The sequence below is a fragment of the Acanthochromis polyacanthus genome, chromosome 15, assembly GCF_021347895.1.
Source record: "Acanthochromis polyacanthus isolate Apoly-LR-REF ecotype Palm Island chromosome 15, KAUST_Apoly_ChrSc, whole genome shotgun sequence".
In the NCBI taxonomy this organism is placed as follows: Eukaryota; Metazoa; Chordata; class Actinopteri; family Pomacentridae; genus Acanthochromis; species Acanthochromis polyacanthus.
The window spans coordinates 16,790,905-16,894,416 of record NC_067127.1 but is presented as its reverse complement, the minus strand read 5'-3'; the positions used below and the strand labels follow the sequence as shown (position 1 = coordinate 16,894,416).

Below are 103,512 nucleotides of genomic sequence, written 5' to 3'. Positions count from 1 at the left end.
TTAAATAAAAGGATGTGAAAATGACCTCTATTCATCTCAGTGCTTAATTCCATCCTCGGGGAAACCTTTCAGCTCCTGTGTCTTTATTTACCCCAGTAAACTGACCCAAAGCACGCCAGCCTTCCACCACATTATTCCAGGAACAGCATGAAAAGAAAAGTATAGGCTACCTCTCTTTTTCTCTCCAGTGAGTTCTTGCGCTCCGCCCACATACGTAGTAGTTGATCCCATGTATCAGTCGCTCCTCTAACTCAGGACTGCTCAGCCGCCTCTGAAGGACGAAGAATGGGTTGGCAGAAGCAAGGATGGCTCGTATGTGCGAGTTTTCTCGGATTCTTGGCCTGGGTGCAGAGCATAACGCGGGACGAGCTTTTCCCCTTCGGTCCGAGCGCAAGAGACCAGTTACTGGAAGCAGGGAATGACCAGACGCACCAACTGAAACTAAGCCAGCCAGTTCTGTTTTATGATGGCACTTTTGACAGCATATTTGTAAGTTCACTTTTAAAGTTGCTCCACTTTCATAGGAATTAAAAACCAAAGCGTGGGATTTACTGGTCACATTCGACTGGACATCGCTTTTGCGCAATTGCGCATAACTAGAAACTGGAAAGGGGTCATTAGTTCCAACTTTAAACAATTCCTGGATGTTGCAAAATATAGTTCCGGTGGGGTCTGAGTTCTCTGTCCAACTGGGAGATGTATAAATATTGATTTACTTATCATGAAGCTGCTCTATCTTGTGGAATGCATATGTCTGCGCATTCTTACAGGCTCCCTGGAGGTTATCATTTTACTGTTGACTGAAGAACTCGAGGAAACTTGTTTTGCAATCCACCCAAAAAGTCTAGTGATGTAACATAACAATATGGCCTCTAAAAGATACATATGTGACCTACATATGTAGGTTTAGAATTCATCCTTGGAGACTTCATGTGGTTATGATTTGTCAGGCTTTTTAACTGTTGCCCTGTGGAGCTTTTTAAATGAAGCTGCACCATTGTGTCGGACAAACAAACAGCCCTTTATTCCCTGTAATTCTGCTTTCAAAGAAAAGTGCAACTTCTCTGTTTTAATTGTGCTGTGTGTGGATAATGTGCTATCAGGGAGCAATTAGAGAGTGGCAGAGGCTTAACCTTTGCCAAAGCTCTGCACATGTTTTCCTCATGTGGACTTTTAACAGATGATACAGGCTACTTGCTGGAGTTATCATTGTTTCTTTGTTTATAGATAATTCTAGTTTTACAGCAAGGTGTTGCAACACTTAATTGACAGCTTTATTTTATAATCAGTGACATTTATTTATCAGTAATGTTACAGCAGCATCCAAGCATCCAGTCTCCCCCACCAAGCAGACTTGTTATTTGAGACAGAAAGTCGTGGTTAACCCATGACTCTAAAGCTTATATTAAATTTTGAATTCCTCGTTAAAACAATCATTCTTTGGGTTTTTTTTTTATCTTTGCATCAGCAGCCACAAACATGTTTTTCACTCCTACACTCTGGATGGCCTAAAGATTTTCATTTCTGAGAGTCTGCCCTGAACTGTCTGTGCCCTGTAGCGTTTCACTCCACATGTGGTTACAGAAAAAAGAAAAATATTCTCTAATTACTTCTCAGTTCAGGGGTTTTCATCACATCCTCGTGAGTGTGATTCACATTTCATGGAGCACCTAACCACTACTTTTAGAGACCTCTCTCTGAGCTACGTCTGTTAGAGCAGATTCGCTGATCATTTTCCCAGATCTATCTTCAACTTCAGCAGGATGTTTCTGTAATGAAGATTAGTGTGCAAAATTTGGACTCTCTGGGGCTACTCTTCAGGGGAAGGACAGGAAACTGTACAGCCCGGGCCAGGAATAGTGCTCTTGTTTCCTTTGGTCAGGAAGTGAAGGAGCCCCATGTCCAGTGTGTGTGTGTGTGTGTGTGTGTGTGTGTGTGTGTGTGTGTGTGTGTGTGTGTGTGTGTGTGTGTGTGTGTGTGTGTTTGACGTAATCTCAGGTTTTCTTTCTTTACAAGCTTTGCAGGTGTTCTCATTAAACCATTAGAAGTGTGTAAAATGTGCGTTAAATGCCATTCTGTTTGTTCATTGGTGCTTTGGTGGTACATGACAGCTCACTCGGATCATTAGTCTAATGAGTTTGGAATAAAGATCAAAGTGGGTCACACCGAACTGGGTCTGCCTCTGCTGTGAAACACTTATAACTGTGCCGTAAAGGAAGTCATACATTGTCACAGGTGTCTCATTTCCTGTCGTCTAAACTAGCTTTTAATTTCAGATCAACACCAATGGTTTTGTTGCCACTGCAGAGCCGACCAGCGAAGCAACATATCTCGGCATAACGCCTCCAAAATTTGGCATGATTGCTGCACTGCAAGGAGACTTGGACACCAATGATGGCGTTGGGAAGGTTTACTTCCGTGAAGACTCCAGTGCTGATGTTCTGCGTCGAGCCGCTGAGCACATCAACAGAGCCTTCCCTGAGGATGATGAAGTGAATCCCACTCACGCTGTGGTGATCACCTGGGCTGATGTCGCCACTCATGAACCTTACACCAGAGGGGATGGCGTTCCAAAGAAGGTGAGCAAGACGTGATTATTCAAGTATTCTCGGGTAGAACTGCTGAACTTATATCCTCTCTAATGTTTTGTCACTCAGAGAAACACCTTCCAGTTGGTTCTCGCGTCCCTGGAGACCTCCTCGTATGCTATCGTCCTGTATGCTAGAGATGGGATACAGTTTACCTCCACTCCTGCAGGAGATACTAATGCGGTTATGCATGCTGGCTTCAGTAAAGGTTTGGTTCGGGGCTTCCTGCTTTCCCATCAGGGACCATATTACCGCACCACCACTGATGAAGAGGAAACTGTGAGAGCTTTAGCAGAGTAAGTCAACATCCTTTATAACCTATGTGCACCTTCCCAGCCTATCATTAGCAACTGTTCTTGAAGATGTGTTTCAAACCTAAAAACGTAACCCCTATGCCTCTCTCAGGGAGACAAACTCTGGTCAGCGGGGCGTTTGGGTGTATGAGATAGGAACTTCTCCCTATTTCACCAACGTGGCTCCAGGTGAAGTCACTGATCTGCCCACTGAGGCCCCAGCACAGGCCTCAGGGGGCCATGAGGACACTGATGCAAGGAGGCCTGTGTATACCGACGGACAAGTAGAATACCCTCCTTATCAGGTAGAGGCAGACCCAATTGCAGTCCATCCAGTTCAGTACCAACCGCATCAGCCTGAGAACCCAGAAGTGGTAGTGGTGGACGACACGGATATAAATGTGGACGGTAAGTCAAAGCTTCAGGCTTAATGTTATGATGAAGTAGTATGTTCCACTTCCATGGATACTGCAAGTACGGTGGCAGAGAGGCCTTGAATAATTTTGTGTAATTTTGTTGTATATATGGAAAATGAAAAATGACTGCCTTTATGAGGTGCTTTATTTTTGTCTGCTATTTAGAGTTTTGTTATTCTGTATTAATGTCTTTACTTCTCAGGAAACTAAGAAAAGGTTGTGGGCTGGAGAGGCCTGCAAAATAGGAGCTCTTATAAATAGGAGTCAGAGAATGTATCGTCATTACTTTAAGCAAAGCACACCCACAAACAAGAAGAATATGAATAGAATTTTAAAAGCTAAAAAATTAAATGATCTCAGCCAAATATAATCTGGAGCTAGTAAACAGTGTTTCAGTGGTTCTTCAGGCCTTTATCAAAGTCTGTTAACAAGCAGGCTGCCAGTTCCATGTTCAATCCAAGTGTTCCTCCAGCCACAAATCCCATTAAACAAACTGGTTTAGTCAAATCAAGTCAAGTGGCAAATATTTATAAATCACATTTAAGGCTACAGCCATTGAATCAAAGTGCTTTAAAGTAGAAAATATGATTCATGTTATGAAGTAGCCAAACAAGTGTTAATATTGAAGCTAAGCCCCCACAGTGTTATTGAGGATATGGATTTGCTTGAGTAATTTAAATGTTAGAGATTAATACTCTACAAAAATGATATAAAATACTACTTTAACTGACTATAATAAATATTAATGCAAATATAAGCTGACCAAGGTAGAATGAAAGTTATAGCCTACAATAATATATATGAAAACCCAACAAATTCAAAGATTTCCTGGATCTTTACGAGCAAGCTTTACTTTTATTTATTCATTCCTTTTTTTGAGGTTTACACTCCTACCAGTTTAGAATCTTTAGTCTTTAGCCTCATGAGCAACCCAATAACCAGAGCTGAGTGGTGGCCTCAGTATTAACGTCTGGTTTAAGACCCAAAGGACACAATACTGGACATATGGGAAAAGTTACATTAGGAATTTCTGACATTTAGAATATTACATCTCATCAGAGTGTTTTAACAGTTGGATGGTCCCAGAACTCTTTACAATGCGTCTGTCATTCAGCCACATTCACGGGTGGCGGTAAACTGTTATGTGAAGGCTTCAGTGTCAGGACAACTGGTATTTGGATTAAAGGAGCTGGGGATCAAACCACTAACAGTGTGATCAGTGGACGACTCGCTGTGCCACAGGTGCTTCATGTAAAAATAAAACTACTTTTCTTAGTGTATATTAGCTGGTTCAGTGATTTTCTAACTGTCCTTAATTTTGGTATCGAGAATTTTCTTGTTTATACATACTAATTATTATTATTATTGATAAATATATATGCTTTTTCAGCATTTATTAGCTGTTCCAGGGATATTCTCACTACTCTTATCTTTGCTGTTAGGAGTTGAAATTTATTTACTGCTCTTATTTTGCTATAAAGTGTTGAAATTTCTTTACTGCTTTTATTTTCCATGTTTTCAGTGTTCTCATACAACTTTGGGACGTGTGCGAACAACAGAAATAAGTGCTCCCAGTTTGCTGACTGCAGGGACTACTCCAGCGGATACTGCTGCCACTGCAGGCCGGGCTTCTACGGCAACGGGAAACAGTGTGTGGCCGAGGGTGAGTTTCTGCTTCCACTGTTTTACTAATATCATTACACTTAGAATATTTTTAAAATGATGAATTGTGGGTAAAACCTTTCCTGGACTACTACAATCAAACATTTTAATGTCTAACCCAACCTGTGTAAAACACACTACAGGAAGTCAGAATACACACTCACAGGGTGAAGCTAGCCTTTAGAAAAACAACTGTGGAACAATTTAAAGAACAATTTGTCCAGGACTTAATTTGTAGATTCTTCTTGGTAGCTGGCCAGTGTGTAAATGCTGCAGAAAACCTTTTAGCAGCTCTATTGCAGTTTCACTCTCCCATTTCTTATTGCTAAATTCTTCCACGAATGCCCCTTTCACAGCCCCTAACATTAATTTGAACAAATGGGCCGAATAAATGGATTCAGCCGCAATGTTTGTTTGCTCTTTTCCCTGCTAACATTGATGGATTTGGTTTGTTTTTGCAGGGAAGCCACAGAGGATGAATGGCAAAGTACACGGAAAAGTGTTTGTGGGCAACTCTCCTTCTCCAGTGGAGTTCAGCAGCAACGATCTGCACTCCTACGTTGTGGTAAACGACGGCCGATCCTACGTCGCCATCAGCGACATCCCGTATACTGTTGGACCCTCTCTGCAGCCCCTCACCGCCCTCGGTGGTGTGATCGGGTGGGCCTTTGCTCTGGAGCAGCCCGGCTTCAAGAACGGCTTCAGTATTATTGGTGAGAGAAAAAGCTGCTTTAACAGCATCTAATAATGACACAGCCTTGGTGTGTTTAGAAAACTGAAGATCGTAGGAAGCATAAATCTCGTAAACAAATGTCACAGCTGCTGCAAACGCACATACAGCTGCAGCCCTGCTCGCTGTCCAGCTGAATTCCCCTCACATTACCTCAGCTGTGACAGAAGCCAGTGAGCCAAAGTTCATCCAGGGCCAGGGTCTTAGAGTTCACCTCCTCCTCTCTGTCCTCTGAAGGGGGGAGTTCACACGGCAGGCTGAGGTGACCTTTGTGCCAGGGAATGAGAAGCTGACCATCAGGCAGGAGTTCAAAGGCATCGATGAGCACGACCACCTGGCAGTGAGCACGACTTTGGAGGGTCGGGTCCCCGAGGTGCCTCCCGGCTCCACGGTGCAGATCGACCCTTACTCTGAGATCTACCAGTACAGCAACAACTGTAAGACGCCGCTTGAACAAAGAATCAGTATTTATTTTCTCATCCTAAAGATTCTAGCTGTTTCCTAACTGTCTGTCTTACCTCTCAGTGATCACCTCGTCCTCCACTCGGGACTACGTAGTAAGCCTGCCTGATGGATCCACTGACACCAGGACCTATCAGTGGCGTCAGACCATCACCTTCCAGAGCTGCCAGCACGGTGAAGCTATGAGAGACATTAAACCTACCCAGATGCTCAGCGTGGACCAGGTCTTTGCCATGTACGATGCCAATAATGAACTCATCCGGTTCGCCATGAGCAACAAGGTCGGGGATGTCAACGGTGAGGACTTGGAGCTAATTTAGTCTGTCTGTTTTGGTCTGAGCTTCCTTCCTTCCTGCTGCACAAAACATGACATCCTGACCAAGAAAAAAGGAAATACTATAGTAATCAAACTGTGCTACTTCTTCCTTTCTCAGGAGGGGAGCCGGTGGAGAACCCATGTTTCACTGGAAGACACGGCTGTGACACCAACGCAGTCTGCAGACCCGGAGAGGGAACCCAGTTCACTTGCCAGTGTGCTGCTGGTTTCAACGGAGATGGGCGCGCATGTTATGGTAAGAATGTTTCCACTGTTTGAGGCAGTAAAGAGGATGTGGTATCCCATGGATTCTGTCTGACAGAGGAAATCAGACAGTTTCCATATCTCCTTGAGACCCGTCATTAAATTAACCCCCATTTTCTGAAGCCTTCCTTCGTGGGGAACTGCACAATCTTGCCAATTAGCAGCGGAAGTGTCCCAAACTTTGAGACCAGATTACTATAACCAGCCGGGTCCTCATTCCCAACCCACACTCGATACATCCCAAAGTCCTTTGCATTAGAGACCAAACAGGAAAAAGCACACACAGTAGAAAAAGGAAGGAAGCATTTCAGACAGATGCTATCTCCAGACAATTAGGAAGTCTAATCAAGCTCTGTTCTTTGATCCCCCAACATCTGATAGTGACGGACTCTGATTTGACAGATCCAGACGTCAGAACTCAAAGGTTAACCTAATGTGGGAGTTATTAGCATATGCTAACCGGATGCTCTCTTTATCAGACATCGATGAATGCAGAGAGAACCCTCAGATCTGTGGCCCTAATGCCATCTGCAACAACCAGCCTGGGACCTTCCGCTGTGAATGTGAAGACGGGTATCAGTTCAGCGGTGACGGGCAGACCTGCGTTCGTAAGTAGTGTTTGTGTGCTGTCTAGTACAATTACATACTGGGTAAATCTCACCTGGTGGTTTGGGATGTAGCAGTTCAGACATAAACTGTAATAAAATGTATTAAAATATTAAATAGCGCAGGGTGGGCAAGATAAACACATGCTTACCTGCTAATCATAAGTAAACACATACAGTGACTGTGGTGCAGGAAGATCATCACAGTAGAAAGTGTAATTAGGTTTTTGGCAGCATGTCTGATTGCAGCCAAAGGGGTACAGTATTAGTGTGACTTCTTATTTATTTTCTCATCTTATCTCTTTCCTGTCACCAGCTAATACTGTATATTTTAAAGGAATAGTTTGACACATTGTCAAACGTGTTTCTTTGCCATCGATACCACTCTCATGACTCCATCATAGGCTGAGAGCGTCTTGCCTGGCTCTGTCTGGATAAGCTGTACTATGAAATCAGTAGTAATCCCCAGCTCTCCTTCTTCTTCTCCTCAGAGGTTAATCGACCGGTTGACCCCTGTGAGGTAGGCACCCACACCTGTGACATCCCTGAGCGCGCTCAGTGCAGCTACACTGGAGGATCATCCTACATCTGCTCCTGTCTACCAGGCTTCATAGGAGATGGTCGAGTCTGTCAAGGTACTACAAAGAGACACTTCATAAACAGCATGCTTTCAGATCATAGGTTGCAGAATGTTTGCCTTATTTGAAGGCTTCAGACACTGCATTGCTAAGCATTTATAACGTTAAATTTAAATTCAAAACCAGTAAATTAGAGCGTTCATGGTACATTTTCCATAGATTAAGTGTTTGTTATCATAGTATTATAAGACATTTGGTAGTCCACCAATTTCTTATAAATGGTGGCAGAGATGACACAATTTAATAAAGGTGAAGTCTGTGATTCTGGGGAAAGATCATCAATATTTAGCCTGTTTGCATATTTCAATCATGAACTTTTGCCAGATTTGCTTTCTGTTTTTGCTCCAACTGCCACCTTTCTTCTATTTTCCCTCTCCTTTTCTTTGCCCTGAGAACAGGACAAATGAATAGTGTTGGGTGCATTGTTCCTAGCCACTTGATGTCTTTCCTATTTGCAGAGCAATGACAAAAAGTGCATTTAATTAGAATTGCAGGTTCCAATTTAATTGAGCAGGTGATTATAAGAAAATTAATTGGCAATTATATTTGTAATTTAATAAATATTTAAGTAATTTTTCATCGCAAAATTTCAACCAAAAAATAGTAGTTGCTTGTTCTCAAATGTGACATTTTGCTAGTATTCCCTGCCTAAATTAAATACTTGAGGACTTTGGACTCTTCCTCAGTAAAAAATTAGACCCTCCTCACAACTGCCTCATCATTTTGTGAGGATAAAGTTGCTGAAACTACTGACTTCCTGAAAGATACAGTCTGGTCCAAAATCGTATAACATTTCAAATCTGTTACATGGATTTTAAAGAGTAATTGTTGCACCATCTGCTCAGGACTGTGGGAGGTGAGTCTGGTTACATAAAACATCTGCAGTGATTGAATGGTGGAATATTAAAAGCAGATGAACATTTCACAGGTCCTGTTGCCATGTGTAGTTTTTTTAATTGCTGTTTCTCCATAGCGCTCATTGGTATTTTCCATTCTTCCTATAGTTTAAGGGACAAGCTGACCTAGCTTAACCTGCAGATCTGTGACGATAAAAAAAAAAAAAAAACGAACAAAAAGAAATGCAACTAATTTTACTTGGAGAAAGTATTTTAGATGATGCAACTGTGCTCGGTCCTCACTCACCCTCTTATTTCCTGCTTGAAGACATAGATGAGTGCCAGCCAGGCAGGTGTCATCAGGACGCTGTGTGTATTAACACCCAGGGATCATTTACCTGCCAATGCCGGCCAGGTTACTATGGCGACGGCTTCTCCTGCTCTTCAGGTAAGTCAGTTTCTGACAAGCAAACAAACGTCTTTTTTAATGATTGCCAGTTGGCTTGATTTTTATATTCACCCTGGTAACTGGATATCAAGTCTGAGCTACTACAAGTTTATTTTGGGTGTCAGTCATGGCAGTTCAGACGGTTTTTTAATAGTATTCTTTGATGTAGTCGCAGACACAATAAAAAATAAATAGAAAAACGGATCATTTTCATTCACAACTTTGTTTATTCCACACATTTGGCCAAGAGGAGTGCTTGGAAATGAATTCCTCGCCAGAGTGTATTGGTGCCAGCTGGAACCTGTTTCTCATTTTCTCCTGGATAGAAAAAGGAATTTGTCAAGCCTTATGAGGGATGTGGGAGTTTTTGCACAGCTGAATTTAAGAACAGGACACAAAAACAAATTAGCAATGAGCCTCTGAATACATTTGTGATATTATTGCAAAGTGTCTGTGTGCACTCTGGAGCTTATTTTCCATTCTTCTTTCCAGAGAGGACAAAAACACAATGTGAGACCCACAGAGACAGTCTGCTGGGAGTGACAGAGTTCGGTCCGCGGGGCCACCGGCCTTCTGTTGGCCAGTACATCCCGACATGTGATGAGAACGGTGCCTATAACCCCATGCAGTGCCACGAAAGCACGGGACACTGCTGGTGCGTGGACCGAAACGGGCAAGAGATTCCTGGGACTCGCTCCGGACCTGGCAGCAGACCAATGTGTGAGTAAATCACATGTGTTTACCGCTCAGCATAGAGAGACCCCAGTTCTACTCAGAGTGTGATAAAAGGCAAATATGCAGCACAAATGAGCAGCATGCAAATATTTGAAGAAGATCCAGGACAGCTTTCAACTGCTGATCTGATTTGAGGTTGGTTTTCTCACCGTAAGACCCGTGATGTTTCATGTTTCTCTGCTTGTCTCAATTAGGTATTGAAAACGGTGGTGTGCCTCCACCTGTGGGACCCCGGCCTCGACCCGACGTCGACGCCCTGCTCCCAGGGACACACCTATTGTTTGCCCAGAGCGGCAGGATAGAGCACGTCCCACTGGAGGGTTATGATATGAAAAAGGATGGTGCCAAGGCTGTCCTCCATCTCCCTGTAAGTTCCTCTCAATATGCTTTTCCTTAAGAGAGGAAGTTTAGGAGGATTTGTGTGATCCCTTTTTGTATTACTTCAACTTCTGCAGTTTTTTTTCTACTGTTTAAGAAAATCTTTTTGCTTTAAATGTGTGGTACAACATCATGAAAGGAAATATTTAACTGGAATTTCCTCTAACAAACACTCAGAAGTTTTAACAAGATAGCAGCTCTGATTTAACCCCTGGCACAGCTTCCAGTTTGTACCATTAAGATTATACAAGAGGAAACAATCAACAACAACCACAGTATTTAAAGGATTTCTCGCCTGTGTGTACAACATCAGCTCAGCCTCCTGCTCCGGTCTGTTCCTGTTCGCTTGTACTAATTCTTGCTCTAGCTCTGTGCCTTTCCCATCTGCTGCATGCGTTCAAGGCTCACACTTTATTGGAGGCACATGGTGACATTCACACTAATTACTAACATCAGTCCGGCATCTTTGGAATTGCAATCTGCATTTCTTGTTACGTTGATTTCCAAACCAGCTGGCCCGAAGTCTGGTCGACCCTCTCATGCTGAGTGTGCCGCTCAGTTTGTTTGGGTTATCGTCTAGACATCAATGCCAGAAAACACATCTGCTTCATGTTTTTGTTCCTTTCTAGTCTTTTTGGAGAAAGTGCACTTTAGAACTTGTTGGTTTCTGGCCCCTCCACAGGAGAAGGTAATCATTGGAGTGGCCTATGACTGCGTGGAGAAAATGGTTTACTGGACAGAAATCACGTCTCCCTCCATCAGCAGGGCCAACATCCAAGGTGGAGAGCCCACTGTTGTCATTAAATCAGGTACTGTTACTTTTATTCTTCACTGGACTGGTTCAGTCGCATTTCCAATTGTTAATGAATCAGAAGCTAGAAAATGTGTCTTCTATACAGAACTGGACAGCCCAGAGGGTATTGCTATTGACCACTTGGGGCGGACTATGTTCTGGACGGACTCTGTGAAGGATCGGATTGAGGTGGCGTCTCTGGACGGGTCTCAGCGACGTGTCATTGTTGACTCTGATCTCGTTAATCCCCGTGCTATCATCACTGACTCAGCCAATGGGTGTGTAAGATGTTACAGAAAGTTTTTAATAGCTTGTTTCTTGAACATATAGTGAGTTAGACATTGGTCTCTATGAAATTCCACAATGTAAACTTCATTTATATATTTGGAAATAAATTTTACATGTAAATCTATCCGTTTTGAAGGACCCCTCTATGATGAAAACAAACTTTTTACCTTGTTAGCATGTCCATATGGTGATTTTAGACAGTCAGCACATTGCTGAGCATTTCTGTCTCAGGAATTTAGTGCACAGATTCAAGCAGCTGTAATCAGTTGGAACATGTATGCCTGGAAGAAATACATCAGTATTACAACTTGTGATGAGCTGGTGTGCTGGAGCTGCAGGAGCGGTGGAGGGCTGAGTAGACAAAGAGGAAGGGGCTACGTAGAGCCTTTAATTCTAAAGAAGGCAATGCTGTACAGTTACATCTGACACATTTTTAGGTATGGAGCAATTATTTTCATGAAAAAAATGTTGTAAATATCTGACTCTGACACACAGAGATGAGTTTTTAGAGGTTAAATCAATGACCAGAGTGGGATTATAAGTCTGATTTTAGAGTACAACTTTCAATAACAAGTGCCACATTTTGAAAATATGCTTAATTGTGTTTGTACAGAAAGTTCAGGAAAGTTTAGGCTGTGCAGGTGGATTGCTTGTCAAGGAGCCAGGCCAGCTGTTTCTCTTCTTTTTCCAGTCTGTACGCTAAGCTAAGCTAACTAGCTGCTGGCTGTAGCTTTGACAGTAATTAAAAAACTACCAGCAATTGAAATGATTTGCAGCCTGTCACTGTTTAATGCTAAGTTTAATAGTGAACTCACACCACACCTGTCCCTACAACAGGAATCTCTACTGGGCTGACTGGAACCGCGACGCTCCCAAGATTGAGACCTCTTACATGGACGGATCCAACAGACGGGTGCTGGTTAAAGACGATCTTGGCCTGCCAAACGGCTTGACGTATGACTCTCAGAGTTCTCTGCTTTGTTGGGCAGACGCAGGTAGATTTCAGACAGATGAGTCATTTGTAGAATTATGTCTGCTTTGTGATCAACACTGATAAAAATCTCATCGCCTACAGGCACACATAAAATGGAGTGCATGAATCCTGGCCGGGGTGACCGCAGTAAGGTTTTGGAAGGGATTCAATACCCTTTTGGAATTACGTCTTTTGGGAAGAACATCTACTACACTGACTGGAGAAGGTTTGAAACTAACTTTTATATTATTCCTGTAAATGATATCCTAGGCTGAATGTATATTAGTGGTTATTCTACACATACTTTTCTGATAAGAGCCAAGCCACAGTTCTTATGTACTTTGATTTGATACTAATGGAATTTGTTAGAAACAGGAAGCAAAGGTTGTTGTAGCATCAAGGGCATAAGGCAGCCTTTATCTGTGGCCCACTGTGCAATGTCAGAACACAGATCTGTAAAGGTAGAGGAAGGAGAGGGTAGGTCAAAGGTGGAAAAGCTCCCCTCACTTCAAACGTGGGCCCTTCATGTTCTCCCTGGCTCAGATACTCCCACCCTGAAACCCTGGAGGTGGCGTCCCATGCTGCTTCTATGTTAGTTACTCCTTAGCCACTACCAAGCAGCGGGGGTTGGGGTGACTTTGTGCGTGTGTGTGTGTGTGTGTGTGTGTGTGTGTGTGTGTGTGTGTGTGTGTGTGTGTGTGTGTGTGTGTGTGTGTGTGTGTGTGTGTGTGTGTGTGTGTATGGTGGTGGGGGGTTCCTAAAAAGTGACAGCTGCTTGCAATTTCTCAGCCCGGACGTCTGTGAGCGACCTGCACAGGGCCTCTCTGTGATCTGGCCTTACAAGAGAAGGTTTGAGAGATGCCGCTAGTGGTGGTGGGGGAGGCGACGCACTTCAACCGTTTACAACAAACTATGTCGGCTATGGCTAACAAACCCCTCTGACCTTTACTCATACTTGACAAACTTTATACAGAACGCAAGAAAGCACGAGGATTTCTCAAGCTGAGAGAGTCCCAGATTGCCAAACTGTAGTGCTGTTTGTGTTTACAACAGGGATGCCGTGGTCGCGGTAGACCGCTATGCTGGCAGGGAGTCAGATGAGTTCCAGCCTCAGAAACGGACCAAGTTGTACGGGATCGCCACTGCTTACGCTCAGTGTCCTTCAGGTAATAAACCACTTGCGAGGGTTTGACGTATTCCCCATGAAAGCTGGCTGTAGATCTTCAAAATGTTGATTTAGCCCTCGTGTTGTCCTGCGGGTCAAAATTTTAAAGTTTGAAAACGTGGAGGGAAAAACAATTCAAAGTGAAACTTCTGATGTCCACATTTTGGGAAATCTTTGAACATTTTTTGGTGGAAAAAGAGAAATGTTAAAAATGTTTCTTTAAGAACAATTACAAAAAAATCAACCAAAATCCATTGAATTTCACTGGATTTTGGTTGATTTTTTTTGTGAGTATTCTTAAAGAAAGTATTAGAAGTTTTACTGATAAATATATAGTCACTTTAGATATTTTTAGGATTTTTTTGGAAGATTTTGCTCATTTTTTGAAAATATTTACAAGAATTTTCCTGTCAAGCTCGGGGGATTTTTTTAAAATAAAACTTTTAAGGGAAACTTTTAAGGAATTATTGAAATTTTCTCCCTGAAGGTTTTGCAAATTGTCAGAAATTTGGGGAATTTTTTGCTGAGTTTTTGCACTTTTTTCAGAAAAGGAAACAATATTTTTTGTTGCCCATAAATGAGGACAACAGGAGGGTTCAATTTGTGTTTTTGCATGAAAACACCCCACTAAGGAGGTACTCATACATCTGAGTCACCCTAAATAATTCTGAGTGCATTCAGCAAAACATGAAAAATTCCAGGTTCACTCCTTGACCTGAAAGCAACAGGAGGAATTCTGCAGCTAGCATTTATTATGAAGCAAAGGAATGACTAATGGTTAAGTGAAGCAGCAGGCTTCATCCTCCCTTCCAGATAAGGCTGCATGCAGAAAGCCAGGGAATGTGGAGTCAAGAGAGAGGGCCTCCAACATCTGGAGTTTGCTATGTGTTTCCCTCAGATATGTTTCTTGAATGTATAACAAACAGTGGAGAGACTGTTTCCTGCTGTCCCCTGCCATGGTGGCTGGTGATTCATACCAGTGGCCAAAGATTTTCCACATTAAAAGTGTTTCTCTTCCGCCTGCCAGGACAAAACTACTGTGCTGTGAACAACGGAGGCTGCACTCACCTCTGTCTAGCCACACCGACCGGCCGCTCCTGCAAGTGTCCGGACAACGCAGTGGGTTGCGTGGAGTGAGACGCCGGGTACTGAAAAAAGAGGCGGCCGAGCTCTGAGAGTCGACACTGTTTCGGATGTTTGATCCCCAAATTAGGAGCCACTCAGCATTACTAAATTCTAACTGCTGCAAATGCCACTGAACACCAGAGGCGAACTAAGTGTGCCTTTTTTTGATCAGTGTTATGCTTATTTACTTTTTTTTTTACATTTCCCAATTATAAAAATCACATCCGCCTTTGAGAATTGTAAATACAAACACTACCATGTTTCCTGAGTGCACATAAACTGAGAATAAAAGCTCCAGGGATGCATTATTTAATGTGAACTTCATCACAGCAATACGTGACCTTATCTCGTGTCGGTTGTGTTACACTGTGGCATGTTTGAATTATCTCATGGAAGCAATATTGTGGAATAAACCGTCTGTAGGAGCTGGTGGGATGAGTTTACATGCTGGGAAAAAGAATAAACATTTTTCTAACAGGTTGGGCTCCTGCGTTCTGTGGCTTCACTCTAGCTTTAGTGTAACAACAGTGACACCGTGTGTTAGATAGTGATTATTACGAATACAGATTCCGTATTTTGTTGCAGTATGTGTCACATTAAACCTTGGGGAAAAGGGATTTACAGTGATTTGATTTAAAAAAAGGGAAAAAAAACATGTCTGGTAGATGTCACGTGTACATTTTTTGAATTTATTTTTAGAAATGTACCCAAAATAACCTCCAGGACTGTTATGTTCCTTAATAAGCGCTTCTGTAACCTGTCTGGAAAGAAAAGAAGAGTTTACTGCAGTGACCAAAGTCCAAAATGCACTGTGTTAACGGGATGTTTCTGCTGTGTTGTAAAAAAAAAAAAAAAAAAAGAAAAGCTGCCACCCAATGTAGTTTGTATCCTGAGGGAAACACACTACGTCAGTGGTGCATTAAGGGACTCCAAATGAACTCGGAAATATACCAGTTTGCCTCATGTGAGCTAGTTGACCTGCTTAAAACGTACACATTAAATCTGTAGCATAAAATTATTTTCATTATTGATGAATCTGCTTGTCTTGAGGAATCATCACCATTTGGCCAATAAAATGTCAGGAAAAGGGGGAAATGCAAAGCAATAGGAATAAAATAGGGTTCAATTAAGTATCGGTTTTCAGATTATTAGGATTGGGTTTTTTTTTTTTTTTAAAAAAAACAGATTCCCACTAAAAATAAAATAATTTAAAAATGTGCTGCTTTGATTCTGATGCAGTCATCTCTATATCTGTTGTCACAACTCTGTGATCTCAGGCAATGTCCCGCCCACAGCACTATATGATTGGATACACATCAGGAGTAACAGCCAATCAGTGCAGAAGAATACATTTTTAAAAGTTCTCCTTTATTTAATCATGTGCAATACATAAATTAAAATAAAAAAGCATTTTGACAAAGTATTGTGCTGCTAAATTTAGACAACTGGATTTTCATTTTTACTGGAAACATATTACAAAAATATGTTACTCTCCCTGATTACTAATAATTAGCACAGGCTGTGAAAAATACATTAAAATGAACATTCCAAAATCAAAATGATGAAAATTCTTATTATTGATGAGCGAATTCATCCAATTTGCCCTTTTTTTCTTGAGAAATAACATGCAGGATTAATTACTTGTGAATATATTATATTTTTCTGTCAACCAACTAACATCCATCCATCCATCCATTCTCTATACACCGCTTTATCCTCACTAGGGTCGCGGGGGTGCTGGAGCCTATCCCAGCTGACTCGGGCGAAGGCAGGGGACACCCTGGACAGGTCACCAGTCTGTCACACTTGCATTCACACCTACGGGCAATTTAGAGTAACCAATTAACCTCAGCATATTTTTGGACTGTGGGAGGAAGCCGGAGTGCCCGGAGGAAACCCATGCATGCACAGGGAGAACATGCAAACTCCATGCAGAAAGACCCCAGGCCCACCCCGGGATTCAAACTGGGATGTTCTTGCTGCAAGGCGAAAGTGCTAAGCACTACACCACTGTGCAGCCCCCAACTAACATTATTATTATTATTATTATTATTATTATTATTATTATTATTATTATTATTATTATTATTTAACATATCTCTCTGGTCATTAAGTTATATAAGTTGAAACCAGAAGTCATTTCTGAAGAAAAGTAATGATACAGCCCCATCATGCCATTCAACAGGATTGGTTCCTTCGGTTTGTTGTGTAGGAAATCCCAGAAATATGAATCAGCGTTTTTTTAGAATGTCTACACTGTACAATTAAGGTGGAAATGCACAGCCAAGGTGGTGGCTGCTTGATGACTCATGATAACCATAAAATCATTGTTATCACTGGAATATGTTTTTGGGTAATTATATAAGCTCGAATTTGCATGCAACAAGAAATTATTTTTAAACACAAACACATGATATCTCCTTCCTGTATCAAAAATATTGTTAAAATGTTGAGATTTTTTTTTTGACAACTTTAGACATGAGTTATCTATTTGTAAATATGCAGGTCAATACCTATTTTGCTACTTTGTAATTTGATAAGTGTTTATCTTATGTGTAGTGGTTATTTTGGAAATATCAAAACATCTGACCTGACTTCCAGAAGGGGGAAAATACACTTACTGACTTCACTAATGAAATGTTAGAATTCAGAAATTACTTAAAGGGTCTTAACCTTTTTCTGTCCCTGGTACCGGTATTCAGGTGCATTGTAGTTTTTACAGAGATTCTTCAAACGCACCACCATTCCCTGAACGAAATGCGGTGATTGATTGGGAATCGTTTGTGTGCTGTCCAATAGGAAGCAGTGCAGCAGTCTGTGGTCAGGTCATCGGCTGGGAGCGCTTAATATTATACTGTGGCGTATTACCCTCAAATTTGTCTGCCAGGAATATTTTTGCCTGACCAACACGGATAAAACTAAAGAATTAAACAATCACATCTATTTAGCTTTGAACATAGTCATATTTAACTTTTGTGCGTTAAATCAGATCCGTGTTTTCATATTTTCCAGATGACTAAAAACTGATATCTAGAGGGCCTAAACACATGAAGTCTTTTACGCAAATACAACACGAAAGTTGGAAGGCTACTTGTGTATTATCACAAAATATTTTCAGTCTCTCAGTTATCCGTACACTTTAGTTGTTTCTACCCGGTTTTACTGAGTGAGCAGGCAGTAAAGAGGGCAGTACTGTTTTGGACTTCCTTACAGTCACTGCTGAGGTCTCATAAATAACAATCTGAGTCAGTGCTGGAGGGAGGCTAGCATTAGCTGGCTTTAATATATGGGAAACGAAGGTATGTATGAAAAATTCATTCTTCCTACTTAAAATGGGAAATTATGAACGTAAGAAAGCTGCAGCTACACTCGGACCGTCGGTTTGTTTCGGTAAACGCCGTTAAGGATGTGTCGTTTCTCTGTGAGGCTGTTGACATCTGCTGTACACAAGAAGCTGCGATGCAACAACCAGCATAGCGGCTAACATTACGACGGTTAGCTAAAGAGCTAACACACAGGGATGCGAATTTTATCAATTAAAATAGTCTGTAGAAGTCATTAGGTGTTGGGCCTTTGGTGTTAATATGGTTTTTATTTTGATATTTTGGTTAAAGTTATCGAGGCTGCTTGTGTGTCGGGGTTAAGGTAGCTACAATGGTGAACGCAGTTATCGAGCCGAGCTTTCAGAATAAATGTGCAACGTTTTCTGACAGGCCAGTTGATTCAGGCTGGAATGTCAATGTTATTGACATTCAGAGGATTTTTTAACGTAATTTTTTTTGTACACAATTTACATTAGCAAAACAAATTTTTCACACAAAAATTTTCAATGGGAAGGATATTATGTAACAGGCTGAACACTAATTTACAAAAACAAATATTTTTATGGTACAGTGAATGATAATAAGCGACTAACTTTTTCTTAATTTATTGTAAAAAAAAAAATCTGTAAACTTTTGTGGAACAACGTGGATATCAGTTTTGAGTCATATTAAAGCAAAACTATAGAAATCCATACAAATTAAACACATATTTTTATATCTATATGTGTTAAATTTAAGCAAAATAAATTATTATGCAAACATTATAGATTATAAACAAACTGCCCAGTTTAGAAGAGTGTTTTTGTTTTATTAATGACTTACCTTTTTAATTTTACACGTGCATAGTGTTTGCTTTAGCTATATAGCTAAACGTATTTACTGTGTAAAGTTTGCAAGTATGGACATGACCACGCATTTCAATCTTTTTTTTTTTATTTGAACTTTGCCTGACACTACCAACTCGCAAAATCTGTTAAATAAATACGTTTACAAGACTTTTTTTTTAAATAGATGAGAATTGAGTACATATCAGAATACAGCTGAAATGTTTGTTAGTCTAGTGAGGTTATATTTGTTACCAACACGTTAGGTGCTTTTATTTTGAAAACAAGACTTCTCAGCAGAAATGCGTCGCCTCGATCCTCCTGCAGACTTGACGCATGTTCAATGAGACACCGAGCTAAGCTAGCTGCTGCACTGCAAGAGTCCGTTTTGTTTTGGTAATGCTCCAGTGTGTCAGGCTGGTCTGGCCGAAGTTTCGGGTTCAAGTCGGGTTCAAGTGCGTCACATTTAATTGCTAGTATGTCTTGAGTGCGCTGATAAGGGCGAAAGCGGCTTTGCCTGCTAATTCTGTTTGGCTAACCGTTGACACTTTGTATTTTTCTGCAGAAGCCTAATTTAAAAGTGGCAAAGCAGCGCAGTGAAGCATGAACCTGCTATGAAAGACCCAGGAGGACATTTGGGGCTTCGTTCGGGCTGTCCAGGCCACTTCCAGCCTGCTGGAGGATTAGAGAGGAACCCCACAGGAGAATTTAGTAAATCCTGACTTCTTCAACGTCCAGACTGGAGGTGTGGACGCCATGGCCAGTCCACAGCAGACTGATTTGTCATATGCGTGGGAAAAGTACATGGACTGTAGACTGCAAGGAGCGGATCTGCAGGTATGAAGCTGTTGGCAGACTGAAGCAGGAATAGGTGCTGTGCCAGAAAGGGATCACCTGCCACAAACTAATTGCCATTCATATGAGCAGTTATCCTTTTATCTCTGCATTACTTTAACTGCTTTGTGCCCTACAGTAGATTATAACCATTACAGTTGTTTTTACCTGTTAAAACTGCTTTAAATAGCAAATAAAACTTATAAAATGCACTTTTCCACCTGCCTAAAAATGGTTTTAGCTACTAGATTGTGACTGAAAGGTCATTAATCCACCCAAATGACTTGGCTTCATTCAGGATGGTTGTAGCTTAGAGATTATAGCTCATTGGACAATTACAAAAGGGATTAAATCTCTTTTATATAGAAAATCCATCTAAAAATCGTGTTCATTACAGTCTAATCAAGGATATAGAAACACAGTGCAAAACACTGTAAACAAGACTGAACCAATACTTAAAGGCCTCCTAAATGTCACATTGCAAACATTTTTTTGGTCACAATGATTTGGATGGAAGAAGTGGTTAAGTTTCACACTTTAGCTGTTACCACAGACATGAAGCTATGTGTATTTGCACCATATGACTGTTTGATCCAGATTAAAGCAGCTGTGGGCGTATGTGAACGTGGCAGTACAGCTTTAACAAGAAGCAGCAAAACCGTTTTTGGCAGATGATCACTTTCTGGCAGGACACCTTTGTGATACAGGCTCCGTTCAGGGGTCTTTCCCTGGTGATGCTTACTTTTATGGAACAACGTATCAGTAGTCCTGGAAAAATAAAACTTTAAATTCATGAAATTTCATTTGGAGAGGATTGAATACAATTAAATGTATCTTGTTTTTTCTGATTGAGGCAAAGTCGTTATTATGGTCAAGTGTGAGTTGCAAAACTGGATTCATACAGCAAGTTGATACAAGCTGGGTATTCAGTATGTGACATACACTCCCTGAATTTACTATATAATTTGCTTTATCTAGTATGATATCTTTACTGCATCAACAGTCGTGGGATGCTAGTGCCCGTAATGGATCTCAATCTTGATAAAATGTTTAATGAGGTAACATTATCCAACAGTAGAAAACATTGCTCAGCGACATTCTTCTATCCAGGCCACATGACTTTCTTTCTTGGTCTCAACTGTTCTGAGATCAGTGACAATAGAGAGCCTTTTGTAAAAATGACTTTTGTGCAGAATTATATAGTCTATGATTGTTTAAGGATGTAACCACAGGGTGAAGAGTCACTCAATATGTGTCATTCCACCGCTGAGGTTGAATGGACAGTAAAAATAACTGTCCAAGAAAATGAATTGCCACATTGTTCGGGACATGTCCTAAATCTCTTTAAGATCTTTGAGTTTCCCCAGAACGGCAATGAGTCACCACACAGAGGCGGAGGCAGGTGTAAATCACAGGCTTTTTGTGTTGTTAGCATTGCGGAAATATGCCGTCAGTTTTGCACCAGCGTGTCACAGGAGTGAGCGACAGCGGTTTTCAAATCTCTGTCAGGCCTCTTCTGCAGCACTTTTCATCCCCCTCCTCCTGTCAGAGAGCGAACAGCAGCCAGATCACGAGACTTGGATTAGGATCAGACTGCAGGGATAAGTGTGATCCACCCTACACACACACACACACACACACACACACACACACACACACACACACACGCACAGATGAGCTGATTTAGCCATAATGTTAGTCCATTACGTCTGATGTATCACGTACGATTTGTCCTTTTAAAGACAGACCTACTATCATTTCTGAAGCTAATGAGTGCTGAGAAAGCCTGTAGGGATTTTCTTTCTTTCTATCTTGGAAATAATGACTTCCTCTATAATCATCATCTCGGTGGTGGTGTGCAGTGCTTCGTCGCTTTCTTAATCACGTTGGTCTGCATTAGGGATATCAGCTGTGGAATTGGTTCTGGCTTTTTCTCAGTTGCCATAGTAATAGCACTTTTGGCTGCACCAAGCAGACTCTGCCTTTCTATTAATGGTAACTTTTTATGTCACTTTTGTTGTGACGAGTCCCCTGGGACGCCCGTGTTTGCTCCTCCACCTGTCAACTTCGCAGTGATCAAAGTGTTGTGCGGATGTGTGTGTGTGTGTGTGTCCTTGTGTGTATAAGATGCAGAAAGATGGTTAAGTGAGCACAGCTGTACTCTCCAGTTTGCTCATACTGTAGCTTTCCCTCCTGATTGAACCTGATGGGGACACACACTGACAGCCTGTAGCACTCACACGGATGCTGTTGCGTACTTGGAAATTATATTTTTTTCTCGACTTTAGTCCCATCAGAGCACAAGTGTATGCTGTCTGTTCCTACCACCTCGCCCAAAGTGATGTCTTCTATTTGTAGCAGTCAATAAACAGGTAAACATGACAAAGTGATCATGAGAAATGTCCCAAAAGCGGCACGACTCTACCCTGCCTATTGGACCACCTTACTGGATACAGAGCATCCAGTTCTGTGATTGCACTTAACAGCGAGACTTGGAATGCAAACGGACACCTTCTCCTGCAGCAATCAATAAGATAGTACAACAACAACAAAAAATAAGGTGTGAAAATAGCAGTAGACTGCAGCGTCTACTCACTACTTCCTCGTCTTTTCTTATTGTCGGTCATCTTTCTGCTTTCTGTTTTAATTTCTGCCATGATTAATCTCACACTGATATTTCTGTCACTGGTTCACGGCGCTCTGACCAAGGCCAGCATCGGTAGATTGGTTAAACCTGACCTCAGTCTTCCCCTCTTTGTTTTCTCTTGTGACTTCATTGTCAGCAGATCCATTTCTGAGAGACCAGACAGGTCAGAAAAATGATCCTTTTACTTCCTCAAGTATTTTTTGGAGTCAAAAGAAAGTACAGTCTCAGCAGCTTGAAGGAAACTGTTTAGGTGGTTCTGCCAAGGTCTGCTTATAAGCAAAAGCAATGATTCACTTTCCTACTTGTCGCACCCACCCCTGGTACTTATTGTATACTCACTGTGCAATAATGCCCCTTAGATATCTGTAATTAACATATAGAATCCCCTGAAATCACAATGGCTTTTAGTTAAGTAAGTGCATTTGTATTAGACCTTCAGTATAACAGGATTACTGGCATTAAGCCTTTTTCCATTCTTTAGAATTTCTTCCTTTATGGAGCCAAAACTGCCGTATTGGTGTGTTCTGCTACAGTGGATATTCTCCTCAGGCACACTTGCGTCAAAGTATCTGTGGGGACACTTTCCATTCTGTCCAGCCTCTCTGCATCTTGATGAGCAGAGTCCATTTAGTAGAATGGTTGCCTGGCTGGGAGCCAAGCAGGAGACCAGGCTGTGCTGCTTGTAGATTGTTCAGTTTCATTATGAGGTAACAGGATGTTTTCAAAACTGCAACGTGAAGTGTGCATGCCACTTCACTTTTTCTGTCCTTTTGTATCAAGGAGCTGTAGGTAAATGATCCTTGGCGGGTCAGCATGACTTTGAATTCGGTCAGACAAATCAGTTACAGTCGTGGACTAGTGTTATCTGTGGTTGGGTTTAACTTTGCATACAATTGGTTGACAAATCTGGACTCATGTTGTAAGTATTGTTCTGTAGCTTTTCTAACATCAGTCATGTTTTTGGTGGTTCATAATCCTGATATGCTTTACTTTTATTGACCATTGTCCAGGCAGTGTCTCTCGGTGTCTGAAACTTGTGTACAAAGCTGATTAAATTTAGTGATTTTTCTAAAAGAGGACAACCCCCGGTCACATATTCCACCCACGTTACTTGTCATTACCTTTCCAAGCTCTGTTCTCCGCTTCACATTCCTTCTGTGGTAAAGCCCTGAATCCTTGTCTAAAGAAGATTAAACTTGTCGAGCAAAGCATAAGGCAAAATGCAGTGAATACTAAAGAGGGAGTAAAGATGGCAGGGCTGCTTCCACTCCATCCCTAATGTGAATTATTTGGCTTGTCAGGACAGAACAATGTGAGACCGATGTGCACTATACTTTTGATATTTTGGTTCAAGACGGTGCTGTACACATCGTTCCATAAATGTATTAACTAAGATGTTTTGCTGTGCAGTTTCTCGAACAAGGTCATCTGTAAATGTGTATAACTGCTTTATCTATCTAAAGCAATTGGCGATAATGTTTATGGATCAAATTCCACTAACGAGCAACTGAGAGCACGGTAAAGTGGGAAAAAGTAATTGCTTCATTAATCGGTTTCTCTTGTAATTTTCATACAGCAGTCTAGTTAAATGGAAACGTTATTCATGATATTATTTTCTTTTCTTTCCGAGGCTGGATGACACTAAATGGCCCATTACCACAACTTGTTTCCAGCCGCACATCCGTAAAGTAATGTTTGCATTTAACCCTTGTTTGTCCATGACTGCATATGCTTCTCAAAAGTGTGAAATGTAATATTATTCATCAACTAAACCAGCCCAATTTCTTAGCAGCACACACATGATAGTGCATTTTTGGTGTATTTCTGAAATAATCTAATCAACTTAAAAATGCTAACCAGATGAGATACAGGCTGCAGATTTCTCATCCAATTTGTTTTCAGAGTTACTAATTCCAAACCTGAAGTGAGAAATGAGGGTTACACTAAAACTTTCTCTTTCAAAACCAACCTGCTATGTCAAAATCACATATGATGTTTAGTCCTATTTATTCCTCAGTAGTTTTCTCTTACAATTTTTTAGCAAAGTCACCCTGGCTAAGATTTTCCTAAGTGAAATTCAAGTGTCTAAACGTCAACATCATGCAGTCATGTTCCGATCACTCTGTCTTGTGATTATCACACTGCATTTAGCATGGGTTGTTGTTGTGTTTTAATTTTATGCAGTGTCACTTTCATGATTTGGAGTCTGCTCTGACTTTACTTTCCATGGAGCCTTTAGTGAAGTTGCTTGCCCGGCTGACCATAGAACTTGTTTCACATCTGTATTTATTGTTCCGCCCTTAGTTTCAACCTAACTCCTACTCACCCTGGTCGCTGGGGCTGTTCCAAACGATTGCCTGAATGGATGAATAATTCATCTCTCTGGTTCTGGGTTGAGTCAGACCTCAGCCAATGCTCTGGCTCAGCTTTTTTCCACCCAGTGTCATGTTATTAAGTCAGATTGCTCCTCAAAAACACAGTCTCTCAGGCCACTGGGGAAGAGAGAGGCCAGAGCAGGATGTTTGGGTTGTAATTTTGACCAACTCCAGCTTACAAGCAGCCTCCCTGTAATGAAAACAATGAAGCAGATTATTCACATGGTAACACATTTTCATTTCCTGCACAGTAGCTATGCTCGGATAAAGGTCACTGCTTGTGACAGGATGGACCTGACACTGGCAAAAACACAAGCGTGCTTTTGTTTGTGGCCTACTGACATTTTGTGTATGTCTTAATGGAAGAAAACCTTCACGGTTATTTATGGTGTTTTGTGAAGCGACTCTGCTCTCTGACTCACACTTTGTGAGGAAATGTGCAGCGTTAGGGTCTCCTCATGATGCTCATCACCCAAATGTCAAATTAGATCAGTAGGGATCTGAAAGCGGAAAAAAACATTGCATAACCAACGCCCCACGTCCTCTCTCATGAGGACAGGATCACATCGCTTTCACTGCCGCTGCCAAGTTGTAGTCTACCCAATTATCCAAAGAGAGCTTGAGAGGAAAGTCTGTACCAGCATGAGTGACTCAGCCATCAGACTCCCATGACTCGGTCTCCCATGATCTCCACATTGGATAAAGACACAGGTCACTGCCACTGTATCTGAGCAATTACAACAATTCAGGGTTTCAGTTTTCAAACCGGCCTTTTCCTCTCATGCAAAATAGAGTAAGGAAGTATTGTTGTTTTACCCATTTCTGGAGGGAATGTACATTGTTTGTGTCTTATTATCCAGCTTAAATATATTTACATTTACTAATTTAATCTTAATCTACAAGGGAACAGCAAAAGAAAAGGTTGACTTCATCTTATTGATGTTTTTACACTGAATTCCTCTGTCACCAAACTATAAAATGAATAGAAAAAAGAGCCCATGACATACAAGGGGCATGAATCTCCAGCAGTATGTCTCAGCCCTCTTGGATAGGATAGATGGATTTGTCTGTATGACAAATGAGTGAATGAAGAAATTCATCACTGCAGAGGAAAGGTCAATGCTTTCCTTCAGTTTCCAGAAATGCGTTCACTGAGCTTTGTGAACTGTTGATTTCCCTCCTAAGCTGTATTAATCGGTATTGGCAGTCTCTCCATTATCAAATCATGCTGCCTGGTTGAGGCCGAGTGCATTGTAATATTGGATTTGAGCCTCGGAGGAAAAAACAAACCCGTTGCCGGGAAATTAGCGTTATCTTGAACCATTCAGTTTCCCTTTCCCATATGAGGAGTACGACCACAACGCAGGTACACAGATAGCACAAGGACACACCAAGTCATTTTAAATACTCATTCTGGGAGATTAATTTAACAGAGGGAGCGCACAGCTCCAGCATTGCTTCAGGGATTATTTATTAAACTAATAACAGTTTTGGCAACCTTGAAGCGTCGATCTCCTGCCAATCACGACCCCCTGTTTATCGTTGCTCTCATCTGTTGCTGCATTTATTTCTTCCACCTTTATGTTCTCGTCAGCTTTCATGTTCTTCCCTGTCCTTTCCTGTCTCTCTCATGATCCAAGCATTTCTGTTTCTTCCTTTCACCCCCGTCTCCTGTGTGCGATGTTGTCCAGCCCCCTGATGTGCAGTGACCCCCACCCATCACATCACTGCTTGGGTGGGTTGTTGCCTCAGCTGTTGAAGTGTCACCCTCCCTGCCCCTCCCTGCCCCCGGTGAGTGTGGTCAACTCTGCACCTTCATCCTCATCTGGTACTTAAGGTTACTTGGCATAAATATGTGCATCTTTTTTAGTCCTGTGAAAAATCAAACTTGACTTCTTAAACCACTTTTAATTAAATAAATGAACAGTTGAGACACAGGAAGGAAGTTGACTCACCACCTACATGTACATCATAGGTGGGTTTCCCTGAAATGTAGCCCCAGTCTTCGTCCTCATCTTAGCAGCAAAAGCTGAGGAGCGACAAAACAGCCGGTACCTGAATAACTGATCTCAGAGTTTCCCCTCTGGTGTTTGGCCTCATTTCCGCTTCAGGGTACGACTCGACATGACTTCGCTCACATTTGTTGCTATGTACTTCTTTCTGCTGCGTTTTCCACTGCAGACGGGACTCCCTCAACGTAGGTGGGATTCTTGATCATCATCGCATAGTGAAACTGCTGTGATCACTTAAAAGTGACACAGACATAATAGGGTAACCACTCTGATTTTAGCAAAATACATGTTGTGTGGCTGGTCGTGATGCTTAATAGTCAGAGAGTCTGAATATTCTACAGGCAAAGCAAAATGACAACAAAATAAGGTAATGGGTACTGCCTGCAGTAGAAAACCCTACAAGAGTGAGTTATGGTTGAGTCATACTATACCCTAGAAATGAGTCCGCAGTCACACTGAGCGATAAAATCAGTCAAGTCAATATGCTATTTCTGCAGTCAACACTATATTTATTCTGAAAAGGATTGTGTGACTTCACTTGCCTTTTTTTGTCACTTTGCACTCTTAGGAATGTGATAAGAATAGATTCTAAAATGGAGCTGGATTCGTGCAGCTAAATGATGTGCTGTAACTTTATTGTACAAAAACATCACTGTGTCCAAATTTATACAATCCCCTTTTTTGTAGGGAGTCCATGGTGCACATGAATTCTGGCGTACTTTTAAAAAAAAAAAAAAACCACACTGTAGTGTTTGTTGAGATTTGTAATGAGTAAAATTGTACAATCTTCTTCAAAGCCAGAAAAAATTTAATGTCTCTGTACTTCCTCGTAAACTTACAAAACTTATGTTTACGTTATGAATTTTTTCCCTGAAATTCAGCGTGATATCTCTGCTGATTTCTTTTCCTCACTCCAAAAACCAGTGTGTGTTCTGAACATTTTGAATCCTATGCTGCTTACATCCTTGTTTGCTTGCTAGCAGTCTTGTTCTTCAATGTCTTTGCTGCCGATTAGTAAAGTAGCGTGAAAGCATGTTGCTTCATGATAGTGTATTGTAAACACATTATTTTATATCCGTATTACTTATCAAGACTTATACACAAAATGATGTCAGTCACCTTGTATGCTTTGATGATCCAAATGTCTTTATTTTTTGTTTAATATTGAATTGGTGAGGCTATATTTTGGTAGGATTTCAGAGTTGGGAGGAGAAAAGCTGTGCCATCAAGTTGATTTGATTGAAGTTTGTTTGTAGTTTACTGAAATATGCTGACGGTAAAAGGAGTATCTTAGCTTTACATAAGTATTGCGTTACTATAGACGTTGCGGCATTTTGACAATTACGCTTCGTAATAAAAAAAATGGTATACAACCTCACATTTCAAAGAATTGTATCCTTTCAGGTTGTTTCCATCCTCTCAATATCCTGTTAGTGCCGTCATACGTCAGGCTGCTTGTAACATGATTGGCGCTGCGTGGTGTCTTTGGCTTCGTGACCCAGACGCTCAGGGCAGCCACGTCAGTCAGGGATCAGCATTGCCTGAATGAATCCAGTCAGTGGTGTCAGATTAACAGAGGTGTAAAGGTAGCTCCGTTGTGGTGTGAGGGATGGCAGTACGCTGGCTTAGTGACTCACACGTCTGCTGGGAAGGTATTAACACACTACCCCATAAGCAGTAATACAGTTAAAAGCAGTTAGGTGGCTTTTCTCACTGTTAAGAAAGCCCTGGTTGGTTTTCCAGCTCTGATCTCGTTCTGTGGTCAGGTTCACGCTGCACAGTCTGATTTTCCTCTTTATGCAGTCTTTGTTTCCCCAGATTGTGAGATTCTTCAGTACTATTCTTTGTATCACTGATTATAAATTGCTTCTCTGTACCTTGCATTTTGTTCAAAGCAATGATGATTTACTTTGATCATGAGATGGGGGAGTTTGGACAGAATCGCCCTAGGAAATATATGCGCGGTAATGTATCTACAATTCGCTTTCAGGTTCTGATAACTAATTTTTTTGTATTAAGTGAGTAAAGAAGGAAATGGGGCTCTTTGCTTCTGTATTGGCGGGTTAGAGAGAAGAAATATAATATACTTGCTGCACTTTGTCTGACCTGGAAAATCAATATTGAAGCAATAGTCTCACGTAATGACATTAGGGGCTCGTACACCACTATGTAATTGACTGTGCCATCATTTAGAATAACTTAAAACCTTAAAATGATCTACAGTAATGTCACAATGAGTTGTCAAGTAAAAAGGAAATGTTTTTGTGGAGTGCATTCATTTCAGTTCCTCTTTATTTTTCACGTAAGTAAAAATCTGACTTTGATTCGTGTTGCTACTCTTGTGCCTCATTTTTGTGTCACTGTCTCTTACCAGGTCAGCCTTCAGAGTCTGGAGAATTTCCTCTGTCTCTTCCACTACGTGCAGCACCACCCCAACCCCAGCACCAAAGATGCACTGAAATTCTGGTAAGATCTCATCTCATCAGTGCGCTCACTTCTTAAATGGTCTGTAATGAAGATTTTGTCTCCCTTAGGGTGAGTAAAAACTGTGTGTATAATGAGCTCCAGTCTCTTCAATATGTTGTTTTACTGCAACACCTTTAACACAACATTATCGCCAGTGAATCAAACAGAATTAGATGATTCAAAACATTAAAAAAAACTTCAGAATGACAGATTTTGTTTTCAGAATTTCCTGTCCTGCCACTGGGGTAGAGGTTGCAGGCATTATGTAATCATGGTGCATTAGCTTTTTGGAGTACCTTACTGCATAGATTTCCATATTGATGAGGAAAATTGTGGGGCATTAGGAGCCTCTAGTGTCTCCTGTTTGTGTTCTATTGAGTGTAAATAAGTCACACACACACTACCTAGAATTAAGTAGGTGCATTAGCATTCGTGAGCCATGTCTTCCTTCAGCTGAAAAGCGATTAGTTTAAATGGGGTTTTTGGTTAAAATGCTTAAAATAAAGTTCTTGTTTAAAAGAGGGTTTAATGGAGTTTAATGTTTTGCTCTGTGAGATCAGAATGTTCAGTTTTTTAACACGTGGAGCTTTTATGTGTAATATTAAAGCATTTGGATAACCGATGCTGCAGACATTGAACTGTTTGTTTGTAGATTGTGTTAAATTGTCAGAAAATGAGGAAGCTTTCAGTGTTCATAATGCTGCAGGGACATGACCAGAGATTAATCTAACAGCTCTTTCAAATATGAATATGAATACGGTGCTGCCTAAAAGCTTTTAAAATTGCAAATTTGTGGCGATTATAGGCCAGAACATGCATAAATATAAATTTCTGAAATTTGTGTTTATCAAAGAGCCTCATTTGGTATCAGTCTGAGACCACAGTTTAAAAAAAAATCATGAATGTTTTCATTTGCAAACAGCAAACGCAGCTTATCAGATTTTCTACAGACAGATTTAAGTTCGGCTAAATAAAAGAGTAAAAGTACGACGGTGAACAAAATCCATTTTTTGCGCACGCATCCTTAATATTGTATTGTTTGCAGTAGAGTCAAATGTACTGTACTAGCTCAGAATAGGTCTTTTGGGTGGTGACGGCAGTAAGCATGATCGTTCCATGTGCGGTAAAGGCAAATCGCTACCTTATGTGACAGAAATTTATTAATTTTCTTCTTTTTGTTGGTCATTTTTGACAAACAAAACAGCCCACCATGCTTGATCAAATGAAAATCTACATGAAAAAGTTGTTAAAATTGATATTTTTGTTTATATTTATTATTGCCGTAGTCGTTTTTTATTCTGGTGCTTGTCGTTTTTCTTTGGCACTGCTTGACATCAGTTTTATGGTGGATGGTGAGTATCTAAAACCTCCTAGGATAGCTCCAAAAAAAAATCCTCTATACAGGAAAAAGACATTTACCTTCATGACATTATTCTAGCTCCTCTCTGACACTTTATTAAAAGTTTAGTTTACACGGGGATCCTGACTATGAGTTTGTGGGTTTCTCTCTTAGATAAGTAGAACCATGCTCACCCAGACAATATTTGAATATTATCTAATGCTTTCCCCACACAGAAGAGGACAGAGCTGAACAAAGCCCCCGCTCAGTCAGATTGAAGAACATCACGATAATTGGCCTGAGGGGAAACACAAAATTTGAGTTCTGGAGCTGAGAGAAGTGTTTTGCAGTGGCAAGATATCATGAAAACCATTATCTCTGTTTACTAAGTTTCTAATCACCGTCTTGTGGTAGAGATGAAAGGACAGAGAGGACAAAGCTGGTGAAGCAATTCTGTAAAGTAATGGTAACTTAATAGCTGACAGGCGAAGACTGTCTATGGGGGGAAAAAACAGCTGATTTTATATTGCGTTATGCTCTGTTGAGTTTTTCTACATTTCTCAGCAATACTGGCCAAACTGTAAGTACGGCAGCTGTTTGTTTTGAACACATTGTGCCTAATTTGCTCATACATTTGTAAAATTTGTGTTTTCTATCCCGGAGTTGATTAAATGTGTTTTAGTCTTTATTGATGAAAATGCGGAAAGAACTGTTTGATCAAAACTTACTTTTTAATTTAGTCTTGTGCTATATGTGTGTATTAGATAACACGATTCAGTCTCAAGCATTACTATAAATTACCGTAGCTATGGCATGGTAGGATGTCAAACCTGACATAGGAGGGCTGTAGTGGTTGTAGTGGTTCACTGACGCACAGTAACTCAGACAGATGATTTTCACTTCTTTTTTATTCTGGTGATTTTATCTGCTCCTCCAGAGTCCCTATCACACTCATCACAAAACTACTCACCGCCATGTGTAGGGGATAAGATAGAAAACAGTTGTGATCGTGTGCTAGTTTGAGTAGGGAGGTGGTCATACTCGCTAATAGCATGTCAAAGCCTTTTATGTGGGTATGTGACCTGTTTGAGGGTGACCTGTGGCCTAAATATGCTCCATTTAGTGTCCCAACACGTTTCAGCCAAACTCAAGCTGAAGTATCATGGTGCACAGTTTTTCAGAAGACAATTCGGTCTAAGGTAGGGTAGTTATGGCTCATTTTCTAAATAATATTAATGAGAATATCTTTGCCAAATCAGCAAACATGTGCAAAATTATGTGTGTAACAGTTGCTCATTGGTATAGTGGTCTGCATAGCTTTTGTTGTTTATAACATCAGAATGAATTCTTTTCACATGTGAAACAAAATCATATAAACTCACTTTGTTTTAGTTTTCAATTTATACAGTATTTTTAAGAGCATAATCCGAGCTTATGCCACATTTATTAATATGTAACCTACTGACAAGTCTCACGGTAAACTGCCCTCAAATTGAAAGCTCTAAACCTTAGATTATATTGTGTATAGGAGTGCCTTTGCTGTACTGATACTGCAAAAGATAAGATTAAACTTTATTGTCATTGCACAGGTGACAACCAAGTGCAGTCTGGCTCAATGGTCCAACTGTGGCGGCTGGGTGGTGTTGGGGCTTGAATCCCTGATCTTCTGATTAGTAGCCCAAAGCTTAAACCGCTCAGCCACAACTACCCTTATTTAAAGTGGAGCTTCTCATTATGTTTAACTTCTGCCTCATGTTACCTGGAAATGGTTGTCCTTCCACCTTCATACGGATGCTTCCAATCCTTTAAATGCACCTTGCGGAGGGAGGAGGCTTCTGGAGGAGGAAACACATGTGTCATACGTGTTGCATCCTGGCTGGGAGGAGCAGAGAGATGAGAAGAACCGCAAGAGACATGTTAGCATAATGAAAAGCATCCTATGTATGCAGATCTATACATCATGGTATATGCAGGCTTAGCTGATACCACCAGGGCCTGTGATTGGCTTGTTTGGGCCGCATCCTTCTCTTTCCTCCAGCCTCTTCCCTCCATCGTCTTCTTTTATAATCCTCTTCTGATGCTCTTCTTTTCAGTCGCTCGCAAGCATGTTAATCTGTTGCGTTTCTTCTCCTCACTACTTTGTGTCATTGGTGTTGCAACAGTCCTGCTGATGTAAGACTGCAAATTATGACGTTACTGTGGTTTTGAAGTGGGCCTTGCCATATTAGAAATCTCCTCAAGCGACTGGAAACCTTTCTGCATAAAATTAGCACAGCAATAAATACAAGAATAGAGTTCATATGAAATGTAAATATCACATTATTCATTTGTAACTCTCACCTATATAGTTTTTTGGAATTAGTCTGGACAAATGAATTACTTTTTTGGAAGCCAGGCTACCTGGACAGAACCCAAGAGCTGATATAGAGATAGTAGACTTTAAATGAATCACTGTCTGGTTGCAGCTCTTGGTCATACAAGATTGATTTGTGAAGGTGACGGCACTTGAAAGAGCTTGAGGTTGCAGAGGTCAAAACACACAAATACAAAATGTCTCTCTTTGCTGCTTTTTCGAGTTATCCCCAGTAGGCCTTTTTGTCCATTTAAAATAACTGCCAGTTGTCGTAGAGGAGAATACAAAGGCTGTTACTGTGATCGATGGTTGATTCCAGAGGTCTTGTACAGGGCACTGGAAGCTCGTCAGTATTCCCAAGACCAGTCCCTTTGCCATGTGACATCACATGCTTTCATGTGATACGCTGATCTGCTGTGAATCTGGAAAGCTTCCATTTGAAATTCCAATTTAATGGAATTTGTGCTGCAGAACAGAAAATTCAGTCAGCAGTCATGTGAGGAGGTATGCAGACAGAGCCAGCAGAGCTGCAGTCAAACTTGGAGCGTACGCAAGATGACTGGAAGAAAACGGTTTGGCCCAGTAACATTTGGTAAGATGCAAAGGACTGTACATGTGTATGTTACACAGACTGGTGTCAGAGGGTTTGTGTTGTTTAAATTAAGGGCTTTTTGCAGGTTTTGCTTACTTAGTCCTGCTGGTGTTAGTTAATTGTTATATTGTTTGTGAGTTTGGATCAGAGCAGCAGTAAAACCTCAGCAATGTGAATGTAAACACTGAGATGGGATCTATCATGGCTCAGTGCTGAGGTCATGTCTCGAATTCATGTTGAAGTGAATCTACTGGGGATTGTTCTGGGGATGAAAAAAGTGTCAGGTGTGTGTTATGTTGCTCTAAATGAGATGTTACTTTATCTTATTTAGAGCAATATGTGGTTGTGGCAGACATAAGAATACTCGGTTAGAGCTGCTCTGAAAAACATTAGGAAAATTATTAGGAGAAGTCCTTTTGTATTTTGTTGTTTTTAAGGAATATCAGTCTGGATTGTAATATTTAACCATAATTTGTGGACCATTCTGTTGTTTTGCATATTGAGATGAGCATTGTTTGAGAACCTGGCAGTAAAGTCCTCACAGTGTTGTTAGCTTCAAGTGAGTTGACTTTGGCTGTTTTTCTTTCATGTTGCTGCATTTCAGACGTTTCCATTATAATAGAATAACTACTGTGATTGAACTTATGTTTTCTTCCTTTGTCACTTTATTTCATTTAAAGAATAAATCCCAAACAAAATCCAAGCACAGCTGTTATGAAACTGCAATTTTAATAATGGTTTTCTTTCTTTTCTTTGACAATTGCACTATCATCGCATACACTAAAAAGATGTTGTTGTTTTTTCAAAGTAAGTGAGCACTTAAATTGAATAGAGAAAATAAGTGATACAAGAAGTGGTATATTAGTATCTGCTGTCATCCAAATTCTTAATATGCACTCAAGCATCACTGCAGTGTGATTATTGTGTTGTGACTTTGTGGGATGAGTGCTAAACCTTTTGTTTTTCCTTTAAGTTACTTCCATAACCTCAGTTTTGAACCTTACATAAGTCTGTACTCCCAAAGAATCTGCTAGGTCTCTACCAAACGAGTTCAATCAGAAACACATTAGAAGCAAAGCATATTTTAAATTTTTTTTTTAATTTATAGTATTGAATTAAAAATCACACGGCTACCCAGAAATGACAGTCTCCTAATGCTACAAGTATTATCAAGTGTGTACACATGTGGATAATTTGCCATGGTCTTATGATGCTTTCTGTTTTCTGTTGTAGCTCAGACATGAGTGGGGCCAGTAACACACTGGCGAGGGAGTTCCTGACTGATGTACATCAACTATGCAGCGCGGTGGCCCAGAGAGCAGAGGCACGGGAGGAAGATGAGGAGGAGAGTCACATGGTGGCACTGGGCGAGTACCTGGTCAGAGGACGAGGCTTCCTGTTACTCAGCACTCTGGACTCAATCATTGACCAGGTAAGGAAACAGTGAGAGCAACCATCCCACTAACTGAAGCCAGATTAAACAACATGTGCATTTAAAACTGTGGTGCCAGAAGTGGAGGTTTTATTTTCTGCAATCCGACTAAAACAGCAACAGCTGTTTTAACAAATTACTATATCTTAAACTACAGAGAGGCCACCTGCACCTGTTGTGATCCTAAAAAAATATTTGGTTGCGAAAAGATTCCCACTGCATGATCGTTGCACAAAGACAAGATAACCTGATGTGCTGCTTTCATATAGAACCCGGATCCTGCAGACCCACACACATTTAAAGTTATAAATGCAAATACAGTTGAATTTAATATTCACATTAAGCTTTAGAGCTCTGCTTTTAGTTTCACGTCCAGCTTCATATTTTAGTTTGTGTTAAGCTTTTTTTCATGCAGCTGGTACACATCTGTATGACAAATTACAATTTCTGGACATATGTCCACATAAGATCTGATGAGCAGAAGGAAATGGCAGACACGACAACAAACATTGTAAGTAAGGAATGTTTAATGATTACAGTGCATTAAAACCTATGGGAGAAGCATAACAAATGCACTAACAAGATGCTATGAACAAATACGATTTGAATGATTGTTGGTAACACTTTTCAATGCTTTGATAAAAACTTGTTTCACATTAAAAGATGCCTGAACCTGAGCATGAGAATCAGCAGATTCCTCAACACTGTGTCTAAATATTATATTCCCACATGGCCAGTGTTGTGTCTATATTTGTGTGGAGGTCATGTTTTTACCCTCTCTACATCTGTCTCTGATGCTCCTGTAACTTGCAAAGTGATAATATCTTAAAAGGAAATTTGCTCTGCAGTGCCCACGTGTCGTTTGATTGCAGAAAGTTGTTCTCTTTGTTGTGCTGCAGCATGCAAGACGTTAATGTAAATTTGTTCGGAATAGATGAGTAGAACTTCATACAACTGGCAGAATAGTATGTCAGATATTGAGATGGGTGACAAATTAAAAGTGAAACCACAAATATTGATCCCTACAACGAGGAGATCTGGTGACTGTTAAGCTGTGGGAGTTCTGTTGTTATGGTTTGGAATGGGGAGCTAATCAATACAAAGTTGTTCTGAGTGATTAACATTATCGTGTTGTAGAATATTTATATTCTGATGACAGTGGTCTTTTCTAGTTTTACAGACCTGGAGAACTAATGGAGCATTGAAGCTTTTCTACCAGCACGTGGTGCCCCAGCACCTTACTAAGACACTTAATGTTGGTTTTTCCTTTTATTTGTCCCCCTCTATATATTCTTATGTATTTTGTAATACAGTACACACAGTTTATCAGTATCACTTTCAAAATGGAATCTCCAGATACTGCACACTTGATGCAGCACAATATTGGTAAAAATACAGTACCTTGAAGGGCAAAGGTTAACATTGTTTATCACAGTGAGTTGTGCGCACTCTATTTAGGTGCTTGTGTTAAGTGATAGGAATGGCCTCATAGAGGCAGGTATTGTTTGCTCTATTAACTGGCACCAGGCTCTGACAGAGCCCAGTGTTTCCTCTGCCTACACACTGATGCACTGGTCTGCAGGGCCCACGCTACCACACACTCAGTGTCTTTATGTATTGATTTGATCTGCGTTTGTTTCTGGGTCAAATAACAATTTAGGAAATCTTTTATCTGGGTTAAGTTATGCGGCTTTCAGATGACTGGTCGAGTGATGATATAACATAAGAACAGCGTTTTGACAAGAAATCCAACAGAAGTGTTTGCCTTTCGATGTAATGTGAACACAAGTCTGTTCTTAAAATAGAGAAACGGCTGTGATCCTGAGCTCGTTTTCAAACCAGTGCCTCAACAAAGACTTTTTAAATGAAGTATTGTGACATGTTGAATGCCATATCAGTGCCTCCATGGCCTTGTGTTATTCTTATCTTTCAGTTCATTTACACACATTTGTTATATTTTCCCTTATTTTAGGAACACTCAGTACAGAGTTTTAATGCTTTCATGTGCAGATGTGTTATCATAAGCTCCAGCTGTGTGCGTCAGCTGGATTGAATCAAGCCTTTAATGACAATCAGAGGCACTTTATAAACAACTTGTGCTTTGCTAGCTTCAAATCATAGATGTGCCGTTTGAATTTAGTAGAAAATTTATTATGAACAGTCTTTGTTCCATTGTGTTAGAACTTCTCACTCCGCATCACCTTAACTCTGTGTGCTAGTCTAGATGAGTCACATCTATTTGTTAAAAATGTCTATTTCCAGTGGGAGCAACACACTGATTTGTTACATTAAAACTGCAGCACTGTTCAACTCAACAGCTTTCCTATAGTCATGATAAAACAAAGCATCAGAATTTCTTTGGAAATGACGACGGTGTGTTTTGACGTTTTTGGTTTGGTGAATCAGTTGAATTTGAATGTTCATTTAAATGTGCTAAATATCAGCCTACTCTCAGGTCTTGGTACTTCATCAACTGAATAATTCAACTGGATAATGTTTGGCTCCAGCTAGATAATAATCTGTAGGATTTACTATCAGAGGTAAAAGGGCCAGTGTAAGAGTGATGAAGACACTACTTGATTGGTCACTTAGATGTCGTTCTTGAGTAACTCATTACTAGCAGCCTTTGTCATTGAATAAACAGTAAAACAAGACAGACTCATTATCTTAAAAAACAACTTGTGTCTGTATCCAAGATAATAGAGCTGCACATTCTTAGAAGTATAGCTTAAATAAGAATTATGATCAAAACCAAATCAATGATTTGGTGCACTCTAATGTAGTATTCAGTACACAGTGAAAATACTGTATGGTTTTGACCGTCTTGCTAAATCGACATGCTGATCATTTTTAATTAACACATGCAGGAGGAATGCCCTGGATATACTTGAGATCCCCAAGGTCTCAGAAATAAGTCTGTCATATAGCTGCTACATTGCTCTCTGTCACACTGGCACTGAACACCGGCTAACTAAATGATTAAGTCTGTGATAAAACATGTAAATAGTTTGTAGCTGAAACAAAAGAAAATGGTGAAATTTGAATACAAAGCAAATCTTGCATGCGTGAATCACTTCTCCCTGTTGTAATACGTATAGACAGGAGGGTGACTCGGTGGGTGTATCTTGGTGTGACATCAGAGAGTGAGGAGTGAAGGGGGCTTTCTAGGTAACCTCAGTGTGTTGTGTTGCATTCACAGGAGCTGACCTGTCGAGAGGAGCTGCTCACTTTGCTGCTGTCTTTACTCCCATTGGTCTGGAAGATTCCTGTGCAGGAGGAAAAAGCCCCAGGTTGGTACCCACAAATACTCCAGTATTTATTGTTCCTTTTAACGTTACTGTTAGCAGCATGTATCTCAGGCTGTCTTTGTGGCTACTTCCTCCTCTTGGTATGTAGCCAATAATTTCGATTTCCATGCTTGATTGTATGGGCATAGATTTTACTGAGCACTCCAGTTGTCTGTGATGAAAAGGAAGTCAGAGTGTTTGTATAGACAAACTAAAATGCAAAATTCATTTCATGAGCCACAAATGCTGGTTTGCTTTGTGCATTTACATATTTGTTTAATCTTTTACAAAATTTGTCACAAGTTATTACTGTCAAGCAACATTTTAGCATTCGGGTTGGTGAGTTCATGTGAAGGCAGTGGAATGTGTGCACATTGGTTTCGAATGCAAACAGCGTGTGTGATGTGCTTATCAAATTCTTCACTTGCTTAACACTGCAAACTCTGTGCTGGACTCGTTTTGCGATGGATGAATCAGTTCGTACCATGTATTATAGCTCTTCGTGTTTAAAACAGTAGCAGGCGCAGAACAGGACAAGACCAGTATTTGCAGAGGCCTGTGACCTCAAGATGACATCGGCATTTAGTACAGGGCTGTTGATCCTCTCTAACATGGACCATAGACATTTTTACTTTAATTAATTCCTGCTTACTGAGTGTTTTAACAAACAGGCTGTGACTGCTGACTTTCAGCTGAGCATTACTCATTGTAAACTTGAAAAAAAATATTTTTGAAGAACAATATCCAGTGTTTGTCACACTTAAAATTAAGTGTCAAGTACTGAAATATGACATTAGGAGGCATTTGTGTGATTTTACTACACATATGTATGTCTCCTTATGCAAAGTATATCTGACAAGTGTTTCTGTGTGTTGACAGATTTCACCCTGCCGTCCCTACTGGAGGTTTTCCTCAGTCGGGAGGTGAAGGCTGTCCCTCCCAGAACAGGACAGAAGGCTGCAGCAGATGAACAGAGCTCTGGGAAGAAGGCCCGTGTTGGCAGTGGCACCTGGAAATCACGCAGGTCGCGCAGAACAGCACAGCGATACTCTGTAAAAGATGCTCGCAAGTCCCAGGTTTCTACCTCAGATTCAGAAGCCAACTCTGAAGACAAAGCTGTCCTCGGCCCAGGTGGTGGCAGGAGCCGAAGATCACATGGCTCCACCATCCAGGTAAGCTGTCAGCATCATCGTTCCGAGGCCTCCCACTTAACATCCACCACTGCGACAGAAACCATGAGTGCACCATACCCCCATCCCAGAGCCCCTGGAGTCCAGATGGCTGACACTGAAACCCTGACAGATCCGGCTGCAATATCAATATTCAACCGCATGGAAAACTCGCCCTTCGATCTCTGCCATGTGTTGCTTTCCCTCCTGGAGAAGGTGTGCAAGTTTGACATGAGCATCAACCACAACCCTGGCCTGGCTGTCAGCGTTGTACCGACTCTCACAGAGATCCTGACGGAGTTTGGAGATTGCTGCGGTCCGGGGGGAGGAGGTGGAGGTGGAACAGGAGCGGAGGAGCTTGCTGGAGGCTGGACGGAGGAGCCTATCGCACTGGTCCAGAGGATGCTACTACGCACCATCTTGCACCTGATGTCAGTGGATGTGAGTCAGAATGAGAGCCTTCCTGACAGCCTGAGACGGAGTCTGACGGACCTGCTGCGAGCCACCCTCAAAATCCGGAGCTGCTTGGACAGGCAGAGCAACCCTTTTGCTCCAAGGCCCAAGAAGACTTTGCAAGAGGTTCAGGATGACTTCTCGTTCTCCCGTTATCGTCACAGAGCATTACTGCTACCAGAGCTTCTAGAGGGAGTACTACAAGTGCTGCTGGGTTGCCTTCAGGCTTCCACACCCAACCCCTTTTTCTTTAGCCAGGCTCTAGAGCTCATCCATGAGTTTGTGCAGCACCGTGGCCTGGAGCTCTTTGAGGCCACTGTGTTGAGACTGGAGGGACTTGGCAGGGTCAGGGATTCTGAGGTAGGAGGTGAGGCTTCAGAGAGGCTAAGAGGTCTTATTGCAGGGGTCTTCAAGATCATCAGTGCTGTTAAGAAGGCAAAGTCAGAGCAGCTGCATCAATCCGTTTGTGCCAGACGCCGTCACCGTCGCTGTGAATATTCCCACTTTCTGCATCACCACAGAGACCTGTCAGGTTTGCCAGTCTCTGCTTTTAAGCAGGCTGCCAGACGCAACCCCTTTGAAGAGGATGGAGAAGGCAAGGAAGGGATGGAGGGTGATGCTGTTCGCTACCCTGAGCGCTGCTGCTGCCTGGCTGCCTGTGCCCACCAATGTCTGCGGCTCTTGCAGCGCCTGTCTCCCAGTGGGCCTGCTGTGTTGCAGGTATTGGCTGGGGTGCAGGCAGTTGGAATCTGCTGTTGTATGGACCCCCGCTCAGTCGTAGGACCCTTGCTACATGCCTTCCAAGCTCCAGGTTTGCGTAGTTACCAGTCTCATGTACTCAGTGTCCTGGGCAGACTGATCTTAGACCAGCTCGGTGGGGGGCAGCCTTCAGAGAAAGCAAAGCTGGCCTCCTGTAACATCTGCACTCTGGACAGCAGCCAGCTGCCGGGCCTGGAAGAGACCCTGCAGCACGGAGAACATTCAGCCATTTCTACTAGTCTTTGTTACCGCTCCCAGGGTATTCTGCCCAGTGGAGGGGGGGCTGAGGACATGTTGTGGAAGTGGGATGCTCTGGAGGCCTACCAGGAGCTGGTTTTTGGAGAAGACTGGCATCTAAGCCAGCAGATAGCTGGCCATGTGTGCCACCTGACTCTGCGGGGCAATGCTATAGTGCAGTGGCAGCTCTACACGCATATCTTCAACCCTGTACTGCAGAGAGGAGTAGAGCTGGCCCACCATGCCCAGCAGCTGGGGGTTTCCACTGTCTGTACTCAGGTCTGCAGCTATCACACACAGTGCCTGCCTGTGGAGGTACTACTCGTTTACCTGCAAATATTACCTGCACTTCTCAAGTCAAGGTAAGCTGATTTAAAATGTGATTTTCTTCGATCCTGTATTTCTTTGGTCATCTGTCTTTTTTAAATGTTTTTTGTTTTGTTTTGAAATTTACATGAAGGAGTGGACTGCATTAATTGGTTGTAGCAGCTGTGTATTTATATTTGAAAACTTCTAGTAAAGACATTTGTAGCCACAAGCTGTTCAAAAAATTAAGTTCTTTGGTTACATAAATATTCAAAAGATTCAATAATCTGTTTTAATAATCCATCATAACAGCCAAGAGATGCAGATGGCTGCTTAGAAAAGTACAGCAAATTTCTCTCTCCAGAAATAGAATCTGCTTTTTTTGTGCAATCACATAAAGCAAATATAATCAGCCAGTAGCACACCTAATCTACTTGGACATTGTTTGTCATTAGATCTGTCTGTCCAGGTCATTGCTAATTGATGCTAATCAATAATTTATCACAGCTTTGTGTACTGAGTGAGAGATGGAGGATTATTTGCCTCTTATGTAACACTGTTATGAGTACAGTAGTCTGGCTAAGACAGATGTTCTTTGTACTTATACATTTATCAAAATGCTGAAAAAATCCAGTTGATATAATATGATACCATGATTTTTTTTTTATTTCTTTGGATGCTGTCATTTGAAAGAGGATTTCTCTGCTTTGAGAGAATCCAGACACATCCAGGTTAAGTGAACACTGAAAGGCTTATATATGTGAATCTGAGAGGGAATGTTCTTGTCTGTCTATTTGTTAACCTTGGTGATCCGTCTAGGTTGTATCTCGACTTTTGACTAGTGCATGCTGGGATTGGTTGCGTCCCCTTGCGACCCTAAACAGGATCAGTGGGTTTCGAAAATAGATAGCTGGATGCTTTGAGATGTTCTGCCAGCAGTAGGCTGATGGGTTTCCTTATTAAAATTCAGAGTGTTTTTCTGCTCTCTGCAGGTTTGACTGACATTCAAAGACTTTTCAGCTACAGTGTTTTTCATCTAGGCCTTTTCAAAAGATACTTTCAGAGACATTTTTAGGTATGTAAAAGGTAACATAAGGCTTGTAAGTCATAGATTCAGATAAATGTCACTTTGGAGGATCATGAGCAGGATTTTACCTAACGTCAACACTGGAATAGTTAATATTTTGCTTCATGTACGTTCAACGTATTTTACTTAGTGATTATTGGTGGATGTTTCCAATTTGCTTTCATCTGCAGTTCCTGTCATTATCGTTTAAGGGATGTACATTTTGAATAACTTTACCATTTAGGTAAAGGATTAAAATCAGCAAACTTAAAAATCAGCTGCATAACTGATCGACTTCACCCTACTCGTATTTGAGACCTACTACTTTACATTTTGCCATCCATTATTTAAGACTCCTCCAAAGCTACAAAAATCACATAGCAGCCTCAGAAAAACATGAAATGTCTATCAAAATGTTCAGCTCATGCAAAAATTTAGTTTTATAGAAATACTGTGAGTATAAATCTGTTTGGTCTCACAGCCCTCAGTGGTGCATTGAATGACTGAGGTTAATTAGACGGTTGCTACATTTTGATGTTTGGGTGATCATCCTTCATCTAAATGGGTGAAACCAATTATTGCAACAAAAGTCAGCTTTACGTCGCCTTTTTACACACACTGGTTTCTAAGCGGGCTGAATACAAAAGTTGCTGAAAGAGAACCGAAAAGCCATGTAATTTTCACAAAGTTGTACATCATCCGACATCGTTCCCGCCTCGACATCATCTTGCACTTCTTCTATAACTTTCTGCATAACAGAACTCATATTTTTCAGATGGGAGCATTAACTATGCAGACTAATGGACAGTCATCCTGATGGACTTTCACACCACTAATTAAAAGAGGAAATGTTCTGAAAAATCAGAATTAATCAACTCTGCATTAATTTAGAAGAAGTCTGGAGAAAGGGTTTGAATTAAGAGGAGGAAAAAAGCAACAAGTTAATAATCTCTTAAATTTTATCTCTTTCATGCTTAGAGCTCAAAGCTTCAACTGAACATCCATTTCAGTTCATACTGGAGAGACAAATCCATGCTGTGATGAAAGTGTTTTTTATTATATTTTAGTCTGTATAATGTTAGCACATCTCTCCAGAGTGTTGTTTTCTCTCACAAAATGTTGATTTAACCTTCAATTGAAGGTGACGCATTATTCTTTTACCATAATTTACCCTGTGTTGTAATGGTGTAATTTATTATTTATCACCGCTTCAGTAGTTTGTGTATACCAGTAGAAGACAAACTTAAAAAGGGTAAAATGTTTCGCTGACTAAATGCATGTTTGCCTGCTGATAACACTGACACCGTGTGACAGTCTTTGAATTTGTCTTTCATGTTGCTTTGTAAAATAACCACACGGCAGAAAACACACTGGAGAACAAAGTAAATGCAGCAAATAAAGCAGGGATTTCTCAATTCCGCCTCTCCGGTCCATGTGCAGTCTTGGCATGTAGAGTCCTTCACAGTTAATTTAATGTAGTATAAATGATGACTTATTAATATAAAGGAATTGCTGTGCCTCGGGGTGGAAATTATGTCTGCAACCTGATGGGGAGAAATAAAATTAGAGATGGAAGGAGTGTGAAGAGTCCTGTGTGATGACAGCAAATGCTGCTCTGACTGGCTAGTTGTAGAGGTTCTCAGATTAAACTGAGTGGTGCTGATCATTTTATCTGCTGGGAGATCTGTTTCACTGAGTAATGTCTGCGTCTGCCCTATTTGTCACCATATTAATCAGTTCCTTGGTCAATAAAAAGTGGATAGCCATTTTCTTCCTCGGGCTGATTTTTAAGAATATGAATGGCACAGTGCTTCAACTGTGTAAAATGAACTATAACTGATTCTAATTGGTCATGTTTGTGTTCAGTCTGCATGCTGTTTATTTGCATTTTCTACTTTGTGTTACAGGGTGATCAGAGACCTTTTCATTAGTTGCAATGGGCTCAACCAGGTGACAGAGCTTGTCTACCTGGATCAGACGCGCTCTTTGGCTTTGAAGGTGTTTGAGACTCTGATAATTGGCACTGGATACCAGCAGGCTGATGGGGTGCTTCAGGAGCTGGAGAGTGCTGATGCTGAAGAAAGGGAGGCTGTCTTAGGCCTGGCTGAGGAACTGGGGTCCCGAGGGGTTGGAGAGGGCAGTCAGAGCCTCAGCAAGTTCTATGAAGGCCTGAAAGAGGCATATCCACGGCATAAGAGCCGTAGTGGGCAGGGATGTGGACCAGGGCGCAGCCGAACAGAGACCCACCTTCATGTTATCAACCTCTTCCTATGTGTGGCCTTCCTCTGTGTCAGCAAAGAGGCTGATTCTGACCGGGACTCGGCCAACGACTCTGAAGACACTTCAGGTTATGACAGTACAGCGAGTGAACCTCTGGGCGGGCGGCTGCCTTACCTGTCTCCAGATAGTGTAGCTTTGCCCTCCAAAGAGCAGGTACGACGTGCTGCAGACGTTTGGTCAGTGTGTAGGTGGATCTACCTGGCCAGCCCTTTGTTCCAGAGGCAGTTTTTCAGACTAGGAGGACTGGATGTCTGCTTGCGCCTCATGGCCATGGTTATACAGAAACTCTCCTGTAAGACCAAGGATGGAAAAGCAAAGAAGAAAAGAGATGGTAAAGGTAAAGGCAGCCCCGACTCCACAGCTCCAGCAACTTCACTGGCACTGGAGGAGACGTCTCATGATTCAGCCGACACCCTCAGCACTGGTCCAGCTGAGGGAAGGACCAAAGATCCCGCAAAGAAGCTGGAGGAGGAGTGGCAACTACAAAGTATTCGTCTCCTTGAGGCCTTATTGGCTATTTGTCTACACAGCGCAAACTCAACACTGCAGAGGATAGAGCCTGAGCTTTCTTATCAGGTTTGTTAAACACCATGTGTATCATCCCATCCAGTTAGTCTGCGAACACATCAACCACAAAAAGAATTATGTTTACCTTGGCTTCAATTAAACTGTTATGCCTGCCCTCGTCTGCAGCTCCAGTCAGTGGAGGATACCCTGTTTGAGGTGAGAGACCAGCTGTCTCGCTCAGGAGTGGTGAACTCTGACCTTGCTGTACCGCTGTTTGACTCTCTCCTGCGAGTGGCCTTGGCCGAGGTGTCATCCTGTCCCGATCCCCCCGAGGAGAAGCCAGACAGGGTGAGTCCTGCCTTGGGAGAACCTGTGAGTGAAGTTACTGCACCTTTTTAATAGTTTTTTGAAAATAATTGTGTATGAAAAGACAAGTTCAGGTTATTGCCAGCCAAGCATCAGGTGTACGATACATGCAGCTATCCGCCTTCAGTGTTAATCATATTATAGAAGTCTTGGCAAAATGCTTCTCTGCTAATCTTTATTTGCTCTGCTGAATTTCATTTACGCATAAATGTATCTTTTAATAATTCTCTACGTAAAATTGAAAATGTTTTTGGTCACACTTCAACTGCAAAAATTGTCATCTTAAACAACTACTTTGCATTTACTGCCTGTTACTTCTGTAGCTAAGTGCTAGAACAGACTCTGCTCAGACATTACATGAATGCTTCTATGACTCGTGTTGGCTATTTTAAGACCAATTGTACCTTGAAATAGGGGTTTAATATTCCCACTATACACAGCCATGTCACCAGTTGTGGTCTGCCTGAGGACTTTAATACATCATTCTTGTTTCTCCCTTCTTTTCATGGTTCTTCTGTCAGATATAAGAGGCGACCATTTCCAAAAACTACCGAAAAATCAGCATCTACATAGAATAAAATAAAAAAGCACATAGGTTCACTCTCTTACTTCGCTGCTTTGTGTGCTCACTTTTTCCCATTCCCACTGATTTCAACAAGTTGCCACATGGGCAAGTGCCTCTAAAGGTGTCAGGCAGACGTGAGAACTGGAGAGTCGAGAGATGTCACACAATTTGTAAACCGTTATGTGTGACCAGAAACAAAATGCTTTTCGTTCTATGTGTGACCCAATTACATTAACTTGTCTTCCATTGTGTCCAGTGGAACAATTATAGTGAGGAGTCTCAGAACTACTTACTAATATAATCCAGTCAGATGAATAATGAGTCTTTGCTTGATGAAGTTCAGTCAATCCGATTGACAATTGTATATTTCATTTGTAGCTGTTTTTTCCAGTAGAGTGAAGCAGACTGTGTTCAGTCATCACACTCTATCTACAGATTCTTTGGCTAACAAGTGTCTGAACACCCTGGTGAAACAGAGCAGTGGTGTTTATTCAGGACACAAGCATACAATGAGAGGAAAACCATTTTCCAGCCAAGTGCTGTCAAGCATCAGGACTCCTGTGTCAGGCCGCTCACGCTATGTTGCTAAGCAGCCGTTATCTGCCAGATGTACAACAAAACAGCCGACATAAATAATGATAGCCCTTGTGTAGAACAAGCAGTGGATGCAAACATCAACCAGAGTGGCCTCATTTTGAATTGCAAACAGGATTTTACTTTGTTGTGTGCTTCTGTCAGTTCTTCCAACATACATTTCTTAACCATGAAAAAACAGATAGCTTCTCTTTAATCAGTAATATCCACACATATTGGCAGTTTTTCACAATGACAAGAAAAAAAATCCTTAAGTCTCAGCAACTCTCGCCTTCTCAATAGTGACACTATCACTGTGAGCTTTGTTCAGCATTATTGAAAGATTCTCAGGACCTTATATGGCTACGGCCAGACTGCTTTTATTTGTTCCAGGAAATGAGATAAACAGGAAAAAAGTATGTGAGAAGATAATCATTTTTCTTCTGTGTGTCCACACTAAAAGGACTTGCCGCCTGGTAGTGGGTGTCTCCTATCTCACAGCCTTAGATGTGTTTTCCTCAAGTCTTAAAATGCCTGTCTGACTAAGCCTATTCCAACACAGGAGGATTTAGCTTTTTATATAATAGATTTACCTATTTCCTAAGAGCTTAGTTCTTTCTCAGTGAGCCCAGCAGAGTGTGATGTTCACTTAACCATTACAAGTATGTGCTATTGAGCTCCGAGATAAGTCTTCCACTGCAAAGTTTGTTCACTGAACTGGACTATTCTTTTAAATGTTCGCCCATAATTCAATATCAAAGCAGCCTGGTATCATGTCAGAAAGAATAGAGGTGTGTATTACAATAAGCCTCTTTGAACAAGTAAATGGTTTGACTGTTTACTTGAGTGCAAGTGTTTGTGTGTGGGTGTGTGTGTTTGCCTACATGCACATAGGATGACTGATTGTTCACGTCAAGGAACTGGGCTGTGTGAGTGCCTTGCAAGTCAGCTGATATTTGTCTTATGACCAAAATCTTGTACTTTTTTTTTTTCTTCGCTCATTTTGTTGACAATTTATTCGCTGCATTAGTGGTAAGACCACCGCTACACTTCTTGGTCAAGGAACTTATTTTTTTTTCTAGTAGGATTGGGTAAGCTCTTGTGAAATAATTCTTATCGTACAACTCCTTGACAGCTAATGAGCCAAACGTCTTGGTTCGGTTGTATTTGAACTGTATAATCTTGAAATTAATGACTTTTTCTGGCTTCCCCTCGTCTCTCTCTCTCTCTCTCTCTCTCTCTCTCTCTCTCTCTCTCTCTGTCTCATTCTTGCTCGCCCAGAAGCTCCAGGTGTTGACGGAGGGGACAGCCCCGGCAGGCGATCTGTCCGAGGAGGTGGACGAGGTGCAGAGCTGTGGCGTCAAGCCCCCGGGGGAGGAGGAGGGCTACGACGCCGACAGCGAAAGCAACCCTGAGGACATGGCCAAGCAGGAAGAGGGTAGGACCACGCTTACTTCCACACCAGACACATGCACGGTCATGCTCTCTCTCTCTCTCCCATTTACTCCTCCTGAAGAATACACAGCTACTGCACATACCTCGCAGCTTCAAATGATAGTAGCTCAAACCGGTTACTTGCACAGTTTACTTTACTCGTCATTTGTGATGCTGTACACTGCAAATTCATTTTTCAACCCTGGGTTATTTTAAGAACACTGTAAATCACTTTGCTGTCCTATACCGTGTGTTTATGTTGATGATAAATGTCAGGAGGCTAATTTTGATTAACTGAGAAGTCATGTTGTGTTCTCAACCTCTAAACCGGCAGATTTTTGGCCTTGGGAAACCTTGCTTCCTCCATCGTTGAACTAATTCATTCAATCTTTTTGTGACGTTACTAATAACTCTTGCATTTCCCTGCATTACTGGAGCATTTTTTGATAAATAATATCATGATTTTTAGGCAATTTGCAATGCCAAGTTAGGGTTTGGCTGTTTGTTTTGTGTGAAAATACAACATCCTCCTTTGGTGGGCTGAGGAGGATATTTTGCAATATGAAGTGGTTAGTTTGTATTGCGCATAGATGACAAAGCAGAATATGTGGTTTAGCTTCTTGTGTCAGCTCTACATCTCCACTCTGGTCTTGCAAGTTAGGAATTTGGCCTGATTACACTCTTTTTTTTTTTTTTTAAACTTTTGTCCGCTTGTAATAGAGTCATTGTTTTATGTTTTACCACTACTGGCAGCTACACTCTGTGGCCCCATGAGCTGAATCTTGTGACTCGAGTGGAGATTTTAACTTCCTGGAAAATTCTGTAAGTCCTGAAAAACATGGAATCTGTAATTCTTAAGTCAGTCTGGACACATAAACAAACTGCTCTAACCAGTGTGGTGACAGAAGTTTGGCAAATACGTCTTTGTGTTGTTTTTGTCAAATCGAAGACTCGATCTTACCTAAACAATTAAAACCCTCATTCAATAGAAAATAGATCATTTTAAGGAATTAAGCATGATCACTGACAGATGCTACTGCTTTACTTGCATTCTTTTTTTACCCCCAATCATTGGATTTCAATACCTAAATTTAGTCGTCGTGCTTCTGGAGTAAAGGCAAGTTCCATAAAGATATCATGTAGTGTTTTTGGGGCATATTGTGTCATAGCTTATCACCATCAGCTGCTGCATCTGCTACTAGCTCATTCCACATTTCCTCTCCCCAGGCTTTTCTCTTTATGCTCATATTAAGATTTTCTGGCTCCAGTAACTGCTGTCTTCTCACATTTCCTCGTCCCTTAACCGTATTTACACTGTACCAGCTTCTTGTATTCATTTGTACAAGGTCAATTGGAATGACTTTGGACTTAAGGATTGCAGTTCTTTTTCAAAAATGCAGTAACAAGTGATATAAAATTCAAAAGGGGGTGGGAGGGGGGTTCTGCAATTTAATTTAACCACAAGACAGCACAACATGGTTGTTAAGGGGGACAGGGATGGTGTATCTTTTATTTTATGTTCCCTGAAAGCAGTGTGTCGCTGGATGTGTGAGTGTTAGATGGTGACAAACTGTGTCGCTGTGCATCGGGAGACGGGCGAGCTTCATTAATAAAAGGAGGTCCCAGAAGCCATGTGAGAGCCTGCTGGGCTGCTCTCGTGTAAATCATGAGGGAACTCCCATGCTGCTCTGAGACTGAGCATAGACCTGAGGATAATTCATTTTTATGTGCTGCCTCCAAGATGGGAGGTTGGAGCTGAAGGAGGGGATGCCTGTGGATCGTGAAACCGTTCAAGCAGCACTGGCAGCCAGAGTGTGTCTACGTGTTGACCCGTGCGGCGTGCCAATCAGCATGATATGTTTGCTGTCTTCATGCGTGTGTGCGAGCCCCTTGTGTCTCTGATCTTCTCCTGCTGTCTGTGGTTGGTCTCTCAGGAGTGAAGGTGGAGTCGGCCGTGTTGCGCGAGTTTGCGGCGGTGACGGACGGGCCCGGGCGTGGCGTGCTCCTGTTCCCAGAGATCTGCACAATGGAACTGCAGCTTCTTGCCTCCGGCTCCCCGGACCTGGAGGTTCTGAGTCATGTGTTCCACAGCCTGCTTGGTGCGGTGCACGCCAACAGCCGCAATGCTGCCTTACTCTATGACCAGGTCAGACTGACCGCTTATTCCTCTTTCTACTGCTCTTACCAGCCTTTCATATTTGTCTTAATTTACTCATCTGCTTTGATCTGAAGAATATGACTGAGCTCCTTGTTCTGGTTCTCACAGGGAGGAGTCAAAACTATCTTGTCTGGCTTTCACAACATCCTCAGTCAAACAGACCCCTCCTTTACAGGTTTGACCATTCTGGCTTATTTTTGTCTCATCTGACATTAAAAGATATTTTTCATGTGTCCCATCTCAGGGAAAAAAAAAATTGGCCCACTCAGTATGCTGTGCTGCTAAGAATGTTTTTCCTGCCCCTGACATTTCAACTGTGTCCTTAGGGTTCAAACGTCATATTTAGTATAGATAGTGTTAGTAGTTCTTGGGAGAGTTTGTACCCAGTAGACTTATTTAGAATTTGAGTTTATCTTTTTTGGCATGGTAATCTGAGGAAAGGCTAAGTGAATGCACCCTCTTTGCAGCGTTGGTGAGCCTCTGACATATTTTCAGCCAATTTCTTATGGAAAACAACCAATACAACGTGGATAATATTTATAATTCCAACAACATTCTGTACAATCTTCCCTCAAAGTTCATAATTTAGATTTGAGTGTATGATGCCTGTCGTTCACTTGTCTATGCTTGCTTGTCTATGGCCTTTTAATTTGCCTTTACCAGACATAAAACTTAGCTGAGAGCAAAGCAGCCAGTGATGCTTTTCTGCGTTTTTGCCCGTGGTGTTCTGTTCATGCCCAAGTGCAGGAAAACTGTTTACGTAATCTGCTCTTCATTGGTCTACATTCAGATTGCCAGACTGTGCTAGTGGAGCTGCTGGTTGCCATGGTGAGCCAGCGAATCACAGCGGAGGAACTGGCTCTATTGATTCGCCTCTTCCTGGAGAAGACCCCACCCACTGTAAATAGCAAGCCTTATCAATCACTCAAAAAATGCACTTGCTCGCTTACGTTGGTGCTGACACTAGTAGCTTGTAGTCACAGTGTGCACGTTCAGTCTTTCAGCAGCAGCAGGAACTTATATGTGAGACGTTCTTCCTGTCACACTCTTCTCACTTCTTGGTTTTCTAAAGCTCATCAACACATAATGCTCCCTTAGGCCCGCTTCATTTTATATAGAATTAACACCAAAGTGTGCCGTACAGATGTGAAGCCAGAATTTATTATCACACGTCTGTGTTTAATTGGAAACCTGCAGCAGACATCATTAATAACCTGTCCCCTAGAAATGGGTTTCTGAAACGGAAAAGAACACTTTATTTTTAATCTTGTGAATATAGTGGCATGTGACCTGTGTTTTCTGTGTAGTAAAATGAAACACATCACTTTGACAACACTTTGATTTCCCGCATCTGATTGTATTTATTTTTCATTTTACTTAGTTACATTTGTGCTACAGATTTAATGCTGAGCTTTTTAGATCTATGTATTTTATATGGATTTAATAATATGCGTATAAGCTTTGTTGTATTTTGCTTAATTTGGGGCTACAAAGACGACTTAACTGACAAACTGTAAACAGACAGAGACAGATATGTGAAGTGTTTTCTATATCAAATCTAAAATGACAAAGACTCTTCTCCTAACTTCTCATTTACTCCGTTACCTGTCAGGAGATTTTACTAAAGGGCATCTTACAAATCATTGAAGCCAACATGAATATGGAACCTCTTCACTTCCTGACCTTTCCCATAATCCTTGGGGCCTCAACGCCAGCAGGATTGTCCCCTGGCTCCAGACAAACCTGTGCTGCTGGAGGGAAAAGTGTTGGTTTGCTGTGGAAGGGCAAACTGTCTCCTGGTCGCAGGGAGGGGGATATAGCGTACCGACCGAGCCACCTCCGTTCCTCCCCCTGGCACATTGCTCCTCTCCACTTACCCCTAGTGGGGCAGAACTGCTGGCCCCACATGGCCAGCGGCTTCAGTGCCTCTATGTGGCTGACGGTGGCAGAGCAGGAGGAGAAGGACGTGGACAAAGACAAGGGTGAGACGCAGATCCTTCAATAAGAATCTTTGGTGCGTGATGTCTATAAACATGAACCGGTTTTGAGATTCTCTTCTCGTTGCTTGCCAGATGAAAGTAGCCCTCTTGCAGCTGAGTCACACCATGGTTCATCTCAGGCTGGGACAAGATTAGTAGAGGAACGCCTCGTTCATATTCTGTCCATGGGCTCCAAGGCACTGATGCTTCAAGTGTGGGCCGACTTCTCCACAGGCTCTCTGACTTTTAGGTGAGCTCCAGCTTTGACTACAGTCTCAAGCACTGTGAAGAATTTTCTGTGTGAAGAATTTTAGAGTTTATGGGCCAAGAAACATTGTAATGCTCTGTTCCCACAGGATTTGTATAGACCCGAATGACGAGATAAAAGCAGGACTGCTGGCGCAGGCAGACTCTGGCGAAGGGCTGCTGAGAGCGGGCCAATGGCAGCACCTCGGCCTCACTTACAGCCAGCAGCCAGAGGGAAAGAAGAACATCCACGGGCGTGTGGTTGTCTGGGTGTGTGGCATCTGGTGAGGAAATCGGAATCTGTCTGGATTATCAGCTGTTTGGTCAGTCTGCTAAATTTGTTAAGTTAAATAAACTTTTCTTGTCTTTTCTTTAGGAAATGTGAGGTTTCTTTGGACTACACTCTACCCAGGAAGTCCAGTTTATCATCTGACAGCAACAAAACCTTCTGCATGCTGGGCCACTGTACGCCTTTCTCTGAAGATCTTCTGAAGCAGGGTGGACGCTGGAGCATGGGCACTGTGCTTCTGTTCAACGGTGAGTTAACTCATGTCTTATATGTCCGTCTGGAATCACGTGTTCATAAGCTCTCAGACGTTTAATCTCAGTCTGACAGTTATCATCGTACTCTACATTACGTGCAATCCGTTTTAATCCTTTTTATAATTGTATCTGCCCTCAGTGCTGCTCCCTGGTGGTCCATTTATTGTCACTTTTATTCTTACAAGCACCATGCACTGTACATAAATGTTCATAAAAGGTTTTGATGCATTTATGCTTAAAAAAAGCCTATCCAGTGGCCATCTGTACAAGGCTGTGACTGGTGTGATGTGTGGCACGCTGTAGATTCTCAGCATTCTCTCAAGAGGCTTGCTGAATACTTCTCTTGTTGCCTCTAATTGGCTGTGAATGGCTTGCATCTAGGCGATCTCAACGTGTGAACCCAACTGATGTATTTAGACAAGCTTCGTCTCTCAGCTGTCGTTGGAATTCAGTGTTGGTAGCACTCTCTTCTTGGAAAAGAGGGACTGCAGGATTTCAAGAAGTTGCAAGAAAGCAAGAAATAAAACATCAAGGTGCACCATTGCGCCTCAAGGGTCTTGTGTTGCAAGACTGCTTAGGTTATTACTTTGTAACTTATTGATGGAATAATGGAGCTCATTAACAATGTGATTGATTCCGGGGTCCAATTTGGATTTCTCACAATTCTTTTTTTTACCACTTCCTTATCCAAGAAACATCAAAATGATTACGATATTTCTTAAGAGAAGCAACAGTTTCTGGGTGTTGCTCCTGTGTCCTACTCACAATGGACTAATTTTTTACTGCAACTAGAGAGAATTTTAAAATGTCTCTTGTGCAATATGACACAGATGTAATGCCATAAATAATAACTTCTTGATTATTTGTTTTACGTGCTATGCCACCCACATGCTATGAGTAGTCTATCCGACAAGGCCTTTTCGCATATTTGCATCCACAAACGAGGCATTTTTCAACAACTTTGTGACAACTTGCCCTTCTCTCTGCTGTTTCTGATCCATGCTGCATCATACTTAGTTATATTTTCAGCTCAGTCACTCTTGCCATCTTCTCTGTGATCGGTGTAAGCATATCCTGCAGTTCACCTGGAAATTGCAGAGTATTTGCCACATGATTGTGATTGCAGCTGAGTAAATCAGGGTTTCTCTATTGCGCTGAAGAGCACGTCATTTTTTGGGAGTTTAAGGGATGTAGTTTATGCAGGCGGTTCATTTGTTTGTGAGTCTTGATGAAATATCACAATTTAAAGTTTAGATTTGCTCATTTTTCCTGACAAGACTTCATGTCACGCATGAGATGTTCAAGGATGGATATATATATTTTTTTTTTTTGGAGGTCTTTTCATACTTGTAGATGGATGGTGGCGTATCTGAGGCTTAAATGTTTTTTTCATGCCATTGTAATGTTGGTTTCTGTCACTATATGTTTGTCTGCCTGTGTCAGGGTCTAGAATAGGATCAGAGGAGGCCTTCTACCTTTACACCAGTGGACCAGACCTCACCTCCATAATGCCCTGCAAGTATGGCAAGCCAAGTGGAACGTTCTCCAAGTTTGTCACTCAGGAAGGACTGAAGTGTGAGAACGTCAGAGAGATTCTGATGAAGAGCAAGGATATAGACACGACGACTCTGGTTGTAAGTCTTTGTTTGCACAAGGCATCATCATCCACATCGCAACACAAAGAGAGCGCAGTTATGAAATGTGAAGGAAGAAAATAAATGTGTAATTGTCACGTTTTTTTTTCTTCTGTTACCCAATTTCTGCATGTCAGATGTTAAACTTCGTACTTGTATTGGTGATTCAAGTGCTCTGTAAGCATAGCAAATCCCTCCTATGTCTCATTTATTGTTTCATTTCACGGTGTATGAGTAATGTGCTGTTCCAATTAGCTGTCATTAATGATACTGCATGGTAGGAAGTAATTTTTCCCAAATGGAAAAAAGCTATTATAGTTAAGCTGCAGCTATTTCAGTCAGACTGATAATAGTTTTTCTCCCATTAAATCCTAATGAATTTGTTGATAATAGCCGAGCTGATTAAAAAAAATGGCAGTAATACAAGAAAAACGAATTATTTCCCACTTCTCTCTAACTTCTCCTAAACTCTAAGCAAGGCTCGCCCAGGTCTAAATTGTACTAGGGCTAGTTTGGTAATTTATTTATACAAAAAGATGTACTATATACACAATATTATTAATTATTTAAAGTTACAAGATGGTAGTTTTTCCCTGACTGTGTGTGTTGTTCTTCTGCCTAGGAGAGTTTGGCAGTGGTGTATGCCCCCAGCAGTCCACGAGTCTACACCATCTATGAACCTGTAATCAGACTGAAAGGTCAGGCCAAAACAGTGATTACCCAGCGGCCTTTCAGCTCCAAAGAAGTGCAGAGTGTTTCCCTGGAGTCCAACGCTCTCAGAGCTCTGCTCCCCACGGAAACCCACGGCCTGCAGAGCGTCCTACACAAGATCGGTGGAACGGGAAATTTTGTCTTTCTCTTTGCACAGGTAGGATGATCCTTACTTTCTAATAAAGCTCTGTGCTCAGAGACCACAGTGGCTATTTGTCATAACATTTCTGAAATATTAAGTGTATTCCCATCAGATAATGTGTCAGGAAATTTATAAATAAATCGCCTCAGAGAAAACAGAAGAATTTCTGTCTTCTATCACCCTCATATATTGATTCCAATAGATTGTTGAAGTAAAGTTAACAAGACCATTGCTTCTTTGCCACTTTTTTGAGCTATTAAAACAGTATAGATAAATCAAATCTCATACTGATTAACAAAGTAAATGTCCTAGCAAATAAGCTCTTACTCTGTTGGCATTCCAGAATTTATATGCTGCATCGTACATGTTTTTAAAGATGCTACAAATGAAAAGTACAGTGAGAAAATTTGTTTCTAAGACAAAAAGAGAAAAGTAAAGATATATTTGTTTGAATGAATTACCGCTTGAGACTTCAGCAAAGTAATAACCTGCAAACGTACATTGTTCTCATGCTCAGTATTTTTTGTTTTCATTTCTTTGTTCTTCCTTTCTCGGGCTCTGCGGTGTCCAGACGGTGGAGCTGAGTGACTGTGAGAAGACCCAGGCTCTGGCCCTACGAGTGCTGCTGTCTCTGTCCAAGTTTAACCAACACCGTATCCACGAAATGGACTGTTACCATGGTTACTCTATGATCCATCAGGTCCTCATCAAGTCCAAATGCATCGTAGGATATCATATGCTGAAAGTGAGTCACGTCCTGAACTCTTTGCTTTCTTCGGTTCCCACAGCCTCTGATGATCAGTGCAGTAAAATATATTCACAATCACTTGTTTTTGCCATGAATCTGATCCAGGCCAACGCAGTGGTGCCTCTTTGAGCCGGTGTTGGTGACCCTGCTGTTACTTGACCCTCTGGCTGTGTCTGTAATTGAGCTGTGTGATGGCTCTGTGCTGAAATGGATTCTGTCTGACTTGATGAAACACTAAGCTCCTGCAGAGTCACACAGCACCTCTGATTGCCTTTGTCACTTTGTTTCCACATCCTGTATTGTATAGCACGGAACTGCACTGATTATTAATATGAAACACTCATAATCATTCCTATGTAGAAAGGAACATACTGTGCTGCAGTTGTTGGAAGTTTATTACATAAATATATATATTATATATACTTATCAGTTTATGCTGTAAGAAATCTTTCTGTTGCATATCTCAAAGTTAATTTAACCTTTTTACTCTGTCATACAGACAGTGTTACTGTGTGTTAAACTGCAAGCTTTTGTCTTTTAATACCTCAGTCTTCCCCAGGCATAAAGGACTGCAAGATTTATGACCACTGCAGTGAAGCTGGTCACAATTTATAGGCTTTGATCAATACAGACAGGGCTGCTCAGGGAGCAAATGGCATTAGTTTTGACAGAGTGATAAGCATTCCAAAAATTTCATGACGAATACATTGATTTTCCTCCTATTTAAGGTTTTGCACAGTAAGGTTGTTTCTGCAGCGATTGTTATCAATATGCTGAGGTATGTGTCTGATTAGAGTAAGCGGCATAGAAACACTTTAGACGTGGCTGTATTTCTAATAGCCACATTGTGTCTTTGTAGACTTTACTTGATGGGTGTTGCAGTGGACCCATCCTGCTCCTGGGGGACGATGGTCAGTTCCGTTTGGACACTGAGTCGATCGCTGTGGTGCAGGATATCAGGCTTCTCTCAGATGTTCTGTTGGACTGGAAGATCTGGGCCAAGGCTGAGGTAAGTGCATGCATGATAAAATTAATCGGATTTGATTTGCGGAAAATATATTTTTAAAAAAACATTGAGCAATGTCTAACAAAAGAAGCAAAACATCATACGATAAACATACACAAAGACGAGCAAACACATTTCCAACCACACGATCATCACACATATAAGGTGGCAAAATTCTGTTAAAGGTAAATGAATGCGCTGTATGAGCTAAATTTAAAGTATGTTTCCTCATCACATTTTAAGACACAGTAGTAGAGAAAAATACAAAGAGAGACAACTTTTTTATATTCCTGAATGGCTTTGGTAAATCTCAGTGTGTCTAGTTTTTCCCAAGGTCTGTTAATTTATTAACATCCATTCCTGATGAAGGGCAGAATGCTCAAAACACCCTCATCTAATGATGAGCTGGTAATAAATTCTTACACTCCAGGAGCAGCTCTCAGTGGCCATGTGCTCACTGATTTTAATTTTTAATGTGGTTTTCTCAAAAATGCCCCAAATTTAAAAACGAGTAAAGTAATTTTCACCCAGATGCACAGATGGACTGCAGACTCCTGTGTACGCAAAGGATGGTTAAGCTTAAGTGGCTGCACTGCAGATGATATTTTTAATATACAGAGTGTAAGAGTCTTTTATGCTTTGTCCTAAAGTGATCTACTTTGCCGAGGAGCGATAATACTCTCATCCCCACCATCAGATAACGATCAGTTAATGTGTTTACCTCTACTCTGTTGTTTTGTCTCTATTTAGTGTGGAGTGTGGGAAACGCTGCTCGCTGCCTTAGAGATCCTCATCAGGGTTCACCACCCTCAACAGGTCTTTAACGTTCGTCAGTTCCTCAAAGCTGAGGTGGTGCATCGATTCCTGCTCACCTGCCAGGTGTTACAGGTAGGTCATCGTCCTAAAGCTGCTCTCATAGCGCGCTTCCTCTTCTCAGATACATTTACTAAAAACCTTGTGTTTGTCTTAAGGAGCATCGGGACGAGCATCTGACTGCCATCCCACAGGAAGTATGTTTGTCATTCATCAAAATCATCCAGGAGGTCCTCGGCTCTCCTCCAGACATGGACCTGCTGAAACTGATCTATAACTTCCTGCTGGCTGTTCACCCGCCGACCAACACCTACGTCTGCCACACTCCATCCAGCTTTTACTTCTCCCTACACATAGGTGAAGAAACCGCGCAGCTGAACACAGCAGCTCTGTTTCAGAGTGCCAGAAATTTAATGCACTGAGCTCTTTTGATGTCTGTGCTTGTCAGATGGGAAGCTGTACCAGGAGAAGGTTCAGTCCATTATGTACCTGAGACACTCCAACAGTGGAGGGAAGTCTGCCAGCAGCTCTGTGGTGTCACTCTCCCCGACTGTTTTCACTGATGCTCCCCATGACGGTACAGCTGCTGCAGCTTTATAACACAGACCTTAATGCACTCCCAGCGCACAACACAGTAATGCTAATTAAGTACAAAGCTTTAGTTTGCTGCATAGAATGACATTATAAATTGAATGATCAGCAGTGCTTTTCTGAGTGTATGCGCCTCTAAGAAGGGAAATTTGTTAAACATGTTTAGCGCTGTATCAGCCCTATTTTCTCAGTTGCCTATTGTAAACATTAGTTGTGAAGAAAAGCTGATGCATGAGCATTAGGTCATTTTAAGTGGTTTTTTTTTTTGCCTTAAGAACAATTTAATATAATGGCAGCTCTAACAACATCTCTCTTTATTTTATGTAAATTTCCATATCTTTTAACTATGCCTCTTTTGTCTGAGCTTTTATTGTTCTTGTTTTTACATTTATAATCCCCTTTTATCATCATAACATTGCTTTTTAATTTTATTCTTTCTGTCTCAGGCAAAGCACTGTGCATCATTAGGAATGGGCTTTATAAATGAAATAGATTTGACTCGGATACTTAGAACAATACATTGTGATAGATTCACAGCACAAAAACACAAGACATCTGCTGAATGGACCCTGTTTGATTTGTTGTCTCACCACAATTAAATGCGCAGATTTATCAGTGTACTGTCATGATTCTGTGTTTATGATATTATTCATCACAACAGCGGGTCTGTCAGTATTTCTATTTGCACTTCAGGTGTTGTACAATGTCCCTGCATACAAATAAGGTCCTTTGCAGCCTTCAGTTATAAAGTCTGATCATTTGTAAAAGCTGAATTGCTTTGTTTTGTTTTCCAGGCCATCTCCACGCTCCCTCGCCTGAGCACGGAGGTGATGATCAGTCGTTACGCCCCCCTAGTCTGGCGCCATCTCCGTACTGCTCGCCCCTGCTGACACCTCGACTCGGACACGGCAGCTCAAATGAGGCGGGTGAAGGTGACGGGGTCTCCCTTGCCACTCAGCAGGCTCTCGGCAGCACGGAGACGCTCAAAAGGGGCGGAGGTGATGAGCAGCTCCTGAGCAGCTGTGAATCAGCCAAGACAATCTGTGACTCGAAGGACACAGGTGAAGGAGCGGCCCTGCGTACGCCATCCATCAGCGTGGAGGAGGAGCGCGAGGAGGTAGCGGAGGTGGACAGTCTTGCGGAGGGGAGTGTCGGGGTGGCGGAGTCTGAAGACAGGTTTGATTGGGCCAGTGATGAAGCGCCACGCCGCCCTGACAGCTTAAAGGGTATCCAGTCCTTCCAGAGGAGCCACAGTAACCTGGCCAGTCTGGGCTTGGCCTTCCCTGCTCCCAATGGCTCGTTGACCATCGGCCGCTGGCCCAGTGCCGCTGACCGAGGCTCCATGCCTGAAGACTGGGAAAGCTACACCTATTCTCCTGGTTACGAGAGGGCCCACAGCAAGACTGAATCCAATGACCGGTACCCACCTTAGTACCCTTTAGTGTAGCAGCTTATTTGAGTGTCAGACGTGGCATTACTACTATCAAACCAATACTCTCAGCATTTTCTGAGTAGTCATGACTAATTATAATATTAATTTAGGCAACCTATACCCGACTTTGGCCAGGCATGTACAGTGGCGTTAACTAGTCTTTTTCAACATATCTAATCCATGTTCATGTGAGTTTTGCGTTGTGTTTATCTACACACACGTTTCACACTTGTGATAAAGACCAGTGGTGCATAATCTTCATATAAGCATTTAGTTACAGTAATAGCCCGAACAAAGCCTGCTCTTAAAATGATTTTTACTGTAGTGATAGTTTCAATTTATTTCCACTTGTCAGCCAGCTGCTGACTTAAGCTGATAGGAAATTTAAAAAAAAAAGAGATGTGCTCATTGTAATTCTGCAAAGTCACTGATATGTTATTATTAGACACAGTGTGGGTTGTGTGACATTAAGATATCTGCTTTCATTTCATTGTTTCAAGCAATGCAGAAAAGGGCTTTAATCCAAATATGTGGATGGTGTTTGTTTTATATTTTGATTTCATGCTGCTCAGGCAGGGTTAATGAAAAAATAGTATCAGCAATCTCTCTCTACTGATGTGTTGTTTCTTCATTGACAAATAGCTTCTCCTCTGACTGATGCAAATTTTGTACCCTTGAAGTGCAAAGTACACACTCACACTTATCAAAACAAGTTTCTATAGCAGTTTGACACGATTTCCAGCTAACATGTGTACACATACGTAATGTGCAGCCTAAAGTTAGATTAAAATATACTTTATTTATGTACTTAACCTGTCATTTTAAGAGCACCATTTGAGGAATTTGATATAGCTGTTCATGCACAGGAATTCACCACTAAAGTTTAAGTTGTGTGTCTCAGGTCCAGCACAGAGGACTGCCTGGTGCTGATCTGCTGTGGACTCTATGACCTTCTGAGAGGTGTCTTGCTGCTGTTGCCTGACCTCATGCTCGAGGAGGTGATGGATAAACTCGTGCAGCCAGAAGCCCTCATTGTCCTGGTCAATCACTCATCACCTCTGATCCAGCAAGGAGTCATGAAGGTCCGTTTCCTCTTTGAGTCTCACATTCTGTAAAGTGAGAGTACATTTTTACCGCACAATACTGTTACCTAATGTAGGATGTTTTCTCCTTATTGTCTTTCCCGCAAGCCACATTTATACATATGATTTACATGTTGTGCTTCTGAGTGAGCACTTTTTGCTCAAAAAACTCACAGTAAGTAAAATGGCTTTGTAAGATTAAAGTCAGAATTGTATAGACAGCAAAGAAGAAGCTTACAGAGTGCATAAAATACAAACAACCACAACCCTGGAGATGCTGAACAGCCAAATTGTTTTTCTTAATGTCAGCAAATCCCATCAAAAGTCCAAAATCAACAGTATTTTTGTCTGTCTCTGAATACTTTTCAACTTCCCGTACCCTGTCTGTCCCACAGGTCATTAGGTCTATTTAATCATGTACATGTTTTGTTTTTTAAGAAATCCCTTAACAAGCTGGGCCCTGAAGTTATTAGCAAGATATTACTCAAGCAGGAGAAAACAGTAATTTGGATCATATTTTCAGTACAATTGGTGCTCTTGTACTTTTATAGCACCTGGGGCCTTGTTTACAGAACAGAGCATAGTATCTGCATCACAAAAATAATCATACTTATAAACATGTGTGCACTGAATCATCCGTGCAAATTTCATTTTTCCAAAGTCACAATCAATTTGTGAAGGTGCTCTCTCTCTGGAGAGCTGCATAGTCCACCCATTAAATTTCCACAGTTAACCAAAGCTCATCAGTACAAATCCCTCATAATTATTGACTTACATGTTGTTCCTGTTTGGAATTGAAACAGTGTTGCAATCAAGAGAGTGACAGCTGTAGCGACTGTTAATGCAACAAGCAGCTTGAGTGTCGACCGACTTGCAAAGCTCACCACTTGGTATTTAAGTGTCAACAGGCTATAGACGCACAGCAGATGAAATCATACACTTGATATCTAAAGCACAAAGTGTATATAACCCTCATGGGTTATGGTTTCCTTACAAATACGTGCATTTTCCTCATCTGGTTTGTTTTTATAATTCCCAGCTTTTTTGTGTAAAGCGTTACACACATATTTCAATCCTTGTTTTGTGTGTATGTAGCGGTTATAAATGAGGCCCCAGGACAGTACTCCTCTGTGCTCACAGACCTCATTTATTCTGCTCCTCTCTCCCAGCTGCTCGATGCCTATTTCAGCAGAGCTCTCAAGGAGCAGAAGGAGAAGTTTCTGAAGAACCACGGCTTCTCACTGCTGGCCAACCAGTTGTACATCCACCAAGGCAGCCAGGGGCTCCTTGAATGCTTCCTGGAGATGCTGTTTGGGCGACCGGTGGGCCTGGAGGAAGAGTGAGTCCTGACAAAATACACTTGTCAAGCCAAAACATCTAGTGCACCATAGGCGCTGTATTTCATATTATTATGCATAGAATTGTCTACAGTATAAATAATGGTTGAAGCACACATATTTGTGCATATTTTATCACATTTTTTCTTCTTGTATTTCCAGTCTGGATCTGGAGGAAATGGAAAATATCTCACCCTTCAGAAAGCGCTGTATCATCCCAGTGCTGGGTCTTATTGAGAACTCCCTGTATGAGAACTCCTTGGTGCACAGCATCCTGTGCATGCTGCTGCAGCTCGTCAACGCCTGCCCCAAGCTGGCAGACATCCTGTTAGACCACGGCCTGCTCTATGTGCTCTTTAACACCCTCTCCACCCTCAATGGCATGGAGAATGGGTAAGGCTGCCAGAACAGAGAATGATTCATTCAAACACCTCAGTGGGTTCATGGGTTTTGTGCTGAACCTTTGAGCCAAGAATTAAATCATTAATCCTCTTACTGTTGGTTGATCTTGCATATATGATCGGTAGACTGACTTCCTGTGCTTCATATTTTCTTGTTTTTCTTGTCCTCTCTCCGCAGTATTCCCCTGAATGACTACAAGCTCCTGGTGTGTGACATCCAGCAGATGTTAGTCGCTGTGACGATCCACTCCTGCAGCTCTTCAGGGTCCCAATACTTCCGCATCATCGAGGACCTCATTACCTTGCTGGGTTTCATGCAGACCAGCAAGATGCGTCGCACACAGGGTGAGGGCTGTGTTTCTGAAATTCAATACACATGCAAAATACATCTGTCTCGTTATCTTCCATGCTCTGCAGTTGTGGATGATATCAAGCTGTCGAATTGTACTGCAGAAAGGAACAGGATTGTGACTTCATTATCTACAACTGCAGAGTGGAAACTCATTTGACAAAAAACATAATTTGAGAAATATCTTCTATTTTCATCTTCCCGCTAAATGGTTTTCTCTCATTGTTCTCTAAATTTGCTCAGAAAAATATCTCTCCCATCTCCTCCCCGATGGCACTTACTTCCTCGCTATATTTATGATCTGATATAATCATTCCGTGATCACAGAAACATTAGAATGGCATGACTCTGCTCCTTTTATTTTTTTGTTTGTCTATTTAGCAATCATATTTAGCCGTATTACTGTCCTCAGTAGGCCTAATGCAAAACAGTGTCTGTGTTCGTATCCTGTTCTGTGACTTTTGTTCCATATTGAATTATCTTAATTGCACCATTTTTTGAAGTAGCTCATCTCATCTTGATGAACGCCATCTGTTCATGAAGTGTGTGTGATTCATCATTAGTATAATCAGCTGCCTCAAATTGTTATTGAAGGCTACCTGTCAGAAGAAGAATCGAACAGACCGTAGCTTGAAGTCCTGTTGATCAGCAGACAAAAACATGATTCATTTTGTACCATCAGTATTCCTACAGCAGTTATTACTACTGCTACTACTACTAAAAATAGTAGCTTAAATTGTATTGCACAGTTCGTACAGCAAGTGCAATGTGAAGCAGTTTCCATCAATAAAAGAGATTAAAATAAAATGAAAATAATAAACCAACAATAAGCACCTAATCTTCGCTGCTATTAAGCTGCAGAAAGTTAAGTGTCCACGTTTTAATGATTAAGCCAGTCTGTCCTGATCATTAAGCTTAAGCAGCTCTACATAGCATTAAATATAAGATTTTTTTAATTTAAAAAAAGGTACTATATTGTACTGTATTAGTGTGATTTTAGTCTATTTACTTAACCAAACAGTCTGATGTTATAAGATTCTGTATTTAATGTTGTCCAACTGATTGCTTTTGTGGATCTTGGAAACAAAATTAAATAAAAAATATATATTCAAGTAAGGGCACTAGCTTTATTCAGCTGAATTTGAAAAACTGTTGTTGAATGTGTTCGTAGGACTGATTTTTTTTTTTTTTTTTTTTTTTTTTTTGCATGAAGCTCATCAATCATTTAGCAGGACAGACCTCTAACTGACCACGTTCACTGTCTGTTTTTTTCCCCAGAGATGGCTGTGGCTCTGCAGTTCCGCGTCCTTCAGTCTGCGATCGAGTTCATAAAGACAACAGCCAACCAAGAGCCTCAGAAGCTGAGCAGTTCTGTCAATGCGCCGAGCTCTCCGCATCACGCCATCTATCAAAAGCGCAAGAGCATCGCAGGTGAGTGCTTCAAAGCCGATTCAACGGTAAAAATCCCATCTGCTTGTGTCTTCCTGAGTGTTGAGGTAGAACTCTGTCTGTGTATTGATCCTCTCCTCATCCCCATCTAAAGGTTCCATTGCCATGAAAGACTCCATTATCCCTCGCATCCCCAGACAGCACTACTGCTCCTATGGCCAGATCCCCTTGTCCCCTCCCTTCAGCTTCCTGTCCCAGGACTCCCCCCTCCCCTCCCCCTCCGGAGCTCCGTCCTACATGCTCCACTGTGATGCAGGTAGCTGGGACTGCGCTCCACGGCGGAGATCATCCTCCCCGTCACAGAGCATGTCTCCCATTGTTTGCCGTGAACTCACCCTGCCCCATGGCGCTCACCTTGGGGATTAATTTGCCCAGTACCCTCGTGTGCTACTGGTGCCTTTGTGTGTGCATGTTTGAATGCTTCACTGAATCAGCATTAAGCATTTCAGCACAAATGGCATTTTGATCAGCGACTCCTAATAATCAAAGGAGATACGTGCGCATATTTTAAATGTTTGTGCTATCATGCATCGGTGCGCTTTGCATTACTGCAACTGAAGACACACCAAAATTGTGCTTGTAGGTCGTCGCCGGTTCTCTCTGGCCCAGACTGACTCTCTCCTGATGCGGATGCGCTCTGTAGCCAGCGATGAACTCAACCAGATGATGCAGAGGAGGATGAGCCAGGAAAACCCCATTCGTGCCAGTGAGACCGAGTTTGTCCAGCGGCTGCAGAGGCTTGTGGTTCTTGCTGTCAACAGACTCATTTACTACGGTAAGTAAGCTGTCTTCCTTCGAATTATCCGACCGAATCGTCTGTTTTCTCTCTAATCCTCGTCGTCTTTTAAATTGTTTCTGTCGTTTCAGATGTGAGTCAGGACTTATTTGACCTGCTGAATATCCCAGACTCTCCAGACCAACAGCTTTTCACACCAGAACCTGGTGATCAACCACAAGAGGAGAGTGGCTCGGCCTCTGTCCCACATTCTCCAACACCTTTCACTCTTCCACCTGCCAGCAAGAAGAGCTTTCAGAAAGATATCCTCAAACTCATGATGGATGGAATCAAGATCAGCCTGGTATGGACATCAGTCAGTGAGAAGCTTGTCTTTCTCGGCTGTAAAGTGCTTGTTCAGGTGCTGTAATGTGTAAAGTCTAACCTTGTATTGGTGGTTTGGGTCCACAGGGCAGCACAGGTCGAGGTGGAGCCCCACATCAACAGTGGCGAAGGATTCTCTGGTCCTGTCGAGAGACTTTCCGGGTCCAAATAGGTCGTCTGCTGGTGCACACACTCAGCCCTGCGCTTCCCCTGTCTGACAGGAAGGAGGCGCTTGAGTTTGTGTTTGATCCCAGGCATTTAGATATTCTGAAGGAGAGCCTCAGTCCGGGTCTAGAGGTGAATGTCAAGTCTATTTGTCAACTTACACACCAATCTGATATATATTAGACCCCAGAGTAAAGCATATCTGGTAACTTTCATTCACAGAGATATCATTTCTTATTTGGGCTTGTTTCAGGGAATCTGTGAGTAAATCTGCAGTATGTAGTATGAACTTTGTGTGACATTTTCAGTCCCAGAAACAAGTTTTCCAGTCCTTGATTCTAAAAATATTCAAATGAATGCTTTCATGGTCTTCATCAGCCCCCCCGCATCACCATGGGAGTGTTCTTTCACTCTTTGTCCTCCTGTCAGACTTTAGTGAAGGTCATTTAGCCTGACGAGGCTTTTTTCCAGTCCATCGCTGCATGTGACTTGTTTTATAATAAAACTCAAATCTTTTCTTTCTTTTTATTCTCTCTCTCTCTCTCTCTCTCTCTCTCTGTCACTCAGCATGGACCAAAGTTGTCGTTGTACCTGTACGAGATGCTGCACGATCACAAGGACAGCCTCACCAAAGACGAGCAGAGTGCCGTGGGTGTATTCATGACCTCACTCAAGCTTTGCGGTCATCGCTGCATCCAACCCAACACGCCACACAAACAAGACTTGCTCAAACTCAAAGATGTAAGTCATACACAGACTGAGTTAATGTTGAACAGTCACCGTTAAAGTGAAGGGCAACTGCTTCCAAGTCTTGATAGTGAAACCTAACATCGCTGTTCATTTCAAGAGTGTGAAATAACTGTTTTGCAAGTTAAATATCCTCATCTTCCTTAAATGCCTTGAACCACCTGTCAAGTTTTTTTGTTAACCAAATGTTTAACTATATCTTTATTCACACAGGAAACATTAAAGTATGAAACTGAAGAGAAAACAAGTAAAATGGCATGGGAAAAGAAAATGGCCAACACTCAGAGGAAGTGAGTGGGTTTTTTTCCCGATGTGAGCTTGATTTTTAATACAAAAGCATACGAGTAAGAATCTAATCTTTGTTCCACTTTTCTGTTCACTCCATTCTTTATTATTCCTCTGCAGTCTTATCCAGAGACTGGATGGAAAGTCCAAGGACATTTCCAAGATTGCAGCAGATATCACTCAGAATGTGTCTCTGCGGCAAGGCATGGAGAGAAAGAAAGTCATCCAGCACATCAGGGGCCTTTACAAGACAGACCTCAGTGCCAGCCGCCACTGGCAGGAGCTGGTGCAGCAACTCACACATGACCGGTGGGTGTACAAGTTCATTTCTCACGTAATATCGGAACACAGCAAAATAATAAAATTGTTTCTGTCGTGATTGTAGTTATTCTAATGCTGATTATTTTTTCTCTTCCTTACTTTGTGGTAATTTTCTTATTTAAAATGACATTGTAATATGAAATAGGTTGCAATTTTGTGCGAATAATTACATTTGAATGAAATAATCTCAAACCTGCAGAGCATCTTAATGCCCTTAGAGGAAAGGTACAATTTGAAACGTTGAAATGAAGCAAACTTTTTGATCTGTACATTTGTGCTACCCAGAGGGCAGGCAGGGCTGTTTTACAGGCAGAACGTTAATAGAGCCTGACGGCTTAGAGCACATGTTCACAATTGCTAATAATAATATTCTGATATTTATCAACCAGTATTACATCTAGCATGGCCATTATCTCAGTTTAGAACACTGGCATACTAATGTTTAGTAATTGGCTTTAGAAATCTGACCTTCTAATGCCACAAAATGAAACATTAAGGGATTATAACTGAGGAGGACAGTGATGTTTGTAGAAATGTTTTAGCAATCCATACAGTATTTGTGAAGATATTTTTGTCTGGATCAAAATGTTTGACTGACTGTCTTTGCTTTCCATACAGCCATGCTTTAATAGCTAAAATGCTAATTTAACTGCTAACATATGCAAGAACATTTATTTTCGAATAAAATCTCCTTTCAGAATTACCTAAATACTCCCTCAAAGTCTTTCTATACACATTTGTAGAAGAATTAATAATAGGAACAATGAATTTTGACCAAAAAACATATGACTAAAAAAAACTGACAATTCACAACAGTAACATTTCAAAATGTCTGACATTGGCATCCTGAGTTGTATGTACAACCCTGCAGTGCGATTCTTCTGTACTGCAGTGAGTTGACAGTGTGCCGTTTTCATCTTTACAGTGCGGTTTGGTACGACCAGACATCCTACCCGACATCCTGGCAGCTGGACCCCACAGAAGGGCCGAACCGGGAGCGACGGCGGCTCCAGAGATGCTACCTCACCATCCCCAACAAATATCTACTCAAAGACAGACGCCAGCCTGAAGGTGGATAAACGTTCTTTGGTAATAATTCTGTCTCACACCTGTGGGTTTTTTCCCCCTTAATCTGATCTCCACTTCTTGTTTAGACTCCGTGAAGCCAGCTCTCTCCTTCCTGTTTGAGGACAAGACTCACTCCTCCTTCTCCTCCACTGTCAAAGACAAAGCTACCAGCGAGTCCATCAGGTATCACTCTTTGCCTCTCTGCCTGACTCTAAGACTTTAGTAAACACCATATCTGTCTGAAACAGTCAGAATGATTGGGAGAAAACGCATAAATGTCTAAATGTATTTTGCTGCACTGACAGGTGCCTATTCTTTATTCAAGATGGTGTGTGTCTGGCATAAGAAATGTCTTTTTGTCCTTAGGTTCACCAGGCGGTGCATCAGCGTTGCCCCCTCCAGAGAGACAGCAGGGGAGCTACTTCTGGGTAAGACACTGACCATAGCTCACAGCTGCTCCATGTATAATATACTCAGCAAGTCACAAGGCACAAAGAATAATCTGCTCTCTAAGGCGCTAGAGTGTCTTGCTCTGCCCTCACACACAAGTGTTTATTTATTCACTCAGGGAAGCTTTTGTTTGTCTTGCGCTTAGTACAGCAAATCTCACTCACCCTGCACTGTCTCACAGGAAAATCTGGAATGTACTTTGTGGAGGACAATGCTGCTGATGCTCATGACAACCAGGTAAAACCAGCAGACTGTTCAGGCGTATTCTCCGCCACAGGAATGGCACTATGATACGTGCCTTCCTGGCTACTCGACACCAAATGTGTTTATGCGTTTGAACAGAGTCTTCATGGAGAGACCGAGGCACCCTCTTTCTCCTGGACATACGAGGAGATCAAGGAGGTGCACAAGCGATGGTGGCAGCTAAGAGACAACGCCGTGGAGATATTCCTCACCAATGGCAGGACCCTGCTGTTAGCATTTGACAACACCAAGGTGAGGAAAAAACACAAGACACATAGGATAACAATAAAAGATGCAAAGTTGTCAGTTCCAGTTTAGCTATTCACAAAGCAAATGCTCACATTGCTCATGAATGATGCACAGTAGGATGTTCTAGCTTGTTTACTTCAGATGTTTCACATCATTATTACAGAGCCCTGAGTGGATTTATAGTCTATAACTAGACTCCCCGGCAAATCACAAGGGAAAAATCTGGTCTGCTTTTTATTTGAATATAAAAATCTGGGCACCGAAAATGGATTGTGATAAAAAAATGATGAGATGAAAGAGCTTATCACTGCTCAAAGAAAGAGATGAATGACCAGACGAAATCATGCAGCTTGAAAAAAAAATGCTGTGAAAGGTAAATGTTGAACTACCTTTTTGTTATTCTGTTCCTGATACCTCGAGCTCTACAGCGTCCGGTACTATGAATCATGGTAATAAGATACAGTATCATCTTACTCTGCAGAAAAATACCATTAATATTTTTCTCTCTATGAAACACTGAAAGAAAGTTACAATATGGGTGGACAGATGGTTTATGACTGGTATTTCCAATTCAGAAAAATCAAAGGAAGTACAGAGCTGCCGAGCACATGGAAGCCAAACAGATGAATCTGTTGCCTGCAGATTGTGTGCAGGCTTGTAAAATCTTTTCCTGGGAAAAGCAACAGAAAGATTTTTCCATTTTCCTTGTACATTTCAGGTTCAGATATGTATTATTTTAGATAGGCTTTGAGATTAATGGGAGATGTTGAGCCTAAAGCCAGTTTTCATTGGAAGACCTTTTCACCAATTCTTTTCCTGGCAAGATTTTTCTCAAAGTGATGCACATTTGTAGCTGAGGGAATATGATTTTTCTGCGCTACTGTTGAGAAATATGTTATTCATCCCACTGAACGAAGCTGTCAAATTCAGGCGGCAAACTGTATGCATCTGTGTATTCTATAAACCTACATGCCTCCACTTTGTGCAGAAGAAGAATTGAATAACTCGTCAAACAACCTCTTTATATGGGAGCGTGCACAGAGCCAGATGAAGAAAAACTTGGTCACCAAATACACTTGCTTCCTAGTACATCCTGCTGTTTAACATCAGAATACAATTTTAGCTTTGTCATTAGGTGGTTGTTAGCCTGCCAACAATCTACAGTCACACCACTGCTGCAGACGTCACTGTAGCCTGGCCCTGAGCATTTTATGCATGTATTGATAGTTAGCAGTAGGCTAACTATCAATACTGGCTACCTGTAAAATTCTACGTTGTTTATAAAGTTCTGTTGATTACTTTTGAGGCATGAAACAGCCTTGCTTTAAATTACACTGAGGACCTTTTAACCACTTATGTCCCAGATGCTCTCTTAGATCGGTACATGCACCGTTTATTCCTAGATCTCAGCTGGGTCTCTGCTGCCTATTGAAATCAGATAGGTGACATTTTTGGTGTCTCTTAAACCTCTTTCTAAAAAATTCTTTTCTCAAAAGGACTTCGTAAATATTAGCTACATGGCTGTGATTTATGAATGTTTTATGATCTATTTGTTTTTATGATCTTCGTTTTGTATTCTCTGTTTTAATGTTCTCCAACTGCTTTTATGATCCTTGTTGATTTTTCGCTTATTTTTATGTTGTTTGTCTTCTGAAAACTTTTTTTCCTCATAAGCAGTTTGTAACTTTGGTGCAAAAAGTGTTATATAAGTTAAGTTTATTGTAGTTTGTTATTCCCATGCACTGATATTCAGGATAAACGTGATACTTTAAAAGTGCATTATTGATATCCGGTTAATAATACCCCTGTGATGATGATAATATTGTAAACAATCCAGCACCAGTAGCTGTCTGGATGACACTCCAACATAGGAACAATGCCAAATGAAGTTGTTTACAGAGTCCTCGTCCACCTATCTACTTTTGTATTTCAACAGTTATTCATTTGTCAACAAAAGAGATTAAACCCACAATAAATCAAGATTTTTGTTTTTCACTTTTCTTACAGATAGCATGATGATCATATTAATTCTTTTGGTCATGATAGTTGTGATAATAGTGAAAGTCTGACACCATGACCGCCCTAGTTCACAAAAGTTATAAGAAATGCAAACTGAGGACATCAGCATTGGCTTCAACTAACTTCTAACCCACTATAGCAACCCAGAGATTAGAAAAGCTGATATCAGTAATTCTTAATAAGGTTATTAATAGTTGAACATTTGACAGTGAACATCTTTTAAATTGCTGAATCATAGGCTTGTTATGATCGAAAAATGAATCAAGAATAGAAGGCAAACCCTAAAATATCTGAATTGGTCTACGTGGATTGACAGATCGCTTGTTTGATCACCAGTCTCGCTCTTTCATCGACATTAGCCTCACATTCTCTCTGTGTGTTCTGCCTTTAGTTCCGAGATGATGTCTACCACAACATCCTAACCTCTGATCTTCCCAACCTGCTGGAGCACGGAAACATCACGGCGCTCACACAGCTGTGGGGCTCGGGTCAGATCTCTAACTTTGAGTACCTCACGCATCTCAACAAGCACGCCGGTCGCTCCTTCAACGACCTCATGCAGTACCCAGTGTTCCCCTTTATCCTGCGAGATTACACCAGCGAGACGATCGACCTGCAGGACCCAAACATCTACAGGTCGGTGCTGAATGGAAGCTCTGTTAGTGTGTTCGGAAATGCATTAAAAGTTGTGATCCCCCATCTTTTCACGAGTGTAAAGTAGATTTATTAGATGTTAATCAAAAGAATTGTTTTGCAGATTTATTTCTCTTCTAATATTGATGCATTAGTTGTTAGGTGCTGTGTGTGCTGCTCTTAGCTAATCTTATAAGAATTCTTTTTTGTGCTGGAGCTATTCTATTGAACTCTCATTTGCATAATATAGTATTAAATTGACTTATTGTGGTGTTTTGCTGATAAGCCGAAAGACAAATTTGGCCTCTCAGAAGTCAATTCTTGTGAATCATTTAAAATACTATTACAAAATGGAACGATTGCGTTGCCTTCAGTATTGCTGCTTACAGCTTTCTGAATTTTAAAAACCAATTGCTCATCCAAGCTGATTTACACTCAGTACTGACTCCGTTTGGGGTATTAAAGCATTAAAGTTAGGACTCAAATTAGCCTCATTACATATGACCAGAACTATCTAGAAGGACAGATATTGATTGGTCTAACCCTTTTTGATTAGTCAGTTAATGTAGTGACCAATTGATAACTTATTGTAAAGATTTCTTCTAATTACTCTAAAATAAGAATAGAAAATGCTTGTCTCATTAATATTTCAAGAGGTAGCTAATCATTGTCTAATTTCTGCGTCATTGCTGTGTTAAGTCAGTAATAACAATAGACCCTGTTTTTCTGGCTATTTGTCAAATGACAGAAAAATATGGTACCTTAAAGGATTGCCACAACACAGCAGAATTTACTGACTGTATGTCCAAGCAGCCGTTTCCCTAAACTGATAAGTCAATTTTTTTTTTTTTTTTTAAATGCTTGACTTAAAACTTCAATTTGTTGTGATGCAGATTCACATCATGACCGGAGTACTGTGCAGTAAAGATAATTACCGGTAAATGATTCTTGCATTAGTGCTGTGTAAAGAAAGTCATTTTAATTATTTACAGACTGTAACAAGAGTTTGTAAAATTAGTTTAAGGCGTTTTCCAACTCATTTGTGGACCTTCAGTCAATGAAAAATATAACAGGACTGAATAACAACACGAAATGATGCATGGTGTAACGCTTCATTAACATAACGGCAGCAGGACAGAAGTTTGTTTGCACATGGGGCGATGAAACATTTAGAAATGGATCACGTTCAGCGTGTTGATAATCCTGACTGCCTACATCATGCTCGGGTGGGGGCAGAGTAAACAGGACGATGCGCCTCGACAAAACGCTTCGGGAGGTTTTTGCTTTGAGTGTTTGTACACCAGTTTTACTGGTGTGATCCGTCATTACAGTTTGCTGTGTTCACACAGAACCACATTGTTGGTCTCTGTCTAAAATACTTCTACGCTTGAGATGATCATGGACTAAGTGTTTTTAGTTTAGCCTCTATGCTTTGACCAGGTGCAGGATGGTGTCATGACGTCGCTCAATCAGTCAGCAATTTTTAACGTAGATCTTTTTTCTCTTTCTTGGTGGTTTATAAAGCACTAAATGGTTTAGGCCCAATATACATAGCTGATCTGCTGTCACTTTATGAACCATCTCGACCTCTGAGGTCATCAGGTCTGCTTTCAGTCCCTAGAGTTAGAACTAAACACGGTGAAGCAGCGTTTACTTATTTTGCTCCTCGTGTCTGGAACAAACTCCCTGAAAGCTGCAGGTCTGCTCCAACTCTCACTTCTTTCAAATCACGGCTCAAGACTTTTGTTTGTCACTGCTTTCCTATTAAAGCTTATTTTAAATTGTTTTAAATGCAAACAGTCATTTTATTTTTTATATATTTCTAATTTTCCTATTATTTTCTGTGTTTCATTATATTCATCATTTTAATTGTGATTTTTATGCTTGTCTGAATGTTTCCAATATTTTTAATGTAAAGCACACCGAGTTGTCCTTGTGTATGAAATGTGCTGCACAAATGCAGCTGCCTTGCGTTTGCTTCTTGAGAACCACTCATCCAAACTAATGCTGCACTTTGTCATGTCCCCAGCAGCACACCTGCCATAAATAAAGTGCATGTATGAAGTAAATCAGATGTGCGATTGTCGAAAAAATTTAGTCGAGCGAGGTCGGTTGCTTGCATTTGCTACTGGTGAACATCATGGCTCATTAGTGCTTTTCGTTCTTTTTGTTATGCAGAAATTTAAGCAAACCCATCGCAGTCCAGTCCAAAGAGAAGGAGGATCGCTACGTGGATAATTACAGGGTGAGACTTGGTGCACGGGTTGATTCTGTGCTACTTTTTATTGGAAGTTTCAGTCAGAAAACACATTAATGTGGTGTATATGTCTCATGCAGTATTTGGAGGAAGAGTACAAAAAGGGTATTCGTGAGGACGACCCCATGCCGCCCGTCCAGCCTTATCACTATGGCTCACACTACTCCAACAGTGGCACTGTGCTGCACTTCCTGGTTCGAATGCCACCCTTCACCAAGATGTTCCTCGCCTACCAGGGTGAGAATCTAATCCCAAACCTGCAGTATATTGACCCATTTGGTACATAAGGATATATCTAACAGACTGAAATAACACAATACCGGGACATCCTGGTCTCAAAACTAACTGCTGCAACCGTGTTGCATTTCATTTATTAGCCATGAAAGGCTGCTTCATCTTTATGCTTTTCTCTGATCAACTCCTCGCCCTTCCCTTCTCTTTTCTTTTTCTTTCCTTCCTGTTAATTTATTTTTCATTCATCTCCGTCTCTCTCTCTCCCTCTCTCATCTGATCCTCCGAGGCATCTTTTTATGTGATTGTAAATTTATTCATCGAGCGTGGTGTTTAAGGTCATGAAAGGGGATGTTTTCAATCAGTGAGTCGAATCTGTAATTAGATTGTCTTTGGCCTTAATCAGACCAGAGCTTTGATATCCCGGACCGAACGTTTCACTCCATGAACACAACGTGGCGTCTGTCTTCGTACGAGTCCATGACTGATGTGAAAGAGCTCATCCCAGAGTTTTTCTACCTCCCGGAATTCCTGGTCAACAGAGAGGGTAATTAGTTTTCCCTCCTCATTTATCCCTGCGTACGTTTTTCATCTTCACACGAGTGAACTTCTTTAAATGTATTTATTTTTTGCAGGTTTTGATTTTGGGGTTCGTCAGAATGGAGAGAGGGTGAATCATGTGAATTTACCTCCCTGGGCTCGGAACGACCCACGTCTCTTCATCCTGATCCACCGACAAGCACTAGAGTCCGACCAGGTCTCCCAGACGCTGTGTCAGTGGATCGACTTGGTGTTCGGGCTCAAGCAGAAAGGCAAAGCTGCCGTCCAGGCCATCAACGTCTTCCATCCAGCTGTACGTAGCTTCTCATTAACACATTTGCTTCATATTAATTGGAAAAAGTGGTGTTGTTGCTTACATCATTTTCATGTAACTCCTCACAGACCTATTTTGGCATGGACGTTTCGGCAGTAGAAGACCCAGTCCAGCGACGGGCTCTGGAGACGATGATCAAGACGTACGGACAGACGCCCAGGCAGCTCTTCAACGCCTCTCATATCAGCAGGGCGGGACCCAAACTCATGATGGAGGGGGAGCTGCCGGCCGCCATGGGCCTCCTGGTTCAGCTGGCCTTCAGAGAAACCAGAGAGCAGGCGAAGGAAATAGTCTGCCCGGTAATCTACTCGGCGGTGGCAGTGACTCCGGCAGCCTGCTGTGCACTGAGGAAGACATGACTTAATGCACCATCCATGAAATGATCTGCTGCTCACCTGGCAATTTTCTCTTCCTCCCCCACAGAGTCCACTGCCATGGATCAAAGGTCTGAAGTGGGGTGAGTACGTGGGCTCCCCCTCCGCTCCTGACCCCGTGGTGTGTTTCAGCCAGCCCCACGGCGAGAGGTTTGGATCCCTGCTGGCTCTGCCGACCCGAGCCATCTGTGGCCTTTCCCGCAAGTTCTGCCTCATGATGATTTACAGCAAGGAGCAGGGTAGGAAGCCCAAGACTCATTCACAAGACAGCCTGGAATTACAGGACGTGTCGCACAGCATCCTGCTGACTCCATTAATTTTATGTTCCTCGCTCTGTAGGTGTGCGGAGCATGCACAGCACAGACATCCAGTGGTCAGCCATATTGAGTTGGGGCTACGCAGACAACATACTGAGGCTGAAAAGCAAGCAGAGCGAGCCGCCTATCAACTTCATTCAGTGTTCACAACTCCACCAGGTATACATCCAGAGCACCAGTTAGTGAAAAGAATCACCAGCTTTTTTTTTCCTGTTACACAACTATACAACTGATCGGCCAGTAAGCTTCGAGGTTCTGGCTTCCTCTGCCCAACCGTCTGTCTCTCTGTCCTCCAGGTGACCAGCTGCGCCTGGGTGCCCGATGGTTGCCAGCTATTTACGGGTAGCAAGTGTGGAGTCATCACCGCCTACAGCAACCGCTTCACCAGCACCACGGTGGGTTTCCATGGCGACGTCCCCCTCTAACCTTCCGCCTCCACACGAACACCCAGTCCACCCACCCGCCTCCCATCAAACCCTCCTCCCCCTCCTCCCCCTCTTTAGACAGCCTCACCGTGCTCAAACGCTCGGCTTCATTAGTCACATCACAGTTGCCCTTGAAACACATTTCCACCGAGCCTATAAGTGGGATTAGGGGTCTGGGAGTTCAGTCATCAGAGAGGCTTTCAGACTTTCATCGGTCCCCACCACTAGGCATCCAGATTTCCTCTTTCTCTGTCCCCGAAGGGTGTTTCACTAGCAGCTGATTTGCACTGATTTACAAAGCCCAGTTGGAGATTGATTAATGGAGGGGGGTTTTTTTTCGGAAAAAAAACCAAATCAAAGCATTTCATTTCATCACTGAGTCACACATACGTTGAGATCTGTATCAGGTTTCTGCAGGGCATTAATAAGCATTAATAGTCATTCAATTGATTTTGCGAAATTTAAGGCCTTAAAGGGGAACTTCGTTTTTTTTTCAACCTGGGGTCTGTTTTCATATGTCATTTCATACATGTAAGTGATGGAGAAATGAATTTTTGACATAGCTCCAGTATTTAGCCAGACAGGCAGCTTCGCAGCTCAGCTAGCGAAAAGTATGGGGCAACTTGCCCCCCCGCGTCAAAGTCCGCCCTAACGTGCTTTTTTTCCCCACACTGACCGGCTCAGATAGTCTCTACGAGTGTCCCACAACATACTAGAGATGAGAAGTGAACAAAAACCTCCACATTACTTGGCGATCGCTATTTGTTGTGGTCTGTATCCAAATCTCAGGACGCTAGAAAGCAAATCATCGCGCGATAGCGGAACGAGATTTGCTTTCTTTTCGCTAGCTGAGCTGCTAAGCTGCCTGCCTGGCTGAATACTGGAGCTATGACGAAAATTCATTTCTCCATCACTCACATGAATGAAAAGACATGTGAAAACAGACCCCAGGTTGAAAAAAACCGAAGTTCCCCTTTAAAGGGCCTCAAAAATCATTAAATTTCATTCTCAGTGGCATTAAAAATTCTTTCTGCAGTTTTCAAGAAAAATACTTGGCAATAATAATATATAATTATAGACTGTGATTCGTCAGATATGTGCGTCTGCGTAGAGATGCTGAAGCATTGCAATAATTGTTCCGGCCAGTCGGGTACAATTGGCAGAAACTGCATGTTTTTAAAGTGGTCGGCGGGCTGGACCAGGTGGAGGAGAGCTGGGAAATGGGGAAACGCAAATTCCAGCAAGAATGGCTAGAAAACGTGGATTTCAGAACTACAGCCCATGGGTGGTCAGGGGTGGTTTCCGGATTCAGAAATCGTGAAATGTAGGAACAGGTTTCATATAAAAATCATCTTTTACCAAAAAACCCAAACGCATGTAATTTGTTGAGTTCATGGTCACGGCATTAAAATTTTACAGTATAGCATTAAATAGCATTAAATTTGACTGGCTGATGTCTGCACAAACCCTGTATACGTCCTCTGTCCCTTCTAACATGTGGCCGGGTTTGGAAAATGTCTTTCCACAGCCGTCGGAGATGGAGGTGGAATCTCAGGTTCACCTGTACGGTCACACGGGGGAGGTCACCAGCCTGTTCGTCTGCAAGCCCTACAGCATCCTGATCAGCGTCAGCGACGACGGCACCTGCATCCTGTGGGACCTCAACAGGTCAGTGTGTTTGCAAAGTGAAGGCAGAAGATAATGTTTGCAGTGTGCGGTTTCTGAGCTGTTTTGTGTCTCTTCAGACTCTGCTATGTACAAAGCCTCACAGGCCACAAAAGCCCAGTAACTGCCGTGTCTGCCAGCGAGACCACAGGAGACATCGCTACAGTCTGTGACTCCGGTGAGGGACGCTTTGCCGCATGATCTCAGTGTTTATTGTGTCACATATCCTGGGTATTGAAGTGTCTTTCGGTCCTTGATGTGAGTTATGACGCCTGTTTTCCGTGTCCAGAGGGTGGAGGCAGCGACCTTCGCATGTGGACGGTGAACGGAGACCTGATTGGTCACGTGCACTGCAGAGAGATCATCTGCTCCGTGGCGTTCTCCAACCAGCCGGAGGGCGTGTCTGTCAACGTCATCGCCGGCGGTCTGGAGAACGGCGTCGTCAGGTAAGAAAGAATATTTTTATGGGCTCCTTTTACTCTTCTGGAGACGCTGAATTATTTACGCTGATGGATGTTTTCAGGTTGTGGAGCACCTGGGATTTAAAACCAGTGAGAGAGATCACCTTCCCCAAGTCCAGCAAACCCATCATCAGGTATTTAACAGGACTACGCTCGTGCTTTTCTTATTGTGCTCACTGGAAAAAATGCTCCTTTCAAAACAAGAAAAAAAAAAACTTATTTCAAGGAACTTTTACCTTGAAATAAGTGAAGAAATCTGGCAATAGAACAAGTGAAAAATGGCTTGGTAAGATTTCTTGAAATAAGATATGATATTTAGAATATTAAGATCTTAAAATTAGCTGGGGAAACTAATTTTAAGCTATGTTTTACCAGGATTGTCAAGTTTGTTTGGCAAGTGCTTATTTTAAGGTGTCTTAAAATAAGCCAGATATGCTAACAAATAGTAGTTTTTCACTCAAAAATAGATTTATTGCTTTCATGTAACCTCCTAATTTGAGATGTATTAACCTTCATGTTGTCCTCATTTATGGCCACCAAAAATATTGTTTCCTTGTCTGAAAAAAAATCCAAAAATTCAGCAAAAAAAATTCCCCAAATTTCTGAAAATTTGCAAAACCTTCAGGAAGGAAACTCCAAAAATTCCTTAAAAGTGATTATAAAAATCCCCCAAATGTGGCAAGAAGATTTATGTAAATATTTTCAAAAAATTAGTAAAAATCTTCCCAAAAAATCCCCAAAATATCTAAAGTGATTAAATATATATCAGTAAAACCTCTAATATGTTTTTAAGAACATTCACAAAAAATCTTCCAAAAAATCAACCAAAATCCAGCGAATTTCGCTGGATTTTGGTTGATTTTTTGGAAGATTTTTTGTGAATGTTCTTAAAAAAATTTTTTAACATTTATTTTTTTCCGCCAAAAAATGTTCAAAGATTTTCTAAAAATGTTGAAAATGTGGACACCAGAAGTTTCACTGTCAAAATATATTTGTTTTCCGCATTTTCAAACTTTAAAACGGGCCAGTTTGACCTGCAGGACGACACGAAGGTTAAACTTATTTTGAATTTTCTTGCAAAATTCAACTCAAAGCAAGATAATTTCAAAGTTGTTTGACTGAACCAGATATTTAAGATGCATTGTCTTAAAACACGTCCCTCCATCTCACTGAAATGTCGCTTGTTAAGTGAATTTAGTTTTTGCAGTGCTTTTATATGGTGCCCCTTGTTCACTTCCTATTCTCCTGTCTGCCTCAGCCTGACGTACTCGTGTGACGGCCACCACCTCTACACGGCCAACAGCGAGGGCACGGTGATGGCGTGGTGTCGACGGGACCAGCAGCGCATGAAGCTGCCCATGTTCTACTCCTTCCTGAGCAGTTATGCTGCAGGCTGACTGTGTGTCTGACGTTTACGACTGTCCTGCTCTCAGCAAGAGGACCCCCCCGCCCTCCTCCTCCTCTTCTTTCCTCCTCCTCCTCCTCCTGTCGGCTCTGGCAGGGAGGAGAACGTGTCAGCATGGCCTCAACCTCCCTGACTTTTAAATAAAGCCATCCCCAGCTGAGCAAACTCGACCACCGCCACTCCCAGCATCCAGACATGATTCCAAAAATAGTATTATATGTATATAAATCTATATTTATAAACACGCTGAAGTGGAATGTCGGAGGAGTGGATGAATATTTGGCCGTGGCTGCAACAGACACTTTATACAAAATGCATTTCTGAGAGTGTGTTTCATTTGTCTTTTATTCTTTGATTCCTGCTGTTGTGTTTTGTTTTGTTTTTTGTTGTTTTTGTGCAAAGATACTTGCCTGATGTTTATTTTCCTGGTAAGCTGCTATCGTCTGGCCAAAGCCGGACCCAGAGTGTGAAGACCCTCGTCTCTCACCTCGGCGGCGCTCGGATCTCCTGCAGCGCCTCGTCTGACAGATTGGAGCTCAGCTAGCGTGTCCTGCTGACGCTGCAGTCGCTGGGAGGGAGCAGCCCTCCGTCGTGTCTGTCACCGGGAGACGTCCTGCTCTGTGGGAGTGGGACGCCCCTGTCTGCTCCACTCAAGTCTGAACACGAGTGTCACGGCCCAGCTTCACTTTGCGTCCGAGCTCAGAGGAGGGACTGAGAGGCGATGGGTTGAGTTGTACCTTGTGTTGCCTGTTGTTCTGTCCTGCTTTTTGCATGCTGAGGTGATGCTGACCTTGACTGTGTGAATGTGGAAATGACATTTCCTCTCAAGACGCTCCTTGTTTAAGTCCTAAGACCTGTCTTTTTGCATTATGAGACATGTTGGTATTCATTTATTTATTAGAAACACCGTGAAGACTCATGTTTTCTTTTTTTGCTCGTGTTTTACTGACTGAAACTATCTGCCGCTTAAATGCACTGGAACCACTTTCACTACTTTACTGAGCTCGCTGTGATTCTTAGAAAGCAATTAACGGACAGCGTTAGATGCCTGAGGCCGGAGGAGAAGCAGAGATGACTTTTGTGATCCTCGCCGATATGCGACACCTGCTTAGTACCTGTGCTGCGTTACTTAATGGTAGTAGCTGGTGGGAGAGGTCGACCAGCTTTTCCTGCACTGATGAGGTTTACAGCTGACCTCAGAGTCAAACACACTACACTCATCAGTCCAGGAAACCCACCGTTTGTTTCCTCATGCAGCTTTTCTTTACATTCCCACTGAACTTACTGCACTTACAGTTTGTCTGTTATTGTGTCAGAAGCACTTTGTTTTTTAAAACCAGCTGTCATTTAATTCAAGATCTGAACTGAGCTTTGATTTAATTCCACTAATAAATCCAGAAAGCAATATCAGACATGCAGGAGGTTACTTTCCATCGTGTTCCACATGGGAAGAAAACAGGAGTTTGCTTGAACACGGCTGTGAAACAAGTCGTTTTGCCTTGGCAGCGAGTCTTGAAAACTGATGTCTTAGAGTTCACACTTTGTGTTTGATTTGTACATGAGAAAGGGAATATTTCTTCTCACATCATTCCTTTTTGTGTCATTTATCCCCTCCTCAACTTGAGTTTTGTGCAAAGCATGATGTTACTGTGTTGTTTACGGTCTTCACTGCTTGTGTTTAACCTTCCTCTTCTCTTAAACCTCCAAATGAGGAGTTTGTATGAATGTTTTTGAAAACGGCAAAAAAAAAGCAGGAAGAGGATGACAGACAAAGTATTATTTTCTGTTTATTGTAACTTAAGCTATGCATAATTTAAAAATCATTGTCTTAGGTTGCTTCAATTGTGGGGGGGGGTTTCACCTCTGGCTGTTTTTTTGGCATCATGGACTGAGGTTCTCAATATTTTCAGTTTTTTTTTTGTTCGTTTGTACATATGTGTGTATGTTTGGACGAACCAAGTGATAAGTATGTTATAAATATATAAATATATATAAATATTTGAAAAAAAATGCGGTGTCTCCTTCTTTGTGTGGAGAAAAGGGGTGCGTTCAGGGACATGTGAGGAAGCAGATGCTGCACAGATTAGATGAGTGGCGTGATAAAGGGGGTGAAACTGGAGGTACAGATTCTCCCAAAGAGCGCTGTCGTTGAGGATGAGGCCCATCAGTTACTATGGGGGGGACCCGGTGATGTCAAAGCTGATGTAAAAATGAAATGGGGAAGCCTGCAGATCTCAGCAGCAATAAAGCAAATTAGAGGAAGAAAAAAAAGCAAGCAGCCCCCAATTTGACTAAGAGGCAGCTCCAATCCTGAACGCTGCTTCTTCTCCTTGCTGCAGCTCCTGGTCCACTGATCGAGTGCTCCCTGCCCCTCAGCCTGTATCTGATCGTCATACAGAGGTTTCCCCCCCTGCTGCATGCGTAACATCTCTCCAAGTCCAGCCGTGGTGCTCACCAAGACCTCGCCGCTTCATCTTCCTACACGGAATACGCACGACTCACATTGAACGAAGCCGCTGAGGCGAAATTAAAACGGCAGGATCTACCTCCGCGGGTTCAGGGAGACGAAGGGATTTCCTCTTTATCATTTCATATTTGACAGATCCTCGCTTTTTTTGTGCGTGTGTGTGAGAGAGTGTGAGTGTGAGTGTGCGTCCGCGGGTGTGTGTGTGTTGGGTGGAGTCAACCCGGAATTCTCCAAATTGGAAATCCATTGGCACATTTCAGGTAGGTCGGCGGCTGTAGCCAACATTTATGTAGCCGAGCGATGCAGATTTGCTCTAATAATCTCCCTCCGTGCGTTTGTTCGCAGTACATGATGTGTGTGGGTTTTTTTTGTGCTGTTTTGTGCTGTGAGCAGGGCCGCAGCTCCGCTCTGTGTGTCCACTATTTAATCTCATTAGAAATAAGAGTCGCCCATGTTTGACAGATCTGCATCAACAATTAGCGTCGCTGCATTTTGGCTAAAACGGCTCAGAGGCTGCACAGATGGAGCCGAGCACAGCTGTGGATGCACGAATCGAAGGGAAACCTACATGCAAAAGGCCTGATAGCTTCATCCGAGGCTGTGATTAAAAGCTACAAACTGGCTTTAGAGCCACGAAGGGGTGGATTGGGGGAAAAATCAGCATCCCCCTCCCTTTCTTTAAATTTTTTTTTTTTTTTTTTACCAATCATCATGTCTGATTTCTACTCTAGCTAATGCAATGAAATAAACAAATCGATGTGAGGAAAAATAACCCAGAGTGAGTGAATGGATTCAACAGCAGCACCCCACCTCAGTGAAATGCTTCATATCCTCCATGCACATTCTCCTAAAACACATCTGTGCTCAGGTTAGTGCTGCCAAACTGGGGCATCTGAGGAAGCGAGGGGGTCAAGGGGCCTAAAAATGAGAGCAAGATTTAGTGGGATTGATGTGCAGGAAGGCGGCAGGATGAACTCCACTGCTGCAGCTGAGGAGAAAGTTGAGGAGCAGACGGAGATGTGATCCATGGCTGCAGATGGAGGGAAAGTTGCTTCCCAAAAAGTGGAAACGCCACCAATTCAACATGTATCCTCTGAGGTGCACCTGACTAAAGCACTAAGACCCCTTTTGTAACTTCTCCCTCTCTTTAACCGGCCGCTATAACTTGACACACAATAAAAAAGCAACAATCGTGCATGAGCAGCGGCTGATAAATGACAAACTGTTATCCAGCTGCTGCTCTTTCTCCAGATAAAATGGAGCTTGGCTGCTGTAGAATAGATTCCACCAGACAAAATGGGTCCTTTTAAATTAAAAAGGGAAAAAATGGGTTGTGTTAGAGAAAGGCAGCTCCAAGGGGGGGTAGAGATACTGCCAGGAGGGCTTGCTGCTTTCTGGATCTAATGTGATGTTCATTGACTCCATGTTGCCCCCCTTTGTGCCTCTGCTTGGCGTCACAGGAGCATCATGAAGGACGGCATCGCCAACAACAGCACGGCCAGCATCTCCCAAGCCAGGAAAGCTGTGGAGCAGCTGAAGATGGAGGCCTGCATGGATAGAATAAAGGTACGGGGCTTTGGTTTTTACCTCTGTTTGTGCGCGCACATCTCTAAACTGTACAGCAAAATACTCATCCATGCCTCCAAAAGTGTAGCCCTGCTTATTAAAATGTATTTCTGATGAGCACTAGAATAACCTTCTCTTCATAAGGGACAATCTGCTGCAAATATTTACTTTTCTTGCGTAGAATCGGCAACATTATCATACGTGGTGGTCATTTCTTAATATTTGCACGCAATCATTAAACCTGAAAGCTAGGCTGATGCTGCTGTTGTCCAGAATTCATTAAAAAAAAAAGACATTGATCGCTCAAACCGGATGACAAGCTGCTTTATTATTGAGAACATGGATCGTCCTTTTGTATGAACTCACTAGTGTACCAAATGTGTATTAATCCACAGCTCAAATTAGCCCCATTTTAATGCACTAATTACTCTTTTTTGAGTATCATGTGATAAACGCTACGGTACCCAGCTGTTTGAGGACAATATCGAGTGTTTTTTTTAAAAATCTAAGTGTGCTGTATGTTTGTGCTTTTAAAGATTTACTTCTTCAGTAGGATCAAATCGATTTGGAACAGGGAGTCTCAGGCATGACGAGGAAGATTTAGAGAAAGATTGAAGCATTGTTGGTTCATAAGATTTTCTGACAAGCATAAGAGCATAGTATATATATGACCAGTCGTGTTATTTAGACCTTCATCCAGACCACATTTTATGCTCCTGCCTCTTCTGTAACAAGCTTTCTTCAGTATAGACGCAGAAGCAGACATTGATCAGCTCCACACTCCAAAAACACTTTAGATTAAAGCCTCGTGTTGGATCCTATGTCCGTTATTGTCTGTTTGTCATCTAAGTCCATTATGAATGCATTAACCCATTTAGTGGATGCACTGATACAACAGGAGGAAACGCTCACCATCAGGCTTTCATGGAGTCTCTATTCTTTATTCTATTTTTAGCAGTGCACTCCGATCATTTTATCAGACTCACAATGGTCAGTTTTTATCAAGGCAACGCATTTGATGCAGAGATGCATTATCTTTTTTATTTCATGCTTTTTTTCTTACACGCCAGCCTACATTACCCATAATGTGGTCTTGCCTCCACAGCAATGTGTCAATGCTGGAGAATGGTCTGACTGCACCTCATAAACACTCAGAATCAATCATAGCCATCTTGGGCGAGGCTATGCTAAGGAAGTAGCGACTGTGCTCCTGCAAAATAGTGACGAGGGAGCTGTTTTGGTGTAATATCTGCATGTAGAGCAAACACTTCTTTGTTGTCTGATCCAAATCTTTTGCAGAACTTACCGTCTTCAGGGTGTAGGTCGCTGCTCAGAGGTGGTTGTTGTTGTTTCATGTAGTGAATGTGTTTTTTAGAACGGGAACGCACACATAATGGAAGGAGAGGAGAATCCCATGTGAAAAGGGTGGTGGAAAGGCCAGGCTTATACCTGCAACCCACATATGATGAGTCAGACTACCCACAATGCAACTCAAGCGCTCTCAGTTCAGTCTAAGATTTCAATGTGTGAAGCTAAAAGCTAACTCGTGGTTTCCATGTATCGTTTGCTGACCGATGAAGCCTTTGAATCCAGAGAGTAGAGTTCAATTCGTGCTACAATATACATACTACCAGGTACAAGTCAGTTTGCTACATAAACACATCATATTGACCTTCATATTAAGCATAAAAACACACAGGATCTAGCAGACTGAGATACAGAATGGGTTGTATAGCACCGTGATATGCTAATATTTATTCTGGAGGTGTGCTGAGCTTGTTGCCTTCCTGTCTCCAGAGCAGTGTGTGGACGTAGCACAGGATTTCTGGACAATTTAGAACTTCTCATTGTGTTTGGAGAAGCAAATCAAAGTCCAGCAGCAGCTCCCTCGGTTTCAAATCTTACTTCATAAATGTGTGGATATAATGTCTAATCTGTTCGCAGAATCTCTCTTCCTGTTGCATGTAGAGTTGGTACGACTGCAGCGGTCGCAAATCTTAGTCCGCATGCAGACGTTTGCAGAGGTCGATGCAGAAACTCATCTCATGTGCACCTGTACAGACATGTGGATCCAGAAAGTATAAATTGGCGCTAATAGCAGTTAATGCAGCCTCTTGTCTCCAGCTCAGATGAGTCATGGGCTGCAACTCCACAATACCACTTTCTTTCTTTTTTTAGCTTTTCCAAACCTATATTTTCTGTCCCAAAGTGACGTTGAACAAACGGGCATCACTTGAAGACATTTATCAGATTTTGCGTAGCTCCCTCTGGTGCCACAATAATTCTTTTTATGCATATAAACACGTAAAAACCACCACACTTAGATTTCCCATCAGTTATTCCAACGACCAACTGCAGCCTCCATCCATCCATCATCTATACACCACTTAACCCTCATTAGGGTCATGGGGGACTGGAGTCTATCCTTAGGGTGAAGGCAGGGGACACATTGGTCGGCAGTCTATCACAGAGCTACACAGAGAGACAGACAAAAACACTTACATTCACACCTACAGACAATTTAGAATCATCAGTTAACCTCAGCATGTTTCTGGACTGTGGGAGGAAGTCGGAGTCGTCCTCTTCTCCTTCTCAGGTGTCTTGCTTAATCGCATTGACGACCATGCCTTTCCACTTTTCTCTGTCATACATTGCGTAATACTACAGTGTTTGCCTTCGATGTGTTTGTCCAGTCCTTGATGTTGTCAATGTATGTCATTCTCTGACGTCCTCTTGCTTTCTTCCCTTCTGTTTTTGATGTTGTTGCGAGATCTCTATGCTACTCTTCCTCATCACATGTCCTAGGAATCTAATTTTTCTCAGTTTGATGGTTGCCAGCATAGTTCTTTTCACATTTGCTCCTCTTCATTGCTTACTCTTTCTACCCACGATATCTTTAGCGTTCTTCGTAGGAACCAGACTTCCGTTGCCTGGAATCTCTTCTGCATATTGTTCAATATTGTCCACGTTTCGCATCCATATAGCAAGACTGACCAGATGTAGCACCTGAGGATTCTTAATTTTGCCGCCATACTGATGTGTATGTTCATGAAGATGGTGTTTTTCTTGTTAAAAGCATCTTTGGCTATGGCAATACATCTCTTGAGCTCCTGGTCTGAAGCCGTAGTTCCCAGTGAAAACCCACACATTCAAAGGGAGAACACGCAAGAGTCTCCGGCCGAGACATGAACCGGGGATCAGTGCTAACCACCGAGACACTGTACCTCCCCAACTGCAGCCTGACAAGAACAAAGAATGTGTCCCAGGTTAGGGTAGTGGAGCGTCTTCTGACAGGCATTACATGAAGCCTTACTTCATCTTGAAAGCACCGATGTCACCAACTCTCTGTCACAGCGTTGTGCACAGCTGGAACACCCAAGCAGCATCCATGTGGTAACTGTGAGCGGTGAACCCACAGAGTAGTGGGGCATGGTGATTGCTGACCACTTCTGACATCAGCTTTCAGCTAATTTGGGTCAGTTTGGTTGCAGAATTCCTCCTCACATTATACTCACAGGCTCATGAGCTAAATGTTCAAACTCCCAGAAGAGGAAAGAAAATGTAAATTTAAATGAGCAAATGTCCTTTTATATACTGTTACTGTGTAGCAGTAGGCCTTCATCAGACAGCACTGGGTTAATATTGACTTTTGTTCCCTATGCACTCTTTATAGTAGAGGCCAGTCATTATGCTTTAAAACATCAATAAAGGGGTATGAAAAGGGGTTTCCATTGCTTCCATTCATTAGATAAAACAAGTAATTGCTTTAACTGTTTTATGTCTTCGCCCTACTAAAAGGCTAGTTTCCGCTCATATGTTTCCGGTATGTGAAGGGACGACATTTTCATGAACGACTTCTTGTGCAACTTAAAGGGCCGTGTCATCATCTCATTCGGCAGGCTCCTCATGTGCTCAGGGAATGATTGCTCCGCAGCCCCGAGGCTATTCGCTCAGCATTATAGCCAAGCCTGGAAGTCAGCCATACACCGTCATCCCTACTCAGCACAACAAGGGCCACTCACAGGAAAACTTCCTCGTCTTTTAAAACAAAGTGTTTATCTCCAGCTTGTAATCAGGGTTTGGGAGGTGTGGCAAGACGATTTAACGGACAAATCGCCTTTTGTGGTGCAATGTTTTATTGAAAGGCTTCATTTGTTTTTGCGTCAGATAGTATATCTGAGTAAAAACGGATGCAGCTTAGGCACCTTTCAGACAGGCGTGGTACTCCACTAATCTGATGGCGTCTGAACGTGTCGGCTTCATGTCTGAATCCTGTTCACTTTCCTGTAAAAGCAGCGATGGCAGTCTCACTGGAAGTCTGTAGAAGTCTGAACTGTGTGCAGCCACAGTAAAGGACAGGAAGGCAAATCAGATCCACGTATATGATGTATGTAGGTACATAATGGGTAACGCTTCGTGTACTTTTTGGTCTCTCGTGTTTCACAAATATTGCACGTGTGCCACATTTGTAGGTCTGTGTGATTATAGCCGTGAAGAACGTTAACGTAAATTTGACACAATGGCATCACCTTAACAGACTGATAAAGCCAGCAGCATTTGAAAGGCATCCAGTGACGGATGGAGGCCTAAATAAAATGGAAAGCTTATCATGAGCCCATCTGATTTTCCTAATAATATGACACAGGTTTTGTATTTATGTTCAAACCTCAGGAGGAAAACCCAACCTTAGCAAACAGATTTCAATCCTAGAAGACATAGATGTGTTGTAAAGTCTCTCTGGTCATTGATTAATCCCCTTAAAACTCATTTCTGTTGATCAAAGTTGCATATTGAGAAGCTTTTTTTCCATGCCTTAAAATGACTTCGATGTGCCTCTGCAATGGTTGTTTCCTCTAGAACAGGGATGTCGAACTGATTTTAGTTCAGGGGCTACATTCAGTCCACTTTGATTTCAAGTAGACCATACCAGTAAAAATCAACCCCGATTTATCTATAAATTATGAAAACTCCAAATTTTTCCTTTGTTTTAGTGCAAAAATGTATGTTCTGAAAATTACAAAAAATCCTGAAATTTCTTAAGAAAAGTAATTTCAGTTTCAACAATTTTATGCCTCAGTTTATCATTTACACATTACAACCTACACATCACAGTTTATCTACAAAAGCACAGAACATTTAGACATCTGGCACCGAACAATGTTGTATTTTACTTTGATCAAAATGACAAACGTCAGACTAAAAAATAAGACTCAAAAAATGAGACACAAATTACAAGAAAAATAGACAAACAACTCAAAACAAAATAAAGAGACAAAAAATTTGATGAAAAAGTTTAGAAAGCAACAAAATGACAGAAAAAACTAACACAAGTGAGACAAAACAAATAGAAAACGGCAAAAACGATGCACAAAATGAATAAAGCAAAATGACAAAAATAACAAAAAACACAAGCGAGACAAAAAGGAAACACAAAAGAACAAAAATGAGACAAACAAAAGTCAGGCAAAAAGACAAAACGAAAACAGGACAAAATATTATAAAAATGAGACACACAATGACAAAAGAACAATGAGCAATATCGTGTTTTACTTTATGATCAAAACAACTTTTTAAGAAATTATTTTAAATTTATAATTTTACAAATTTACAAATCGCGGTTATGGTCTTCTCTGTAATCTTTACACTTTGCAATGTCGTCCCGCGAGCTGGATTGGACCTTCTCGCGGGCCGGATTTGGCCCACAGGCCGTATTTTTGGCACTCCGTGCTGTAGAAAATGCAGATCTCTCTTTACCCAGCCCTCCACCACCAGCTGCAGCTGGACCACACCAGCTCACTTACAACTCTGCTGAAACGCTGGTTTCAGTACTTTGAGACCCAACCACAATCTTTGACAGACAAACTGAAGGTTGTAAGGTTTTCATCAGCAGCTTGAGTAGCTTCTGGTTCTTTGAGTTTTTACCTCAGATGTTTCAAATGGGATGCTCTACAGGAGAGATTCTTCTTAAACCGACCTAGTTGTACCTTTACCCTCGTGTCATGCAGCTGACGTTTCACCTGCATTCGGTGCGACGACGAGGCTAACAATGCGGCCAACTGTCTTGGCATCAAACAGAAATGCTCAGAAGTCAATTATCAGGAAGTTTTCTCGCAGTCAGTTTCAAAACTTTCTGAAATTCAGACGCCAATCTTCCACATTAAATCCTGAATAAACCCCGTCTCCTGCCATCTTTTCTGGGTGGGCTGCTTCTTGTTTTGTTTGTTTATTTTCACACATTATGTTCAGGCCTCCAGCCAGCTCTCGAGTGGATTCACATGATGGTGCCACAATGACAGCAACACAGCAGAAAAAAGAAATGCTTTTGTGAACCAGAAATGATGTTTTTTCCATTTTTTTTAGTCTGTTTAAAAAACGGGTAGCAAATGCAGCAAGCAAAACAATAACCCTGCCTGAAATAGCATGTGAGGAAAGCAGACTAATTTATGAAGCCGTGGAAGGTGAAAGGTAAATACTCAGACATGTAAAATGATGTTGTTTTTCTGAATGAGGTGAGAAGTGTTTAGATCACAGTGTCGGGATAGATTTGGCTCGTCAGTTTTACTGTCACCTTAACATTTTATGGAAACAGATATGTCAGGCTGGAATGTAATTGGATCTCAAGTGTCACAGCTGATCTCCTGCTTATCTTTGTGGTTTTCACTCGGCTCCATAGTGAGTCTGACGAAAATGTAAGTTCCTCTGAATGGCTTAGGTCTGTCAACTTTAACGTTGTCAAGCTGTTTGTGACCAGGGTTTAGTTTTTTGGCTGCATTACTGGTAAAGTTTGGTTTTCTTACAGTTGTGGTGACATTGGTGTAACGCAGGGGTGTCAAACATGTGGGCCAAAACCAGCCCACCAGAGGGTAGAGCCGGTAAAAATTACGGAGAAGACATTAACTCTAAATTGTAAGTTTGTAACACCACACATTTAAAGTAATTTCTAGAAAATGACAAGTTGTTTCGATCATAATGTAAAATACTAGATTGCTCATTGTTTTTTTTTTTGTCATTTTGTATCTTGTTTTGTCTTGTTTCAATTGTTTTTGTCTTTTTGTCTGACTTTTGTCATTTTGTTCTTTTTGTCTTGTCTCCAGTTTTTGCTGCTTTGTAACTTTTTGTCTCTTTTTTTAGTTTTGTTTTGTGGCGGCATGGCTCAGTAGTAGAGTGGCCGTCTTGCAACCGAAGGGTTGCCGGTTCGATCCTCGGCCCGTCGTGCTCATGTCGAGGTGTCCCTGAGCAAGACACCTAACCCCTAATTGCTCCTGATGGGTCGTGGTTAGCGCCTTTCATGGCAGCTTCCGCCATCAGTGTGTGAATGGGTGAATGTGATTCAATTCAATTCAATTCAATTTTATTTATATAGCGTCAATTACAGTCAACTCGTCTCAAGACGCTTTACAGAACCCAAATGCCTGACCCCCAGAGCAAGCCCAAAGGCGACAGTGGCAAGGAAAAACACCCTTTTAACAGGGAAGAAACCTCGAGCAGAACCCGGCTCTATATAGGGGGGACCCATCTGCCTGCTGGCCGGGCGGGTTGAGAAGGACAGAAGAGGGCAAGGGGGAGGGATGGGAGAAGAGGGAGGGGTGGGAAAGCAAGGAAAACACAACACACATTTGGATACATGCATGACAGGATATGTGACACAGACAAAGTATAAGCTAACATTGAAAACTGACTCATAATTTACTCTTATGATGTACGGCTCTGACATTAAACATACTCCATATATAGCTAGCAGTAAAATTCAAACAGTATGTAAGTTAGCATAACAGTATAGTGAAGGCAATGCAGAGTTGACTGGTGGAAAAAGGGAGCTGGAAGCAGAGGGCTGGAGGAAGGTCAGCAGCAGCATCCCACAGTGGACATGGTGGAGACTGGACCAGCTGGTGGAACATCAACCGCAGATCTGAAGCATCCAGCTCTGGGACCAGGGACACTCGGAGAAATAGCACAGGGGGAAACAGAGTGAATGTACTGCAATAACGGTATACATATTTAATGTAAAGGTAGATAAAGAAGGGCTCAGTGCGTCAAGAAAAGTCCCCCAGCAGCCTAGGCCTATAGCAGCATGACTAGAGGCAGAACGAAGGGACGTCCAAGAAGGAGTCAGCTGTGCAATGAAGACACAAGCCGAACCCCTGTGGGTCACCCAGTCAGCCCCAACTATAAGATTTGTCAAAAAGGAACGTTTTAAGCCTGGTCTTAAAAATAGAGAGGGTGTCTGCCTCCCGAACCCAAACTGGGAGCAGGTTCCACAGGAGAGGCGCCTGATAACTGAAGGCTCTGCCTCCCATTCTACTTTTAGAAATTCTAGGAACAACAAGTAAGCCTGCAGCTTGAGAGCGAAGAGTTCTACTAGGATAATAAGGTACTATCAGATCTTTAAGATATGATGGAGATTGGTTATTAAGAGCTTTATATGTCAGAAGAAGGATTTTAAATTCTATTCTGGATTTAACAGGAAGCCAGTGAAGAGAAGCAAGTATAGGGGAAATATGATCTCTTTTGCTAACTCCTGTCAGTACTCTCGCAGCAGCGTTTTGGATCAACTGTAGATGTTTGAGAGAACTATTTGGACAACCCGATAATAAGGAATTGCAATAGTCAAGCCTGGAAGTAACAAAAGCATGAACTAATTTTTCTGCATCACTCTGAGACAGAATGTTCCTGATTTTTACAATATTACGCAGGTGAAAAAAGGAAGTCCTACAGACTTGCTTTATGTGTGAGTTAAAGGACATGTCCTGGTCAAAAATAACTCCAAGATTCCTCACAGTAGTACTGGAGGCCAATGTGATGCCATCCAGAGTAACTATTTGCTTTGAAAGCGAGTTTCTAAGATGTTTGGGGCCAAATACAAGGACTTCAGTTTTGTCTGAATTTAGCAGTAGGAAGTTAAAAGTCATCCAGGTTTTAATGTCCTTAAGACAATCTTGCAGTCTAGCTAACTGATCAGTTTCATCTGGCTTCATAGATAAATACAATTGTGTGTCATCTGCATAACAATGGAAGTTAATACAATGCTTCCTAATAATATTGCCTAAAGGAAGCATGTATAATGTGAAAAGTATCGGTCCTAAGACAGAACCCTGAGGAACTCCATGATTAACTTTAGTATGCTCAGAAGAGTTATTGTTGACATGCACAAACTGGAACCTATCTGATAAGTAGGATTTAAACCAGTCCAGTGCTGTCCCTTTAATGCCAATTGAATGTTCTAGACGCTGTAATAAAATGTTGTGGTCGATTGTGTCAAACGCTGCACTAAGATCTAACAAAACAAGTATAGAGACTAGTCCATTATCTGATGCTATGAGAAGGTCATTAGTAACTTTCACTAGAGCTGTTTCTGTGCTATGATGCACTCTGAAGCCTGACTGAAACATTTCAAACAAATTATTCCTTTGTAAGTGTTCACATAATTGATTTGCAACTGTTCTTTCCAGAATTTTAGAGAGAAATGGTAGGTTGGATATCGGTCTATAATTAGCTAACACATCTGGATCTAAAGTGGGCTTTTTAAGCAAAGGTTTGATGACAGCAACCTTAAAAGCCTGTGATGTATCATGTAAAGCGGTTTGGGTACCTTGAAGGTATAGTAAAGCGCTATATAAATATTTACCATTTGTGTTGTCTCATTTTTGTCATTTTGTTTCTAATTTTTGAAATATTTTGTCTTGTTTTGTTATTTTTCATCTGACTTTTGTTGCTTTTCTGTTTTTGTCCTTTAGTTTCTCGCTTTTGTCTTTTTGGGTTTCCTTTTTGTCTCATTTGTGTTTTTTGTCTATTTTTTTGTTTTGTTTGTTCTTTTCTTGTCTAATTATTCGTCTCTTTTTTTTGTTTCGGGTTGTTTGTCTCATTTTTGTCATTTTGTATCTCATTTATGTAATACTTTGTCTTGTTTCTTGTCTTTTTCTTGTCTTTGTGATCATAAAGTAAAATACTGTATCGTTCAGTTCCAGATGCCTGTTACTAAACGTTGTGTTCCTTTGTAGAAACACTGTGATCTGTAAGTTGTAATGTGTAAATGGTAAACTGAGGCATAATGTTGTTGAAAGTGAATCTATTTTTCTTAAGCAATTTTAGGTTGTTCATAATGTTTGTAAAAAAAATAGTTCATTAAATGTAAACATTTTCAGAACATACTTTTTTGTAGTGAAACAGGAAAATTTGGAATTGTGGTTATTTATAGCTTATTATGCTCTGATTTTACATGAGAGCAAATTGGGCTAAATGTGGCCCCTGAACTGAAATGAGTTTAACACCCCTGGTATAACAAGTTTGGCAGGAATTTGGTGATTTTACTCTCATTATTAGCTTTAAAAACTTTCAAAGAAATATTGGATTAATATGTTAAGGAGGAAAAAAATCACTGATTTGGATGTCAGACTACATTAGGCCCAAGGCAGTTGTAAATATAAAATTTGAAGTATTTACATATGTTTTTTTGCAAATTCAAAGAGTGCAAGCAAAAACCAGTTGCAGGTTTCAAATCTTTATTATGTCCGCAGCAGTTGTTGACTGATCGATGGGCAGACAGCTGCTTGTGTTTCGTAACCGCTCGGCACGTCGGATGTGCAGGTCCGAGTAGTTCTTCATTAAAAGAAGAAGAAGAAGAAGAACCAGCGAAGAAGAATGTGGCTGGAAATAAAAGCAGAGTGGAAAACGGAGCGTTGGCTACGTGTGGCGATCCCTTAAATTTAATTAAGGGATCTGACGAGGGAGAGAGTGTATCAGTGACGAGAGCGGCTGATTGAGGGATCACCACGTTCTCATTAATTGCTCAATCAGCCAAAGGAATGTGATCTGTGCTAATTAGAAGGACTCTCCTTCCATCATGGGGCTGCAGTGTAATTACAATCAGTCTGGGCCTAATGACACACACAGTGCAGTTCCACTTTCTGTCCTGTGGGGCTTCTGCTCTCTGCAGAAACCCTGGCTGCAGCTACGTGATAATATAATTACTGCATTTACTTTGATTATGAAAATAATTAAGCTGTTTACTTCTATAGCAGGAGAAGGCTTTGTTCCTGTTTGGATGCAGCGACAAGAGGCTGGATGTGGCCAGAAAGTGCCGCTGAAATACTAATCGTATTGTGTCTCAAAGGTGCCATGCATGTGAGCGTATTTATTCCAAATATTCAGATCAGTGGTGCGCCTGTGTGCACATAGTAACTGATAATGTGGCATTTCATTGCTGTTTTGATTTTCCCTTCAGCTGTGACTCAGGAAGTGCAAAAGCATACTGTCAAATAGTGTTACGATGCTGCCAAGCATAAATGTGTTTTTTGAAAGTCAGTTCTTGTCAGCTTCCAAAAAAAAAAAAAAGACACTTCTGTTTACTGAGGCTGTATTGAGTAATCAGTGACTTATGAGCTGTTATCAGCGACAGAGGAATTGCAAAACAGATCCACAGTGCAGGTGTAGTGAAGCAGACATAAATAATAGAGACGCATTAAGTGGAAGAAGGTGGCGACAGTACAGTAGTTAGAGCAGAACAGAATCATGCAGAGAGGCAGCCGTGTGTGAAACACTGTTCTGTCAATGTGCCTTTTTTCTTTTAGTTTGGGAACTTAATTCGTTGTACTGCTTAATGTCATCCCAGGACTAAACTGAACTTCTAATTTTAAAATTCCACTTTGATTATTTGAAAAAAAAAATGGCGCTGGATGTAAATGGAAGTGGCAGTGAACCATGAGAGGACTCTGTTGTGTGTTTCTGGTGTAAACAGGGTGTTGTATTTGGATACGCTCACTCAGAAGAAATTCAAAAAGCGGTGAATATCCGAGGAGGAGAGGCAGATTGAATTGACTGAATGTGTAGGACTGGTCAGAAATCTGTGAGCTTGTTTTGGTCTGGCTAGCAGTGTGACTCGATGGATGCCAACGTTGGTGTGTCAGTCGGCCGGCCCACCTCTCCGGTCCAGACTGGGATGCCTCAACAACTACGGCTTGCCATGGAAATTTGTACAAAAATCATTTTTACTCAGAGAGTGAATCATGCGGATATTGTGTGAATTTTCCTCCATGTGGCTGACATTTGTGTCTTTTAGCAAAATGTCTCAATGGATTAATATTATTAGATTATCCAAACAAATGGTCAAGATATTGCTGTTCCCTACAAGACAAATTGTTATGACTTTGCATGATTTTGCATTTTTAATTTAGCCAATATATAGTTTAATAATATACCATTAGTGATAAACTAATGATATATTAGTGTTGTCTTCCACCTCAGTTGTTTAGTGCCTGTTGGATGTAGCAAATGTTAGCACATAAATATGCAAACCTAAGTTGTTAAACATAGTAATTATTATACCTCTTTACTCTTGGCACAAAAGCATGCCGTCTTTTTTTAGAGTGCTATTTCCATCACTCTGTCAAGCTCAGTCTTGTCTCAGATTTACTGGTAACTCAGTGGTTTTAGTCAAAACAAAGCTGCAGGATACATTGTGTGAGCCTCGACATCGTGATGTGTACATGGGCAATACTCACAATGCAATGTGAAGCAAGGACAGTTAATTCAAACACGTCATTTGTACTTTTATACTCAGCTTGATACAAAAAGAAACCTGGCTCGGTTCTCATTTTCTATGACTAATCTACAAAAGAAGTCTGTCTGATGGAGCATAATTTATTCCAATTTAATGGTTCCTGGATAAGCAGTTTTTTGTTTATTTAAAAGACAGAGAGTCTGTTGATGTGCAGAATTCACTTTTTTGACAGTGAAGTGAGCCAGGAACAGGAGAGAAACACTAAAACTGAAGATTTGGTGGCAGGAAAAGCAACATTAATTATCGCGCTGCACAATTCATTGAATGGAAATTATGGTCATGATTGGCTGCTCGCAACTGAATGAACACGAGTGATTGTAATATTGATATTTAAAAGGCTCACAGAAGGATAAAAAAGGCAGATTTAGCTTGATTAATGCTTAATTTTCTCTTTTCAAAGGAATTTTTGGTCTCAGCTGTGTGAGCTGCTAGAAGCTTCTCTGTGTCAGACAGCTAGCTTAGCATAGCCTTCATGTGAGGCTTTTATGGAACATCAGTAAATTATTGCTTCTAATGATGACAAGTGAGGTGTTTTATGTACAGTTTTATTTTTATTTTGCTCTGAATGTGAAGATTAGAAGAACAAGTGAAAGCAGCGCTCTGTTTATTAAAATGGGAAGTGCAATAACAGTATTTAGTCTCTAAAGTCAATTAAAAATTTCAGTGAATAGACTAATTGTGATCTCAATATTGACAAAAAATATTCATGTTTATACTTCTAGTCAGAACTGTGCAGCTCTAGATGGTCAGATTGATGATTTTGGCTACAGAAAGGGTGATATTGACCAAAAGGAAATACGCTGCAGTGCCTTAAAGTTGGTACAACTACATGAGGCAATAAGACGAATTTGTTTGACCATTAAAATGGGCATCTCAGGGCTTCGTATCATGAGCCAGAACTGAATGCTGTCCAAAGAAAAAACTATTTAGGGTGCCTTTGCCAGTGTTACAAGAAAGATTCTGAACAGTTCGTGCTCAAAAATCATTTTCATAAAAGTAAAGCAAATTTTTATTTTTGTATTTTTATTTATATATTTTTATGCTTTTTTTTCTTTTTTTTTTTACATTTTCTATGCTGAGGCACTCCCACACAAAATAACCCAACTATTCAAAATGATCAATTCTATCCAGACTGAGTTATTTAAATCATCTAGTGAAAATTACAGTGTTTTTTTCATATTACAAGACATATCAAAATGTCTTTCTTTTGCTTGAAAGACTAATGTGAATAGAAATGAGGCAGTGAAGCTGGTGATATTCTATGAATTTGTTTTTGACAGTTGAAAAGAATTGTCCTGCGAAAACCTGAACTTCACTCCTCCTTGCAACCAAGTATGTAATGTTCTGTTAGAAAACAGTCCCCAACAAATTGCTTTTCTTCGCGTTACATCAGTTAAAATGACAGTGCACAGCTGTTTGGCAAAATTTATGAGCCTTTTAAAAGTGACAGCATCTTTTTGTGAACTAATCTATATGTTTTGTAAGAATAAATGAGCTCGCAGCAGAGTGCCGTAGGTTAGAGATGTCAGAAAGACACAAGAAACGGAATAACAAATTGTTGTTTTTGGTCTTCTCAAAGGATTTTGACTAGCTTTATTGTTCTTTTAAACACAGAGATCTCAGCTACTGCTATTGATCCACAATCCTTTACGCTTATTTCCATTTGAGGCTATGAGATGGTGGAGATAACAGTGTAACAATCCTGGTTGAGGACCTAAGCTGAAAGGCAGCATGATGGATTTTGTGTGTTATATTCTCCTGTGAGAGCAGCAGTGGGTGAGGTGAAGTGGCAGGCAGGAGATCAGATGGCTCTGTCCTCCACGTAGATCCCTGAGCCCTCGCCGTCCCTCTGATGCACCTGCTCCTCTGCTCTCCATTTGCTGCCTCTCCTCCCGTAACCTCCCACTCATCTCCCGAGTGGAAACCTGGATTCACATACAGTCTGACTGTACTGTAAAATTCATAGTCACTGTTTGACTTTGAAAAATACATGCAACTTTTTTTGCCTTGGTGGAAGAAGTGCAGCCATGAGTCCCACTCTGTTTTCCCCTGAGCTGGTCGAGGTCCAGCCTGAACACCTGTCAGTCACCTCGATGAGCCGCCTCGTCCTCCTGCCTCCGGCTGAGGTGACGGGCATCAGTGCAGCCGCCACAGGCGCTGACGGATCGGGAGCACCGACAATATGCAGTTTCAAAGAAAAGACAGCCGCACAACATCCAGTCAGGTCTCATCTGGTGCAATTTTATCCCCAAAAACATCTGCTCTGAGAATAAACGCAGCGAGTCGCAGCTTCAGTGCAAAACTATCAGAATTAAAATGTGTCACACAACTGTTCCCCAGGACTCCACGGGATGTTCACCTCGTTTGACATCATCATTGTTATTGTCATCAAGCAAACAAAATATTCCCCCCAAAAACTTAACATAGTTTTAATAAAATTCACCATTTCTTTCCATTGTTCTTGATTAATAATTAAATGTGCATGAAAAATAGAAATGACCTTAAACGCAAAACATACAGCAACAAAAAACAAAACTGATGCTTCAGAATTCCTTTCACAGAATTTAAGACACAACTGGTTAAAAACAATGTATCTTTGTTGGGTCTTTGATTCAGATTCAGAAAGCTTTATTTGTCCCCAGGGGGCAATTAAAAAAGACTCATAGATCAGGCAGTGCAACAATGAGGTAAAAAACAAGAAATTTGAGATAAGCAACATCAATAAATGAATAGGGAGATACATACATATATATATATATATATATATATATATATATATATACAATACAAGAATAAAAATCTAATGAAAAGAGAGAAAGAAAAACGTAGCTTAGGAGCATACTTGTGCAAATACAAATGAACAATATAGGTGCAATATGACAGTGAGGTAGATACAAGTTGTATATATTAAGGTAGATATAAACTGCAGAGTTCACAGAAGAACCACATTAAAGTCTGTGTGTGGTGGTGGTGGTGGGTTATGAGTTGAGGATTGCTTGTGTTACTGTTGGTCAGTCAGTCTGCCACTTCAGCTTTGTCCAAGGACATGCCCTACTTTATTGCCTGTTTTACTCAAAATAGTACAATAGTTTACAATATGAACATTATGCATTATTAAAGGAGACTCAAAACTAGCAATTGAGTCTAGGGAAGTGCAAAGTTGGAATTTAGATCAGGAATATTTAACTGGTTGATATCAGGACAACCCTAAGCCTGATCCTTTAGTTAACATCCATTGTTTTGTTGTCCTTACTAACTGCAGGATCGGCAATCAATAATTGATTCATTTTTATTACAAATTCAGTACACTGGACATCTGTCTATTGCTATTTCAAGCCACAGGTAATAAGATATAGGAATGCTGATTTAGTTGATCCCGGCTTTCAGGCCCTTGGATGATTGTACCCAGAGTCATTAAGTGTCTCAGAAGACTTTGTCATGGTGCCCCTTTACCTTTTGTCATAGCTGCCTGCTCTGGTCGCCATAGTCTTAAACAGTAAGAGCAACCAGGTGATGCAACAGCTAATCTACAATACTTGCAAATTAGTGCATCATTTAGGAAATTTGTATCAAACTGGGGCTCGGCATTGGCAGATAATAAATATTAAACGACTAGGATAAGATTAGATTGGATCGGGGCTAAGAAGTTTTATCAGAACATCGCTAATTGAGACAAAAACTCATTAGGTAACAAATCAGGGGTCATTTTCTCATAGATTCCAATACAGTACAATTCAGTACAATTCTTTTTGCCCACAGAGGTGTTGATCTCTGCTTCAGGTTTAAGCCACGTCTGTATTGGCTCCACTTATCAGACTCAGACATCCATCTTTTATATACAGTCTGTCATGAGAATGTTAACATGCTAACTTTATCTTTTATCTTAATGTATTTCTGCATGAGCAAAACGAAAACTCACTGTAAAGTATCTCCGAGCTGCATCTTTTAGTCTGTGCAATACAAAACATCATAATAAACTCCATAACTTTAACGCAGTTCTGCCTACACACAGATTCAAGGTATTCTGACAATGTTACAGTTTTCCTGCCAAGTTGGAAATCAGCTCCTCTGACTGTCTCATTGTGTTTTGTCTTTAACAAAGACACTTGATTCACTCCATAGAATGATTCATCTGGTTTGCATTGTGTAGTGTTTTTTAAAATGATTATTTTCTTGGGGAATTTATGCCTCTTTTAGACAACAACAGCAGAGATCAGATAGCGATGAGGGGAGAAGCAACATTGCCCAGAGGCTGTATCTGAACTTTAAGGTCACATGGCTGATGAACATCATGTAGGAAAACCAGAAACAGCCCCAGACACCGTCTTAATGAAGGCAAGATGCTGAAAACATTATGAATAAAGCATGGTGTAGTGTAGAAATCTGGAAGAACAGTGCTTTAAAAACAACATCAGTTAGAATTAGAGATAAAGTTGTAGATAAAGAGATGGATTCAGGGGACGGAGGCATCTCTGTGATCCTAAATACTTATTATAAAGAGCTGGTCCTTCTGCTTCATCTCTGCCTTTCAGGTATCCAAAGCAGCTGCAGACCTGATGGCGTACTGCGACGCCCACATACGCGAGGACCCCCTCATCATGCCCGTCCCCGCCTCCGAGAACCCTTTCCGGGAGAAGAAGTTCTTCTGCACCATCCTCTGATGACCTGCGGGTAGCGCTGTACAGGTGCAGGCATGGTGTTGCCTGGCTTCTCTGTCTTCACCACACCTGAAGCTACTGGCCGTAGGCATTGAGTTGAGTTTTGCCAGGTGGACACTCTGTTGTTGGTCAGCTCTGTCCAGGTGGCTGAAGGTTTTTGGGGGAGTCGGCTACCAAACTGGCAACCCAGTGAGCGTATCATGTCTTGTTAAATAGGTTTGTTATTGCTTTGTTATTAGAGAACAGCCTTGCTCAGTGCTTAATGAGATGAGAGATGTTTTGTTTTCTTTCTTTTCGTTCCTTTTTTTTGTGCTAGATCTTAACTTGCCTCAGGAAACAGAAATTTGCCCAGCGTCTGCAACTTTTTTAAACATTTATTCCGCTTCCCTTTATCTGAATTTTAAAAAAAGCATAAATCTTTGTATTACCTTGAACATAATTTCAGTTTTTGTTTTATTGCTCTCAGTGTGCGCGTTTGACTATTTGTAGCAACACTCGCTGAAAGCACCTCTGGAATTTGACACTTCCCTCACTAGTGGTTTCAGTTTCAATTTGCCTCCAGAGTCGCCAACAGTTAACCCGCCTCGTTTTTAGCGCTGCAGTAAAGTCAGACTCAGATTAAGCGCACAGAAACACCAACCTGATCCCACGTAGTAAATAATTTCAGTTTCAATCCGCTCTGGTAATAAGAAGAAGGAGGAGGAGGTGGCGGCACATCACTTGTGCTGCAAATAAACAGACTGTTTATTGAAAGATGCAGAGCTAATGTTTCAACGGCGAGATGAGTTCTTCAGGGTTATCACTGTGCAAACAACCCTTAAGTCAAAAATTATTTATGAATCTGCCACCTCCTTCCCAGCCCACCTCTAATGCATTCTACCTTTGCTGCTCTGTTTGATTTACTCCTCGTATATTTCATCTACTTCAAATCAGAGATACTGTTAGTTAATCCTGCAGCCCCCGACTGGAATATTTTTACAAGTTGCAGGACATCTTTTCGTCTTATTTCCTTAACGGAGTCATTTCTTTTCTGGGCATGTTTCCTGAGCCTGATTCTTTTTGCCTGTCCTAGAGTGAATGGCAAGGCCTTTGACATTAAAGCCAAACCAGAGGCCTGCATGTTTCTCTGCTCCTTTTTGACAGCCTCCTCTGTTTCCGAGGGACTGCCAGTCTTTTAGAGTGTACAGTATGTTACAGTGCCAATTTCTGTGGGAACGGTGTGATCTTCACACTGTGAGCCGCAGCCTTTTTTCCGTTTTGTTTCTTTTTGGAAGAAAAAGCACAGTGTCGAACTATTTCCTTTACATGGTAGTTGAATAGCATTTGCTAATTTTTACGATGAATTGTTATGATCGTTATTAATATTGTTATTATCAGTAGTATTATTGAATATTTGTTGCACAGCACTGACAGCTACATGACGTGTAGTGCTACTAAGCTTGTATGATACTTAGAAAAAACATTTATAAATCATGCAATTATTGATACTATCTAAGTATTTTTTAAAAACAACGGTAAGGGTCGTTTACATAATATGATCCCTTTGGTGGTTCAGGCTTTTTGCATCATTGTTTCTGTAAAATTGAGAGAAATTTCCTCTTGGTACTTGAATAGCCATCGCATTAGGAATCCAACTCTGATCACACACACACAAACTAGTGTGTCGTCAAATTGTTTTCAGGATAATTATTGTCTTTCTTTCCTATCTGAAAACCTGAGACCGACCTCAGGGCACTCTCACTGACCTCATCTTTAGGATGGTGCCAAATCCGAAACAAGAAATACAACGGCTAGAGATGAATATTGCATGGATTTATTTCTATTTATACAAGAGAGAACTATTATGATATGAAATATTGCCTCTTCATTGACTGTCTGGGTGCTACTCTGCACAGAATAATTTCACTGGAGTCCAGATATATCAACAATGTGCAGCTGTATTCATGAATGGTATTATCGTTTTGGGGGGGGAAAATAGCATTTAAATAGCAGGCTTTGTAAATCCTTTGATGGATCAAATGAATTAAAGGAAAACGGCAACCCAAATGTGCTGCGTCTTCAATATTTCTGTCTGTCACTGGTGTTTGGAGCTGCGGTCCGCATGATCTCGCCAATAACATTAAAGGCCGCTGCAAATCGTTCAGGGTCTCGCAGAGGAACATGGTATTCTGGTGTGAGGTGGAGACCTCCTGTGGCTGAGCTGAACCACAGGCCATCTGGATGCACTGTGCATGTGTTGTGGCATTTTTATGATGCAGCTCAGCCTTGGCCGGTTTGCCTCCAACTGTGTAGATGGTTAAAAAAAAAAAAAAGGTAATATGTGCAGCGACACTGGAGTTTGCATGAAAAATGGCCTCAATAATATTTCAAGGTATCGGCCACTGACATCAGCATTTATTTTGTCTGTTGTTGCACTTTCACATGTCCATCCATGCATCCTTT

The 103,512-nt window shown here is 41.5% G+C and overlaps 3 protein-coding genes across 5 annotated transcripts; all 3 read left to right on the top strand.

The window, feature by feature from the left end:
• Nucleotides 1–217: 217 nt before the first annotated feature.
• Nucleotides 218–15,192, top strand: nid1a (nidogen 1a). Its single transcript, XM_051960213.1, has 20 exons — nucleotides 218–489; nucleotides 2,277–2,579; nucleotides 2,658–2,884; nucleotides 2,994–3,289; nucleotides 4,820–4,960; nucleotides 5,421–5,673; nucleotides 5,927–6,126; nucleotides 6,215–6,448; nucleotides 6,586–6,723; nucleotides 7,211–7,339; nucleotides 7,828–7,971; nucleotides 9,139–9,258; nucleotides 9,751–9,978; nucleotides 10,188–10,360; nucleotides 11,054–11,180; nucleotides 11,271–11,442; nucleotides 12,290–12,447; nucleotides 12,528–12,651; nucleotides 13,479–13,591; nucleotides 14,618–15,192. Exons 1-20 carry the CDS (start codon nucleotides 286–288, stop codon nucleotides 14,725–14,727), a joined length of 3,594 nt encoding a protein of 1,197 aa, XP_051816173.1. The 5' UTR covers nucleotides 218–285; the 3' UTR covers nucleotides 14,728–15,192.
• A 2,704-nt stretch (nucleotides 15,193–17,896) lies between these two features.
• Nucleotides 17,897–81,821, top strand: lyst (lysosomal trafficking regulator). 3 transcript variants are annotated; one of them, XM_051959809.1, is made up of 54 exons: nucleotides 17,897–18,014; nucleotides 19,428–19,699; nucleotides 29,105–29,196; nucleotides 34,714–34,912; nucleotides 38,112–38,202; nucleotides 39,079–41,179; nucleotides 44,097–45,045; nucleotides 45,163–45,324; nucleotides 47,762–47,918; nucleotides 49,849–50,060; nucleotides 50,181–50,247; nucleotides 50,863–50,972; nucleotides 51,685–52,054; nucleotides 52,145–52,301; nucleotides 52,408–52,581; nucleotides 52,674–52,834; nucleotides 54,284–54,474; nucleotides 55,097–55,342; nucleotides 55,899–56,072; nucleotides 56,935–57,084; nucleotides 57,832–57,969; nucleotides 58,053–58,251; nucleotides 58,343–58,471; nucleotides 59,280–59,904; nucleotides 60,819–60,999; nucleotides 62,169–62,338; nucleotides 62,499–62,729; nucleotides 62,916–63,082; nucleotides 64,365–64,517; nucleotides 65,119–65,310; nucleotides 65,403–65,614; nucleotides 65,722–65,931; nucleotides 66,367–66,540; nucleotides 66,760–66,836; nucleotides 66,952–67,140; nucleotides 68,078–68,223; nucleotides 68,307–68,403; nucleotides 68,587–68,648; nucleotides 68,852–68,907; nucleotides 69,013–69,165; nucleotides 71,573–71,817; nucleotides 73,993–74,059; nucleotides 74,152–74,308; nucleotides 74,709–74,849; nucleotides 74,938–75,155; nucleotides 75,245–75,475; nucleotides 75,600–75,789; nucleotides 75,890–76,026; nucleotides 76,164–76,262; nucleotides 77,821–77,960; nucleotides 78,038–78,135; nucleotides 78,247–78,403; nucleotides 78,481–78,552; nucleotides 79,677–81,821. In XM_051959809.1, the coding sequence occupies exons 2-54, from the start codon at nucleotides 19,619–19,621 to the stop codon at nucleotides 79,813–79,815; spliced, it is 11,496 nt and encodes a 3,831-aa protein (XP_051815769.1). In that variant the 5' UTR covers nucleotides 17,897–18,014; nucleotides 19,428–19,618; the 3' UTR covers nucleotides 79,816–81,821. The 3 variants fall into 3 exon arrangements, with proteins under 3 accessions (XP_051815769.1, XP_051815768.1, XP_051815767.1); XM_051959808.1 differs by having other exon boundaries at nucleotides 45,163–45,348; nucleotides 58,056–58,251; XM_051959807.1 differs by having other exon boundaries at nucleotides 45,163–45,348.
• A 271-nt stretch (nucleotides 81,822–82,092) lies between these two features.
• Nucleotides 82,093–103,116, top strand: LOC110949313 (guanine nucleotide-binding protein G(I)/G(S)/G(O) subunit gamma-4). Its single transcript, XM_022191273.2, has 3 exons — nucleotides 82,093–82,550; nucleotides 83,751–83,856; nucleotides 100,945–103,116. The coding sequence occupies exons 2-3, from the start codon at nucleotides 83,758–83,760 to the stop codon at nucleotides 101,071–101,073; spliced, it is 228 nt and encodes a 75-aa protein (XP_022046965.1). The 5' UTR covers nucleotides 82,093–82,550; nucleotides 83,751–83,757; the 3' UTR covers nucleotides 101,074–103,116.
• Nucleotides 103,117–103,512: the final 396 nt, after the last annotated feature.

Coding starts and splice junctions, on each gene's coding strand:
- nid1a (XM_051960213.1), top strand. CDS start 286: ATGGGTTGGCAGAAGCAAGGATGGCTCGTATGTGCGAGTTTTCTCGGA. Junction 6,449..6,585: donor CAAGGTCGGGGATGTCAACG/GTGAGGACTTGG, acceptor TTCCTTTCTCAG/GAGGGGAGCCGGTGGAGAAC. Junction 9,259..9,750: donor CGGCTTCTCCTGCTCTTCAG/GTAAGTCAGTTT, acceptor TCTTCTTTCCAG/AGAGGACAAAAACACAATGT.
- lyst (XM_051959807.1), top strand. CDS start 19,619: ATGGCCAGTCCACAGCAGACTGATTTGTCATATGCGTGGGAAAAGTAC. Junction 45,046..45,162: donor AGCCTGAGCTTTCTTATCAG/GTTTGTTAAACA, acceptor CCTCGTCTGCAG/CTCCAGTCAGTGGAGGATAC. Junction 54,475..55,096: donor TAGACACGACGACTCTGGTT/GTAAGTCTTTGT, acceptor TCTTCTGCCTAG/GAGAGTTTGGCAGTGGTGTA.
- LOC110949313 (XM_022191273.2), top strand. CDS start 83,758: ATGAAGGACGGCATCGCCAACAACAGCACGGCCAGCATCTCCCAAGCC. Junction 83,857..100,944: donor CCTGCATGGATAGAATAAAG/GTACGGGGCTTT, acceptor TCTGCCTTTCAG/GTATCCAAAGCAGCTGCAGA.